Below are 129802 nucleotides of genomic sequence, written 5' to 3'. Positions count from 1 at the left end.
GAGACCGGCGGGCTCGGGCGCCGCGGGGCCTCCCGCAGGCGCGCTGGGGTCGGGGCGGGATGGGGTGTGTATCTGCAATGCCCCCTCTCGCTGCTCCCCCGCGGCCCCGGCACCGCTCACCCCCCGCGCTCCGTGTGTCGGACTCGTCCCCGGCGGCGGCCCCGGTGCGCATCGCTCCATCCGCAGGGCAGGCGGGAGCCGTGCGAACCGAAAGCTCCCGAGCTGCGGCTCCGCTGTGCTCGCTGTGTCCGGAGGAACATCGCCTGCCCCTTGTGGGGAGCCCCCACGCTAAAACAGCACTTTCTGCCCCCGGCTCGGCATTCGGGCTGTCCTGTCTATAGAGAGCTGCTCACCAGACCTGCAGGAGGCAAGGGGAAGCACGGCTTCAGAAGAGGATCAGGACTTTTAAAGTGCTTGGAAGCCAAGAAATGCAAGCTGGAGTCATGTCTATGCTCACTCCAGCTGCAGTTTCAGCGGCACAGTGACACTCCAGACCTCTAGCTCTCACCTATGGGTATTCCTCTTCTCAAGTGCCCTGTGTGTTCCTGCCTGCATTTCCCCTTTGACAAGGGATGCAGCACCCCTGGCTGCTTAGCTACCCAGGCTCCTGGTGGCATCGATATCTGTGTAAACACATGGATTTCTCTACCATCACCTTCTGCTTTGTCCCTGAGGATGTCTGGAACACCACTTGGAAGTGTGTTTTCTGTGGGACATGACAGCCCGGCCATGGAGTTGGACACTTGCACCCTGTGTGGAGCATTTAAGTGAGGCAAAAATGGGCCCACTGTGCTCAAAGTGGGATCACACAACCTCCTCTTTCTTTCTTGTCTTTTGTGCCTTTTTCTGTGGCACATCCTTGTAGTCCCAAAAAATCATCTTTCCACAGCAAGAACAGCCCTGCTCCAAGTGAGGGAAATGGGTGTGGAGAAGTCAATGGTAAAATAATCATACAGGCTCAGATATTGAATCATAAAACTGAGGCCTGGCATAGGGGATCCCTGTCTCTGATGCAGACACCTCCTGTCCTTGGATTGCTGAGAGATGCTCATCTTTGCAGGTCATTGACTGGCTGTGGCCCCTGGTCCAGGATTAGGGCCCAGATTCCATGATGGGAAGAAATATGGCAGTGACAAGCATTTGGGTGAATCCCACCACAGAGACCAGCAGTGACACAAAAAGGGACGTGGCTCCAGGTCTGTGACACAATAAAGGATGTGGCTCCAGTTTCTGCCCAGGTCTGTGACACCATAAGGGACATGGCTCCAGATCTGTGACACAATGAGGGATGTGGCTCCAGGTCTGTGACACAATGAGGGACGTGGCTCCAGGTCTGTGACACCATAAGGGACGTGGCTCCAGGTCTGTGACACCATGAGGGACATGGCTCCAGGTCTGTGACACATTGAGGGACATGGCTCCAGATCAGTGACACAATAAGGGACATGGCTCCAAGTCTGTGACACATTGAGGGACGTGGCTCCAGGTCTGTGACACCATAAGGGACGTGGCTCCAGGTCTGCTGGTCAGAATCCAGGTTCTGTCTGTGCTTGCCCCAGCTCTCCTGCCTCATCCACCAGGTGTCTGCGGTAAAGGAACCTCCAGGCTGGAGGCACCTTCAACGCACACAGCTTGGGTCCATTCCCTGCCATGAAATCGCCTTAGGCCATGGAGAAAGTGAAAGCATAGCCCTGTGTTACTGGATCTCGAGGCTGCTCTCCAAAGTGCCCAGATCAGGCTGTGCAAGCAGCTTTCTGACTCCTGAGCAAATACAATTTGATCACTTGTTCGATGAATCTTTTCTGCGTAACCAACCCACACCTCACACCTGCAGACAGGTTAGCAAGGTGTTTGAGAGCAACGGGAAGCTGCTCTCTTTAGTGACCTTGCTGGAGACCTGAGCGAGCTGGGGATGGGCTGTGTCTCCCAGGGGAGGGAGGATGGCAGCCCGTGCCCACAGCAGCAGGTGCTGCCTGGAGACCACAGTGCAGGCTCAGCTCTGCGCTCTGCGCAGCAGGAGCCTGCACCCTGCCAGTCCCTACTGATGTCTCCAAGGTTAAGGTTCTGCTTACCTGGTCATACACTCGCATTCCTGCAGCCCCATCTCCCTTCAAACATTGAGTCTGTTCCATGCTAGGAGCAGCAAGGAAAGGCTGCTTCCAGAGGGTGGGAAGCCAGGCAGGAAGGGCTGTAGCAAGGCAGGGGCTGCAGTGACCAGGGTGCATTCCCATAGGACCTGAGGAAGGTGAGCGGAGCAGATCTGATGACAGAGGGCTTCATCCTATGAGTTGGCCCTGACCCTGGAGAGTCAAACCTCCCCCAGGGAGGGGGGAATGTACTCAGGGCCCCAGCAATTTACTCCACTTTGGTTTACTTTGTCTCATGATACTTTGCAGTAGAGGTAGAAATTCATGTGCAAATTGTGAAGCAAACATTCAGAGAAGGATATGTTGAAGGACTACAGGAAAAAAAAAAGGTTGTAAGAATAATAAAGCAAAGATGTGCTGCTATACTCTCATGTGTACGTCAAATGGGACAGAGCTCTCTCATCCACCATCCTCACAGGGTGAGCCAGCTTGGAATGAGGGTCCAGGCTGCACGTCCACCCACTGGACTTCCATGGGCTTTCCCAATTTCAGTTGTGTGACCTATGTTGAATCTCCCACAGCTTCTTGCTGCCTAGTGAAATGCAGTTTCCATGGCTTCCACTTGAGGCTCAGACTTCCGCTGCTCAGAGGCTTCCTGGGCATCTTTCCCTCTCCACACACGTCTGCAGAAAGCCCCTTGATTCCAGTTTAAAGGGCTTCATCCCTCCCTCTCAAGGAACCAGTGTATTTCCTTAATGTGCCTGAAGACAGACTGTCCAACATGCCAGCTACAGCAGAAATATTAATTGTGTGTGCAGTTTGTAAAGCCCCATGTCTCATTGCACTCTCAACTGTGGATGGAGATCTCTCAGGACCTTGATAGGTACATTACCAGACACTGAGTGAGAAAAGTCTCAGGAGGAGACCTGCTCTCTCCTGTTTTGGGGTCACTGTGCCATGGCTCGTGTTTTTCAGTCTCAGCAGGCGACCCTGAGTCTCACCAAGCTGGGCCCTGAGTGCTGAATTCAAGTCCAGTCTCTGCAAGCAGCACCTTCAGCAATCACAGACCAGCCTGGCCCATCTCTCCATCCTCAGTCTGCATTTCCTTACCAGCTCTCCTCTCTGTTTTCTGCATTAGAACTGCTCAAGCTTCTTCCTCCTCCTCATTCCTTGCTGCAGACATGTGAACAGGGACAGATCCGTTTGCCTGCTTTTCTGGAGCCACTAGGAAAGCCTGGAGAGTGTCCTGCTCAACACTTGGCACGTGGGACAGTGTCTGTAGTGAAGGTGGTGCATGACCTGTCTGATCAGCACAGAGAATCCCAGGAGAAAACCTTCAGCCTTTAAAGATGTCCTTGCTCAGGACCTGCACAGTGGGATCCTCAGAGGCTGTTCATTAAGGAAAATTTGATCCCCTGCTACTGGGCAGGAAAAGAACCACCCAGGCCATCTCTCTCCTCTGAGGTGGAGAGTCTGGAGTGTGTTCCTGATGCACCAGCTCTTGGCCAAAACAGGCCAATTAATTTTTGCTGTATCCGTAATGGGTAAAGTTCTGAGTAACACAGCGCAGCAACCACAACTGCAACAGTTAAAGTGTAATGACAGACTGGGAAATGAAAGCAGGTCTTCCTAATGGAAACTGCTATGCAGTCTTAACTTTATGCCTCTACCTGCTCCACTTACTATCTCTGCACGGAATCTAGCACAACAGGACTAAATCTAGTCACAGCCTCTAGGCATTCCTGCAAAATAGCTGCTAAACATATTAAAAGCAAGGGTAACATTGTAAAATTATTTACTCCAAGTTTGGGAAGTCTAGAGAGCAGTCGGGCTGTGGCCATGGTGTTGTTTGACAGAAGCTGGGCTCCCTCCAGGCACAGACCCTGCTGCTGGGGGTGCCCATGCCATGGTCCCTCAGGCGCTGCAGCCACACACTGCCCGAGGTGGGCAACAGCTCCTGGGCAAGGGGCGCCCAGGAGGCCCCAGCTGGCTTGTACATGGTCCCTCAGGCTCCCCCTGACTGCAGAGCTGCCCCACGTACTTCTGTCTTCAGCTTCTGCCTGTGTGTCCCTGCCTGGGGAAGGTACCTCAGAGCTACACCTGGCAGGGCCATAGCTGGAGCAATGAGAGTCCAGGATCCTCAGTAACAGTACCAAGAGCATCCCCAGGTGCATGGGTTTGCTGCTGACAAGATCTCAGACCAGAATTTTTTGTTTCTGTAGTCCTGGACAAGGTTCACATATTCCTTTCACATATTTCTTTGAGGATTGTTCTGCTTAGGAGAGCCAAGCCCTCCCTCACTCCTGTGTTTGGATCCTGCTCAGGGAGAGCGATGTTAAACAATTCTTTAGATAATTTATGGGGCTTCCAAGGCACAGGGCTGGTACCTCTTGCATGTTTAGCCCAGAAGCAGCTCTCTCCTTGTGCAGTGCTCTGCCCCAGCAGTTATGTGAGCATGGCACTCCAGAGCTGCTCATTCCGGAGGCATCCATCATCTGGAGGTCACCATACAGACAGACATCTCATGGCTCTGTGAGAGCCTATAAGCAAAGCTGGTGTTCTTAGAGTGCAGGATGCAGGATTCAGAACAAAATGGGTTATGCAACACCATGCAGAACACAGGCTGGCACATGAACATCGTTTCTGCAGCTGGGAGCAGAGCCCAGTCAAAGGCACCTCTGAGAACAGCCTGCCTCCATCACCTTCGTGCCCTCCCCTCAGGTATCTATTTATCCACACTGATGAGATCCCCTGGTGCCTTCCCTTCTCCAGGCTGAACTGCTCCAGCTCCCTCAGCCTTTCCTTACAGGAGAGGTGCTCAGGTAATTTCTCCATGTTGAGATATTGTTATTTTGTTACTGCTCAGGTTTTGTCTTTGAGGTGGCTATTGTTGTCTTCTGCCCATCTTTGCTGTCTTCTGCTGCTACTGCAAAGTTATACCAGACCAGCTTTTGTTGAAACCTTTGCTGGGGATTCTTTTAGTGACCTGAAGCACCCAGCCCTGGTAAGCAGCTGCAGGTGACTCTGCTGAGGTGGGGGATGAGCCAGAGAACGGAGGGGGCTGACAGCCAGAGAGCACCAGCGTGCAAAGGGGTCTGCTCCCCTGGGGTTCACCTGTGCAGCATGGCGCCTCAGGAGATCAGCACCTGCTGCAGCACCCCTGGGTGCAAACAGAGGTGCAGGAAGTATTTGGAGCCTTGTTCCTCACAAAGAAAGAGCAGAAGCCCTCGGCAGGGGGAGAGCTGCTGTCGGGAGCAGCGAGCCCCCAGCCTGAGCCCAGCAAGGCTCAGCTCAGGGGGGCTGTGCTGCTGTGGGGGGCGCAGCTTGGCATGGGCACCGAGGCTCCCGCTGCCCCAGGTCAGGGCACTTTGCAGAGCCTCCTCAGGGGGGATCGCAGCCAGGGCTGCCCCCGAGGTGCTCCTGTGCTGAGGAAGGGATGGGGTTTGCCTTTGTGGGTCACACCCAGCCCTGGGGTCCTTCAGAGCTCCTGAGCACTGTCCATCCCACACAAGTGAAACATGCTTGGTGCTGCCCAACTGCTGAGACATCAAAGATAAAGCTTGTGAGAGAAGCGGTGTAAGACCAGATATTTTAATAACTTAATAAAAGCAGCATCCCCATTTATTTCAGACTGTCTTTCTCAGAAACCACTTCAGCCAGCACATTCAGAGCAAGGAATCTGATAGAACCAGTACAGACCAGTGGGGTTGAAGTGAAGGAAACTCAGAGTAAGTCAGAGCTGTCAAAGAGGTGTGAATGGAGTTAGCAGTGCTGGGAAGGGAAACGGGAACTTATTGTCCTGGGGCCAAACACAGTCCCAGTGGTGACAGCAGCTTGTGGCAGCCCAGTGGAGGTTCAGAGATCAGTAATTAATCGGCCTGATCTCTTTGGGACTGGGCTGAGCTCCATGCAGATGAACCCTGGTCTGGGCTAGGGGAGATCCCCATGTGATTTAAAAACAACCCCTGAGATAAGAAATCTACATCCACCATGATAACCTGTTCTAAGATGCAATTAACTAGAAGATTAATTGCCCTTGCTATTAAAATTGTCTCATTTCTGAAATGTGTTTGCCCAGCTTCAGTTTCCAGCCCCTGTATCTGGTTTTACCTCCAAGTGCCCCTAGGAAGGCCTGACAGTGCTGAATGAGCCCTCAGGGAGGCTGAGCAAGAGGGCACAGGGGGGTCCACAGTGGGTGTCAGGGGACAGTGAAGGGGTCCCTGGCACTCTTTGGGGGATGGCTCTCAGCCCCTCCTGCCCCGTGACCCCTGTGATGGAGAACAGGCACCCAGAGCTGCACACAGGACTGAGGGGCAGCCCTGCTGTGTCCGAGCGCCTCAGCTGCGCAGCTCCCACTGCAGCAGCCCCTGCAGCCCACCTCCCTGCAGCCCACCTCCCTCTCCTGGTGCTGCTCTGACCCTCCTCTCTCTCAGCCTTTCTGAAATCCCCACCCCCGAGCTGCGTGCCCCTGAGCAGAGAACCAGAGACCTGCAGCACTGGGCACCTGCCCTAGGTGTCTGTGTGCAGCACACATTCTGCATAATGAAATCCAGTAACTCAGTAAATATTTCTGCTCTGCATTTGAAACAACTGTGTGCAGTATTCATATTTTACAGTGGTAATGAAATACTTTCTATTCCATCAGTAATTAAGGAAGATGCTAAACTGTGTAAGTAACAATTTTTATAATGTGCAGAAGAAGAGCTTACATCCAAGAGTATTTAATTGGCTAATGAGTTCACTGAACCATTTATTTTTTTCTTTATAACAAATCATGGCACACTGGGGAACTTAAGATTACTAGGGGGAAAAATACCAATGTCTTGTCAGTATTTAAATGTGCTCACATGGATATCCAAGAAACTACAAAGCAGTTAGTTCAACATACCTCCCAAGCAATCACAGACAAGCATTCAAAGGATGTCCTGGGTAAGTCAGTAAAAACTAGAACCCAATTAAATGTAATTTGGAAGAGGTACTTCCAAATTATTTTATGTAACTTTTTTTATAAGCATACAAGTTTGATAGAGCTAATGAGAGAGATGGGGCATGCTTAGAAATCTTTAAGTCATTTGACTAAGTTCTGCATGGCATTCTAAAAAGAAAAAATAGCTGTATGCTGCAGTTAGTGTCCTCAGTATTAACAGATCCAAAAGAACTGGGTGGCTGAGGAGACTTATCTTACGCAGTCATTTGACAGGTGTCTCTCCAGCTCTATTCTCTGCACATATCAGTGCTATATGCCATTAGCAACCAGGGAGAAATAAAAAACAATTGCTGATAAAATTATTAGAATGGATAAAAGTGAATTGTTGGGATGCTAAAAGTAAGAGGTGCACTTGCTCAAGAGAGCCTGATCTGGGTTGGTTCAAACACCAGTCTGAGGAACAGCCAGGTTGGTTGCATTGCAGTGTAAGGTGCAGTATGTACATAAGGAATGGGGCTTCACTGTAATTCAGGGACAGCATCATGGGTGTAACAGGTCTGAACAACATCAGAGGCTGCAACATCTGCCATGGAGCACACACTGGCTGGAGGGCATCTCTGCCCAGGCCTCCTCCTGGGCTGTGAAACGGGCAAATCCCAACAAATACGGGCAAATCCCATCAAATACGGACCCAGGGCTCCTGAGCATTTGTGTGATCTCAAGTGCCCAGCAGAACAGCCCCCGCACAAGCACCGTGCACAGCTGTGCACAGCTGTCCTCCCTCCATCTCAGGGGATGCACAGCAACAAGGAAAGCCCAGGGGAGCCCTGTGTGTGGAGTCAGGGCTGGGTGACAGCTTCCACACAGGAGCAGCACAGCTGAACACAATTCCAGCCCAAATAAGGGGAGAAATTGCACAGATCTGTGCAGTTTTAAATTATATGATGAAGAGAAACAGAAAATTGTTTCTCATAGGTTCTTACAATGCACTGTGCAATTCTTCTCTCCTTCCCACAAGGGCATTACAATGCTCAAAATACACACAGGTCCAAAAAGTGGTCAAATTTATGGCAGAAAAAAAACCTCTCTCACAACCAAAAAATACAAAGATGCTTTTTTGACTCAAAACTACCTAAGAAGCAGGTTACAACTCAGGGTGGGTATAGACGTGCTGGGAAAGAGCTTTTCTCTGCTCGCTTTGCCTGTAAGTACCTTACTGTTAACCCTCATGATGGCCTCTCATGCTCTTTACTGAGGAACAGGAAAAATTGAGTGAGAGTCAAGCAGGTGCTTGAGGCTGGGCAGCCTGCAGAGTGTGCTGGTTGTCTGTCAGAAGGGATACCAGGGATGGGCAGGGCTTTGGCTGCACAGGGAGGGCCACAGCAGGACCCAGTGGCTGCAGCTGGGATCGAAACTTCTGTCTAGAGCTGGGATGACTCTTTCCCAGGGCACACCACTTGAATGGCTGCACTGAAAATGCAACAGTGGACTCACATCTCCCCAGCCACTGCTAAGGGTGCATCTTGCCATGACTGCCCTGCTGACAAACCCAGGTGGATGCTGGAGCAGGAGCACCAGCCTGTGCCCAAGAGACATTGCCAGCAAACCCCGGGCACAGAAGTGACTGGCAGCTGCCCGTGCCTGCAGCAGCTGGTACAAACACACCAGAACCACGTGTCCCTGTGCTAACAACCCCCTAGGTTCAGTGTTCTCAGCAGAGACCACAGCCCTCCCACTCAGGATGGCTAAATTTCCCTGGCAAAATTGTCCCCTCAAGTACATCCAAAGCTGCATTAGGAACTTCCCCTTCAGAAACCGGAGAAAATAGCAAAGCTTGTTGAGTTGCCAGAATGTGCTCTGGAACATTAAATCTTTTTAAATCTATTATTGTAAATGTTTTTGAAAATCAATTGCTAATCAATTAGCATAACTGAGTTGAAGTCAGAGCATTTGCACTCAGCCTGCATCTTAGCTTGAACCTTTCTGATTGTTTCCATTTGCCAAAGGGCTGGAGTTCCCAGAAGTTTTCAGGTGGATTGGTTTGATTTAGTTTAGTTTTTTCCCACCAGTAGCACTGGTCATGCTGTAAAAGGTTCTCCCTTTTTCCTACCAGCCTCACATTCCTTGAAGAATGTTATCCAGGAGTATCCTTATGCATAATGAACTCGTGCCCCTTTGAATTTTGGTAGGAGCACAGACAAAACTCAGTTTCTGGAGATATGTGGCCAGGGACGGCCTGTTCCTCTCAGCCCCCTATCTGACCTCAGCCCTCCCAGGCACACCAGGATGCTCTGTCTGCAAACCTGGTGGCTCTGGAAGGAGGAGGAGCCTGGAAATGTACCTGCAGCCCCACCACAAGTCCTTCATTGCAGCAGGTGCCTGTCTGGGCCACCTCCACACAGGAGTGACTGGGATGTGCCAGAGCTCCATCTGCTCCTGCCTTTGCAGAAACCACACCCTGTGTGCTCACCTCTTCCCCCTGGAAGAGCTGGAGCTGCCTCCATGAGCCTCAGAATTGGCAACAGCAACCAGCGAGACCCAGGAAGCAGCTATAAGCCCGACAGCCACAATAACAACGGCAAAATAAAGCCAGCTATGAAATTCAACTCTTCCCTGTTCTAAGGAGATGCTACTATGGCTGAGCATGCATTACTGAGCACAAGTTAATGCAGGCAGGGGGACAATGTTGGAGAGAGGGATGGTGTACCTGTCCAGGTGTGCAGGCTGCCTTCAGAGCAGGACACCAGGTCAGGCTGAGGCAATCCCAGATTGTGCTGCCACCAGAAAGGACAGACCTTCCTGTTTCTGTTCCTCCTTCACTCACAGATATCATCTGGTTAAAAATGAACTCTCTAAAGTGGTGATGAGACTTTGGGAACAAGATCACTGACCCTGATCACATAAACAGATGACCTGAGCAGACAAGCAGGTTCAGCCAGTAGGAAGGAGGTAACTTCAGAGTCCCTTCCTACACTGGTGCAAAGGAAATGTACCACTGGCCCAGGGTGAGAGGGCAGGCCATCATCCATGTATTTCAAAAACTTTGGCTCTCCTGTACACTTCATGCCAGTTTTGCAGATGGTTGTGGTCACCCCAAGCCAACACTTCCCCTCTCTGCCCCTGTGTGTCATAAAGCACATATCCTGAGATAAACCATCTCTATGCTGCAATAGCACCTACCTAAAGGCAGGCACAAGTGCTTCCAGGCACCTTGTGTGCACCTGCAGCACATGAACACATCCCTGTTGGCATTCCTGCTGTGGCACATCAGCAGTGCAGGCACATTAGGAGCAGCAGGATCAACCTCTCAGTGTGGTTTTGGGCTCATGTCCCCAGAGCAGCAGGGCTGAGGGCACACAGCTACAGCCCAGAGGGGCAGGAGCAGAGAGCACCTCTGGGTCTGTCACACAGCTTTCCCCTCAGAGCAGCACCTTGCAGAGTCCTGCTGGCCTGGCCATGGAGAGAAGCCAGGCAGAGCAAGTGCAGCAGGAGGAGGGACCCATGCCCTGTACCTGTGCCAGCCACAGCCGTGGTGCCCAGGCACTCCTTGAGCCACAGGCAGTAATGGAGCTTGCTTACAGCAGATCTTAAAGCATGGATAGTGGTTCCTTTTCTTCATAACTGTGTCTTATGTCGCAGGATAAATCATTTCCCTTCACCTTGTCGAGGGAGTGGTGCAGCCCCGGCAGTGTGACCCTGCACAGTGTGACCCTGCACCGTGCCCTGGCTGCTCTCTGCCCAGGGGGCAGCAGTCCCAGGACACATTCCTTCCCACCAGCAGCGAGGTCCTCAGTGCTGCACAAGCACGGCCACCCTGAGCTCCTGAGCCAGGCAACGCAGACATTGCACCTTCATGAAAGGGGTTTGACTGAACACTCACCACACATTTGCCTCTGAGAAGCAGGTGGGTGCACATATCTGAGTGCACATGCCACCACCCCTTGGCATGTCAGGTGAGCTCTGTCAGAAGAGTCTCCAAAGAAATAAAGAAGTCATGCTCAGGCTGGTATAAAGAACAGGATTTATTCCAAACACCTTTGGGTACAGACCAAGCAACTTGACTAAAGACAGGACCAGAGCAATCATCCGGGGCACCAGAGTTGCCTAGTACAGGCTAGGGTATTTGGATTTGGGATAGGGAATCTGGTATCCTACTACTAAGCCTGTGATCCATGCAGTGTCTTTGTTCCTTGTACCACAAAATTCCCCAATTCCCATAACTCCTTTTGTTAGTCAGGAGTCTGTCTGGATTAGTATGGACAAACAGAACACTCCAAAACAGGTGCATGATGCAGAGCACAGGGCTGGCTGGGACTGGGACACAGCAGCAGGCTTGGCACAGGGGGCTGATGTGGCCAGGCAGGATGGGGTGGGGGGAAGGGGGGAGCTGCAAAAGCACAGACTGCACTGGCAGGGGTGGAACATCTGCACAGAAAGGCACAGCAGGACTGGAACTGCCACCCCTAGTAGAGAACGTCCTCGAAGCCGAGCAGCAGGAACTGGTGCAGGGCACTGGGCAGATGCAGCTGGGACAGGACCAGCAGCAGCCGGCCCTCCAGGAGGCTCCTGAGTGCGCAGCGAGCCAGGTGCTGCAGGGACCGAGGTCTGTGCCCCAGGGAGAAAAGGGACTGGTAGAAACATGGGTATTTCTACAGAGAGAAAAAAGGACCAGAGGCATGCACAGCTGAAGATATCACCCTGGGACCAGAGGCAGAACCAGACATCCACTTGCCTCACTATGGAGCATCCTCCCCATCCCCAGCAACCCCATCCCTGTGCCTGCAACCCCCCTGGCCAGCCTCAGCTCCACCCAACCCTCCAGGCCGAGATGCCCCTGGCAGAACCCATCAGAGCCTGGGCACGTGTTCCTCAGCAGCAGCCAGCACTGGTTCCCTTACCTGTACCACTTCTGCTGGAACTGCTGCCAGCCAGTCCTCGGAGACGCGCACGTGGCTGTAGCTGTTCACCAGGGCCTCGATGACACGCGGGCAGCTGTGGCAGCACCGCAGCACCTGGCACGGACAGACAGATGCCTTGAGAGGCCACCTGGGACAGGGGCTGGACAGCGTTAAAGGAATAAAGCAGAGATTGATTAAAAGGCCTTCAAGGATGCACCCTGGGCAGTACAAGAGCCTGGCTGAGGCTACACCCAAGATGGACTCCAAGTCACAAGTTTTCATCTTTTTATAAGTTTTGGTCCATTTCCATATTGGGGTTAATTGTCCAATTCCAGCTCCAGGTTATGCAGCCCCATCCTCCCAGTTTGCTCTCCTCAATTCACTGTTATTTACAGGTTTTGGGCCTGAAGCTGGAATGGTGTCCTTGGTTCTGGGGCTGGAAAGGGATTGTTTTGTCTGACTAACTATGAAGAGAGCTTGCTAACACTTTATGTAAAGTTCAGAGTTATACACCAATGCAGTACAGAATCTGGAAAATATGAAAGCTAAAACTTAAGGCATCAGGAGTAGGCGATCATCATCATTTGGCAAGATCCTGCAAGCCCCACTCACCTCCTAAAGTACTGCTCAACCAGATGTAGTAAATCTGCTGAACTCCTGTCCTTCCCTCATTCTGACCCAGGAGAGAAAAACCAGTGCAGGTATGGAGCACCAGAGCATCCCTCCTTGCAAAGAGGAGGGCTGAGCCATCACTCAACGTGCACAGCATGGCTGCCTTCAGCACAACCCACAGCTCCTCCTCAGACACAGGGACCATCGTGCATGGCTGGGGTGATGATCTCCACGTTTCACTGCTGCAAGAAGCTCATAAACACCAACCCTCTGCTTTACACCAGACTTCTTACCTCACATTGCAGTAGTTAGAGCATGAGCCATTCCAGGGCAGGGACTGGCATTCATTTTGTGATCAGACAGAGCACAGCACACCATGCCTCTTTTGAGGGCCACACTGGGGGCTCAGGGATGCGGGATTGTGCCTCTTTGGTGCATGGCTGCAGAGACATCTGTACCGGTGTCTAGAGAGAGCAGTGCTGGGCCCATGTCAAGGGTGGCACAGAACCGCAGAGGACTTCACAGGTATTTTTACAACATCTCTGGTGTGTCCCACACCGGTGTAGGTGCAGGTGACACATCAGTGCCGTGTACCTAGCAACAGTGCAGCCTTTGGAGAGCACCCCACCCAGGCAAAGCCGCACAGAGGCAGATTTCCCTGGCTCCGGGCTGCCACTCCCCATGGCCCAGGCCAGCAGTAGCTGTCAGAGTCTATTCTGGCTGTACCAGTGATCCTCATTATCTGGCGTTAATAGGAGATTAATTAGTGTTAATTGTTGATTTTCCTGTATTTTCCCAAAGGGGAGAGCAATCTGCTGATCTCCGGGCTGGGTAATTATTGCAGTGCTCAGGAATTAAGACAGGAAATTAACCCTTTGTCTGCGGGTGTCTTGCAGAGACAGCAGGAGCTGGAGGGTGTGCCCCTGAGAAGAAACACCTCCAAAGGAAAAGAACCAACAATTTCCAGAGCAAGTAATTATGGAAACTGGGTGAGTGCTGTCCACACAGCTTAGCAGACAAGCAGGAGAGTACTACAGCAAAACACACCCCAGGAGAAAGCATCAGGGATTCCCATGGCAATAACGGCAGTTCTCCCTTCCCAGGCCCTGGGCAGAGCAGGGCAGGACAGCGAACAGGCTGCCTTGGAACAAGCCCGGCTGTGACAGGAGGGCCCACGGGGGCCCTGGTGCTGCTCACAGCCTTTCCCTCCCACCCAGTGCCCGCACCTTGAGGAGGGAGCCCGGCCAGACGCGCACGGCGCCGTGGTTCAGCAGCGCTCGCACCACGAGCTCCGGGCGGTGCTCGCGCTTGTAGGCAGCCACCTGCAGGATATTGTGCAGGGCCGTGTTGCCGCCGTAGTTCATGACATTGACATTGGCACCCCGGGCCAGCAGTAACTCCGCGATTTGAGCGTTGGCATTCTTGCAGGCCAGGTGCAGCGGGTGCTGCCGGTCCCGGTCCTCGGCGTTGACGCTGGCACCGCTCTCCACCAGCAGCTGGCACACCCGGTAGTAGCGGTCCATGTCCTGGGGTTGGTGCTGCTGGGCACAGGCAGCATTCAGCGGTGTTTGCCCCTCCTTGTTCCTCACGTCCAGTCGAGCCCCGTGGCGCAGAAGCAGCTGGACGTGCTCTGCCAGGCCGTGCCGCGATGCCACATGCAGCGCTGTGTCCTGCTCCTCCTCCGTCTGGCTGTTCACACTGGCACCGTGCTGCAGCAGCTGCTGCACACACCTGCGTGGGCCAAGGCGACTTGCTGACCATTCCTCATCTCCACCTCCCAGCTCCCACATCTGTACCATCCCAGCTTTTCCCCAGAGTCCAAAATCCCTGCTCTTCATGCCCTGGAGCACTGTTTTTAAACCGGGATGACTGGCGAGCAGAGATCCTGCCACCGTGTGCAGCTAACTCTGCTCAGACCCCCTAAGTGTTGTCACACCTGGTGCCTGCTCGGATGCACAGTGGATCTGCACAGGAACACCCTGAACATTACAGTGAGACCACTGGCTCCTCAGCTGCACCTGCTAAGGACACGGCCTTGCAGTCACCCGCTGGACCTCAGCGGTGATGCCGGTCCAGGAGCAGGCACCAGGGCCAGCCCCGTTCTGCACCCACCAGCGCACCGTCAGGGGTGAGCAGGGACCCCTCCGGCACGGGATTAGGCTTGAGGGGCGGGAGGCTGGCTACTCCCCCCGGCAGGACTCACCCGATGGAGTCGGAGCTCTTGCAGAGGTGCAGGGGCCGGTAGCCCTGCTCGGAGACGGCCTCGGGGTCGGCCCCGGCGCAGAGCAGCAGCCGCGCGCAGGCGGCGCTGGCGGCCGCGCAGGCCTCATGCAGGGCCGTCCTGCCCCCCGGGGCCAGGTCCACGGCGGCGCCGCGCAGCAGCAGCAGCCGCAGGCACTCCGTGTAGCCGCGGCCCGCCGTGATGTGCAGCGGCGTGGTCAGCTCCTGCTCGTAGCTCAGCGACCACAGTCCTGCGGGGGAACAGAGCTCAGGGAGCCACGTCCAGCCGCGGTGCACAAACACCTGCCCTTTTCCTTGAGGTACATCCCCCTGAGAGACGGCTGTTTCCCCTCAAGGGACATCAAGGCCCTTCCCTGCAAGATGCTGCATTTGGACTGGCTCCAAGGCAGAGATCCCTGGGCGGCTCTCAGGCCACACAGCCGTGCAGACAGGGAGCTCCAGGGAGCTCCAGCAGCCCGCAGCAGACGCTGCTCTGGGCAGCGTGCCCTTCACCTGTGGCTCAGGGGTACACGGGGCTGTTGTTCTCAGGGGCGCAGCAGATGGAGGGTCTGGGGCACGAGCAAGGCTGATGGCCCTGAAGTGGCTGGGCCAAACACCGTGTGTGAAGCACCACAAACACAAGGAACCAGGCCGTAGAGAGGTGTCAGAGCCAACTACCACACACACAGGGGACTCAAACAAGCCCTGAGCAGGGTGCAGACAACAAGCTACAGCAGAGCTGGACATCTAGAGCCTAGGAGAGAGCAAGGGGCTGAAATCTGCCAGCTCTCAAAGATGCTGACCCAGCACAACCCACCGCTGAGCCAGTGCTTTCTGCTGGCTGACAGCCTGCAGATGCTACAGGAAAAAAATCTCCTTAAACTGTGCTTCTTACTGCCTACCCAGACTGAGCTGGAGACACCCAGACTGCATGGTGTGTTCCACACTGCATCCTCTCAGCTCCTTCTTGCAGAGGCAGTACATCACCTGTGTTTTCCAGGGCCAGGTTCAAACTGCAGGGTCTCAAAGGTCTAACTCATTTTGTGACAGCCATCACAGGCTGTCCTGTTGTGACAGGACCATCTCAAAGGTCTAACCCATGTTGTGTCAGTCTGGCACAACCCGCCGTGGGAGCCCACAGCACAGAGCAGGTTGCACACAGAGCATCTCCCAAGCACTTGAGACAATCCCTGTGGGAGGGACCAGGGTTCCTGGATGCACCCTGTGTTCTCAGAAACAGGAATCCCTTTCCACAAGGAACACAGGAGAACCTGACCACATCCCCATGCTCTTGTTCCCATTCCCACTGCTCTGCAAGCCAAGGAGCACCCATAACCCAGAACCCCAGCAGCCGTGCCCCACAGCACACAGACCAGGCTGAGCCCCACTGCAGCCGTGCCCCGCAGCACAGAGCCCAGGCCGAGCCCCACAGCCCAGGCCGAGCCCCACAGCCCAGGCCGAGCCCCGCTGCTCCCCGTACTCAGCCCGCGGGGGTTGAAGCAGTAATTCTTCCACTCTTCGAGGTCACTGGTGTCAAACACAGCGCTGGGGCCCAGATTGTTCTGAGGATCTCCGAGGATCTTGGCTACGGTGCCCTGATCCCCAGCCAGCAGGGCCTGCCAGAACACCTGGGCAGGGCCATGTGCCTGCCGTGTGCGGATGGGCTCCTGGCTCTCGTCTCCTCCACCTGTGGTGCTGCCCATAGCACCCAAGCAGGCTCTCCTCAGAGAGCAGCACAGGACCTGCTGGCGCACCCAGCCAGGCTCTGAGGCACAGCCCCACCAGCAGCCTTGTTTGGGCCGAGAGTCTGCCTGCCAGCCAGCCCAGGGCGTTCCACTGGGAGGAGAACACATCACACCCCTCTCTTTGGCTCAGGCTGGGCACAGCTGAAGTCTCAGCTGTTCTATTCTGGGAAACCTTGTGACCAAACGCTGGGGCCAAGAGGCTGATAAAGGCTCTCCACTCAGGCAGCAGTACCTCAGCAGTGCCCTGCTATGAAGGGGAAACTTTCAGGAAGGGCAGCGGAGCTTGAAGGGTAGAAATGGGGATGAGACATCACTAAGACAACAGAGAGGGAAATGGTGTCATGCTTACTCAGTGTGTTGCCCAGTGCTGCCCAGACCACAACAGCATGAGCCCAGCAGCTCCACACACATCTCCATGCCTTTGTTCACCTCTTGGCTCCACAGATGTCTCCAGCACTGCACACCCATCTACCAGTTGCACCCGAGCCATTGGCACTAGGAAGATTTTTAAACAAGCTACAGGACAGCTAGTTTTAATCAAAGCCAAAGAAATGGTAGAAATAGGTACAAGGATGGGAAAAATAGGAGGCTATTATCCTTTAGACCCTCCCCACTTCCTCCTCTTTCTTGATATCCAGCCTTGCACAGAGCCCCTGCACAGCTTTAGTGCTCCCTTCCAGCCCCCAGACACTCCCCTGGCTTGGCTGCTCACTGCAGTGCTGTCACCTGAGCTGGTGCTTTCCTCTGAGCCCCTGGGCTCACACAGCCAGCCTGCCCACCTGGGTCACAGGAGAGCATGCCCCGCTCACTGGCATTAGCACCGTGCACATATTGGCCACACCATGTGATCTAGAGAACACGTCAAACTGCATGGAAGGCTAGTGGAGTTCAGTCTAATTTTGTGTCATGGAACTACTCAGATCATGCGGCTAAACACCAGCTAAGTGACCCCAACAGACCACCAAGCAACAATTACCAGAGGACCAGAGCCGAGTATAAGACAGGGAACTTTACTCTTCTCAGTAATGAAAATAAATGAGCAAGTTCTATGCCGACAGTATCCAGTTTGCTCTGTGTGTGCAGTCCTCACCTTGTCTAACTGAAATGTACCTACAAAAAGGTAAAGAAAGGGAAGCCCCTGGCAGATTTTCTCACCTGATGGGACCGTCTATTTACTCAAGGATATAAGCAGGTATCCCATGGGAGCCTGAGGTTCCCAGTCACACACCAGGGAGGCAGCAAGTGGTGTAAGTATCAGTGACACCAGACAGTTTACACTTCCTCTGGGCACCTTAAAATGCCAGCAAGGTGATCTGGGAAGGACAAGGTCACTAGAACCTACTGTTAAGGTCACTGAGTTCTGGGAACCTGTCCCTGCACGGTCAGTGAGATACAGAGACAAGCCTCAGGCAGCATGAAGGTTTGTTTTGTTTTTTGTTCTGTATTCCTATCTGACAAATTTGGCAGCACATTTTTGCTCTGTGCTTGAGGAATGATCTGGTTTGGTTGAATTTTTCATGTCTTGAAACTTTGTTGATTAGAGAAATTTCTGCATGAGGTTGTTTCACATTGTTCCATTTTCTCTGGGGCACAAACCTTTACCAGCAGAGAGACTGGCTGCTCCAGTGCCTGCCAGCCTGGCATAAGGCAGGAGTTACCACAGTCAGTCTGTATTTTACTGACACCTTCAGTAAAAGGTAACATCTTCACTTACACAAAAGGTAACACCTTCAGTGATTTCATTCCTAAGTAGACTTAGTAACAATTCAAAACCCGGGTCTTACAAATCTTGCAACTCAGTCAATAATCTTCCCCACTCTCAAGTAGCAGCATGTGCATTGGCAAGCCCACGCACCCTGTTTGTCTCTTGCTGGAGTGGATCCCCACAGAAGGCTGTTGTCTGTCCCAGCACCAGGACATTTGGCCTGCTCCCCTGGGAAAGCAGAGCTTTCATTTCAGCTTTGTCAACAGCTCTTCCATTCTCCTATGGGTGGCTTTTGGCACCAGCCTTCTGTTGAGGAAGCTCTCTCCCAGATTTGCCCTAAACCAGGACAAATACCGTTAAAGGTCTTCCCCACCTGATGCTCTTAAATTCTGGGAGTCTGCCTGCACCAGGTCACCAGGTGACAGCAGCAAGAGCAAGGGCACAGCCAGGCTGCCCAGCACACCTCTGCCTTGGGCACACCTCTGCCCTGGGCACAGCCAGGCTGCCCAGCACACCTCTGCCTTGAACACACACACCAGCTGCGCTGCTTACTGAGGAGCTTACAGACCATGCTGATGAGAAGGCAAGTAAAAGGGACCACAGAGTGTGGAAGCATGAATGGTAGCCCCAAGATGCACCTGGACAAGGTAGAGATGGACAAGTGAGATGTACAGAGGGAAAGAAACACCAAGAATGATCAGCTCCTGCCTCCTGTCACTGAGGAAAGTTTGCTTCCACCATTTTTCTCATAGGGACTTCTGCTCCCCTGGTCAAATCTATGTCACGGAACAGAGCAGCATTCTGGTGCCTCTCCCCCCATGCACACTCCCACCTCACACATATTTCACATCCATCCCAGCAATCTCTAACAGGACAGTCCTGAGGATGTGCTTCTCCAGCAACTCTTCCAGGGGCCCCATTCTCATTATTTCCCAGTAGATCTGCCTCATGCCACCTTCAACAAGCCTGCTACTACTTGTTGTACAGCCTTGGAGACTTCCTTCCTCACGCTAAAGCTGTTCTTCTCAAGTCCTTCTTCCACCACAGGGGATTCCTTTCAATATTTTTCTCAGGTGCCTGAGCCCTGTCCTTGGACCCCATCCTGGGCATTTTCTATCCCCCCATGTCCCAGCCCCTCATACCCACCACGTTTGCTGCTAGTCCAGCGCAGCACATCACCCCTGGTCTCGATGATGAGATTGATGGCTGAGCTCTTGGTGAAGTACTTCCGCACCATGTCCAGGTCTCCAGTGAAGAGTGCATTCTGGACCAGCAGGTCCTGGCACTGCAGTGGCTCCAGGCGGCCGTGCTGGGGTCCCCAGCCATGTGGGCTCGGGCTGTGCTCGCTGTGCTGGGAGCTCACACTGCAGGAATCCTTCCAGGGAGCCGGCTGCAGCCGACGCTGAAGGGCAGGGCGGAGAGGGGAGGTGCAGTCCATCACAGGTAACTCACCAGAGGAGGCTGAGCCACACAGTGAATGAGCTATTACAGCAAAGACCCTCTTGGTCAAGGGCTTGTCCTCTGCAGGCTGCTCCTGGGTTCCAGGTCCCCTGCATCTGGCTGGACTCAGGCAGAGGCCTGAATCACCCAGTATAAATAGCCTGGCTTGGCAGCTCCTCATCACCACCTCCCCTTCTTCCAAGAGCTTATTTTCAGCTGCTGGGTGCAGTCACCAGCACGGACTAGGCACAGAGAGGGGTGGCAGGCAGCCTGGAATGCTCTTTGTTCTTGCTGGCTCTGCAGAGTTCCTGCTCCACACAGTGCTCCTGCTGAGAGAGAGGCAGAGCAAGGTGGGGCAACCATGGCAGGGAGGCAGGTGGGAGAGGGGACTTGGGAAAGGCCTGGATCAGACTTGGGGTCAGAAGTCATGAAGTCCCAAGGACAGAGCTCTTCCCCACAGGCAGGTCCACAGGGACCCAAAGACCCTGACCAGTATGACACACTGCTCTGGGAATCAGCCCCTTCCCGGGCAGCAAGGCTGGCTGCCCACAGGGCTGGGCAGGATACAGAAGGGCAGAGAGGGGAGCCCTGAGAAAAACAGCTTGTACAACACTGTCACATTGATCCCAAACTGTAATCAAGTTCTTTGTGGTGTGACTGGAGGTGCTGATCAAACAGGGAGCCAGACTTTGCTTGTGTTCCTGTTGGCAGCTGTTTCCAGAGCAGAGCAAAGAGTTATGTAAGAACCTTGAAGCTGAAGAGGGTCCATGAACCAGTCCCAGGACTGGGATCATGCCAAACATTCCCATTGCCACAGCACAGCTGCTCTGTGCCAGTGCAGCATGCCCTGGTGCTGGGCTGGGAGCACATTGTTCTCCTGAAGGATGCAGTGGCTGCATCTCCAGCTCCTCTGTGGAACCCACACTCGAGTCTCCTCCAGCCAGGTGAGGGGCTCAGAGCAGCAGCCCTGACTTGGGGAACTCTGAGTACAGGAAGTCTGGATTCCCTAAGAGATGAGGAAGAGGACAAACTAAGAACTCTTCTTTCCTCTCCAACCTGTCTTTACAACTTGTGCTGTTCCTGGAACCAATGCCATCATTTTCACCCAGCTAGGGGCTTGGGACCAGAATTCCAAATGAGCCCCTCTCACTCAGCACTGTTCCCACACCCAAGGCCATCCAGGAAAGGTCCCTGGGAGGAGCACCCTGCCTGCTGGTGTCCCCCACCCATTACCCCTGCTGAGGGCAGGCCGTGTGCTCACACTCAGCATTTCACACACCTGGGTCTGCATGTCCTTGACTGCACCAGATACCCTGGACATTTTCTCCCATTCCCATGGCTAACAACAAAAATTCTCTAAAACCACTTCAAACAAACAAATCAACCCAGGAGTACAAACAAAAAACCCACACAGAAAGGAAAAAACAACAGAAAACAGCAAACCCACAAAACACAAGCAGACTCCTTCAGCATCTCCAAGCCCAGCACCCACAGGTGCCAAGTAGGAAAGTCCACAGGGACACTGAGGGTCCTCAGCTGCAGGCAGAGAAAAGGGTGCCAGAGCCATCTATTTCCTAGCCAGAAGAGCAGGCAGCTGGGTCACTGAGAAAGAGACAAATGTCACAATACAACATGTCTTCAAGTGCACCTGGGGCTTTCATCCTCACCCCACTAATGTTTGGTCACAAGGCAGCACTGAGAAAAACCACAGTGGGAGACCCTGGCTAGGAGAGTCTGAACATGGTCAGGAGGAAGAGGATAAGAACTGAATACTGCCATGTCCTGTATGGCTTGAGGAGGCACAGAGGGTGCCCACAGAGCAGTCAGAGAGAAACAGAAAGAGCAGCAAGGCCACTCTCCCAGCCAGCATTAACCAGCACCCACAGAACTGCTGCTGCTGCTCCATCAGCTCCCTCACACCAGTCCCTCTAGCTCATGCATGGACATTCAGGAGCACAGGCTTGTCCTCAGCTTCAGAGCCAGCCCAGGACAGCTGACACAACTCCCCCAGCAGTGCCCTGAGCACCCCAGCTGAAAGCCCTGGGGCTTCAGGGTCAGGAACCTGCAGTGACACAAGTCAAGAGCTGGTCAGAAAGCGATCACAGGTGAAGGCCAGGAGCCCTGATCAAGAGTTCCATCACCAGGCAAGGCCCACACACCTCCATTCCCATGGACAGCACCCAGGTGCCATGACCTGGCTGTGCCTTATCCCTCACCCCAGAGGACACCACGTCTATCTTGTCACATAAATGTCTCCAAAGGCCAAGCACTGCAGCCATGGTGGGGGAGAGGCATTCAGAGCCTCAGAAGGAGGCTGTGTGGGGAGGGAGCAGCGTGCGTGGAGCCAAGCCTGTAACGAGTTTGTAATATGCATGTGTGGCACGGCCCGCGCAGCGTCATCACAATGGCACAGGCACTTTCCCGCCTCATTGCCTCCCAAATGGATTTTAAATATCATTCCGAGGACACAATTATTTAAAACGCTGAACTAAACACTCACTAATGGGAAAACGGCGTGTGGCCTGCAGCAGCCATTCCTCATGGGGCCACTCTGCCCATGTCATCCTCTCCTCCAACCCCACACCCGGCATGGGGCCACATGGCAGCTTCCTCCTCCTCTTCCTCAGAGGCCAAACAGGGCACCACTGGTACCTGTGCTGAGCCCTGGCCAGCGCACATTCCTTATCTGAGATCACACCTTGTGTCCCCATCCCAGTGCCCTCCAGCCCCAGAGCAGCATCAGGGACTCTGTGAGTCACCACAGGGTTCCAGGTCAGGGTCACCTCACCAGACAGCAGGTTTTCCTGTCTCTGCCCAGTTTGGCATCAGGTAATGCAGGGCTACACTGGGAGAGGACAAGGATGAGAACAAGGATGCCTCCTGACCCCCTTTATATGGCCCTGGAAGTTGGGGTTATGACATAAGATTTACTTTTTCACTTAGTCTGAATACCTCCCACACCCCAGAGCACAATCCTGAGCAGGGGAGATGGAGAAAGCAGCATTATTGTGGGAATCCAGAGCACACAGAGCATGAAAAGAGAGAAAAACCCCAAGGAAACAAACTCTTTGTAGCAGCCCATGCTGGGGAGAACACAGGTGGGGACAGCTCCAAGGATGCTTGGTCCCCATACAGCACTGGCAGCATCAGGGGTGACAGAGCTTCAGGCAACAGTGCTTTGGTGATGGGGCAGTGCCTGCCTGACCTTTGAGCATGCCCCCTCTCCTTTTCTCCACGCAGGGATTCCAGGGCCACCACAAGCTGCCGGCCCTCAGAGACAGCGCCAACCCCAGCCTAAAGAGAAGGGAAGCGACCCAGAGCAGCATCATCCCCAACATGAGTTGAGCACAGAGAGGGGGAGAGTCCATTGCTGGAACCCTGGCTGTACATCAGAGGTTCATATTTTAACAGCTTTGGCAGCACCAGGGCTATCCATCACCAGCTCATTTTCCTCCTCTGCTGTTTGGAGCAGTGTCTGATGAGACACCAGAGCACCACCTGGCAGCACGGCTGCCAAGGGACACTGCATGGCAAGGAGAATGCACACAGGTCTGCACACTCCTGCCAGCCTCCACTGCCCAAAAAGCTCCCTCCCCTCAAACCTGCTGCACTCCTGACAGACCTCAGGGATGCTCTGCCTCCTGCTCCTCCTCTGTGTGAGAGAAAGAGCACAAGCTCTTAAGCCACTGCTCTCTTGGAGAACAGAAAACAGAGCACAGGCACTGGTGATATTTTCATGGATGCTCATTCAGCACTACAGCGCTCTTTTTGAGAGGCTGAAGAAAGGGACAAAGAAAAAAATTGTTTCTAGCCCACAGACATGCATAGCTTAGTCAGAACATAGACGTGGGGCCAGGAACATGCAACATGAGAGTGATTTAGTGTTGCAGCACTAAAAACTTGCTGTGAGATCTGCGAGAACATAGGCAGATCTGGACAAAGACAGACTCTCTGGAGCAAGGCAGCCCCGGCACACTTTGGAAGAGAGCCTACACAAGCTCCAAGTTTTGCTTGTAGTGTAACCTGAGTAGTTCTGAGTTGTTCTCACAGTGACCAGCGCTGTCACTGGGCAGCAGAGCCTAAAAGCAACTTTGCCCACATCTCACAAGCCCAGTGTGAAAGCAGCTGAGCTGAGACATGGCTCTCAGCAAAGTTCATCAGCTAAACACAGGGTGAGCCCTCAGGAAAAGACAGCCTGTGCGACATCCTGTGCAGCATCCCGGGCAGCTCCAGGGGGACTAACTGTGAGGAAACGAGCAGGATTCCTGCACAGCAAGAGAGAAACCCCTCACACAGGAAGGATGAAAGGGACAGTGTGGGCAGGCTCAGCGCAGGACTCCCTCATTGCAGGAGCAACCTGCTCCTCCTTCTGCCCCTCGTGCATCTGCACTCCCTGCCACATCTCCGAGGAATGCAGGGATACAGTAAGAGGATTGTGAGCCCAATCTCCAGCTCCATTCTTCAGGTCTTTGTTGGGAGTGGGGGGGTGAAGAAGGGGATGTGACACGAAGCAGGATGCAAAATTGGAGCACTGGAGAACCAAGCACCTACAGCTTTAAATCCTTACTCCTCTGGGGCTCACCCGGTGCTCGATGCTCTATCAGACAGCTGCAGGAGACAGCCTCTGACTTCTCATAAATCAGCACCTTATCCACAGAGCCAGCCAGGCACCTGCCGAGCGAGCTGGGCTGCCGGCAGAGGAAAGGACACGGGCCCCGGACAGTGCTCCGACCCCAGCTCAGGCAGCCACAGACACCCGGGCAGCTGCTCCGGTCCGAGCCCAGGCAGAGAGACCCGGGCAGCTGCTCCGAGCTGGGCTCCCGCTCACTCCGCAGGGATGGATCCGAGCTCAGGCAGGCAGAGGGACCCATCTCCAGGGCAGGAGCAGAACTGCAGCTCCGGGCTCCTCAGCGCTGCCCATCCCTCAGAGCGCGGCTGAGGAGCTGCTGGAAAGGGAAATAAGCTGTGGTGAATGAGTCAAAAGTAAGGAATGTTTCTCCATTGCCTCCTCAAAGATAAAGGTTTGTAAGTTAAAGTTTTGAACTGCCTCCAACAACGAACAGAAACTGGTTTATTTTAGAAAATGAGGCGCCTCCTTTACTGGCCATTGAAAGAGCTTGTAGGTGATACATGAGGCAAGCAAGTAATAAACTTTTGATACATCAGGCAAACTTGGCCAGACGCTAAGGAGCAGCCAAGGGCATTTTAGCAAGCGAAGACGAGGATCTCCGCACACCTGCTGTTGATAGGAGTGGCTGTGACCTTGCCACGTTCAGCATCCTCTGTAAGCAAGTGCCTTACCTGCCACAGGGGCTGTAAAATCTACAAAACAGAAAAGTCTTTGTTGTCCTTGACTGTCCCGGCTGCTCGTAGGAGGCTTTTCGTGCCCCACCCTGCTGGCCTGGCTCTGCTCCCTCTCTGGCTTGCTTGCCAGCTCTCAGAGGGAGCCCACCAGGGAAAGAACCCATCACAGATCTTCCCCGTTGCACTCTATAAGCCAGCTCTGGACCCATGGTGGTGGTCACCCCTTTCCTGTGCCTTTCAAAATTATTCTTGGGATTTCCCTTCTTTTCTATTTTCTTTGCTTTTCTCTTTTGTGGAGAAAAAAAAAAGTTGAATTATAGTTTTGTTTTCCAACATGTAACCCCATTTACGTTTTAATCTCACTTGCAGGTATGTTTTAGAACCTAGTTCCTTTCCACAGTTATGGATCAAGGCAAAACTCGCCTCTCCTCACCTTCGGCCTCCCACTCTTGGGCTGGACTCTCCCAGGCCTGCCTCCAGCCCATGCGTGCAGCTGAGCATCCCCACAGCTCTCTGCCCCTGGCGCCAGCACACAGCCTCTCCCACAGCACAGCCACCACCAGGGCTAGAGGGAGGAAAACGGATCCCTCTCCACTGCCGTCCTCCAGCCACAAGGAAACAGAGCACCCAGCACAGCCCTTGGCTCTCTCAGCCAGCCCCACTCCACAGCAGCAGGGACGGAGCTGAAGGGGAGATGCTCAGCGCTGCTGCCTCTGTGCCCTCCCTAGAAGCATCACGTACACCCAGGCTGGCCCCCACCAGAGATCAGCATCTGTCACAGCTCATGAGATTCAGCAGCACCTCACAAACTGGGGAAATCCAGGATTGCCCCATTTGCTGTCACCTTGAAACTTAGCTCTGGTTCCTCCTGGTACTCCTACGCTGGGAGTGGCTGTGAAGATAAGACATTAGAACCAGGCATCCAGTTCCACCCTGGAGCTGACAAAGGCACTGCAGCAGGTTGTCCAGAGAAGTTATGGATGCCTAAGCATCCAAAGCCAGGCTGCACAGGGCTTGGAGCAACCTGGTCTAGCAGAAGGTGTCCCTGCCTGTGGCAGGGAGGGGGACCTGGATGGGCTTTAAGGGCCCTTTCCACTGAAAGTATTCTATGATCTCCACCCAGAACATGGACCACATGTTTTCTTCACTCCAGCACAGACCCTGAGGCAGCAGCTCTGTGCAGGAATCCAGGAATCCCCACACATCCCAGAAAGGTGCTGTGCTCATAGGGCAGCCAAGCAGCCACCACAGGGGTATGGCTCTGGACACAGCACTCAGCCCTGTGCCCTGCCCAGGCTCCACGTGGACAGACAGACAGAGAGAAGCATGCCCATGCTCCCTCAGGGCCCGGGATCCCTCCTGTGAGAGGCACTTGGGGATACAGGGAAAGGCAATGAGGGCCATGATGGTCCAAGGCAGAACACAGCACACCCAGCCCTAGCCCAGTTTACAGCCCTGCAAGATAAAGCTCTCTTTAAAGGCACTGGAAGCAAGTAGAGATGATGGCCACATGTGTAGAAAGAAAACAGGTTTTTTTCCCTGACAGTGAAGCTCATTTTTCTTCAGTTCTGCCTATCCCAGAAAAGGAGAAAGTTTGCACCAGAAGGAAAAAAAAACAAAACCACAAAACCAGCAAAACTCAAACTAAACAACAGCAATAACATAAACAGCTAACAAGGAAAAATTCTCATTTGCACAACCCACCAGAAAAAAACCAAACAACCAAACAAAGGACAACAGCTTTGAAAATAATTTATAAATATTAGAAGAACCCTTTACCCACTGCTAATTTGATCCTATTGACCCAGGGGAAATTTAGCATCTCCTCTGACCAGTATAAACTGATAGCTTGGGCAGAAAGACCCACCACAGTTAGGAAGCAGCTGAAGAACAGCAGGAAAGTCAAAGGCAGACGATGTTTTTGGCAGTCAGGAATCTGAAAGCCATAGTAAGGAGTTTGGAGAACTGCAGAGAACCCACTATGCTTCCCTTGACGACCCCAGCTTTGCCCAGGCACACCCTGTGGTCCCTGCTCCTAGTTGCATGTGGTTGTTTTCAAACAGCAGCTGCTCTTCCAGCCCTCCCAAGCAATCCCCATGGCCACAGTTTAAACTGCCTCACAATTTGTGATGCCAAGATTAAAGACATGACCTGTATTTCTATGCATTTTTTATTTGCAGGCAGACAACGTGAGGTTCTGCTTTCTCAGCTGAGAAAGAGCCAGCGCTTCCCCTGCAGGAGGAGGCGGCGTGCCCAGGCTGGTGTCCCGGGGTCACTTGCCGCTGGTGTACTTGGCGACAGCCTTGGTGCCCTCGGACACGGCGTGCTGGGCCAGCTCCCCGGGCAGCAGCAGGCACACGGCCGCCTGCACCTCGCGGCTGCTGAGGGTGGCACGGCGCCCGTACTGCGCCAGGCACGCCGCCTCCGCCGCCAGCCGCTCCAGCATGTCGTTCACAAACGAGTTCATGATGCTCATGGCCTTGGAGGAGATGGCGAGGTCGGGGTGCACCTGTGGGACCCAAACAGCAGCTCAGGGTCACCACCCCAGCACCTGCAGGGAGCGGCAGCTCCATCCCCTTTGCTCTGACTCCAAAGGCACCCGCAGCTGCCACCCTGAGGGTTTCAAACCATGGGCCACTTCAAACTCAGGACAGGCTCCCATAGTGCTATAGGAGTTTGGGGATTGCACTGGCAGAAGCCTCCTCACAATCCCCATGAAAAACATGGCTGTGAGGGATGGAAATACTTCCATCTCCAAGTCCTATCTACAGGCTCATGCTGACAACTGTGGCCTAGAAAACTCATTGCCACTTCCAAAAATGCTCTCGTCTCCCCATCAAGAATCATCAGACATCTACTCACAGGGCCAGAAGCAGCCATTTCTACTGTATTGACTTTCATTAAATTACTTCTTCTGGCAAAGCTAAGCACCAGAGCTCATTCCCTCTAGGAAACACTTTCTGCTCTGGATCCATCTCTACTACCCCTAGAATCCACCCCTTCAACTTCTAAGCTTCAGCTGGGCCTCTCCTGTACCTGCACTTACACTTTTTTCTTTCCCCATCTCTCTAGAAACCCAGATTTTTTTCCTTGCTCTTTATGGTGCTAACATACAACAGGCAGAAGTTACTTTATGTACAAGGCAATTTATAGCAGAAAACAAGCATTTACTCACCTGCTTCAGTACTTTGTAAATGTAGACTGAAAATGCTTCCTTTCTCTTTGGCTTCCTCTTAGATCTTTTTTCCCCAGAGGTAGCAGCATGACCATGTTTCTTCAAAGGTTCTGGGCTCATCTTAACCCCCAACAGAACAGGCAGCAAGTGCTGTGGGGCTGGTTATATAGCACAGGCAGCAGGGCCTACCCTGCCTCAGCTGCAGCCCCCAAGAAGCAGGACAAGTACACACCTGTGGCTGATGATTCCACTTTGCACTAAATGAAAAGCAGCTGGCCTGAGAGGAGCTTGGAAGTGACAGATTCAGCTAAACTTTCAGACCTGAGAAGTTTGAGCGTAACCGGGGCAAAGAGGGGCAAGAGCAGAAGCATCTGATTTACAGAGAAGAGCCATTCCCAGGTCCAAAAGGAGTTTGGTGAAAGGAGAGATCTTGCTTTGGTGCAAGGCTGTGAATTGGAGTAATCAAGGTACTCCAGAATCAAATGGAATCACATCTGTTCTATGGAACAGGTAATGCTATCAGGGGAAACGCAGTAACTGCAGGGAGCATAGGTCTAGAGATGAAAGGATGGCACTGTAAACATCCTACCAGCCAAATTTCCCCTGCTACCTAGCCTGGTCTTGGGATCCCACCTGCTGCACACAACAGGGAATGCCAGGAGGGGGGCAGTCGAGGATTCCAAGTGTGGATTGACCTGTCTTGGAAACCAATAATTACACTAATGAGGGTAAATGTGACACAGGATTTAGGTATAGCCAGGAAAAACGTGCAACAGCATAGCAGAGACATGAACAAAACAGAGTTTTCTGTCCATCGTAGAGAAAAGGAAGCCCTTCAGCAGACACCACTGCAGCCGTTTCATAAAGGGGTGATGCCAGTATGTGTGTATGGTGGGGGAACACACCTTGTTTGGTGGGAGTCTCTGTGCTGACAGGTGGAATCTCCTGCTCAGGTACACACACCATACTGGCACATCCTGAGCAAATCACATCTCCCAAAGAGTGACCCTGGGGGCCTACTCATCAGTCAGTGCTTCTGCTGCTGCTTGTGCAGCCCACAGTGTTTCACTGAATCGCTTTATTCTCAGCCTGTCCTCATGGGGAGGCACCTGATCACCCTCCCCTGGTGCGAGTAACTGTCACAGTGACAAGGGGGGACAGTGCCACAGCGAGGTTCTTGCTCCCAAACACTGAAACCTCAGTGATCAGGCAGTGCAGGCTGGAATGGTCGTGTCAGTGCACTTGTGAAGTAGAATGGGCTTGTGAAGATATGTGGCAGTGGGATCCTCTTGAAACAGGAGTGACTAAAACTGGCAGTGAGGAGCAGGGGACATCACCACTTGTGCTTCCTAAGGGGCCCTGTGTTGTCAGGAGCAGTACAGGGTCATCCCTGGGAGAGACATTCCAGCACCCTCGTTGCAATGGGAGCTGTGTTTCCTTGGTCACAGCACATGGGGAGGGACTCCTGTGCTGAAGGAGCTGGGGGCTGTTGTATCCCTCCCCAGCTACCACCCTGTTTGTGACACACAGCCTTACACAGTGATAAACACATAGCTGTCTTTTCTGAAAAAAACCCATTTAGTTGGAAGGGAGCCCGTTGGTGGAGGAACAGCACCTGGTCACTCAGCATTAGGCACAGGATGTCTTTACACACCAAGGGTGGAGGCTGCTCCACAGAGCAGTGCAGTCAGCTTTGGCCCCTCAGGTTTGGAGAATTACCCTCTGCTTCCCTGGACTGCATGGGCTAGAGGCTGTACAGGCTGCTGTGCTGGGCCTGCCTCATCCTGCTGCTGGTTTGTGGTGTATGGATCTACCTGCAGCACACACACAAGGGAATCCCACAAGCCTGCATCTGCCACCTCTGGCTGTGTTAGAGCCAACCTTGCTTGTGGACAACAGGCAAGTGTGACTGTGCAGGCGCTGGGTCACTTCTTTTACAGAAACAACCATCCTAGCACCTGAGGAGCAACCCTTGTAATTTATCAATAGTTTTGCTTTTCTTCAAAACCAGAAAATTCTCAGCTGAAAGAGCTTGAAGTGGCAGTGCCTCAGCTTGTTGCTGTCTCTGAGATCAGCGCTCCAGGACATCTGTCAGCCACAGCTGCTTCAGCACAGCCCAACACTGTCACCACAGAACAAACTGAGGTTAAACCAAGGCTGTTAAAGCACATTTATGGATTCCATTTCACAAGTCCTGCCCTACTGTGACCCCTAGTGCAGCTACAGCTGCTTTTGCTTCAAACATGTATCTGTGGCCCTTGTTTATACATCAGAGACATGTCTGCATTCAGGAAGTTCCTCTCTCTTTGCAGCAGCAGATGGGTGACAGTGCCCTTCCTGGCTCCATGAGCTACAACAATGCTCCAGCTACTGCCCATCATGCTGGCTGTCATCCCAGCAACCCCAGGCCATTCTCAGGATTTACCATTCCCAAAAAACTCAGTGTAAGATTGTATCCTCCATTTATTACTGCAGATCTGAAATGTAGTGAAACGAATTGTTGCCAAATCTGCGGTAAGGAAAAGAAGTACAGGACAAATGGCTCTAGCTTCAGTAAGGACTCTGACCTCACCATTCTCAGAGCTACTTCACAACCATTTCCAACTCACCAGCACTTCCTACAACCTAGAGAGGAGCACAAACAGACCTGTATTAATCTATTATTGTTAAACTTTGTGGCCCATCAGTCTTTTGAGTAACCACTTCCCTGTGAGTTTTCACACCCTCACTCCACCTGATAACTTCCAAGTCCTCCACTGTGAGATTTTAATCCAGGTGACATTTTATTACCATCTAGACCTTTCTGCAGAACTAACTTGGAAGCACTTATACTAACTGGCATTATTTTCCCAGAAAACATATTATTTTTCTCCTCTCAGGTCATTGCTAGAACCAGTGTTGCAGTGTGATGCAATTTCCTGTTTTAGCTATCCCAGTCCTTTCCCAGGTGTGGCAATACCTCCCCCCTTGTAAAAACCTGAAGGGTCCTTTTTGATCTACTGTAAGCAGCTCACATTGTGACATTTGTCCTATGGATGACACCCAGTGCTTCCACAGCAGCAGTCACAACTTGGATGGGCCCTTTGGGAAAGAAAAATAAGGAAAGACTTCTTATAAGTCAAAGTCAGTCAGTTGGCACCAAAGAATGCTCTGCATGGGAGCACAACTCCCTCGTTTGTCCTGTCCTTCCATTCACCCAGGCACTTGTGCTGCCAGATGGGCTGCTGGGCTACACGAGCCTCTCCTGGGACCAGGGCTGTCACTCTCATGGGTCAGAATTAATTAAAATGATGACTCACAATCAAAAAACCTATTGGGTTCAATTTGCTACCCATCTTTCTCTTTAGTACCTTTTATTCTAGTACTAAATTAAAAATGTATTTTATTCAAGCTTCTGTGGCTCAGGGTGAGGTTTGAACACCAACTTTTCCAAAAATCTGTTACTGAGAACAAAAATAACAATTAAACTTCAGTTGATTAGTCTTTAGTTAAACCTGCAAGGAACAAGGAACTAGTTCAGAGTCCAAAATTCCTACATTATTCAGTATTACTATTAGACAATTCAAGGTGAAGCAAAACGCCGCACCTGAGCCAGTGTGTTTGTAAGAACACAGGCCGGTGTTCCACAGATCTATGTTCTGCCTCTAACAATGATCTTCAGAACACTTCCAGGTTGTGTCTGTCACTGTCCATGACAGAGGCATCCGTGGCCTGTTCAGTGACTCACTGGAAACGCAGTGTTCAGTGTGGCTGAGCCGAGGTGCACAGAGAGGACCCTGCTCAGTGCCTCCACAGCTCAGCACCCACCACTCCACATCTCTCAGGTTCTACTGAGGAACTGAGCATTTAGCAGGAAGGGCTGATCTCACTCAAAGCTCAGGACTTGCTGACTCATCCCAGCACAACCCAACTACCATGGCTCACAAAACAAGACAAGACTGTTTTTCTCTCTTTATTGACTGATGGATTCTCAGGCAGATCTGTTAATTACACTGTTAAATAATAGTTAAAAACAAACCAAGGCCAGAGGAGTTTGAAGTGAAGTATCTAAACTGAAGCAGAAATTGGGAAGGAAAAGGCAGGAGAAGCTGGGCTGGGGTCTCCACTTGTGTATCACTGCAGCTTGGACACCCCAATGGCCACTGCCGTGACCCCAAGCCAACAGATTCCAAGGCCTGGCTCAGATGGGACGGTGTCTAGATAAGGAAACAGTTGCCCAAACGTAGCCAGATCAGAAGAGAACAGCTCTGTCCAGACATAGAGGTGCAAGGCAAGTCGAGGGGAAGCAGTATTGCAGCAATCCTAGAACACAGCCAGAGGGAGCAGCAGCTCTGCCCCGCCGTGGCCAGGCCTGGGGCTCCTCAGCTCACACGTTGTGGGTCCGTTTGGTGAGCTGCGGGTCCTCATCCACCAGCTTCGACTTGAGATGCTCCTTGTAGGCAAGGATGTCCCCTTGCCACTTGGTGATTGTCTGCTTCTCACAGACCCAGATCTCCTGTGCCACCTGAGAGCCAACACACCACGAGGAGGAGAGAGGTTTGCAGTACAAATTTTTATGATCTTACCAAAATTATAAAGTTAACTAAAAACTACTCTCTGAAGTCTGGCAAGAAAAGTTTGATAACTTTCACATTTAGACTACCAAAGAAAAGTATCTACAGGGAAAACATCTTCCCTGGTGTTTTCTGCATAATTTGTACAAGATTTTAGAACTGAAAGTCCCAGGCCCCTCTGTATTCCTGGTTTTGTTCATGGACTAAGATGAAAAGCCTTTCTTGCTAAATTGCTAATTGAAACAAAAGTAGTTCTTGACCTGGTGAAAAATGAAATCATACCTGAACTTGCAGCCAAAGCTATAGCGGATAGATCAGCACTTCACATTTGTGGTGGTTTTTATTTTATTTTAAGTACTTAATGTTTTCCTGGGCTAGCTCAGCAATTGTTTAACATTGCAGTAAGGTAGTCGAGATTTCTTTTTCACTCACCCATCTTTTTGGGATGAGTAAGAGCCAGCCAGTTGAAAACACCTTGTTTTCATGACTAAAATGTTAGAAAGGTGCTCTGACAAAACTCACAACTGTCCTTACCTGTTGGATGAGTCTGAAGTCATGGCTGACAAGCATCATTCCTCCCTCGAACTCATTGATAGCATCTGCCAGTGCATCTATGGTTTCTATGTCCAGGTGGTTGGTGGGCTCGTCCAGGAAGAGCATGTGAGGGTTCTGCCAGGCCAGCCAGGCAAAGCACACACGGCACTTCTGCCCATCCGAGAGGTTCCTGATGGGGCTCACCTGCCCAACACACACATGGCTTGCAGCTCTGCAGTGACCTGACAGCTTGCCACCCAGACCCAAACCACTTGGGTCTCACCTTGGCTCCCAACAGCTCCATGACACAATAGTTAGCCTTACGCCTACACCAACCTCAGTTAGCTTTATACCTACACCAACCTTCTCCCACCCTGGGAAAAAGGGAATTCCAGGGGTTTCTGAAGGACTGTACACAGCAAGACCCAGCTTGTGCCAAAGGTGTGCAAGGACAGTTAATTGGTATGACTGGTATTCACTGACACAACAATCAAACTACTCTCAACTTCTGCCGTGATAAATGGGCAAAACCAACGTAAAAATCAATGCTGAGCTGCAGCAATGCGGACAACTGTCACACACAGAATGTGTCATGTACAGGAGCATGTCATGCTGGGCCTTGGAGAACCATAGGTGAGCCCACTCTCTTGCCTGAGCCAAGTGGACCCTACAAACAGCTGAGAATCTTCCAGCACTTCTGCCTGGCATTCATCTCGGAAATAAGAGAGAAGCAAAATAGTTCAAATTATAATTAAAATATGCTCAGGTCTAGCAATATACCAGAACTTGCTTTCTTTTCCCCCAGAGTCTGAGGGAGTCACCCTGTCCAACCCACACACTGCTGTGATCCAAAGAAAGTTCCCAAGAACCGTGAGTTATTTTTTTCTCCAATTTCAAAGGCAGAGATGGAAAAAGCATTTTGATGCTGTGGTGTGGCATGCTGCATACTGTATCAGACTGTCAGGTATCAGTAAAGTAACAAAAACCACAGAACCTCTACTCCCCTAATGAACAAAAAGCAAACCTCAACAGCTAATACTCACCTGCTGCTTCCCTGTCAAACCATATCTGCCAATGATTTTCCTCATCTCCTCCTTCTCCTTGATCTCTGGGTAACATTTCAGCATGTACTCCAATGGTGAGAGGTCTAAGTCCAACTGCTCTTGCAAGTGCTGACAGAGAGGAAAAGTCAGCTTCAGGCTGTGCAGGCCAACCACTCCATGGCCCTAAGCACTACCCCCCTTGCACCCCTTCTGGTACCAGGTGAGCAGCAGAACGCATGAGCCAATAAACCCACCCACAAACAGCCTCTGTGCCCAACTACTAGGGAATAATTTAATAATTTCCATTTGAGGAACAGGAGTGCTGCTCCAGAACAGGAGGCTTGTTCACCACCAAACACAAGGCAACCAGCTCTGTCACAGCAGGTGGGAGACTGAACAGGAAGGACCACAGCCAGCCTCTTTGCAGGGTAAGAACATGAGCTGGAGCCCATTCCATGGAACAGCTCCTTCCCCCATCTCCAGACACAGAAAGGCAGCACTGGGAGAGGCCTTAGAAGCAGAATTAGAGGGGCAAGGTTCCTCATTCCTGACAGCTTTTTCCTCAGGATTCCCTGTCCCTTGGGGCTGCTGTAGGGAGTACCTGGTGGTATCTACCAATCTTCACATGCGAGTGCTTGCGAATCATCCCATCTGTGGGCAGCAGCTAGAAGGGGAAGATAAAATCATTTCAGCAGGAAAGCTCTTCTCTTATAGTATGCCAGAAATACAGAATCCAGCCATCTCCAGTCTGGCACAGGGGAGACAGTCTGAACAGGTAATATTAGAGAAAAAGCCCTATGTTTCAGCAAGACCACAGGACTTCTAAGGCCTGACCAGGGTGTTCTGGCAAACAAGTGCACTTTGTTGAAGACTATTCCAAAAGTAAAGGCCCAGAGCAGGGTAGACAATGCACAGAGCAAACCTCTCCTGTGAGCAGTTTCAGCAATGTTGACTTTCCAGCTCCATTGGGTCCAACAAGAGCTACACGAGTATCCAGGTCAATCCCAAACTCCAGGTTATTATAGATCCATGGCTGTGAACCACAAAAACCACAAAACATTACACCTTTTCAGTACTCTCCAGAACCTCCCTGCTGCACCTCTAATGCTCTGTCCCCAGCAGGCCTAGCATTAGCACTGCCAAGAACTTTGCTCCACTAGCCATATACTGCAGCCCCCGCAGGAAGCTCAGCCAAAAGTCTCCCACTCCCAAACAAGCAGGAATACAAGTGATGTCTCTATGCATAGTCCCATACTCACCCCATCCTTGGTGTATCTGAAGCTGACATTCTGCACCATGATGACAGGAGGGGGAATTTTCCCACAGGGTGGAAAGTAGAATGACAAAGTCTGTTAACACAGAATATCCACCTGTGAGACACACAGATCACAGGACAGCCCACTTATTCCAGTATAACCATGCCTCACTACCAACATCAGCTGCAGATCAAGGCGCCAGATTGTGACTTTTTATAAGCCCTTCTTGCAACTCACTCAGATTTATTCTGATGAGCTGCCTGCAAGCTTATCTGCTGGCCAATAAATCCCTATTTCTTTTCCTTTGAAACAAATGTGGGTCTGCATTCTTAACACAAGTAAAAGGTGCACTGAGCATCCTCTCCTATCTCCTATGAGCCCTAGGCATTCCTTTATGATTTCTACAAAACAGCCTTAATAATAAGACAACTCTACTTCCCTCCCCTAGAAAATTCCTCCTTCTCATTGTTCATCATTACTCTATGCTGAGTACAGGGATACTTGGCATCAAGGAGGGGTATCTTGTTCTTGCTACCAGCTCTGTCAGCTCTTCCTGCTGTCTGCTGAAGACCTTCTCCTCCTGTAGATCATGTTTCAAATACAGATCTGTAGGTGCAATTCCATGTCTGATCCTACCTTATCATTCACAACTCTCTCTGTCAAGCCAGAAGCCATCATTTTTTGAAGGGTCTTCTCCTTGCTCTGAGCTTGCCTGGCCAGCTTCGCACTACCATGGCCAAACCGTGCAATATAATTCTGCAAAAAGAGCCAGCCAAAAGGCACAGTGATAAGGCTGATGAGGGACAGGAATGCCCACTAAAGGGGTAGGAGGGTGCTCATGCAGCTAGGCAGGTACCTTCATATGAGCGATCTGATCTTGCTCCCAGTGGAATCGCTTCATTTGATTTTCTTCTAGTTCTAAGCGGGTCTTTACATACTGATCATAATTTCCCTGGAAAGAGAGCATGGCACATCAGACGCGTCCAGAGAACAGCCCCTGTGCCTGCCCTGGTTACAGGGGCTCTGTTCACTCACCGTGTAATACTTAAGTTTGCGGTTGTGCATGTGGATGATGTTGGTGCAGACGCCATTCAGGAAGTCCTGGGAGTGGGATATCAGCACAAGAATCCGCTTGAACCTGTGGCACCACGTAAGTTATTACAGACTAAATTAGGAAAAGAAATCCCATTTGTTAGCCCCAGTGGTGACAAAGGCTTTATATGCATGCTCTGGTAAACAGCAGTACTGCAGCTACAACCAATTGCAGTGAGTAAATCCTGCCAACAGTTTTCACTGTAGCAAAACACCCTGCACCATTACATAGTCTTTGCCTGTTACCACAAGAAGTCCAGAACTGATTGCCTTTGAGGCAAGTGACTTGTGTCACTGATGCAGCTGCCTCCATTGGCATCACGTTTCTAAGAAGTTTCAACCTTGGCTGCTTACTGTCCCCTTGTTGCTGTGTGAAGCTATCTCCTCAGTACAGACTCCCATCCATATGCACACTGCAGCTGGCTCTGCTCCAAATCCGTACAATGACGGGTTAAAGCCTCACCAAAAGTGGTTCAAAGTTCTTTGCTAAAGCAACTCACTTCTAAAGCAAGGACACAAAAAGTTCAACTGACAGAGCTGATGGGAAAACCTCTGCAAAGGCAAAGCCCTTCCACAATACAGTTCTTTTAATGCACACCCCATAACCTGAGCTTCCTAACTGTTCCTAAGCTTTTTGCCTTACAACTTTTACCTTTGTTATGAAAACTAGGCACCTCACACACTAGCAAAAGATGAAACCAACACACCCAGCTACTACAGTTCTGTGAAAACAGAGAAATGGTGGGGAGGAAAATGAGCTGAGAGCCAGGTCTGGAAAGCTCATTATGTACTAGTACAGTACATAATGCTGGTACACAGGCTGCCAAGGCCTGCTCCTGGCTTTCAAGGAAGCACCTTTAACCTGGACGTACAAATCAGCATTTCTCATTTCTTCAGTGCCACGGAGACAGGAAGTTGAACTGAATTCTTTATCCTTGTGTCAAAGAATCTCAGCAGCAAGTGGGTGTCACTGGTACTGCAACACAGTTTTGCACCCACAAGAACTATACAGTTATTCCTGCAGAACTTGCTTAGGTGCTGACAAGATGTTCATGCTCACACGCTGAGAAAAGCACAACCCACAGAAGCAGCAAACTCCTCCACGCTTACGTTTTCAGCTCTTCCTCCAACCACACACAGGCATCCAGGTCAAGGTGGTTTGTGGGCTCATCGAGCAGCAGCATGAAAGGCCTAATGAAGAGTGCTCTGCAAGGACAGGGGAGATGACAGCACAGTTAAGTGTAGGGAACCCAAAGCCTCTCAACCTGCTCTGAGTCCTCACGACTGCCTGTGACTCTGCACTCACGAGCAGGCATGCACTCTCACTCACCTGGCAAGTGCCACCCTCATTCGCCAGCCACCACTAAAGTCCTTCAGCTTCTTCCTCTGCATGGCTGGCGTGAACCCCAAGCCGTGAAGGATACGTGAGGCTCGTGCTTCTGCCTTATCAGCATCCAGCTCCTCCAGGCGTTCATATAACTCCAAGAGTTTCTCACATTCCGCTGAAAGAGAGCCTGGCAGTCAGCACCTCTGCCCACAAAGGGTTCTCGGCTGCACAGCTGGGAAACCTCACAACCCCTCTGCTTTACTCCTACTGAGCCCCCTCCATATCCAAGCCTGAAACACTTCTTAAGATGCCGCATGGAATAATTCATCCAAAGAAGTGTCATCTGTGCCCATTAGTACAGGGCAGCTGGGGGAAACAGGTACCACAACATGTGAAAACCTCCCCAAGGAACCCCAATTTCTCTGGGAGGGAAGGAAAGGGAGGAAATGTCCCCTGGGACTCTGAGAAGCTTTACCATCTTCATGAGCTAAACGCTCTGCTTCTCGCTCCAGCATGGCCCTCTCTGTATCCACCTCCATCACACACTGCAGAGGGGTCTTGTCACTGGGAGGCATCTCTCGGGTCAGGTGATAGATGTCAATGTGCTCTGGGATGGGCACTTCTCGCTTCCCAATCGCTGACAAAAGCATGGATTTCCCTGTGCGCAGATAATCACAATTAATTGCTGGAGTCAGTGAGATACAACGTCACAGTGAAACAGATGAGATACACTCAGATCCCACTGTGATTCCTTCCCTTTCCGACCTCAGAAAATCCTGGGGAGTTTTTTCCCCTAGAGGCCAGAAGAACTGGAGTCACAGTAGAGCCCACTGTCTCGGTAGGACAGGCCGCCCTCCTAGCTAAGGCTCACCACCCCAAAGACAGGACTGAGACATGAAGAAGCTTTTGGGAAACCACTGCACTTCAGCCCTTACCCAGATTTGGGAAACTTTATCTCTGTTGTAGTTTCTGTTGTCTAACCAGGTCTGACAGCTGGTATCACAATCCCAGATTCTGAAGACTTCTAAGACAGAGGAAAGTAATGCGCTCATTCCTAAACAATTTGGGTTTTCCTGAAACTTAAACCAGAGGATCACTCTTACTAGCACCTCTCTAATCACAGCCATATTCTGCATCTCTCAGTGTAGCATCACTTTCTCCACGGACTGTACAGTTGTTTTCCTAGTCAGGCCAAACCACACGTTTTCTACTTCTCTGAACAGTACAAGTTCTTTGACCAACACCAACAGCACTGGGTTTACTAGGCTAATCAGGCAAACAGGCATCAGGCAGATTAACAGCTCCCAGACAACTCTCCCAACTCTCCACAGAAACAAGATCAAAAGCACAGTCCAAATCCAGAATGCAATCTCAGACGTCTATCAGCAATCCTAGCAATTCCCCTCCTGGCTGGAGATATGGGAGAACAGAACCTGCTGGGTCCCAGCCATATCTGCTTAACAGCCCTCCCTCTACTTCCCAACTGCACCTGCCCAGCTTCTCAGCAGAGACCTTTACTGAATTCCAGGAAGCCACACTGCTCGCCCTCAGCTTACCAATGCCATTGAGTCCAATCAGGCCATAGCGTCTCCCAGAGTTCAGCTCCAGTTTGGTGTCACTCAGCAGCTCCTGGCCATGGAAGGTCAGTGAGAGGTTGATGATATGCACATCAGTGCTGTTGGGGTGGGAGGCCAGCACTCCTGTCACAGCTCGGGCAGCAGCTTTCTTTAACTCAAAATCCTCCAGCTCCTTTGTAAGAGCATCCACCTCTATAGAGAAGACCAGAAGTGTTACAGATTTACAAACACAAGGGAAGCCATAAGCCCCTGCATCAAAAGGCCCAGGACTACAAAAACAACTCCCATTTCTGCAGAAGCGTTGAGGAGACCAGGATGCAATGACACTCAGCTTTTCAGCTGAGCAGGAGGATATATATGGTCTAGTAGGAACTTCCACCAGCTAAATATCTAAATGTCATCTAAACAAAACCAGACCATCAGAACTAAGTGAGCAGCCACAACAGTGAGCTGTTTTCTGAATGTGATGGGACTAACCCCCACTTGCAGGAAAGACTAGACTAGGAATAGAGCATACAAAGTATTGCCTGCAAGTGTGAGAAAAGGCTTGGACAAAAAATGAATTGACTAGAAAATAAAAACAGGGAAAGCTAAGAACCAAGAAGCAGCAGCAGTGAAACAGTCCCTACTAATTTTCTGAGAAGCTACAATGCTCATCTGCATGTTCCCTCTTCCTTTCCTCCTACAGTACAAGAAAATCATAGAATCACAGAATCCCAAAGTGTTTGGGTTACATCTTCCAGCACATTTAATTCCAAGCCTGCTGCCATGGATAGGGACACCTTTCACTAGAGCAGGAGGTTGCTCCAAGCCCTGTCCAACCTGGCCTTGAATACTTCTATGAATGGGGCAGTCACAGCTCCTCTGGGCCGCCTGTGCCAGAGGCTCACTGCCATCCTTCCTGTCATGCTGACCTTCTGTCACAGGCCAGCCTCACTCAGTGAGAGATGCTGCCCTTTGAAGCAGCCAATGGCACTGGGGATCCTGGCAGGCAGACCTGATTTCTGATTGTGGCAGTGCAGAATGACACCCTGCTTGTCAGCATCCAGCACTCCTGGTGAAATCACCCACTCAGTAAAATCACTATTAACACCATGGCAAATGTGGCTTAGCCGAGGAGCAAAAAATATCACTGGCACTGACACAGGGCTCCTTTGGGCAATGCCATAGAGCAGTGACCACAAAGAATGAAACAGGTGAGCGAAAATGGGTAAGGGAGTGTTACCCCGACGCATCAATAGCTCAGCAAGAAACACGCCGGTATTGACCCACAGAGAATCACATGATCTCCTGAGCCAGAAGGGACCCACAAGGACCATGGAGTCCCAGTCCCGGCCCTGCACAGACACCGCAGCACCGCACCCCATGCCCGAGAGCGCTGCGCAAAAGCCCCGAGCTCGGACCCGTTCCCCGCGGAGCCGCCGGGGCAGCGGAGCCTTCCCAGGACCAGCGGGCCCCGCCCCGCCCGCGCTGCACCAATAGGAACGCGCTATGCAAATCAACCGGCGGAGGCGGCGATTGGGCGGCTCAGGCCGGGCGGCCCCCGCGCGCCGGGGCCTCACGGAGCCCGGCCAGCGCCGGGACGCGCGGCCCGCACCGGCCCCGCCGCCCCGGGCTCCGTGCCGCGCACCGGCCCCGCCGCTTGGCACGGCGCACCGCGGGCTGAGCCCCACAGAAGCCTGCGAGCTGCCAGCTGAGCTAAAGGAAGGCCCAAAAATGCTCTGTAAGCGTTCCCAGCCCTATTTCCTTTGGGACCAACAGCTCCCTGCGGCAAAGCCTCTCTCCTTTAACAGGCACAAAGCCTCTTTTAGAGGCAGGCTCTTAGTTTTTGCAAACCAGATACCTCTCAGAGAAACAGGTGAGCAGAGAATCACAGCAAATAGCAGCAAGAGAATTGATTTAGACGCTACAGTGGTTTCTGCACCAGGAAAGAAAACTCCAAACGAAACGAAAACCCAAGAAACCCCACACAGGTCTGGGCATCAAGTAGCAGAAGGTAGGGACAGTGTCTGAGAGGGGGAAAACACCATCAGCCCACTCTATCTTCACACTGCCGTGCCTCAAACGAGGGCATCCTTCACACACACGGCCCATGCGGAGCCCCCGGCTGTCCTGCTGCCTCAGGGCAGAGCGGTCCCGACGGCAGCTACTGCAGCCGCCGGTTCCACGCAACCCCCGCTCGAGGCGTTTCATCGGAACATCAGTGTCGCGGTTCGCCCACCCGGGACACAGCCGAGCGCACACGGTCCGCCGGAACGGCGCTGGTCAGGCCTCCGCCCTGGGACACGCGGGCAGACATAGGACCGGCCGGCTTCTCACCTGGCAGCACCGTCCCGTTGGCCTCCGGGGGCCGGACTTCCTGCGGCTCCGGCCCAGCATCACCGTTCTCGTCCGGGACCCGGCGCGGCCGCTGCCGGGCCTTGGCCGCCTCCTTCTTCTTGGCCGCCTTCTTCTTGGCCAGGTCGGAGGGCATGGCACGGGTGGGAGCTACGCCAGAGGGGGCGACAGGCGCCGTTAGGCCGCGCCAATCCGGCCCCGCTCGGGTCGCCCCGCCTCTGCTCCCCGGCCCGGAGCACACGGCGCCGCCGGCTCCTGCCGAGGGTTTCCGCCCGCCTGCCGGGCTGCCCGAGCCGCACCGCCCACCCCGGCCCTGCCCTGCCCTGCCCTGCCCCGCTGCTCCCCGCTCTCGGCCCCCCGGGCCCGCCCGCACCGGCCGCTCGCGCTTTCCTTCTGTCGCAACAGCCCCGCCGCGACCGCGTGCGAGCGCCCGGCCCCCTCGGCGCAGCGGCCAATCGCAGCGCGGACCGTCACTGGCGCCGGGCGGTGCGCGGCCCTGAGGAGCGCCGTCCGCACGCCACCGCGCCTCCCGGTATGCCGCGCGCCGGCCCGGCCCCGCCCCCGCAGGTACCATAGAGGCGCCGGCGGCGCGGGCCAGAGCGGCCGGTAGGCCGCAGCGAGAGCGGAAGCGGAAGCGCGCGGGGCGATGTGGCCGGTGAGGTGGCAGCGGCGGAGCGCGGCCCGGCTGAGGCCGCCGTCATTCCCCGCGCCTCTGTCCCGAAACTGCGGCTCGCCGTCTGTCCGGTCACCGGCCTGAGGGTAACAGAGCCCTGGGGCCGCCGTCCCGTGGGACCGCTGCCGCCCGAGCGCCCCGCGTCCGCCATGTCCTGCGGCTGCCCCGGGAGCTCGGCCTGGCCGTAGGTGCCGCGATGCGCCTGGGCGCGGTGCTGAGCGCGCTGCGGCCCGCGCTGCCGCTCCTGCTCGGGCTGTCTCTGGGCTGCAGCCTGAGCCTCCTGCGCGCCTCCTGGAGCCACGGCGCGGCTGAGGAACGCTGTCTGGCACCGGGCCCGCCCGCGCCGCCCGCCCGCGGAGATCCGCCCGAGGCAGCGGAGGGGAGGCCGGGCCCGGGCCATGAGGACTTCAGGCCGCGGATTGTGCCGTATTACAGAGACCCCAACAAGCCTTACAAAAAAGTGCTCAGGTAAGGTATGCTTTTTCTGGCCTGGATTTTCTTCAAGGATAATATTCTCGTGAGAACTTTTAAATCTTCGTGTAATTGAACAGGTTCAAGGTGAAATTTGCTGTTTGAAATAACTTGTGTGGTAATAGTGTGGTGCACCACGGTAACGGCCAAGATTGTTGCTATAAGGGATGTAAGAGATGCGTTCAGGAAATTAACCTGAGGGGGAAAAAGGCAGCAAAATTGCCTAAGAAGAGTGAGAATATTTCTTCTCAGTACAGGGAGGATGATTCTGCCCTGCTCAGGTGAGACCCCACCTGCAATGCAGCATCCAGTCCTGGGGTCCCCAACGCAAAAAGGACATCAACCTGTTGGAGTGAGTCCAGAGGAAGCCACCAAGATGATTGGAGGAGTGGAGGAAAGGCTGAGAGAATTTGAATTGTTCAGTCTGGAGAAAAGAAGCTTCTCAGTGATCTAGCTGCAGCCTTACAGTACTGCAAAGGGAACAGCCAAGAAGGATGGAGAGAGACTGCTTAACAAGGACGTGGAGTGATGGGACAAGGGGGGATGACTTCACACTGAAGGGGAGTAGGTTTAGATTAGATATTAGGGAGAAAGTCTTTCTTGTGAGGATGGCAAAGCAGTGGCACAGGTTACCCAGAGAGGTTGTGGCTGTCCCATCCCTCGAAGTGTCCCTGGCTGGGTTGGACAGGGCTTGGAGCATCTAGTGGAAGATGTCTCTGCCTGTGGCAGGATGTTGGGACTAGATAATGTTAAAGGTCTCTTCTGCCCCAGACCATTCTGGGATTTGGGGATTGTTTTGTTACTTGTGTTTAATAGAACATGTTAAATTATTCTTCAAAATTTGTTTTAACTGGTCTGCTTGTTAGGAAAATACTGGACAATTAATCATAGTGTATGTGTTAAGGAAATTTTCCTGCCTGACCACCAAGGAGCCAATCTGGGTATTCCTGCTCAGCTCCTTCCACGCACCACACTCATACTGCCAGACAGGTTTCCTTGGCCCCGGGTTTCCTATAGCAGAGTCTCTTTGGTTTCTCTTAGTATTTCCCTTATGGTGTAGCAACACCATAACAGCTCAGGGTGGTGCCTCTGCAGAGGGACCCTGAACAAAGGGACCCCTGGACTTTTGTGCCCCCACAGTCTGTGTATTCTCTTCGCATTTTTCCTCATGTGCCCCTTGGTGCAGTGGTGGTTTTTGGTCTGGAGTCTTCTCATTGTTCACTGGGCCCTGCAGGGCTTTGTGCAGGGGTTTGTGAAGCCAGAAAGCAGCACCCATTGCTGGCTCATGGCCTGGCTCTTCAGTGATCTCCCAGCACCCAGGGCCCCATGTGCAGCTGGTGTACCCCAGCACACCTCAGCCACCAGCACTAGAGACTCCTCAACAATCATTCCTGTGCTTTTGTTGAGCATACCTGCTAAGCTGCACTGTGTACTAAGCTCCAAGTGGTTAGCTCTGTGGTATTTTAATTTTAATTGCACTGGCACAGTTTTCTAGCTCAGATAGATAATGTGAGATTCTAGCTACCTTGAAAGAAGCAAGTGTTTTTACAAAATGGGATTTTCACTAGTGAGTCTTCTCTTCAGCCTCTATGACCAGGCTTGACTTTTTCGCCCTGGGTAGATTCCAGCATTTAATGACCTGTCCCAAGTTACCATAATTGTTTGATTTTTTTTTCTCCTCCAGCTGTTTGTCATGTAGTATGTACTTCCTTTACAGAACTCGCTACATTCAGACAGAACTGGGATTCCATGAGAGGCTGTTTGTGGCTGTGCTGACCTCCAAGGCCACGCTGAACACGCTGGCCGTGGCAGTGAACAAGACCGTGGCCCACCACTTCCCCCGCCTGCTGTACTTCACCGGGCTGCGCGGTGCCAAGGTGCCCCATGGCATGGTGCTGGTGGCCCACGGTGACGAGAGGCCCATTTGGCTCATGTATGAGACCATGAACTATATCCATCAACATTTTGGCTCTGACTATGACTGGTTCTACATCATGCAGGATGACGCCTACACCCAAGCTGAGCAGGTCAAGGCTCTGGTGACACACCTGAGCATTAACCAAGATGTGTACCTGGGGCGAGCGGAGGAGTTCATTGGGGGAGACGAGCAGGCCCGGTACTGTCACGGGGGCTTTGGCTACCTGCTATCCCGGAGCCTCCTGCTAAAGCTCCACCCACACCTGGACAGCTGCCGCAATGAGATCCTCAGTGTGCGCCCAGATGAGTGGCTAGGTCGTTGCATCATTGATTTCCTTGGCATCACTTGTGTTTCCCAGCTCCAGGTACTACCTCCCTGCTCAGGTTTTGTGTTAGCTGAGCCTGACAAAGCCCAGAATCTGATTCATTCTCAACTGCTTAGCCAAGAGGCTTTTTTGTGAGCTGCTGCTGTGAGTTCCAGAGGAAGGAAGGGCTCTATGCTATGGCAGCATTGGTGGGGAGGGGGCCAGAATCACAGCTGGGATGATGAGGGAGAGAGCACACACAGGATTTAATTTTCAGCCTAACTGGCAGGGCTGATTCACAGGTTTTTGAAGGCATGATAAAATGTATGTTGGTAGTGAAGCAAGTGCGAATGCAGTGCAGGGTGGGAGGGACAACTTTCCCCTTTTTTTTTCTGGATATTGCAGTCAGTATGGAAAGAAGGGCAGACGTGTGTATGGGGTGAGGAGAAGCTGCTCTGTGAACTCAAGTTCCATGCCAGTCTTTCTGGCTTTTGTCTGCTTCAGGGCCAGCATTATCGCACTTATGAGCTAGCCAAGAATACTGAGCCGGAGAAGGAGGAGGAAGAGGACTTCCAAGCAGCTCTTGCAGTGCACCCTGTTTCTGACATGACCCTGATGTACCGGCTGCACAAGCAGTTCAGCAGGATCCAGCTGGACAGAGTCTATCAGGAGATCCAGGACCTCCAGGTATGTGGGGAGGGCTGCCTGCAAAAACTCCTTGACCCAAGGGAGGATTTCCTTCATTTTCAGCACACTGGAGGAAGATCATTGCTTCTGTTTGTGGGCAACTGTCAGTCAGACACAAGCTGTAGTCCCTTGTCTCAGAAACAGAACTTCTGATACCACATTACCCAAAACTCCCGGTGTGACACTACCCATGTACACTTGTAGGTGGTGAGGTGGGCCTGGGGAGGAGCTGGCCTAGAGCTCTTTGAGAACATAGTGGTGATCACTTTGTGCTCTTTCTCTGCACAGATGCAGATCAGGAACCTCACAGCACTGACCCCTGCAGGTGAGGCAGGTGTGACCTGGCCTGTGGGCATTAATGCCCCGTTCCTTCCAAAGTCTCGTTTTGAGGTGATCAGCTGGGACTACTTCACGGAACAGCACCTGTTCTCCTGTCCTGACGGCTCCCCAAAGTGTGAGCTCTCTGGAGCCAGTAAGGCAGATGTCAGTGAGATCATCGAGTCTGCGGTGGAGCAGCTGAACCGTCTCTATCAGCCCCTGCTCCGCTTCAGCAAGCGGCAGCTGCTGAATGGCTACCGGCGCTTCGACCCCACACGGGGCATGGAATACACCCTGGACCTGCTCCTGGAGGCTGCCACCCAGAAGGGTCACAGTCATGTTCTGGCCAAGCGAGTCAGCTTGGTCCGACCCTTAAGCAAGGTGGAAATTATTCCCATGCCATATGTGACAGAGGCCACACGAGTGCAATTGGTGCTTCCCTTGACAGTGCAGGACCTGGATTTTGTAGCAAACTTCCTGGATATGTTTGCTATGAACACACTGGACACACATGATAATGCCTTGCTGACTTTGCTTTTTATCTACCATCCCTACGATGCCCAGAGAGTTGGTCAGATGGATGTTTTTGCTGGAGTCAAAGCCATGGTAGGAGAGCTAGAGAAACGCTATGCCGACGTTAAAATCCCATGGATTAGTGTTAAAACTGAGGTACCATCGCAAGTCAAGCTCATGGATATAGTCTCAAAGAAGCACCCTGTGGACACACTGTTTTTCTTGGCCAGCGTCTGGACCGAAATCAACATGGAGTTTCTGAACCGCTGCCGCATGAATACCATCAGCAACTGGCAAGTCTTCTTCCCTGTGCATTTCCAGGAGTTCAACCCTGCGCTGGTGTACCGTGGTGAGCAGACAGCATCCTCCAACACTGACTTCCTGAGGGACGGGCATTTTGACAGACATTCTTTTGCTGAGGCCTGCTTTTATAATTCTGACTATATGACAGCACGTACCAAGCTCGCAGCTGATATCCTGGACCGAGATGAGGTGCTGGAGAGCATGGAGGTATTTGATGTCTTCCTGCACTATTCTGGCCTGCACCTGTTCAGGGCTGTGGAGCCGGGGCTAGTGCAGAAATATACACAGAGAAGCTGCAATCCCCGGCTCAGCGAGGAGCTGTACCACCGCTGTGTGCTCAGTAACTTGGAAGGACTTGCATCCCGCTCACATTTAGCCATGGCCCTCTTTGAGCAGGAACAGGCCAACAGCACTTGAGAGATGAGAAACATCAAGAGCTTCTCAGCACCTTAACACTCGGCACTTTCCATCCCCTTCCCAGCCTTGCCATGGGTGAAGGGTATGTGAGGTCAAGGGAGGAGGAAGGCTTTCCCAGACCCTGAGGCACATGGGCTATGGAATGAGGCTATTTCAGTAAAGGGGGTTTGTTTTGTTTTGGGGGTTTTTTAAAATAAATTTAATTTTCTTTCCAGGCAGAGTAATGTCATCACTTGTAAACTTTGCAGCCTCTGGGATGAGGGACGTAAACAAGCTGTAGAAGGGACCTTACTTAAAGCTATGTAATTCTGCTGAGCAGTGCAGGGAGAGAATGAGTATGAGCTGTGTACTTGGACAAAGTTACCTTGACTGTGCTATTCTCAGGGCTGTTGTTGCACCCTCCTTTGTGTTTATGCATTTCACTTTTTCAAGAGGTGTAAACACAGCTTGTCTGGGTTAGCTGGACAAAGCTATTCAACCACTTTCACTTTGGTGGTTTTGGCTCTTCCAAAGGTATAGAGTGGTTCCAGTTTAAATATCTTGGGGATGGAGACTCCCAGCAGTAGAGGATTTACAGTAGAGTAACATTTACAGTTCAAAACTTCTTGAGGAGACAGGTCATTGTCCTTGACCTGCTGGCCACTGTCCTGCTGCTGTGGCCCAGGGTGCTGTTGGCCACCTTTGTTCCGAGGGAATGCTGCTGGCTTATGTTTAGCTTGGTATCCACCAGGACCCCACTAATCCTTTTACTTTTTCAGCTTTCCAGTATCATTTCTCCAGCCAGCATCCCAGAAATCAAAGCCCTGATGTGAGCTTGTGAATTTATGTGACAAGCCGGCAAGTGTGACTGACCCTGTTCAACGCTGCAGGGTCACTGCTGAAGGAGAGAGGTTGTATTTGCTACACTCATCTCATGAGGTGAGCGAAGTGAAGGTCTGGTGTGGGCAACAAAAGAGATGCTGGAAAATTAGAAAAGCTTGAAAGAAGTATTCAAAGTCAGGAACACTGGTTCAAATTGGGTAGAAATTTCAGATTTTCTTATTTAAGTAAGGCACGTCTCAGTTACATTTACATGGGAGGATCACAGCTGTTTGCAGTGCCTTATGGGGATGAGTGTTTGTTGCTAAGCGAATGAAGCAGAGCAATGCAGAGTCCCCAGGCAGGTGCAAAGGAGAGCTCTTTATTGCAAAAAACAGGCCTTTTTAAGTAGTTAGGCTGTTATCAGTAACATTCCATTTTAGCATGCCAAATGTAATTCAACTAACCAGCATTCACCACAATGTGAGCACGTAATGGTTACATAACTTGTTTTTCTATCTCCAATTCAGATGAGTCACTTTCCCATAGTCCTCTTCTACTTAGCCAAAGTAGCAGGCCTAAGCCATGATTTTACAAGGTTAACAAGGCCCTTATTTTATAAATCTTTACCTATATGCAACATGTGAGCACACATTCACAGAATGAGGACAAGGGCAATTTTCTGGGAAATCTTTTTTTAATATAAGGGTTGCTTTGTATGAGGAGGTCCTGATCCATTATGATCCAAGTAGGAAAGGGACTTGGGCTGTGTAGGGTGCTATTTAAAATATAATGTGTTAGAGCAAACACGAAAGAGTAGTGTACATCATCTCATATCCTTTAGATGTGGGGAGCCCCAAGTGGGCCTCTGATCCACACCCAGCATGTCCTGCAGACCCCACCTGCAGAGCTGATTCTCTCTTTTTTGCAATTAGAGCCATTATAAGAGTGCAAGAAAAGAACTCTGTTCCTCATTCTTGCTGTCACACAGAAAGGATGTATGAATGAGAATTTCTTGCCTCACTGTTAAACAAACACCAGGCCATGTGAGTGGCAGAATGGCTGGGCATGACCAAGAGCTGCCCACGGGCATTTCTGTATGATGAGCTGGCTGAGACTGTCTGGTGGGCAAGGGGTTTGTGCAGCCAAGCCAGGTCTGACTGTTGCCCTGTGAGCAGCACAGGCCTGTGTGTGCTCAGGTTAATGTTCTCCATGGGATGCAGCGACTGCCAGGTGGGATCATGTGCCACAGATGGACAGAGTGAAAATTCCAGTGCTGCTCGCCTTGGGGATGGTGTGCTCATCTTGAATGCAAAAGAGATTCTGGTGCATGAAAAATAACTTCCCAGTGTCAGCAAGGATACAGAGCTTGTAATTGCAGGTTTCAGTACAGTGTAATATTCAAGGAGAATTCCATGGATCATTGTTCTACATAACACATCTGGAAGCACTGGCACAGGACATGGTTCTGTAAGAAACTAAGCAAGCAGCAGATCTTCTGCACAGGGACACAGCTGGTGCCATGTCACCAAGCTGAGCATTAACCTGGGAGAGATGCAGGAATTGGCTGTCAGGAATTGCTGACTGAGAGCTGTAGGGGATGTGACAGGTGGGGATGTCTGGGATGTAAAACAAGCTGCTAAAGGAAAGGGTTTGAAATGACATGGGGCAAGCAAGAATCATTGGTGAGTCCTCATTAGAGAAGAAAGAGAATCATGGGAAACAGGATAGTGAGATTTGATGGATGTAACCCAAAAGCCAGGAATGTTGTTGCCAACTTCTTGTTGGCAAGCCCCTGCCTGTGTTCAGGGTATGTCAGATGATGGTGCAATGCTACACAGAACTTAAAATTCTTAAGAGCATCTTGTATCTTGGGAGAAAGCTGAGGGAAGCTGGAAGCTGATTCTTCTATTTTTTACAATCCAGCTCTGTGGGAAAGGAAAGACAGGAAATACTGCCAGAAAACTGCCCAATCCATAAGCTGGAGATTCTGGTTTTTATCTGCGGGACAGTTCTCCAGCCAGTTGTTTGACACTTAATTGATTATTTGGAAACAAATATACGATCTCTACAAATAAAATCAGCAGAAATGTAAAAATATGCAAAAAAGTCATGAAGAGAGGATAATAGTGAAGAAGAGTGTGTAGCAGAGTAAGGCCCTTCATATAGACTTTTGTCTTAGAACAGTCAAATGCAAACTTGCGTGCTTGGGGAAGATGGTGTATCACTCCTCCAGAGAGAACTCCATGTTAAAAAAAGGTAAGTCTGTAAAGAAATTGACTGTATTAAAGTGCAAGCAGCTTTATTTTTCTTGGACCCACTGTTTCAGACACAAATGCCCAGGCTCTGTCCCAGCCCTATAAAGTATAGATCTAAGACATGATATCACAGATCTTTACAGGTAGACAGTCTGGGGGAAACAGATGCTGTTGATATGAGACAGCAAGAAGGGCCCTGGTGGCATAGTACACAGCCTATTTTTAAGGCTTCTAGGGAACAAAGAAGAATGTTTGAGGTTCACAAAACATACCTCAAGATTGTAAGAAGTATTTTACAATGTGAGATGCAAAACTCCTGTAAGACAAGGGGTAATGACTTTAAACTAGGTTTAACAGTTTTAAACTAGAAGAGGGTAGATGCAGACTAGATAAGAGACCATTTTTAAAATGAGGCTGGAAAGCGCTAGCAGAGATTGCCCAAAGAACCTCATCCATGGAGGTCTCTGAGGCTAGGTTGAACGGGACTTGGAGTGACCTTATTATGAGTTGGAAATGTCCCTGCAGGGACATTTCCCCACCCTGGCAGGGTGGGACTAGAGGGCCCTTAAAAGTCCTTCCCAACCCAAAGCTTCCTATGAGTCTATGGACTCTTAGAAGGTTTGTGAGTGATCTGATTAGGGTGTGTGCGTACATGTACAAAATGAAAACATTGGATACTAAAGCAGTTTTTAGTTGTCCAGGGATAAGACATAACTGCAGCAGATTTAATTCCAAAGGAAAACAGGCACATGCTTTCAGTGCTGAAAGTGAGTAGCTAGTGGAATTACAGTGGTAACTTTTCCCATGTGCTACAGTTTACTTGGTTTGTGTAACAGAGATCATCGGAGGCAAGTGTGAACTTACTTGTCAAATGTAAGTGGGTAGAGTAAGTCCTTCATGGCCTTACATTTCATGACTGTCACTACACAGTGGATGAAATTTGCAAAAGAGAAATCTATCAAAGGCTGTTAAAACACAAAGCCAAAACCTCTGGCACAGCAGGTCTCTGAATTACAAATCTGTAAGCGTTAGGAGAGCTGCCAGGGAGGGAGCACTTTGTCTACCCTATTTTAGTGATTTTTTTCTAAGCAGACAGTGTCAGGGAGAGGGTAAATCAGTCAGGTGTGCTTATGATTTGACTCTGTGCCACCATTTTTTCTCTTGTGCTAAAAAAGACTAGATCTTTTTTTAAGGATGAACTTTATTTCAGCCAGAAATGATGCACGATATGGGGATCATGATACCGAGTCTGTATACTGCAGTGGGGTCATGTACTGGCCAGGAAGATAAATTACCATGATTGACAGGTTTGATCCTGTAGCCCTGAAGAAATGCACACCCTTATGTGATGTCTCTGCTTTCCCCAACATGCACTGGGTGTGTTTACTTTTGTGTATACTTCATTTTCTTTGGGGTCCACAGCAATGGATATTTTTCTTCCTTGTCTTCAGTTGTGAAGGTAATTTCATCCATTGCGTGTTTTAAACTGGCTGACATATCCTGTTGGAATAATCTGTTGATCCTACAGAAGGATGTGTAGTATATGTAACAAACAAAGAAGCTTCTGTCCCAGCTGCATTTTTTGACTTCAAGAAATAGGTAAAAATAGACTCTCCGCCTTTTCATCTGTGACAGAGCTGCTACTCTATCCCAAGTTAACAAGTATACCTTAAAAACAAAACAACCCAAACCCAGATGCTGTGAACTCAGATATTGTATCTAATCATAGTGTTCATCAGTCTTCTCCAAGACCAGAATATAAATCATGTGCCTCTGCCATGTGACCTGGACGAGTAGCCCGTCTCCCTGGGGAGGATGTGCCCAGGGTGGCCTCCCCTCTGCTCCTGGGGCACACCTGAGCAGAGTTCAGGTCTGTCTGGGCAGGTCCTGCACTCAGACACAGCTCACAAGCTGCTTCACCCCAAAGTGCTGCAGAGACAATTCCCAGCACACTGGAGAGTGCAGCCCAGGTCTTGCAGATGGTCTAAACTGCTTCACAGAAGTTCTGGAGTTGCTGTTGGTCAGATGAGCAGAGAGAGGACAGGATGCTCTCAATAACACGTTTCCCCAGCTACAGCAAGGTATTCTTGCCCAGCACACTCCTCCATTCTCAACTCCAGCACAAAAGTTCTTTTCAGAGGAGCTCGCTGTCTTCTGTTTGGCTTGGAGCATTGCCTTGTCACACATCCATTGTGAAATATTCTGTACAGCACTGCAGAGCGTGTGCAGGTTCCAGCTGCCAGCTTGGTCTCAAGCCAGGGGTCATGGCCTGAACTCCACTATACCAGATGCTTTCATGCCCCCCTGTCCCAGGGCTCATCACTTCCCAGACCTGTCCTTCAGCCAAGGCAGTCACCCTGTCCCATTATGAGCTCTTTCCCGTGTGTACTCGGCACTTACCTTCTCTTCCCAGCATGCATGCTCAACCCTTGCTCATGGATTCTCAAAGGGGGCAATTTTCTGGTGACAGGTACCACAGAAGCTCATTTTGCATTTGCAACAGTGTTTTGCTGGTACAAATAACCATAGGAAAAAGCTTGAAAATGTGACACAGAAAATGTAGTGAAAAAGCCAAAAGCATGTGTACAGTCCCTCCTTAAAAACACCCACTAAGACTTAAATCCACCTTGTGATCTTTGCAATATTTTACTTTATCTTTTAGACTTGCACTGGTTTTGAGCATGTGAAGCTGTCAGGTTTGCTTGGGTCCTTGCAGGTGGAGCTCAGTCCTTTCACCGCTTCCTCACAGCTCCTTGGATCATTACTCCAAAGCATTCAATGTCAGCGCTCATTCTGTCCGAACTTCCCTCATCCCCATGGACTGCAGGGCTTTGGCAAGTTACACTGAGGGTTCCTTCTAATCGCTCTGTCAAAGTGCATGTCGCAGAGATCTCCCTCTGGGTGTTTAAGAAGCAATTTTCCTTTTCCTGTTACAATTGACACCGTACCTCAGACCCGTAGCCCGCCAGGCCCAGGACCCTCATCTCCACCCTCCCGGGAGCCACCAGCTCCTGAATACAAGGCAAAGTGTGCGGATGGTGGATCGCAGCTCTGGGCCGGTTCTGAGTTTGAAGGACTGGACGTGCCTCGGAGTTCCCCGACCTGTTTACTCTCTCATCCTGCTACTCCCGTCCCCATCGCCACTGGAATTCTCACTGCCTCCCGGTGAACCCCGGCCCGGTCGCTGTGGGTGCGAGTCCCTCTCGGTAGCGGTCGGAAGCGCTCCGGGCCGTGCTGGGGCCGGGCCGGGCGGGGCGGGGGCTCTGCGTCGGGCCCTGCGGCCCGGGGGTGATGCGGAGCGGGGCCGGCAGGCGGCGCTGGGGAGCGCGCGGAGGCTGCGGCGGCGGCGGCGGCCGGAGCGCTGCGAGGGCGCCGGGGCTGCGGCGGCGGGGGCGGCAGGGGGCGGCGGTGAGTGCTGGGCGCTGGGTGCGGGGCTGGGGGCTGCCACAGCGAGGGGGCTCCGGGGTGCTGGGGGCGCTGCTGGGGAGAGAACGGGGTGCCTGTGGCGGCGGAAGCAGGGGCGGCGGGGGCTGGGGACCCTGGCGGCGGCGGCGCGGACCTAAAGCCGGTCCGTCCCTCTCGAGCTCCGTCGAGGCGGCAGAGCCGGAGCGGCCCGTAGGGCTGGGAGGGCGTGGGCGCCGCACCCACCTGTCCCCGGGAGGAGCTCCGTGCCGCACCGCCCCCGCGGGCTGGGAGCGGGGCAGGGGCCGCGGCTGCGCCGCCCCTCCCGCCGCCGCAGCGCGGCCGGGGCCGGGCTCCCGGTGCGGGACCCTCCGCCCCGGTGCGGCGGGCGAGATGCACTTTTACCGACGGTCCCTGGCCGCTCTCCGCAGCGCCGCGCAGGCGCTCCGCACGCGGACGGCCGCGGCGGGAGCGGAGCATGGACGGGACGGTGAGCGCCCCTCGGGCCCCTGCCCCGGCCCGGCCCCGGGCAGCTGCGGGGCGCCCCCGCCGGCGGTGCCCCAGGGCCGGGCACGGACCCCGGGCAGTGCCGCTGCTGCTCCCGCCGGGGTTCTGCCCGCAGGGCTTGCCTGGCCGGAGCCTGGTGGAGTCCAGGCGGACCCTGCGCCGCCGGTACCGCCCGGCGGTGCCGCCTTCCTCCGCCGCCGCTCGCTCGTGGAGCCGCGGCCGGAGCAGGCTGGCCCTGCCGCGCTCTCTGATCTTGCCCGCGGGCTCGGCTTTGGGCGGTGCAGCCCCGCCGGCTGTCCCAGCGCTGGCCCCGCCGCCCCTGCCGAGCCCCCCGGCTTCGCTGCCTGACTGGAGCTCGGCTCGCTTGGAGGGCAGGCAGAAAGGGGGAGCCCAGTGCTCGTGTACCGTTCCCGAATGTGGGCTGCAGGCCCCCTCGGGAGGGTCTCCTTTAGCAGGGACTGACTTTACCGAGGGAGACATCATCACTCTTCTGGATTCGTCCATCCTGCCCTGACATGGTCCATCCATCCTCTGGAGAGGAGTCCTCTTCTTAACACCCTGTCCCTGGAGACAGCCCAGCGCTGCCCTGCATCTAACTGACTGCTGTCTGTGGTGCTCCAGGAACAACCAGCCTTCACACAGGAGATGGCAGGAGCTTTTGAGAGAGAGTATTTGATTTGCTGCCTCTAAGATGCCTCTCAGTTCTGTTTTCAGAGGGAAATACATGGTCCAAGATACTCTCTCAGGACTAACAGGTTTGTGTCTGTGGGAGACTGATGCTCTGTGTGGCCTTCTGGAATATCTCCTGACTTCCCACTCATGCAAACCATCTCACTTTGGCACCAGGAGTTTGCTGCTGGAGATTGCTGCTCCTTCCCTCCCTCCTGTTCCCTGAAGCCTGAACTCTTCTCTGTTCCCTCCATCACCATGGCCTGTGGAGGATCCCTGTGTGCAAGTTGCTGCTGGGAGAAATTGAGGTCAAATTGAAATGGGGGACTGAGGAGCAAGCAATGTCATTCACCAGTTAGCATGATTTGGGAGAGTGTGCATTATCCTTGCCTGGTGCTGTCAGCACTGCCCTTCTTGGAGACTTCACCCTACAACCCATCCAAGGAAGTCCTGCAGCTTCTGAAAATAACCAGTTCCTTGGTGTTGTCTCAGGAGCAATCAACAATCTGCTGTTTTCCATGGGGACACCACCAACCAAACGAGCTGAGCTGTCTGTGAGGAGGAACTTGCAGCTTGGCCTTGCCCCTAAGGCAGGGTGAGGACACTCAGCCTTTGCTCTCCTCCTTCTCCTCAGCGCTGCAGTAATGTTCCTTTCTGTACCTCGTGCACTCTCCCTTCTCACTTGCGCTGCCTCCACTGCAGTGTTTGCCTCAGCCCCTGTCTGCCTGTCCTTCCTTGACTACAGCTCTGTTCCAGCAGAATTCACCAATATCTTCTTTTTGCCCTTTGTTCTTCCCTTTTCTTGACCCCACTAGATCCAGAGCCTTGGTCCTGTCCGTGGTGGAGTTATCCACTCTCCTCATGCTGCCTGGCACTGCCCAGGCTGGCACTGCAATGCTCCTACTTCCCTTTCTCGGCTATCCCTTCTTTGAGCAGTGATTTCTATTTGCATGTCTAGGTGTGAGCTTATGCTTGAGCATGCTTTGTGTGCTGGTGCTCACACCTGTTCTGCTGTAATGCTGCTTTTCTTCATCAGCTACAGCACAGAGCTGCCAGGAGCTGCTGTGCAGAGCTTTGTATGTGCAGGTGCAGCTGCCTCAGGTCTTCCCGTGGAACAGGTCCTTTTCCTTCTTAGCCTGATTTGTCTTCTTTGGGAGCTATCATAGCATGCAGACACTGAAGCTGCCTGACTATGCCCTAAATCTGTAGGATCATTAATTTTTCCAGTCTGCCACACTCTCCTTAACCTAGTCGGGCAGCTAATGGTGCCTGATAAAATGCTGGAGTGTTCTGGTAGAAGTGGATTTTGAGTTCTTTAAGGAATTGGTTTTTTTAAGGATGCAAGCAAACTGACTTGGTTAATGTTCCTTAACTGGCCTGCTTTCCCAAGGTTGAGAACCTCTGTGTGAGACAATACCCTTGCTTCTTGGGACAGGTAAATTCCAGGAGTCCACTCCAATCCTACCCACCCTGTGGTTCTTATCAGAGCCTGCTCAATAGGTTGACAGGTTATAGGCAAGCAGTAACCTTTGTGTTCTTTCCACACTCCACAAATACAAGGTGGGTCCTGTGGGGAAACTGAAGAGCCTACATGGATGGGCCAGTGCCTGGGCAAAACTGCTGTCCTGGCAGCCTGGTCATGCAGCTATGTGCACAGTCTCCAGACAAGTCCCAAACTGCTATGTCAGTCTCATCTTCTCTTTCTTACTCTTCTCCCCCCTCTCTTTTTCCACAAGTTGTGCTGCTTATGAAGTGTCACATGGGTTTATGCTGTTCTAGGAAATGTTATTTTTATTGTATGTTATTTCCCTCTCACTCAGTATGTACTTTCTCTTTTCAGAGCTGGATCCAAATGCATCCTCAGCCTGCTGTCTTAGAGCTGTTCCTGCTTAAGGTCAATGAGAACATCTCCTGCTAATTCACCATGACATAATATCTGGTCTCCTGCTCCATCCACAGGATAAGTTTCTTGCTTCCTCTTGCTCTGTACAGATGTGACTCCAGGTGTTCAGCTGCCTTGTCTGATACAGGTAGGTTTTAGCTCTTTGAAAAGTGACCTGTTTTAGTCAGGAAGGATGTGTCTGTGCTTTGGACTGGGGATGGAAAATGTTTGCCTTTGGGCATATGGGAAATACTGTGTTGTGAAATAAATGCTAAGATGCCAGCTTGCTGCTGCTGACATAAACTGGTCACTTGAATAGCCAGTTACTTGTGTGATAGTTTGTGCTAGTGTTGGCAGGAAGATGCTGATCTGGCAGAGTGGACTGGCTCAGAGGAAGTGACACTGGAGGATGCAGTTGCTAAGAGGAGGAGGAATAGCAGCCGAATGTGGGCTGCTACTACTCCTTTGTGGTAATTCATTACTCCATTTGCCACAAGTAAACGTGATTAGTTCTTGTCAGGTGGTTATTGATCTGTGGGGTTTCCATGCTTCTCAGTGCAGGTTTAAATTAGCTCTTCCCAGCTAGGAAGATTTCTTCAGTACCTGCTGTTGCTGGATGGACACTGGTCATCTCCATGATAAGGTGCCCAAATCTGCCACTCACATCCTCATTTTCTACCATTAGTTACGTTCTTCCTGTTGCTTCCACTGCAAATATCCACGTGTCTGTTTTCCCAGCCAGTGCACAGCAAGGCTGTAGGGGACTTTTGTTTTTGCCACTCCTGGATTGGTGACTTCTCACCTTTCACAGCCTACACAGGTCACCTCACTGGTAGTGGAAATTGTGTGGTAGAAGAAATGCATACTATTTTGCTTTGGAAATAAACAGCCTAGGTTATAACAATTCTCACTGGAATTGGAAGGGCTTGTGTATGAAAACTCCTTCAGGTTTTTGATGAAGGTGTTAATGTTAACATTCTGTTCTCTTTATCACCCGGCACTATCTCTTTGCCCAGTGCAGTGCAGCCACCGTGGTTTCCAAGCAGAGTGCTTGGGCTAACACCTAGAATTTGGTGATTTCTCCTTGAATTGAACAGCATTCCAGAAGCCTATCTTTTCTGGAAAGATGCAGCTGGAGGAATTGAATGGTTCTTAATTTAAACTGTGAAGGATTAGGAGTTCAGGTGTTATACCAGGGGAGTTATCCAGGTTTTGCTTTTATATAGAAATGTCCTGGGTACATGGAACCAAGCAGGTATCTACACTTTATGTGCCTTTTCATCTAGCTCACAAGGCTGCACTGTGCACACTCTCCATAGCGTTTTCATAATGCAAACACTGGCTAATAGGTCTTGTTCTGGAAATGTTCCTCAGTGGTCCTCAAGTGAGGTATGAATTGACAGCCTCAGGTGCCCTTGTCAGTTGTTTCCAATTTTCACTGAGTAGATGTGGAAGTGACAATGACACTGTCATTTCTGTACTGGCAGCTTTGTGCTGGACAAGAACCTCATGAATTTTATAGAAAGCTGTTTTAGTCTTCCTTTCATTTTTTAAAAAACTCTGCATTCACAGGTTTCAGATTTTGAGAGACAAACTTCCTATCCTTTCCTTTCTGGCCTCTTAGAGTCCTGTAGCCTTCTCTGTTTTCTGTACTGGTATGAACAGGTGGTGTCTGTGTCTGTCTGTGATCAGTGCCCAAAGCAAGGGATAGAAACATTTCTCCCTGAACAGAACTAGCCTTAACTAGCTTGAAGGCCTTAGCTAGACTGAAGAATTTACCTGCTCCAAGAATGTCAGTGTAAGATTCGATTCAACATTGTATTTTTTGCCTTTTTTACCCCCAAATTTGGCATGCTTACTCACTGCCTCTGAATAAATTTCTTAAAATTACTTGTTTAAAGGTAGTTCAGCTCCTTTCAAGATCCTAAACTGCAGAGAAGAAAACACAATTTACCAGTTATATATTTTTATATTTACGGGTGCAATATGCACAGCTATTGCATTGAAGTGGGAAATCATGTAAACTTACCTTTTCAGCATGTGGCCTTTGATTTGCAAGTATGCTTTGGATGAGCAACCCCCCTCTGGAGACAGGCTCCCTTTCTCCCCTGTGGAGAAAGTTGGGGCTGTTCAGTCTGGAGAAGAGAAGGTTGTGTGGAAGTGTCTGAAGGGGCTGCAGGGGAGCTGGAGAGGGATTCTTTGTCAGTAACTGCAGTAATAGGAAAAGGAGTAACGGGTACAAACTGAAAGAGGGGAAATTCAGGTTAGATATTAGGAAGAAATGTTTCCTGTGAAGGTAGTTAGACACTGGCACGTGTTGCCCAGGAAGGCTCTGGCAGTGCTCAGAGCTGGGCTGGATAAGGCCTGAGTGACCTCGTCCAGTGGAGGTGTCCCTGCCCAGGGCAGAGGGCCTTGGGACTAGATGATCTTTTAGTCCACTCCAACCCCTTAATGTTTTATGAGTCTATGATATGAAAGAAATTTGACTTGGTGAAATTGCGAGGCCCAACAAAGTATGATAATGAAAATTTATAAATGTATTAATTTTAAAGAATTAAACCAGTCATTTTCCCCTGGCAAATACTTTGATTCATGGCAACAACAGAAGTCACAGTTAAAAGGTGGTGCCTACACAGAACAGAAGAGCTATGTTTGCAGCTGTGAGATCAGTGAGGAATGATTTTAAAATGTTAATTGCAGATTTTTAAGCTTTCCATTTTCAGGATAGAGGACATAATGGAAGGTTACTTGAGGGGTTTTATTCTTGTTTGTTCCTTGAGATCATAGGGGTAACCACATAGTAACTGAATGGGCTGGCGGGCTGATCGCTCTGTGTGGACAGGGGCCAATCTTAGCAGTTGCAGGAGAAGTACAAAGCTCAGTCACTGTGGGTCACAGAGGGACAGAATGGTATGGGTTGGAAGGGACCTTCACAGATCACCTAGCTGTGCTCCAGCATTTCACCTCCCTCATTGTTAAAAATGTCTTCCTTAGGTCTCATCTAAAACTGCCCTCTTTAAAACAGCAGTTTTAAAGTGTTGTCCCTTGCCCTGTCTTACAGGCCTTGGTAAAAGGTCTCTGTCTTTCTTACAAGACCCCTTCAAGTACTGGAAGGCCACAAGAAAATCTCCCTGGAGCCTTTTCTTCTCTCTTGTCTCTCTCAGCCCATCTCCAGAGCAGAGGGGCTTCAGCCCTCAGAGCATCTCTGTGGCCTCCTCTGGGCTTGCTCCAACAGATTCATGTTTGTCTTGTGCTGTGGGCCACGGGTGAGGTCTGACAAGTGCATACAGGAATAATCCCCCCCATACCTGCTGTCTGTGCTGGGGGATCAGCCAGGACACAGGTTGTTTCTGGGATGTCAGCCCTCATGGCCAGCATCTGCTCCCCCAATAAATGAGATGGAGAATTGGTGATGACCAAAATGGAGAAGGCTGAGATACTCAACAACTTTTTTCCTGCTCAGTTTTCACTTGTAATTGCTCTTCCCAAATCTCTGGAGTCCCTGAATGTCATGGTAGAGACAGGGCAATGAAGCTCTGCCCACTGTAGGAGTAGATCAGGACCTAGACCACCTGAGGAACAGGTACATACAGAAGTCCATGGGACCTGATGAAACACATGCCAGGGTCCTCAGGGAACTGGCTGATGGTGAATCCTCTCTCTCCTCAGTAATCTGTATTCATCAAAGAACATCCCATAACTGGAGAAGCCAGTCACCAACCCCAGCCATGAAGCCAGGTGTTGATCCACACTGATCATGGTTGTTTACACATTAATGGATCTTATGCTAAAAGAAGCTTTTGGATGATATGACACCCATATTTTACTGAGCACTAATTGATTTCCATTGGTCCTTACTGTGAGCCTTATACCTTCCACAAAGACAAGCTGGTTTAACCACTGGAAATTTAAATGTGACATACTGCTTGTAGACCTTCTGCCAGTGGAGGGTTTAAGAACTTGGACAAATATCTGTTAAGAAGGGTTTTGGCAGACCAAGGCTGACTTGGGGCAAAGAAGGATTTGAAGCTCTAAAGGCCATGCCAGCCCCTCTGCTTGTTCTCTAAATACTTTACATTCTTGTATGAATCAAAGTCTCTAGTCCAGCGGTATCTGTATGTGGTTTGTAAGTAATTCTTGTGCCAGTTTTGTTCTTGGTAGTCCAGACCTATCTTAGTAAGGAAGTGAACCAGTGTGGACTGCTAAGAACAGCATAGATCTAGATCTATGCCTAGATCTCCCTGGGATGTGCAGACCAGCTAGGGCACAATTTGTGGTTTACAAATTTCAGAAAACTGGATGCTCCTTATCTAGTTACTGCTTTTTGCATCTTCAGTGTCTCTTGGCAAGTCCTACATCAGTTAGTGCCCCAGGCTGCCTATCTTACATGAAAAACATTTAATTAATTTTGAACTTAGTCCTCCATTTTTGTTGGTGATCCTCAAGTTCTTTTGTTACAAGATAATGTGCTTCTTTCATCACAGTGACAATTTTTATTCTTTATATTTTCCCCCTCCTCTGCAATATAAACAGGCACTCTGCCTCAGCTCCTCTCCATAAGAGGATTACTTTGTGTGTAGTCTTTCTATATCTGTATGGTTATAATTCTGCTGTATGCTTTTAGAGATGTGACCAGCACGGGCTGCAGTGTGATAAAAAACCAGTACTGACTGATACTGTGCTCTGTAATGTCTTCTGTCAAGCTCTTCATAACTCTGTCAAATTTTATTTTCTGAGTGAATGCTTCTGTGAAGTGCTGCAGCCATCCTCATCTGTTAATATCTTTAACAATGTCAATTGCACACAAAGTCATAATTAGCGGAGTCTTGTTTTTTGTTTGAAGACTTGATGTGTAAGTGTGCCACTGCACGTAAGGAGTCACCATGTCTTTTGTAGAGACAAACACATGTGCCCCATGGGTCTGTTTTGTTCTTATTCTGTTCTCCATTGTGTCCCTGTTTTATTAGGATTAGAATTCTTTTCTAGGTCATGTAAATAAAAGTGGGTTTGTCAGCATATTGCATTTCAGTGTTTTGAAAATGGCTCTCAGCCAGGTTTCCAAAGAATATAAAAGCTATCAAGTGAAATAGATAGTCAATAAAGAAAACTCCTTGTAAGCAGTAAGAAAAAGCAGTGACTCATACAATGGTTGAGGTTGGAAGGGCTCTCTGGAGGTCATCAAGCAGAACTGGTTGCCCAGGACCATGTCCAGACAGCCTTTCAATATCGCCAAGCTGGGGGACTCTACAACCTGTCCAGGCAACCTGTCACCCTCACTGTAAAACACTATTTGTTGGTGTGCCAAGGGAGCCTCTTGTGTTTCAGTTTGTGCTCGTGGCATCACTGGGCACCACTGAAAAGAGCCTGGACCCATCCCCTTTGCATGGTCCCATCAGGAATTTATAGACATTAATTAGCCCTCTCCAGACTGAGCAGTACCAGCACTCCTGGCCCTTCCTCACAGCAGAGATGCTCCAGTCCTTTTGTCAGGTTCATGGCTCTTCTGTGCACTCCCCAGTGTGTCCATGTCTCTCTTGCTGGGCACAGCACTCAGCTGTGGCCTCCCCATGCTGCAGTGAGGGGCAGGATCCCCTCCTGCCACTGTGGCCAGTGCAGCCCAGGTGCCAGGAGGGTTCCACTCGGGGTCTTTGTCTGACAAACTGCCCTTGGTGCCTGGGGCTGTCCTTCCCCAGAGGCAGCCGTTTGCACTTCCTGCTAAATTTGGCCAGGAATGTAAGGGTACATGCAAGGTCAGAGTACACCTCTTCCTCTTTGAGGTCAGGCAGTCAAGGAGGTTCTCCATGCAAAGGGGATAATGAGTAAATGGGGAAAGTGCTAAAGAAAAAGAGAGACCCTGTTAGGCTGTTAGTCAAGGGATAATGGTGACAAAGCCCAAGAGCAGACTTCCACTGACTGATGAGCCTTTAGGAAACTGCAGGCATGGCTTTCAAGAGATCTAAGCTGGATTAGAGCAATCCCTGGGACACCAGGAGTTGCTGATGGTGGTGGCTGTAGAAGGATGAATAAATGTTGTGTTTCTGTGCTTTTTTGGTTTCCCATTGGTGCTCAGTGTATGACGAATGATTTCCAAAGGTCTAAGTAGTGAAGCAACAAAATTAGATGATAATGCAACATTATTTGGTGCAGCAGAACCTAAATCTGTCTCTTAGGATTGGGGAAGAGTGTTCCAAAACTGGATGATAATATGGCAGAATAAATTTATATGTAAAGTGCATAAAGAAAATAAACCTGCTAGTGTAGCCACATCATTGCTAAAATGATCTCTTTCAGCCCAGGAAAGAAATCTTGGCATCTTTATAGAGAGTTCTCTGTAAACCCGAGTTTAACAGTAGCAATTAAAATGGAAACTTTGATGTTAGATATTACAGGAAATGACTTAACAAAGCTGAAGTTACTGTTGTAATATTGTATAAATCTGTGGCTCTCCTGTGTTGTGAAGAGAGAATGGAGTTTCGTATCCCTTAAGATGCAGTGACTAGTAGAACAAGAGGAATCCTAGAAAAAGTGATTAGGATAGTGAGAGGTGGAGAGATTTCCATCAGAGGAGGCTTGTGAGAATTCTTTAGAGAAGTGATATATGAAGGTACGAGTTACAGAGATTATCAGCCACAACTGAGGAAAGGTAAAGCACAAATGGACTTAGAATTTATAGAAGATACAGGCATGTGATGAAATTATGAAGCAACAGGCTTTGAACTAGCACAAAGTATTTTGGGTGTTGGGGTGTTTTTTCAGTTGAAGGTAAACCAGGACGCCCCAAGGTTGTTTCAGTCGACACTCCTCCTCAAATTGCAAATCTTAAGTATCAGTGCAGTCTTTTCAGAAGGATGGGGAAAAGGCTTGGGTGAGGGAGGAGAGAGAATGTGAAACGCGATTGGGTGGCACCAGCAGTGCATCCTGCAGCCCAGGGAACTGCCTTGCTCCTCCTGCATGGCTGCAATGCAGATCCCACCTCCATCCACACGGGTCCCGTGCTGCAGGAGCTCCCCCCGGTGACCTGGCCAAGGCGGCCGCAGCGGGGCAGTGCGGATCTGCCAGGACCGTGTCCGAGCTGCGCCTGCTGCGGGAGCTGCTCCCGGCCCGGCTGGCAGCCTCCGCCGTGCGCTGCCGCTGCTGCTGCCGGGGGCCCCCGGTGCACAGAGCCGGCTGATTTTACAGACGTGTTCTGGCTAAAACTGGCGGCAAAGATAGAGCAGAGATGGACGCCGCCTTTTGCCAGCCAGGTTTTCTGGAAGTGCAGTTCTAGACCCCAAGAAGCCTATGGAGAGGAAGGAATCCGTTTTATTGCACATTAGATCAGTGAGAGGGAATTGAAAGAGCAGCAGGACAGCAGGAGAAAAGACAGGCATGCAGAGGTGTGTAGGTTGACAATGTCATTTTAAGTGTTGATATCAAAACCAGATATTAGGGATAATCTGACATATTATAGTGAAACGCTTAAAACATATTCTGAAAACAGGAATGGAAGAATGATTGATGTGCTTAACTGGGGCTGGTGATTAAGACTGTGTAAAACTCTATGATCTTAAAGATGCTGGAATGCTTTGGGCACAGTCTCCAAGAGCAGTGGCTGTCTCCTTGGCAACAGGAAGGCATCTATCTGTTCCCATGGCAACGGACCGGAGGGGTGCTCGAGGAGGGCTGTGCAGAGCTCCTCAGCGCAGGCTCCCGGCTCGGGTTGCTCCTCCCTGGAGCAGAGGCTGTGGGCACATTCAGGTGCTCTGATCCTGCAGCTGACCAGGAGGGGTGGACTGGAAGCGTTCCTGCTCCCTGTGTAAAACTGATTAATTGCGCTGTGTTGTTTCATCTGGGGAGTTCCTTGCTAATTGCCAGCATTAAAGAGTTCTTTGCAGCTCCCCATAAGGAAAGTAGGATTTTTGCTACCCAGAGAAGCATCAGAGAGTGTTTGATGTTGATTCTTTCAAAGCCGTGGACAGACAGATATGAATAAACAGGAAACAACGTACATGCAAAAGTCTGCATCTCAGCAGCCCTTTCTGGTGTCTAAAAGGAGACTTGTGCAGAGACACTGACAGGCCTATCTGCACTAGATCCACCACATAAGAACTGCTAATAAAGTAAGCAAATTACGTATAATAGGCACCACTTCTTCTAAACACATTGTGATTCTTTTCTAAGGGACCCAACTCATATTTGGCACCAGAAGTAGGATTGAAGCATGGTTTGATGTTTTCATCTTTTTTAAATATGAGGCATGGGATGCAGAAGCACTAATGGAACAGTGATAATTTCAAAGTGATCAACTGAGAAAATGATTTTAGAAGCAGCATTTTGAATGCATTTCTGTGTGTTGTGTGTAGGTATTACTAAGCAGTGTTTAGTTTTTTTCATCAACAGCCTGCTTTGCATTCCAGTAGCTTCTTTCTAGTCCTGCATTAAATGATAGCAAAACAGAAATGCATTACTTACCTTCATTAGCATACTGTTTTGCTCCCTAATATGCACCTTTTAAGGCAAAAACCACTTCCAATTGCTGCTGCTGGACTAGCATGTATGCTTGCAGGTAAAGGCACTCCAGGTGTTTTGTCCTTGCCTGGTTTCAGCTCCAGTCTCCAGGCTGTGGTTCCTCATACAAATTCACCACGTTGATTGGGCAAGTTGATTGAGTTACTTGTCATGCTTAAGTCTTTCCTGAGTAGAATCATAAAATCACAGAATGGTTGAAGTTTAAAAAGGCCTCTTGAGATTGTGTGTTCCAACCTCCCATCTCAGACCTGGGTCAGCTTGAGCAATTTGCTGACTACCAAGTTCAGTGATCTTCTGAATATCTACAGTGATGGAGTGAACTTGCTCTTTGGGCAATCTTTTATAAGTAAAAACCTGTTCACCTGTTGTGTATGTCCATCTGGTTCAAACATTCCCAAATCTTGTCTTCCTTCATTGACATCAAGTCTTCCTTGCTCCAGACTGGTGTTAGGAGCCTGGAATTCCTGACAGCCAATCTTGCCAATAAAGAAAGATGCAAAGAAAGCATTCAGTACTTCAACTTATTCTGTGTTCATTCTCAGCAAATCCCCTCCCCAGTAAGCCTACATTCTCACATATCTGTCTTTTACTGCTGAGATATTTGTAGAAACCTTTCTGTCCTCCCTTCATGTTCCTCCCTAAATTCAACTCCAGGTAGGCTTTTGTTATCCTGATGACATCCCTGCGTGCTTGGACACTGTCTCTGTATTCCTTCTGGGTCACCCCTCCCTGCTTCTGCCTCTTGCAATGCTTCAGCTCAGTCTGGAGCTCCTTGTCCATGCATGCAGGCTTCCTGCTGCTTTTGATTCATTTCCTGCCTGTGGGATGAACCGGTCTTGAATTTGGAGGAGGTGATCTTTGAAAATCAACCAGATCTCCTGGAACTCTCTTCTTTCCAATTGGTTGATTGTTTTCTACCCTGGTCCATCCTCTCATGTTCCTGAAATGTCATCTCATGGTCTAGCCAAGGCTGCTCTGACCTTCACATTCCTGACCAGCTCTTCCATGTCCAGCAGAACACCTCTCTGTGTCTGCTCCTCAGTTGCCCATTTTAGGAGTTTATGGTCAGTGTGACCCAGAAGCCTCATGGATTGATTGTGCCATGCTCTGTTATGCCCTCAGCAGATACTGGGGTGGTTGAAGTCTTCCATGAAGACCAGACACTGTGGACATGGGTATTTTTCCTGCTGTTGTGGTCTCACTATTTCTCCCTCAGCAGGTGGTCTGCAGCAGACACCTACCATGGCTCTGTGTGCTGGTCCACCTGATAACTCTGATCCTAACTCTGGTCTGCAGGCTCTCCCCTCATGCTCTGTCCATCCCCAGATGGAGCTCTGTGTGCTCCAGCCACACCCTGAAGGGCTGAAGGGCTGAAGGGCAGCTCCTCCTCCTCAGCCCCCAGCCTGCCCTTCCTGAAGTCCTAAAGGCTGCAGCCATCACAGCACTCCTGTCCTGTGGGATGTCAGTTACCCTGGAATTCAGTGCATGTTCAGGGTGAAAAGGGACCAGAGAGAGCATGTCTAACAGCGTGGGTGTTCAGAAGCTTTCTGGAGGAGGGAGAGGAGGCTGTCAGCCTGGGAGCAGATATGCCACCGTTGCTGCAGGAATCAGGAGAATGTGTCACAGCTTCATCAGTCTGAAGATAGGGACTGAGGACCCTCTGCCCTCCAGCCACAGGCAAATGGCAGAAAAAGCATTTCACATGTTCCTGCTCTCTCAGATGCTTTGCTACACGGAGACTGCAACAGGATCAGGAACTGAAGTATTAATTATTGGAGTTATATGTGGTCCATTCTTCACCAGCTGCCAGACAGAACAGTAATTTTCTGGGGGTGTTCTTCAGGGCTTTGTCTGGTTTGAAATGTCAGAGACCTTTTGTTTCTGCAGGCAGCCAAGAGGTTTTTTTTCTTTTGATAGACAAATGGAGCTGAAGTGTAAGGGAAGATCATAAGCCTTACAATAAGGCCATAACAGGAGAGAGATGCAAGTCTGGAACTGATTTTGATTAAATAATTTCTTACAAGGAGCTGTTGATTCCTTGCAGCACTGTGGAGGAGAAAAGGCATTCTGGGGTTGCATGGCAAAGTGGATGCAGGGCAGGGTAAAATCAGAAAATGCATAAGGCTGATGGGATGCAGAGGGATCCAGAATTGGGTCCTTATCTATATGCACTATCTGTACTGCATATAGACAATTTCAGAGCAAATTTTTGCCTGTGGCATTCCAAGAGGATTTAATCAGAGTGAAAAAAAAAAGTATTTGCCAAGTTCAGAAGAGACAGAATTGCAGTTTTGTGATGTGCAACAGCAGGAGCTTGAACTGGGGAGAGGAAGGATTGACTCGAATAGAAGGAGGTAGAGAAACAGAAGAAAAAATGAGTAACTGTTCAGATAAAATCAGCTGAGTTGCTAAAGATCAAATGCAGCAGAAAAGGAGTAAGTTATGTGATAGACAGAAGAACCTTTTCTGAAGAACAGAAATATGACAAGCTTTTTTGTGTTGGAATATTTCTTAGCTCCCTGTATTTCTTATTATTGGAATATTAGTGATTAACTTTCCATTACATAAACTTTTCACTAATTTTTTTGGTTTGTTTCATTCTTGTTTAGATTAGGTGAATGCCCTACTGGAGATTAATGTCCAAGATCTGAACTAAAAGGATTTAAAGAAATACTGTTTCAATTTTCATGGTATCTCAGACTTACAATAACAATTTAGAAAGCCTTTCTCTCTATAACCTTAGCAGATATTTATGTATTATTATTTGGCGTAATACTTACAGTTAGCATTTGGTGTTGCTGTATCATATGTATATATACCAGCTGGGCTGTGTATTCTGATATATGTATCAGAACACTAGGGAATCTCTTGGAAGAAGGAAGCATAGTTACTTCCCAAGAGACAATAAGGTAGAAGAAATCTCCCACAAGTGTGTTATTTCTATGGTTTCAAGTTGCAGGCAGAGTATAAATTGATCTGAAAGCAGGTGTTGAGGATGGGTGCAGAGGGTAGGAATTTGGTGGCTGTTCCAAACAAGGGTAACCAGACAGCTGGCACGCCTGTCGGGATGGCTGGTGTTCTCTATTCCACTGCTCCTTCTATTTCCATCTGCTGGCTTCATCTGCACACTGTCAAGGTCAGAGACAACATTGTTCTAAGCTGAACCTCCTGATACTCTCAGGCACCAGAAACTAGTGAGCCCAAGAATGGGAAGGGTTGTGGCGTGTGACAGAGAATGTGACACAAAGTACAACACTCAGCTCTTCTCCCTCTGACAGTTCATGGCCCTGCACAAACACATCCCTCTCCTGGAAGTTCTCCAAAGTACACTCTGTTTCGAAAAGCACTGAATGCCAGAATGATTCAACTTAGCTTCTTCTGCACGTTTTAAAGATGATTTAACAAGTAACTTGTGGCAGCACTTGTGTGCCTGGTGGCTCAGAGGTGCTTTGTCCCGGGATCACTGCGGTGCGCGCCATGTGCCAGGTGACCCTGGCAAAGGCAGCTTGGAGCTGGGAGCTGCCAGCCTGCTGTGCCTGTGCTCTGCTGAGGGAGAGGAGCACACAAACCACTGTGCTGTGCTGCAGCCAGGCCGTTTCCACTCCTGCAATGCTCAGCTGCTCAGATGAGCCTTGGCCAAAAGCCCATTGTCCAGCTGGAGCCCGAGGGCTGTAATCGTGTCCCTGTGCCACGAGCTGCTGTGCTCAGAGTCCTGTGATTTCATACATGGATTTATGTACTGGGTGAGTTGGCACTGAAAGGATTAGCAAACCATCCTACCTGCCCTACACACACAGCACAGTTCTTCCACCTCAGGATTTATCTTCCAGCAGCTTGATCTTTTCCAACTTAAATGTCCTGTCTAACATTTCAGGCCGAGTTGAGTTTTTTATCCTTTCTCCTGATTGGCTGTGAAACTTTTCCAAAATCTTCTTGTGTGAGGATTTAATCTACAAATATTTTCCTTCTCTCTTTTAGATCTTTGAAGGAAGTAAAAAAATCTGTATGTAAAACCCACTTTGGAGTCCATAGTAGTCATTTTCCTTCCACTTGTTTTTATTACTTGTTTGTAACTTTTCAGTAATGTTACATACAAATTACATACTAATTATGTTCCTATTAAGAATTTCAGGCATATAATGTTTTACTACATTGCCTCTAAGTCACATTTGCCATTTCTCTCTAGCTGCCGTTGTTTTTTTTTCCAAAGCCATTGTTTGCTGTAATTATGTACTGTTTGGGATTAACTTTGACTTTTTGGAGTAATCTGTAGCTGTTGTAATTATTCTGCCAAACAAAATAATTTTAAAAGACATTTTGCCTTGTCTGGCAATGCAGTTTTTGTAATGATCACCACTATTGCTTGCTCTCAGTTCCATCATGTTCTAAGGCCAACATGATTGTATTCCCCTGTTAATTGTCCTTCCAGTTCAGCTGAAGTGGGACCTGGATTTATGAGACAGTCCATGCCAAGACTGCTCTGTTTTCCTTCTTTGGTTCTGTCCTTTCTCCAGCCTCCTAGTGCTCAATTCTTAATCAGCTTTGCCTATGAATACATCCTTCAGTCCATATTTACTTACTATTGATTTGCTTAAACTACAGACACTTTTCAAATGACTTTCAGTGAGAATAGGGCATAATTCTTAGCATTGCTAGTATTAATCAAAATGAACTGTAATGGACTCCTGACAAACAAATAGGAAATCCTGTAGGTTTTCTGACAATGAAGAACGGCAAGAGTACTCTAGGCAGATGCATTACGTTCATCCTCTAAGTCCATGCAAGGCTCAAGAATTATTTTTGAAAGACAAAATAACTGAGCATGAGAAGGGTATGTGTGGTATGAAAAAGCAGCCTAAGTTTACTAACCTGTTCTTTCTCAGATAAGTAGATTGATTCCTCACAAAGGAGTCAGTGTCTTTCTTGTCCAGACTTGAGTGAAGCCTTCGATACAGTGTGATCTGAACATTTGGCTGGGACTCAGAAGACAGGTAAAAGCAGAACTGCAGAGTAGGGAAGGAGCTCAGTAAAGAAGACACAAAAGACATTGCAGTTTCTTCAGGATTTCTCTAGGGTGCCATTTAATATTTTCACTAATGCCCATGGCACAAAAATAGGCAATGTAATAATGAAATTTGCTGCGATGCAAATGGGTATTGTTGAAGCAGAAGAGAACAGGTTATGTGGGAAGAACTGCTTGACTGTGAGCTACACAAACAGAACCAGCTGGTATCTGGTGACAATACAGTGCACAGCCATGCACTTGGGGCCTTGTCACAGGAGTAGGCACTGCATGCCAGAAGTGATCTAATGGCAGTGCTTAAGAAGGAGAAACAGCCTGGTACTTCAGAGAACATGGAGAGAACCTGGAGCTGTCACTGTCAGGATGTTGTGGAGGGCAGCTATGAGCCTGGCTAGGTTTGATAGGTTTCTGCTTGTGAGAAAAGTCTTGATGGCACACGAGCATGTGGCCTGGACACTGGAGGTACAGTTCTGTCTGCCCTTGTTCTAGCCAGGTTAACTGGGACTGACAGGTGTAGGGGGACACAGTATGGGTAAATGAAGGTGGTGTAGAATGTAATCTTATCCCCTAAAAGAGTTGCAGCTGAACCAATTACTAAAGATTAGGAGCAGGCCGGATGATAACAAGCCACACCTGTAGCAAATAAGAACAGTGTTATAAAAGAGTGGATTGGTGGGAGCTGGAATTAGCTGACTACTGTAAGGACTAGGAACAGTCAGTGCTTAGAGGAGCTGCCTACAAGAAACATCGAGGAGGTATGAAACTTTGGTGATATGGAATCCTTGCACTCTAATGGTAATAGAACTTTTGATATATAAGACAACAGACAGGAAAGATGGAATGATGAGAAATGGGTACAGAATTTTATGAAGGCAAATAACAGTTTTACTTGTTTAATCTGATGAAAGGAAGAGTGAATGTGGATGTGACAGGTATGTAGAAATGCTTCAAAGCATAAACATTAGACACAAAGGACCATTAAGGACAATGTTGATAAGAGTAAATGAAAATAGTCACAAAACCCCAGAACGTGGATTTTTAGCAGCTATCCTGAAGGAATACCAAGATTTAAAGTGTTGTGCAATAAACTTATATCTGAAAGGGTTAGATGTGACATGGTTGCTGTTGATTATACATAGAATCAGAGAATTGTAGAACGGTTTGAGTGGGAAGGGACTCTCCAGCCCGACCAGTAAACCCAGTTGCTCTGAGCCCTGTCCAACCTGGCCTGCAATACTTTTAGGGATGGGGCAGGCACAGCTTCTCTGGACAACCTGTGCCAGGGCCTCACCACTCTCATTGGGAAGAACCAGTGGTTCCCTCAGCTCTGTTCTGTCAGTGAGTGATAGCAGGTGAATATTCTAGATGGTCTTACCAAATGCACCCCTGTGCCATCATTCTCACCACCAAGAATCATGAAGATACTCTTTCTGGACTGGGGGCCGTTGGTTTGAGGGTAGTTGTTGACAGGTCTTTTTCTCTGCTCCCTCAGGATTACCCACCAAGAATTCCTCTATTTCATTCACTTCTGAAAAATTCAAATCTGTATTCCCAACTGTTCACCTTTCAGGACCAAAGTCTTACTACTGACCCCTCACACTTTGCAGCTCTGCCTGGCCCTGGGTTAGAGGATGAGGATTGTGGCTGCTGCTTGCAGTGCTCTAGTTCTTTGCTCAGATGTTTGAAGCTGTTTGTGCACAGCTGTTGCTGCACACAGTGCAAAGAGGGATGGTAAGGATGGTGATGATGGACAAGTGGAGGTAAAGGCATGGTAGAACTAGACAGCTTACCATGAGGTTAAACAGAATTGACTAAAATATTAGTGTGGTTGATGATAATTCTGATGACTCATTATTTTGTATCCTATAATATTACATATATATTTGGTATATTTCTCTGTCTTTTAGCATCCCTGCTGTTGCCTTTGATTACTTTTAAAATAATCATGAAATAAGTTTCTCTCTCTACCTCTTCACAATGATGTTTGGAACCTTCAGAGACAGAGACAAACACTTGTCTTTGTCTTATTTCCTTCCTCCCTCCCTCCCTGACAGATTTTAGAAACAAGTACTGGGAAGGCCTAACAGAGAAAGGAACCTCTGTGTTACAAAATTTCAGTTTCTGTATGGAAATAAGGCAAAAGGAATCGCTGGAAATCAGCTGGTGCTGTGTCCTGTCTGCAGTCAGAATCCACACCAAGTCACAATCCACACCACCTACATCACTCTGCATAGATGCTTGGCTAACCTGTTCTTGAAAGACCTTTGGTGATGAGGAGTCCCATCCTTGCTGGACAAACTCTCTCAGAACATCTCTGCTGTCACTGCTGTACTTCTCCTTAATATCTAACATAATCTTCCTGGGAGAAATTCAAGCTGTTAATTCCTGTACTCTGTGTATGGGGAGCAGCTCTTCCCTGTATTTGCAGCAGCTTTTTGGACACCTGACGACTGTTGTTTTCTCTTTATCTTACTTGGATCTTACAGTTCCTGTCACACTTACTGACCTTCCTTAACCTTCTTGGTTTTCTGGTTTCTCCCACGTTTCCTCTGATGCACAGAGCCCCTGACAGCAAAGGTTGGTCTGGATGAGACACTGGCAATTCATACCACGACAGAATTGCTTTGGAGGAGTTCCTCAGCAATTCTGGCAACATTTAATTCTTCAACCTTAAGGAACTGTTGAGCTGGAACAGCTTGTGGCCTGGAGAGCTCAGGGGATGAGGAGAAGGAGGAGAGACGGAATGAGGAAAAATGAAGAATCTAGAGTACCGTTGTCAATGCCTGTGCTGCCACCAAGGGGATGAGAGCAGTGGGGCAGCATTCCTGCAGTCTCCTGATCTCCTGGGGTTTATCTGTTTATTTTGTGACCGTGTAGTACTGTTAACTCACATTCAGCTCACAATCTATCATATCCCCAGATGTTTTTTTCTGAAAAAAAAAATCTCTTCAGCCAGTTCTCCATCTCCTGTTTAGATGCTGATTTATATCCTCATGTGGAACCCTGCTTGAAAAAACAGGATGTATCTCCAGGTCCTCAGGACTTTAATTTTGATAATCTCTTGTAGCAAACTTGTAACTTCTCTGAACTGTATGTTGCTAGGAAATTGAATAAGCTTGTTCTCTAAGTACATTATCTGTATTGTTAATGAGACTATTGAATAATTCTGAACTCAGGAACAAGTGGACATTTCTTTAGATTAACAGACCTCTGTCTTGGGATATTTTTTGGTTCCAGCATGTCTTCTATGCCTAATTGCATCAATTCCAAAACTATTGCAAATATTCAAAGTTTCATTGAAAAGAGCGATGCTGAAACTTGGGTGAGGGAAACCACACCTGCTTAAGGCAATCAGCACCTTCTTTACTTCTATAATTACCTACAGACCAAAAAATGGCAAGTAGCAGCAAACACGTCTCCCTGAACAACTTGGTTCATCTCTTTTCTAATCGGGCCATCTTAGTTTAACAGCCTGAAAAGCCCTGAATAGCAGAAGTTAAACCAAAACACACACACCGAGTGGGCTCCCAGTGCCCGGGAAGTACCAGAGAAGGAGATCAGCCTTTCTCTGAAATGAAGTGGTCTGGGAATGGGACATAAAGCAAGCTGAAAGTGAGTATGAATGAGGCCGCAGCATGTGCTCAGCCTTCAGGAATGAGTGGAGGAACACAAGCCTTGCCCAGAGCCCCGTGGCACAGAGAGCTTCCAGGTCAGAGTTGGCTGGGAGCTGCCAGGGTACCTGCAGCACTTGGGGATCACTTGGGTTAAATCAGTCACTTTTAAAAAGAACATAGACAACTATTTTCTACACTTTTATGGGGGAAAAAAAGTTGGAAAAATAGACAACTAAACAATTTAAAATAAAATGATATGCTGTTTCTCTTAATATGGGAAATTACATTCTTGCATGGTAACCTTCACCCTTTTGTGCAAATGCTTCACACAGTAGTTTTCCTGGACACTATTGTGAAGGGTTGAAGAATCACAGGAAATGGGTTTCATTCTCAGCTAGGTAATGTTGGGCAAGTCACTTCCATCCATTTGTACCGTATTTTCCATATGCAAAACATGAGCTGCATGTACTGATTTTTCTAAAGTGCTTGGAGAACTACTGTCATGCTAAGAGCTGAGTTTTTATTATTACAGGATTTTTAAACTTTTTTTTTTTTCACATTTACTCAGTTGACGGCTGAAGCGAGGCTGCCATTCCTTAATTTTCAAGTGGCTGGCCTTGGAATTTGATGTTCAAGGAAACCTGGTTTTGGATGTCTGTTAAGAACATCCAGATAGATTACAACATATATGGTATGGTTTTCAGCTTAAATTACTAGCACTTCATGGTAAATGTCCTCCTGCTCCAGAAGGGACTCGGCGGCTATTGATGGAGATCGGGGCGGCTGCGGCTCCATGCCGTATCTGGAGCTAAGGGGAAAATTAGGAGAACCCTGAAATGCGCAGCCGAGCGCATGCTCCGGCCGGGGGACAAAGGGCCGGGGCTGGGGGCTGCGGCCCGGCCCGAGAACAGCCGGGTGCCGCTCCGGGCCGCGGGCGGTGCCGGTGCGGGCGCGGCGCGGGAGGGGTTAAAGCGCCCCCCGCCCGCGCGTCCCCGCCGGCCCGCGCTGACCTTCACGGGGCCGCGCCGGGCATGCGCGCGCCGCGTCCCGGGCCGCGCTGCGCCCGCCGCGGTTCTGCCCGCCCGGCCCGGCCCGGCCCCGGGCAGGCGGATTGGCCCGGGCCGGTCCTCGCCCGCCCGCGGCGGGGCCGGGACCGTGGCAGGCGCACGCCCTGCCCGTGCCGGGCGCGCCGTTGCCATTCGGTGCCGATGGTGCTGGCGACGGAGCGCGGGGGGACGCCAGGGGGGACTGCGCGCCGCGCCGCAGGCCGGAGCCGCCGCCGCCCCTGCCCGCGCCGGGCCCGTAACGGGGGCTGCCGGAGGAGCCCTGCGGCCCGGCCCTGGTGTCGTTTCACGCGGTGGGGGCTCGCACGGCTCCCCGCCGGGGGAAAACAGCCGCACGGGCCGGAGCCGGTGCCCCCACGGCCGGGACCGCTGAGACCGCCGGCCCGTGCGGCATCCACAGCTAGTGCAGACTGTGAGGGAAATGCACGGTGTCTGCCGCCAGCAGGGAAGGGGCTCCCATGATGGGAGCCAGCATTCCTATGTGAATCTGGGGTCTAAAAACATGGCAGATACCAGCTGCATGCTGCCTTGCCAGTCACACTGGCATGCAGAATTTAGAGTCGTTTAGGTTGGAAAAAGCCCTCCAGAGCAAGTTAACCTGACATGACCACGTCTACCAGACATGCAGCAGTTGGTTCCAGATTATATGTGCCTTTAGTTCAGCTAGAACTTAAGGAATTTTTCCAGCACAAAACATGGCAAGGCTATGTTGATATGTTTGGCATATTACTTCTGAGGGGCTGAGAGGGGGAGCTGATAACCACACTCACCCTCCCTAAGTTTCTGTGATTCCTCGGGCTGTTGCCACACACAACACTTAGATTGGGGTGACCCTAAAAATCTGTGGAGGTCGCTGTCCTCACCCCCATGTTCAGAAGGCCATGTGACCTTCATGGCTTGCCCTTCACTGCAGTGTCTTTTCTGTGCTTGTTTTTATCATTGGATGAGGGCAGAATAATTTTGTTTCTGTTCTGATCCTGTTTTTGCAGTCTTGCCAGAAAATTCACAGCCCCTAGACAAGAATTTCAAGCAGAGGAATAGAATAAACCCCTCTTGTAACCTGGCAACATCTCGCCTATTGCTGTGTTAAGGGAGAGCAGGGAAGATGGGCCCTGGTGAGCTGCGGGAAGCAGATCGGTGCCCCGGGCCCTCGCTGCGGGCTCGGCCATCATGGAGCAGCCGCACTCTGCTCGTGGAATGGCTGCCGCGCTGCCAGCGCCGCCAGGGGCTGGGCTGCTGCTCTCTGCTCCCTTCCCCCTTGGCCTTCACCTTCCCAGCAGTGTCCTGGGATGTCACACGCTGTCGTGCAGGGCTTTGTGTGACAAGCAGTGAACTGCTGATGTCTTACAGCAGCTGCGGTGTTAATAATTTGTCTGCGTCTGTCAGTCAGCCTGGGGTCTCTGGAGGATCCATCCCAGTGTAGCAGAGCATCCCGAGCGCGGTCACTGGGGAGAGGTGGCGGGAGTGGGGGTTGGAAACAAGCCGTGGGAGCTGCGCCGCCATGCTGCCCCCCACCCCCTTCTTCTGCTGATCTCACACGCGTGCTTTCCCCTTGCTTCCACATGTTGTCCCTCCCTGTTCCCAGCTCCGGCCTCCTGCTGCTTCTCTCTTGTCCAGAGGGGTTAGCTCTCGTCTCTCATGCTGGAAATGCTGCCAGCGAATGTTTCTGTGTGCTGCCTGCCAGGTCCCTGGGGAAAGGGCCTGGAAATGCAGCGCAGGAGGAGCAGTGGGAGCAAGGGAAAACCACTGCTCGCCTGCTGCATTTTCTAATGGGAAAACATCTCTGCGAGGTGCTGAGCTCTATGTCACTGCTGAAGTTGCCCCCTCCCCCTTCCCCTTGCCCCAGAATTTCCCATCCCTGATGCAGAGGAGGAGAGGCTGCAGCACTACCAGGGAAAACTGAGACGTGTTTTTCAATTTGCCTCCTGCTTATCTCTGCTGTTTGGACAGAGAGGTTTAAAAAGCTGGATTTTCTGTCCCTGCAGAGTAAACAGACAGAGCCCGGCAGCACAAACTATTTCTGGCTTATCAGTGGAGGAATGCAGCAGCTGAGGCTGAGCGCGAGTGGGCCGTCAGGAAGGCCCTGAAGGGGCCCCCTCCCCACTCCGTGCTATTAGAAGTGTGAGAGCCCAGCAGGACTCAGAGGGGAGAGTTGGAGAAAAAGGCAGAAAAGGGAAAGAAAGAGGAAGAGAGAGAGTGAGAGAGGCTGAGCAGACCCTGATGGCTACAGATGAAGTTACAGGAGGGGCTCGCAAAGCTACGAAAAGCAAACTTTTTGAGTTTCTGGTCCATGGGGTGGTGAGTCGGGAAAGTTAGTGAGCTGGCTGGCTCTGAATAGAGGGATGAGTGGAAACTGGAGGTTCTGTGCTGGGCTGGATCAGCTCCTGCAGTGTGCTCCTGGGGCGCTGGTAGCTGCCTCACCAGGAGAACACTGGGGTCTGTAGAAGCCCCAGCCTATGCACTGATTCATTGTTAATACAGGCTTGTGTTTGGGGGATGTGTGCTGTGCTTTTTGCTGTGATTCTCCATGAATGGTGAATAGCGTGCTTTTCAGCCTGATCATGGTGCAGAATCTGCACTGGATCTAACCCATATGGGCTTGTAGGACACTTTGTTCTGTAATCAAACTTGTGTTTTGAAAAACAATTCTGATGAGAGCCTGATGAAGCCTTGGGGTGCTGCCTCTGGTTCTTGTCTCCAGTCTTGGCTCGTTTGTATCCTCTGGCTACTTAACAGGTGACTTTCAGGGGCTTGAAGAGATTAGCTCTGCAGGTCTGTAACAGTCTATGGAAACTCACCCGTGAGAGAATTTCAGGGTGCCATGCTTAATGAAAGCAATCCTTCAGGTCTTTAAAAATGTTCCAGCTTTTGTTTAAGAATCAGGTCTTCAATCTCCATTTAAGGGGAAATGCTTACCCTGTTTTGCTGCCATTGGAAACGTTCTTTAAATGACTCTAGTGTCTGAGAGCAGTCACCATTTATAACATTTGGATTTCTAGCATTGATACACATTGAACAGAAATAAGGCTGTTAAAGAGCCCAAAGGAATGTAATGTTATTTGGATGCTGATATTCCTGAGTGCTTCTTTCTTGAGGATCCTGGCATGTCCTGTGACACCTTTTTGAAGACATCAGGTGGGGGCTCTTGCACAGAGGTCATAGAAACCTGTGGGGCTCAAGGCAGACTCGAGTTGTCTCCTTGATTCAGGCTTACTCCAGATGTGTAGGATCCTGTGTGTGTCCTTTAGATCCTGGATATGGTGGGTCTGGCAGGGCCAGGGGCTCTGAGGTGGCCTTGTGCAGTGGTGGGAGCTGTGCAGAGGTGCTGTGGTGCCAGTGAACAGGAGCGGGCTGGGCGAGATTGGCAGCTGCTTGGGGGAGATGGAGAGCAGCTGTACAGGTGGTAGCAGTGGTTCAGTTGTGGGTTTGTCAAGGTGGTCTGGATTGTGATGGCTGTATCTGAGCAGAACCAGAAGCAAGTTGGGAGGGTGGCAGATGGGATGATTTTGCCTTTTGAAAAGTTTCCCTTGGCATTTGCACACCAGTGCTCTTCCTTTAGTATCTAGAAGAGTGGCAAAAATAGTTATGGGAATTTGCTTATTCCACATCTAGCTGGCCTTCGTGTGAAAGCAGCATGCAGGGCTCTTAAGTCTGGGAAATTTTTAATTTATACTGGAATGAATATAGCAGAACTCATTTCCATTACTTATTTGGATGCCAGGAAAGTCTGCCTTTTCTACCCTGGGAGTTTGTTGCTAGTGGCATCTTACTTGAATGTATGCATTAGCCTGGAATATCTGTATATATCTTCCTGCTTCTTGTTGCTGAGGTTGGAGCTTCTTGGCTGTTGTCCTGGTGCCTGAACACCTCTTGTATCACCCTCTCCTTTCCTTCATTATTATTTCCTTTAGTTCTGTTTGGTGCCTGGTTTGTTCTTTCCTTTTAGTTTTTTCCTCATCTCAGGTTCATTTTGATCAAAACATGGGTTGGGGTAGTCACTCTTCCATTACTTTAAAAAGATGAAAAAAGCTATAATTTCATTTTATCTCTCCAGGCCCTGTATCCTGCCAAATAAGAGAATGTGCCATGCCACTCGTTACCTTGAGTTTGCCTAGTGCTGGCTTCTCTGTTTTATTACTACCCAAAGTGTATCAACACCTGAATTAATTCATTGAAAAATCAAGTTGCATAGCAGACTTTAGTGGAATTTCTTGGAGTCAGATTCTGATCTAATTTCAGGGGCCAATTTCTTCTTCAAATGCCTAACTTTTTTATTCTATGATAACATTATTTAATTTGGTTCTTGAAAACTATTTTCTCTCCCCCTCTAAAAAAATGGGGAGAAGCAAACAGAGGTAGAATATGAGAAATCTTTTTTTCTTTGTTGACACTTAAATTAACAGGATAATTCTGCAGTATTTCCTATGGGCACTTAGCTCTTGGATTCACTTGATCTTTCTGGAAACATATGTTCCTTGGCTAAGGTCACTTTGCCCTTTGCTCTTGTGCACCTGATCCTGCTTTTGTGCTTTTCCATATTGCCAGCTTAGATGATGACTTCTTCCTCATTTGTCCCAGGCAGAAGGGATCCCCCTGAGAGGTGAAATCTTTAGATTAAAACTCTCAAGTGGGATGCTTCATTCTCTCTTCATTCTTGAGACCTTGATAGTTTGTTACACCTCTGGTTAGCAGTTGGGCTTTTAGAAAGGTTAAATCTCTTTCAGTTATTTATTTTTACTATGCTTTTACTCCTGCTCAGGTTCATCAGTGTCTTGCACATCACTTTTGTGGCAAGAATTCCCCCCCCTGCCCCCGAAAGGCTTCATGCTGTACTTAGTCCTTTTTTGTTGTTCCTCTGTTTTTCTAGCATTTGTATGGACAAATATGGCTTTAATCACCACATTTATGTTTATTATCTTTTTATCAATGCATTTTCTGCTCTCCAGTAGTACATTTCAGGCAGTCTTTTTGACATTTCTCTAGCTGTCCAGCTGTTGCCTTACATTTTGTTGAACGAGTTACTAGTCTTGCTGCAGGTCATTACTTTCCTCAGTTTCCTCTAGCCTCTAGTCCCTACCATAGGCCTCATTGCTGGTGGGATCCCTTAAATGGTTCCTGCCTGTGTCTCCCTGCCCTGCTTTTTTCTTTGTTTCTTTCTCTTTTGTCTTTTTCTTACTCAAACAAGTAATCTGCCTGTTTAGTCTTGAGAAGGTCCGTGGTGCTGGTCTTGTGAAAACTCTTGTCCAGACATCTGTCCTCTTGTGACTGGATTGCAGGAGCCATTGCTTGGTGCCTTGTGCTGGTGACCTTGGCTGTGTCATCTGCACACAAGAACCTGCTGAGAGGTTCATTTTCTTCTCCCGTTGTTCTGACCTTTTTCATCTGCTGCTATGTCCTTTTCCTGTTCCCACTTTATCTTCCTTCCAAAGCCAATCTTCTTGCCTTTTATCTGCCAGATACCCCATAAAGGTCTATGTGCCTTTCTTAACTCTGGAGTCATAGCTGTATTTACAATGTACTTGCTGTCAGTTCAAATCACCTTCTTTTTCCCATAGTGATCTTGGTCTTTGTCCTCTCTCCTATGCTTAGGAATCTCTCTGTGGCAATATAAGTCCTTATCCATATTTATTTTCTGTTAATAGGTGTTATTTCATAGTTCCTGCTAATCTCTACAGTTTAATATTAGTTCCACTCCGAGATTGCTAATTCATACAAACCTGTGTGTCGCTGATGTGACTGCTTTCCTTATCCTCAGTCCTCTTTTTGTTTGGCTGTCTACTTCTCAAATTTGGTCTTAGGATTTTATGGTGAATACATAAACTCTCTCATATGAAATGGCATTTACCGCAGTGAAAGAAGAGTGTCAGAGCATGCCAGCATGTAAACAAATATTTAATATATATGATAAATAACTCGTCAGCGTTAGAACAGACTAAACAACAGGTCTGATGGTTATGGAGGATCTATAACAGATTTATCAGTGATTAGGAAAAAAGGGTAAACAATGAATTTCATATATGAGTTTTGCATCTCCTGATACAGGGTGGGTTTAAATGAAATGTCACTCTTCAGGAGAAAGACTTGGATGTCCTGTGAGCTGCCTAGTGTCTAACTAATAAGAAATCACAGAAAGTGTTAGCCTGATTGGAAGGTGGGGCAGGGAATAATGCAGAAGCAATTGTAAATCCGTGGCATATACTTACAATAATGCTTTTCTGGTTTTGTAATCTGTATGACTAAAAAGCCGAAATACTGGAAACTCAAGAGGGCAGCAGTAGTGGGACACCTCTGAAGGCTTCATCAGTGAGGGAATAGGGGTATTTTTGGTTTTATTTATAATCTCTTAAGTATAGAGACTGATTATGTAAATTGTAAAATCTCTTGTCATTGGAGGCTCTTGGGTACTGGTTAAAGAAGTAAACATTTATCAAAGATGATGGAGATACTGGTAGTACTTCTTTGAGAGGAGGAAAAACTGCATGACCTCAAGGACTCATATTTCAGTATATTATAAAAATTAAAGAGGTTTTATTAGGATGGGAAAAACTAAAGATATTTTCCCAAAATTGAATGGTGTTTTTAGTTTTGTGTTTAGTTTTCTGTTTTAGTTTTAAGTGAATAAATGTGACTCTTCCTTCTACTCAGTCGCAGGGTTGTAGAGATCACTACTGGCAATAGTGAGGTGCAGAGAGTATGGCCAAGTTTGAAAAAAGTAGAACTTTGCTAATGAAAAATATCCTACTAATTTTTCTTTTGTCATGGGTGTAGGTACTGTCTTCTCAGAGCATAAGCCAGCTAACACTGGAATGGCTAGAAAAGAGCCTCATGAACTGTTTGTTTTGGACAGTTTGTTCCACTTTCTACCACAGAGCTCCCTGCGTGCTTCTCTCTGCAAGGGCATCCTCAGGGAATGGGGTCTAGAATGGAGGCACTGCTTTGCTGTGTGCATGTTCCCTTTTGTGGCCAGCAAGGAGGTATTTGGGGCAGCCTGGAGAAATCAAGAAACCTTACAGCAAGAAATTTGATTGGGAAGGTAGTTGCAGGGGACAGCTAGAGTGAAAACCTTGTACAATGTTCAACTATGTGAGCAAGCTGCTGGTAGAGATTGAAGGTTTGTCCTTTTCTAGCCATGGACGGATTTCAGACTGTCAAATAGAAAAAGGTTGATGCATAATGAAGAAAATAAAATCATTAATGCTACTCAAGGCTTTAATTGAGATCAATGTGATTTTTTGCAATATGGGCTTGTTAAATAATGTAGGTGTATGGATACAATGGATCTGTGAGATGTTTGAATTGCTCTTCTCTTTCTAAAAAAAAATACTGTAGGACTACGAAAATGGTCAGATGATCGTTTAGTTCAGTATCCTGCGTAGAATGGGGGCAGTGAAAGGCAGCATGGAAGTGCAGGAACAAGGCAAAACCTTGGTGATCCTTCATACGAATACTCTGATTTGGAGCTTGGGAGCTTTCTGACCCACAGCTACCCTCTGTGTAGTGCCTCTGTGGATTTTATTTGTGTTTCTTAGTCTAATGCTATCTTCCTGAACCCTTCTAAGCTTATAGCAGTCAGTGTTTTGTGTCAGAAATTTTTTCAGCTTATCTTGCATGAGGAATTATCTGATCCTGCCAACTGTTGTTTGATTATTGTAAGGGAAGAGACAACAAGTTCTTGACCAACTTCTTCTCCCTACAAGCTGGTCATGGTGCTGCAGAGATCTGTTGTTCCTCTCCCTCCCAAAGCCATGCTTTTCAAGAGGCGCATTCTGGTAGTTCTTCACCCAAAATCCTTACTATACATTAGATCACAGCAGTGGTATGATGAGGTGGGTGGTGGAATTCAAGGCTGGTCTGTAAGGTTTATTTGTTTCAATTCCAAAGATTTTCTTGGGTTTTTTCTTTTGGTTGCATCCAAGTGCACCACTTGAACTTGGTGGCCAATTATTCTGAACTGTGAACAGACATGTATGAAATAGAACTGAACTTAATCTCGTGTTCCAATTCACAGTTCTGTAAATGGAATGTTTTCCTAGTTAAAGACTCCTGGATTGTTGTGAAGATTATATTAAAGTGTGTGGTACCTGGAACTCTTGGACTTACAGACTGAGAGCTTTTGGGAAATGGAGGAAGGTGAATATGGCAGGAAGCAAGAACTGCAACACTGATGTTTCAGCTTACTAAGCCTTTAAAAGATTCATAGACATTAAAAAGGGGAACTCATGAAGCAACATCTATATTTTTGAGGAGGAGAGAAGCCTTGTACCAGTTTTATTTGTTGCACTTCTAAGACCCCATTTTGAAACAACGCATCCAATTGGAAACCATTTGTGCAGTTGGAAACTTGTTGCCATCACACAGTATCAATCTAGTCTAAATTTAAGGGTTCCGTGTACTTCTAGTTACTCATTCTTACTTCCAGACAGCATCAGATATCTCCTCTTGCTTATGTTTATGCCCTATAGAAATCATAGAATGATTTGGATTAGAAGGGACCTTAAAGATCATCTTGTCCTACCCCTCTGCCATGGGCAGGGACACCTTCTGCTAGACCAGATTGCTCCAAGCTCCATCCAGCCTGGCTTTGAACACTTCCAGGGATGGGGCAGCCACAACCTGGGCCTCATGACCCTCATAAGTAAAGAATTTTCTTGTAATCTAAACCTACTGTCTGTCAGTATGAAGCCCTTCTCTCTTGTTCTGTCACTTCAGGCCCTTTTAAACAGTCTCTCTCCATTTTTCTTGGAAGCTCTTTTTTAGTTAAGAAATGCGCTGTTTGTATACTTGGTGGCGGTGGTTATTCTCAGAATCTGTCAGTGTCTCTGTTTACAAGAAGCTGGTGGCTGTTCCCCATGAGCCAGCCGTAAGAGCCGCCTGTGTGGCGCTGAGGTGGATGGAGTCTGTCAGGACAGGAGATTGCTGTAGGTGCAGCTTAGCACTCAGCTGCAATGCAGCAACTCTTGCCTCTCTGTTCAGTCTTTCTGAGGCCTCTTGTGAGTGTTCTTTCTTTACTTTTCTTGACACTTTCTTTTACTTTCACTTGTCAGTTCTCCAGGTTATTTTCCTTTTACTGGTATGTCCAGACAGGACTCCTTTTTTCTACTTCTGTGTTTTGACTGCTGTGATGCACATCCCCTGAGAAAAGACTCCGCAGTAGAAGAACATAGAAAAACACTGCTCTGATGTTGTCTCGTTACTGCTGTCAGACAGAAGTTCACTTAAGGATGGCAAAGAGGACAGAGGCAGAGCTGTGATGTGACAGGAGGTTCAGGCAAGGAAGACAGCAGCTTAGGAAGCTGGTCCGTGGACGGCAGTGAAGGGCTGTGGCGGCAGGTGTCAGGGGTGGTGTTCTGCTGTACTGACAGCATGCTCAGCTTTGAACAGCTGTAGCCAGAGCAATGCTGGGCTGTGCACAGGCAGTCAGCAGAACTCTTGGGGACCAGGATATCTGCATGAAATGTGTGTCCTTGTGTCTTTGCCTTGATGCTGTGCTGCTCTGTTTTCTGCTTCACCTTCTCAGAGCTGTAGAGTGGTCCTTTTAGCTGGGGACAGGCTGTGGTCTTCCTCATTTCCTATGGCAAACAGTGGCTTTGCCCTCCGTCCAGTGAGGTGTTTGTGCAGAATAATGCATGCAAATGGAATCAATGGAGGTAAAAAGGAGATAGGACTATGGGTACAAACAGAGATGGGTCAGGGATGGGGGTCTCGGATAGATGATTTTCCAGGAAGGAGGATGTATCAGTGCTGTTTTGCACTGCAGGGTTTCCTATGGATGCTTCTTGTTTATGATAGATTCCATCCTGCTGAGGTAGAGGGGGAGAGACAGTTCCTAACCTGTAGATAGATGCACCTTCAAGATCTCTTTCAAAAGCCATAATGGTATGGGAATACTCTTTAGTATGAAGACTTTTCTTTTTAAATGTCACTATTGTGAAAAATTTGAAGTATTGTTCCTCACTCTCTTGTATCGCACATGTGTTTGAGAGCAAAATAAGCTTTTAGGTATGGTGAGATACTGCTTGTATGTTCTTCTTTTATCAAAGTTTAAATAGATAAAGCATTTCTGTATCTTGGGAGTCTGGTGGGCTTGCAGCAGGAAGACAATTGCCCAGTTGCATAGTGAGTAATACCTTATCTATGAGTGATTTTGGAGGTAGGAACATGAGAACAGGCAAAGGAATGAGGTGGTCAAGGGATGAGATCGAATGTTCTTTTGCTAGAGCTGCCTCTCTTTTCTCGTGTTTGTCCTTTCTCTGTTTCTCTATTTTAGTGCTTAACAAAGGAAACTGAAGAAAGTTCAAAAACATAAGACCAAGACTGACAGTAGATTTGGCTTGCTGACCTTGTTCTTCAAGCCCTAAGTTGTCCTTTAGAGCAGCACCAAAGTAGGCCTTCAGTTTTACCCATGTAGCCAGTCAGTCTCCGTGAGATGGCTGTGCTCAGGATCCGGGCTCTTCTCAGTGACCGTCAGCTGTCCCCAGCTGACTGACAGGCAGCAGCTGGCCCGGTGCTCTGCCCTTTGCTGGAAGGAGGCCAAAATGTGTGGCTTGACAGATGACAGATCTTAATGCAGGCTCAAGAGAGAAGCATTTTCTGGGCGATTTCTGTCTGCTGACTCTGCCTGGGTCAGAGGGTTGGGGCTCATACATGGGAACAGAGAGCGCTGTTCTCTTCCAGCTGTTCTTGGGGCTCCAGGCTCATGGCAGAAGGCATTTGGAGGTTTGCACAAAGCTGCAGTTTGGTCTGTGTGCTGCCTGCTGCTCTCTCACACCTGCCATTGCTTTCTTACATGGACACTTGCTGAATTCACCTGCTTGGATCCTGTGCTGGTGACTCTCCTCCCTCCTGACTTGCTTCTCTGTCCGTACCAGTTATAGCCCATATTGGTTCTTTGCTGATCATCCATTCCTCTCCTTTCTCCAGTTTCCTTTATAGATACAAGCATGAGGAATATCTCAGACTTGTGGTGATCAGGGAGGGCACTGAGCTGGGCCTTTGGGAGCTATAGTGGATTTGGATGGTTAATTTGGAAATGCAGGTCCAAATTATTTTTAGAACTATGTTTTATAATAATACATATATAAATATTTAGAAATCATAGAAATTATGAGATAAAGATGATATAAACTTATAAAAATAATGATATATGTTGACTGTGCATTAAATATTTTCTTCCCACCCCCAGCAGACTGGCTTGCATACCCTCAGGGGTGCACATATCTCATTTTGGAGTCCAGTAGTGTATTTCTCCCAAGTACTTTGGCAGTCTGCAGCTATTGAGCCAAGTATGTCTTCCATGTTGTTAGCACCCTTTTGGAAGAGGGTTCCACAGGCTGATACCCACAGTGTGACAAACTCACCCCTCCAGTGGTCTGTGAGCCTGACCCCTCTGCTGCTGATGGCCAGGGTTTGCTATTCTGGCAGGGGCAGTGAACAGTCAATACCTGACTGTCCTCCCCAGGCCACACGTGATTCTGCAGAGCTCTGGCAAATGCCCCTTTAGATCACCTTGGATTGCCTCTTTCCAGATGAAAAGTCACAATGTATTTACCTTTACTTCCCTGGATGCAGTTCCATATGCTAAGAATTTCTGTGCCATTCACTGTCCTTGTTTCAGCTCTGCTCTGCTATCACTGAGCTGCAGGAGCCAGAGCTGCACACAGACCTTCATTTGTGGACACACCATGGCCATGGCACACTGATATCCTCTGTTCCTTCCACTCTTACTTCTTTTCTTTATGATTTTTTTTTTGACCTCTAGTAACCAGTGAACCAATATTTTCTGGAAGTGTCTGTTTAAACAAGGTTCTGCTGGACAGCAGCTTAGGGCCCATTGCTTTGTCTGTGATTCTTGGATTGTTTTTTCCCCTTTTGTAGTTCAGTTCAATATGCCTTGAACTACATTTGAATCTTCCTTTTAAGCATTCATTCTGTCTCATAAAGTCCTGCTGCAGTTCTTGAAGCTGGCTTCGTCCTCGTCAACATGAATAACGCAGCATTACCAACAAACTTCTTCCCTTCCTTGGTTTTTCTTGGCTTTTTTTGGTTCTTTTCCCCCCAGATTGTTTTAAATATGCTGAAAAGGAGATGTCCCAGTAGAAGTTTACATGTGCCTTTCTTTTGTTTTCAGAACCAATCACTTTTGCCTCATTTCTGTTCTTTAACCAACTGTTTATTCATAATGGATGCCATTGCCTCTTGGTTTCCTTAAAAGACTTTGTAGAGGGACTTGGCTTTCAGAGGACTTTTGCTGTATGGTTATTCTTATTTTCATCCTGGTTCAAATGCCTAGAGAGTGTGTGTGTCTATATTTTTGCATATATGTGGTCATATAAATATATTGATAATTCTCAGTATGAGACTAAGCTCATCTCTCTGTTTTGAATTGCATTTTACAGGCAGACATTATTTTACTGGTGGTTTTCTTTGATGGCTATAAGCTTTTAGAATTCAAAACTGGATTTACTGGGTGTCTTGTGCAGCATTAAGCTTGTGATTTGACCCAATGTCTCTCAAGAGCATGCAGAAGACAGCATAAATGCCAGGACTTTAGAATGCCTACAGGGGCTGCTGACAAACTACCGCATCCATTTCTTTTTTTAATTATTTTAAAGGCTTGATCAGAGACATGACTTTTTTTATAAAGGATTCGTGTTGCATTATGAACTTACACTGCTCTCTGGTGTAGGCAAAGTAGAAGGCTCTCAATGGAAAATGTTTATCCTGGTGCTTTGCCCATGCTGGTGTCTGTCTGGCTGCTCAGAGCCGCCTGCTCAGAGCAGCATGAGTGTGCTTGCAGCTCGCAGCAGCACATCAGCTGCACCACTGTGGTGCTGCTCGGCAGTGCAGCGCATGCAGTAGAGTGTGCTGGCAGCAGCACGTCAGCTGCACCACTGTGGTGCTGCTCGGCAGTGCAGCACATGCAGCGGGAGCGTGCTGGCAGCAGCACGTCAGCTGCACCACTGTGGTGCTGCTCGGCAGTGCAGCGCATGCAGTGGAGCGTGCTGGCAGCAGCATGTCAGCTGCACCACTGTGGTGCTGCTCGGCAGTGCAGCGCATGCAGTGGAGTGTGCTCGCAGCTCGCAGCAGCATGTGAGCTGCACCAGTACAGACTGCATGGCGCTGCCATGGGCTGTTCCCATCCGGGCTGGAGATAGAGCTTTCAGCTGTAACCCGGTCTGGATATGCTGCTGACCACTGAGTGTTTTCCCAAGCCCAGTATTTGGCCTCCCTGTTGGCTGTCTACTTTATCCCTGAATACCTCTTCATGATATCCAAGATACGGCAGTGACAGAGCTCGCGTGCTTTGTATTGCTGCTTAGCGCTCATCAGGTTGCTCAAAACGGGGAATCTGCTGGGACCTGTGTCGCATGATGTACAAATGTCTTGGCGGCTGCAGAAAGGGGAACCAAACGGGCTTTGCTTTCTGTTTCGCTTTTCCTGCAGCGCCCTGGGATGCCATCAGGAGCTCGAATGCCCCATCAGGGGGCTCCCATGGGTCCCCCAGGCCCCCCATACGTCGGAAGCCCCTCAGTGCGACCTGGGATGCCCCAGACTGTGATGGAAACAACAAGAAAACGCACTGCACCACAGCAGGTCCAGCAGCAGCAGGTGCAGCAGCAGGTGCAGCAGCAGCAGCAAGCTACTCAGAACCGAGCTAGGAGGTGAGTGTTCTGGAAAGAAAACACAGGAGGACAATTTGAGGAAACAAAGATGGTACCTGTTGAGCAGTAGGTAAGACTTTTAAGAACAATAAGACAGAATAGAAGATCTATTTACTGATAGTTTTTTAAGCAGGAAAAACATTAGTAAATTTTACCTTTTTTTGTTTGTGAATGGTCTTCAACAAAGCAACCTTTAATAATGTCTGGTTTTGTAGTTATTCTGCTTTTACTTTGCAGGTTTGTCAGGCCATAAATTTGTCGAGTATGTTTAGCCTTTAGAATTAATGAACAGTTCTCTTCTAATATAGTACAATTATTGTATTATTTGTTGTCAGTTCTGTATAGTTGCTCTGATTTCTGACTGGCTAACCTAATAGTTTGTAAATGACACAAGTGAAAAAAACTTTGGTTTGTCATGTGAATGCTTGTACTATCGTCACTCAGAAGAGTGGTCATAAAACTTGCAGTTGTCCCAAGTGTTTTTGCATATAAAGTAAATAAATATGCACTGAAAGTAATTTCATAAAATTAGAGGGTTTTCTGTGTGGAACTTTCTTTTTGAAATATGCCCACCTTGCACATTGCTGAATACATTCTCTCTTAAATAGGTTAACTAATTTCTTTTTGCAGCACATTAGACCTCATCAGTCTTGAGTGTTGAGTGGGATCCACATGCACATAGGGTGCAGTCATCTGTGTGGGCTACCTTTTGCAGAATCATTATAGATGTATATACAGCTTCAGGCAGTGTTCTGGTGGTGTCAGGGAATCCAGCTATAGGTAAAACATGACTCTCTAAGCTCAGTTCTTCAGGAGCCCTGCTCTGTCCAGGTTATATACCTTGGATCAGCAAGCCAGATTTGGGAATGCTTGTGTCTGGGATGCATCTGGAAAGGACACTGATCTTGAGAGTATTAGTACATTACAATTGAGAAAGGTTGAACCCAGAAGGATGTGTGTGAGTGCAGCACATGAGCACAAGCAGTGCATGGACCTCTTGGAGACCTTTCCCAGCACCGGCCAAAATGCACATTCTGTAGCACCTCCCAGGAGGCTCTCCAAGAAACTGCACAAAATAATGCCCATGCTTCAGGTCCTAGGGTGGATATAACCTGACAAATTGCCCCTGCTGGATAATTAAGGTAGACTTTAGTCACTAACTAGTTTCCAGGGAGCATTAGAGGACAGTATTTGCTAAAAGTTGGTGGCCTGACTCACAGAAAAAAGTTCCCCTCCCCTGTTTTTGACTTCAGTGTTTCTAGTTTGAGACCCAGCAGTGATCCCCCTACTGCCTTGAGCCCTGTTCACACCAGTGCTGCCTGGATACTCAGAGAGTTTCTCTGTTTCTTCTGCCATGCCTTCCCTTCAGATAATGTATTGAATGTTTTCCCTTTTTTCATTTCCACCTCCTTGTGGTTTCCCATTATGTGTTTTTCAGGCACACTTTTCTGGCACCTTGGGACCAATTCTGGGGGTAAAATGAGTTCCATGTTTCCTAGCATGGGCCAATAAAGTTACCCTTGTCCTTTCTTGGCAGGTTTGGTGGAGACAGAAATCTCATTTCTGTAAGAGATTATTGAAGAACTGGTTGAGATCCAAATTGTTTGGGGGTGTTGCTTTGTTTTTTTCTTGCTTTTTATTTGCAAGCCTATGGGGTTGTTGCAGGTACGTGCATATCCCAATCCCTTTGGGAGGCTGGGACTTGCTCAGCCTTTACTTCCAGATTCTGTGAATTGTTTCAGTGCAGATTTCATTTTGTGAGTGGTGGGAAGGTGTTGGAGTTTCACACCATGTGACATTCCATTCCCATTATTCCTACACTTCTAAAAGGGACATTGTTTACCTATTAAGTTGGGTGTAACTGAATTTTCTGTCCGCTGTACCTCCAGGCACAAAGAGTTCCTCAGCCTTGGCTTATGTGGGCATGGAGAAGAGTCTCAAGAATCTGGTATTTCAGCCCTGGCTCATTATTAACAAACGTAGGAAGGGACCATGCCACATCCAATGCCTGGAAACCGCTTTTATGTTTGCCACAGCTGATGACAGACTTCCAGTGTGAAAAGGAGGGGTGTCCTTGTGACATGGCAGAGTGGCAGCAGCTTTCTCCCATTTGTCCGTCACAGATGGAGTGATTAATCTCCTGCTTAAGATAAAGGCCTTACAAGCTAAAGAGATGGGACCTGAATTCCCTCTTGGCCCCTGTTAGAGAAAGCTGGGTGACAGGTTTGGTGTGCATGAACAATTCTTAGAACCTGAAGGCAGTCTTCCTGGCAGCAGCATTTCTCAGGCGCATCCAGATTTGTGTTTATGTACACAAGTACAAGTGTGTTTTTAAAAGCATAGCTATAGAAATGTGCCTGTGTATGGGTATGGACACAGTATGTATACACACTGCAGGCACACATACATCTTCCCACATCTGTGTTCATAAAGATGAAGAAATGTGGAAATGTAAGGCCTTATACCTTTATCCATCACTCATGCAAATATGATAAGTAAAACAAGTATGTATGTACATATGAAGGAAGGGTGTGAATATGTGTGTGTTTTCATACATCATATGAAATACACCCATATATACGTGTGTTCTTCAGCACTTAATTTTGGGCGTGATGGAATAAATGCGTGTTGTCTGTTGAACAAGTTGACGTGCCATTTGCAGGCTCTCAGCCACTCAGATGTGCACAGCATAGGTGTGTCTGTGCATGCCACATGTGAGACTGTCCTCTACATGCTTGTCTGTACCCAGAAGCAGTGTGTGCACATGCACTTGCATATATTGCCACCCTGCACCACAGAAGATGCTGTGATCAAAGAACTTACAGACTTCTTTCCAGGATGCATAACAGACAGCCCTGATTTGTTCTTACCTAACTGCCTCCCCAGGCTGCTGAGAGAAGGGGTACAAGGTCCTGGGCATGGGTGAGACCCTTTTGCTGATGCATGCACAGCTGTGCACCAGCATGTGGAGATGTCAGGATAATTTAGCAGGTGGCCTCGTTACTCCTAGATCTGTCACCATGGTAACGTGTTTTTTTCTTTAAAAAATGTACAGTGCCAAGAGGAGGAAGATGGCTGACAAAATTCTCCCTCAGAGGGTGAGTCGCTTTCATTTCCTATTCCCTTCACAATCAGTTCAGCATCTTAGTGTAATTAGAGGAATTTTAGAAAATTGTTTCACTTTTTGTTTAAAAATCTAATTAAAAAGTAAGTAAGCAGTGTGTGCAAGTGGAGAGCGGGCTGGGCTGGGGGCTGGGAGCGGAGCAGCCCGGCCTGCGCGGCCTCACGCCTGGGTTAGCCGAGCCAGCACTGCCGCTTGCTGGAGGCACCGCGGCGCTGGGCTGCCAGCGCGGCCCTCGGGGCTCCGCACGGCTCCTGCTCCTTGCTGAGCCTGGCCAAAACCTGCTCCAGAGTGTGGCTGTACCTTGGCGTGGGCTCAGGCTCATGTCTCTGGCCCAGTGGAGCTGCCAGGTTATGATTTTTATAGTTGTGTCACCATAGGGCTGCAGTGAACCTGTGTAAACAACAGAGTCTGAGGGGTCGGTATTGTCTGGAGAGTTACTAATTCTCTTATCCCTGGGGATATGTCTGGCTTTTGGTGTCTGCCTATGTTTGATCCTCAGTGCTTACATCTTCTACTTCCTTTCTAAACACTGGGATTTCTCTCTGCTCTCCTCTCTCATTATTCCCATACTTTTCTTTTTCTTTATCCTCTTCAGTACAGTTCACAAGAAACTGCTTGGTCCCTAAAGGCTTCAAAATACATACCCTTGTCACATCCTAATCTACGTTGCTTTGACTTCTGGTGCTTTTTCTGGGCTCAGAATCCCTTGGACAGGTGTGTCCTTTTCCTCCATATCCTTTTCAAGTTTTCAAGCTCCACTGCTAAAGTGAGCCCAAACTTGCTGACATGCTCCAAAGTCACTTCTGTGACATTTCACAGGTGCCTACTACCAGCCATCCAAAGAGGTGAGCCCACTTTAGTACTCCTGATGTTATGCTATCACTTCTTCTCTTGTTATTCCTGCCACTTTCTGAAAGCAGACCCTTTCATATGTAAGCCATTAGATCTCTTATGTTGCTGTCTTGAAAGGACTAAGCTACCATTAAACCCAGACCTTTGAACCACTTACAGCCTCCCTGGTAATTATGTTGAAGCCTCATTCCTGCTCTGCTGGTGGTCTGTGCCTTTTTTATAATGAGAGCTAAGTTTCTTGTACTGTCAGTTTTGTCTGTCCCACACAAACTGTTTTCACAGACAATGATACATCCTGTATAGTGAGGCTGTTGCTGGAAATATATGTCCATTTCAAGATGCTTTTAGTTTTGTTTTGGGTTGGTTGGTTGTGGGAGTGTTTATACTTTCGGTTTTTATTTTGCATGTTGCCTTTATAAGATTAAAACGTGTAAGAGGTAATCAAACTTTTTTGCCAGCAGAAGATCACTGACTCTGTTTACCAAGTCCATGATAATTCTTGAATAGGTAGAGCCTTACATAGGTGTGTCAGAAATCTCTACAGATGCTTTCAGAACCATGCTGTCACCAAGTATTCTTGCTTTTCAGTATCATTGTGGCTGCCAGCCAATAGCTTTAACTGATGGAGTAATAAGGCATTTGCTAGAAGTCTCTTCTGCAGTGGGGTTTTTATGAGTGCAGCTGCAGTAGTGGTATCAGATGTGACCTCTGTCTGGGCTAAGGTACTCTGTTAGGCTGCAGTTAGTGTGTCAGAAATCCCTTACACCATCTGTGGGATGAAGAAATGCTGTGCACATCATTGTCCTGTCAAGTGGAAGATGTGCACTGGTGGCTGTGGAATGCATGTGAAACATGGGTAAAACTTCCAGCTCTCTGGAACTACCTCTGGAATGTTTTCCAGCCAGTCAGCATCTGTTACCCACAGATTTTTTGCAGAGTTTTGCTTATGTTTTCCAGGAACTTTGAAGAGAAGAGGGGAACGATATTAAATACATTTGACTCTTGAAAATGATCTTATGTAGTAGTGGAAAGGAGGTGGGTTCCCACTGTTCCTCGCTACGATAATAACTCAGCAGTTGGCACAGGTAACCTCTTGTTTGATTTCCAGGCTCTTTGGTTAAGCCTGTGCCGTAGTCCTGGAGCATTGTGCTGGTTGGGTAGGATCCCTGAGCCACTCCAGGTCAACTATTTGAGAAGGATTTAATTTTGCAGGAATATAATTGTAAAATGAAAAATTCAACCCAGCAAACTTTGCACGTAGGAAGATTGGGTTAGGGAACTGCATGGGACATCCTGGCACTTCCAGTCTGGTTCCCTCTGTCTTGGAAGCCATGACACAACTGCCACTTCAAGACTAGTTAGGTTCCTTACCTGAAACATACTTTTGATCTGGCAGCTTGGGGTTTTTTTTTGTCTTGCTAGGCTCGGCAGGGGAAGTACTTTTAGTTTGCCAAGTTAGAGAGGCTCCCCTCTTGAAATCCTCTTAGTCATTTGTTTTCTCTGATCCTGGTTAAATTAATGTCTTTCAAACCTTTTTAAATCTACCTCTCAAGAAACCAGAACTATACATAGTATTACAGATTGCCAGTATTCACCATGCTTGAATGCTGCTCCTGCATTTTTAGCTCTATTGGAAATAGCACTACAAATTGAGATTGCTGTTCTTTTTTGGTTTTTTGGATGTTTTGGTGGTTTTTGTTTTGTTTTTGGTTTGGTTTTTTTGTTTGTTTGCTTGGGGTTTTTGTTTGGTGTTTTTTTTTTTTATTGGCCTTTCCATATTGATACAGCCTCTGGTCATTCTGTGATTGGCTAATACAAGTATTTCTGCTTTCTGTCATATGCAACTGATGAATTCCCATATTACAGCAGGATTTAGACTCTGAGGCATGATCCTATGTGTTGTAATGCTATATATGATCCCATCTCCATTATACAGTTCTGAACTTCCTTACATTCTCTGTACTATCCTCTTCCTTGCAATGACAGTGACACCCAAATTTATCATTACTAGGCTTTCTTAGCATACTTCTCCTTTTTTGTACAAGAGCACTTTTTTCCTACGCCAGGTCTTGCTCCAACTCCCATTTTTCAGTCTTTAGGAGTGGTTCCCTTTATGACTGTATGTCAAATGCTTTACTTAAATGCAGGTTGGTTGTATTGATAGCATATATTTTGTCTAAAATGCAATTTTAACACAAGGACTTTGGTTACGCTCACATTGACATACTGTAACTTAACAAGGCTTAGTAATTTTTATAGTGTATTTAACATTGACTCTAGTTCTGTCCAGCAGGCTCTTTCCTGCCCTATTTTCTTCACTTCTGGATCTTTCCCTTGTTCACACTTGGCTGTCGCTGAAACCCTCATTCGGTTTTGGAGAAGTTCACAGGCATCTTCATTCATGGCTGGGTTCCTAAGTCTCTGGAGCTGATGTTACCTTTGTGACCCAGGTTTCACAGGTGTGCCTCAATTTCAACCTCAGACCACAAACTGTCTGTAGGGACGCATGGCTGCACCTCAGATTGTACCTCTTTCTCCAGGCCTTGCCTCCTCATTACTTCTGGTCAGTCTTATTTTCTCTTAGTATTGAGTCATTACATTTTTTCCCAGGGAGATGTGAATGTGATCCACCATTCTGGTTTTTTGGCTTCCTTGCCTACCCATTCTGATGCAAGAATCTCAGCTGAAAACCATTCTGGCTCTATATAGCTGTGCCCATCTCTGCTTTTCCTTGTTTAACTTGCAGAGTGGAGTTCAACTTTGAAACAGCAAACTGCCCCTCCTTCTGTGGCATGCTTGTCTCTTAGTATTAGCTGCTGTTCTTCTCACTCAGCCCCAAATTCCTGAGGACTTTTTGTCTGGCTGTGCTGACAGGATTTTGTACACCTGTCCGCTTCTTTTCATCTTCTCTACTTCATTTTCCTTTACACAAATATTTAGTCAATTTTTGCTGCTGCTGTTCACTGACCACCATGTGGAATTCTCTGCACAGATCCCATGCCATAATAGCTGTCCTGCTGTGGGTTGGTCACTGCATGGCTGTTGTCCACCTCATTCTCCATCTGAGCCAGCCAGAGGTGAGGAACACCTGGATCTGCCATTCTTTCATGTAAGAAAGAAGAGGTTAGGGGTGTGATAATCAGTGGTAGCCTTGGATATAGCAACTGTGAAATACAGAAATTAAAGGTCTTGCCAGGGATGAGGAAGGAGAGTAGTCAAGTACCACCCCTGGACTTCAGATAAGCAGAGTTTGCCTTATTCAGGGGACTGGTAGGTGTGATTCCTTGAGAAGCAGCTCTGAGGGGCAAAATGTCTCAAGGAATCTGGGAGGTCTTTAAGGACCTTTAAGAGCAGCCTGCTTTAAATGCAGGAAAATGAGCAGATGTATGAGGAGCCCAGAATTAGGTAATCACAGTGGTAGTCCCAACGTCAGAAGGCAATGTACAAGAAGTAAAGCAGGGACAAGGTTACAAAGGAGGAGTTTAGAACAATTTGCCTGGGCATTGCAGGGAATGGTATCAGCAAAGTCAAAGTTCAGCTGTAGTTGAGATCTTCAAGGGACATCAAGGACAAGAAAAGCTTCTACTATTGCACTAGTAATAAAGGCTGACCAAGGAAAATGTGTGCTCCATGCTGTGTGGGCTGGGTGATCCAGTGATGACAGAGACAATAAGTCTGAAGCACTCAAAGCCTTCTTTGTTCAGTCTGCACTAATGATGCCTCCCATGCCCTGTGATCAGTGAACACATCCAAGAGGAACAGGCCAGTGGACAGGGGTAGGGCCAGGGATTCGTTGAGGAAACTTGACCTGTACAACTCCATGATATCCAACAGGCTACATCTGAGGGAGCTGAGAAGTGGCCAATGTCCTTTCAAGGCTGCTCTCTCATACATAATAGTCTTGTATTCAGGTTGGGACATTTTGGTCTGAATGGGCTGACAGCCATGTGGGTGGATGATGAGGCTGAGAAGGTGGCTAATGGTTGCTCAGAGTGCTACAGGGATAGCAGCACTGTGTCATAGCAGCTGATCAGTCCAGCATCCTTGCCACTGGAGGAGGCAGTGCCATGCTCGCTTATAAAATCTACAGATGACACCAATCTCTGTGTGGGGAAACCAGTTGATATGCTTGTGGATATGCTGGAGGAATGAACCAACAAGAACTTTATGAAAGTCAACTAAGTCAAATGTTCTTCCTTGAGAAAGACGAGGGCTGCCTGGCTGAGAAGCAGCACTGCTGGAAAGGCCCTGGAGGCACTGGTGGACAGTGGGCTGAGTGTGAGCAGGAGGTATGTCTTGTCAGCAGAGATGACTAACAGTGTCCAGAGCTCTGTGGCTGGGAGCACAGCCAAGAGATTGAGGGACTTGATTACCCTTCTTTGCTCCATACTCACTAGCTCAGTGCTAGAGCACCGTGTCTAGTTTTAGGATCCTGAATTCAAGAAAAACATTGGCAAACTGGACAAAGGTCAGTGGATGATTGTCAGATCGATTGAATGACTGGATCAGCACACGAGGAAAGACTGAGACAGCTGGCCTTGTTCAGCCTGAAGGATGCCTCTGAGGGGACCTAGCAACAGCAATGGCTTGCCAGGTCCTAAGAGAGGAGGACGAAGAACATGGATTGCTTTTGCCATTTTACTGGACTGTGTTACCGGCCCTGTAGTAGTCAGTCAGAAATCCTCCTCAAACCACTCTCTCTTAGGGGTTGTAGGGTGGCACAGTTATGATTTATAAGGAATTTCAGCCCTTAGCTGTCTTTCTTTGACCATAGAAGCCTCAGTGGTAGAGATACTTTTGTCAATAAGCTATAGTATAAAGTTTCTCAGCAGGGAAACTGTCCAGTAGCTGCCAAGTCAGACTTCAGTCACTGCCACTTAAGATAAAAATTCTGGTTCTCAGCAATACATGTGAAATGCGTGGGTTATGTCCATCTGCCGTAGGTAGTAAAAAAGGCTAAGGATCAAATTAAGCTTGTCAAACTTGGTGGGAGGAAGAGGTTTTGTGTTTTGTTACCTGTCTCAAAGACAGAAATTCTCAGGTAGCCTAATTCTCAAGACGCTGCCAAATCTCTATTTATTAGTGATTAAAAAAAAAAAATCAAGATTACTGGAACTGTTTTGTTTGTCCTGCTTAAGCAGTGAAGAATGCAGCTCCAGTTGTTCCTGCCTGCAATAGATCCAATTTTATTTACTGGGCTTTTTCTAGGATCCTGGAGGTGCACAACAATAGGACCTGTGAAAGATTTGATGGCCAGCTGTTGTATAAAACAGGTTCAAATTACATCAGCTTGCTCAGGACCTTGTCCAGACAGGTTCTGAATACCTCCAGCCAAGGATGGACACTCCAGAGCATTTCTTGGCAGCCTGTTCCAAGGTTTTAATACCATAATGTGTTTTGTTTGTTCTCTCAGAGATTTTTTTTACAAACCAATTCCTTATAGGGAGTGAATTGCCCATGCTTCAGTGAGTTCCTGTTGCCTCTCACCCTAATCTCACGCACCTCCAAGGGGAGGCTGGCCCTGTCTGTGCTTCACCAGTCCATGTGACCATTGCACTCTTCCAGGCAATCTCCTTTTCCCTTTTCTTCTCCAGGCTGGAGAGGCTCTTGCAGCCTCTCCTGGCAGGTCTGTGCTCCAGCCCCCACCGTCCTCTGCAGGCCTTGCTCCAAGATGTCACATCTTTGTTGTCCTGTGCCCACCAGTCCAGATCCAGTTCCACCAGCGTGGAGTAGGAAGGAAGAGCCTCTTTCCTGGGCTTGATGGCAAAACCTGTGCTAATGCAGCCCCTTTTGCAGCTGACTTTTGCTATGGCTGCCTTGCCCCTCAGAGTCCTTCTGCCCTTGTTGTCTGTCCCTCAGGGCCCCCCAGTCCTCTCCTGCCAGTCTGTTTTGTACCCCAGCGATGCCTCCCTGTCCCCCTGCCCGGTGTGATTCCATGCCAGGAGCAGCAGAGCTTTTCCTGTGCCCACCTTCACCGTGCTGAGGTGCCATCCTGTCTGTGCAGCCTGTCAGGGTCCCTGTGCCCAGCCCTGCTGCCCTGACTGACCTGGGCTCGGCACTCTGGGGCCTGAGGACAGCACTCAGCCAGGAGCAATGGAGCCAAAGACAACAGCAGTGGAGCCTTCTCTGTGGCTTTGGATGTGAGCAGCAGAGCCAGACCCGGACTTGGCTTTTTCCTTAGCTTTCCTTCTGCTGCTCATCTTGCAGAAGGCTTCCTCGTTACTTTCCCCAGCTTGCTGACTGCTGTCATTGCCTTCCAAGCTGTCATGCTGTGACAGCCATAGAAGCTATCCAAAGATGTTTGTATCCCAGAATTTGTAGTGTTGCGGCTGGTCTTTGGTCTCTGATTCTGTCTCACCAGCCTTGCACATCTGTTTACAGGCAGGTGTGGTGGAGCCCCCACACTGTCTGCCATCATGTCATTCATTCCACACTGTCCTCATTGCCCCCACTTGCAAGTTGGCCATTTTTTTGTCATCACTGATAAAAAATCTTGTGAAAATCAAAGATAAAAATGCATAATTTAATAGCAATTGCTTTTTAGTAATTTATAAAAGTCTGAAATGTTTGAATTTTCATAATAGAAAGATAACTGCAGCCTCAAGAAGGACACTGTCTTACTAATGTTAATAGTAATCTCTTCCAGTTATCCATGGAATTCTAAGATAAAGTATAACTACATATGTTCAAAACCTTGGCTGATGAGATGCTGGTTCTGCTAGATGCTTTCTGGAGTTTTGTCAACTAGATAAAGGCCAGAATGGAGAATTGATGTATTGAAAGACTCTTTTTGCATTTATAGTTAGAACTTTAGTAGAAGAGTGTAGACCTGCACGGAGCTATGAACTTTTCTGTTAGGGCAAACCATGCAAGGGAATGAATTAGGCAGGTTGCACAGATCCTTATCACATAGGCACTGTCATACCTCCAAAAGATTACTCCAGTAGTAGGGTGAGAAAGCAAAAGACTGAGAGCTGGCAAAAGTGGCCTGAGTAAGCCTTTGATCTTGCCCAAATCCCATCTTTGCTGTGACCATAACACATCTCTAGAGAAGAATACAAACACAGCAAGTACAATTCTTCTCTCAAATGCTCTCCCAACCTGCGGTCATTTGCAGTTCAAGGAATTAGATGCAGTTTTGTCTTTGGCTGATTTTAAAGTGCTTGTGCTTTTTAGCATCTTCTAATATTTTGCATCCAGTTCGGTTAAGGGAATGGAATAGGAAATAACCCTTATCACCACTTTCATGTGATAAAAGATGTAAAAGTGTGGAATAAAAATATTTATTGAAGGTTTCTGCTGTATCTACAAACTTCCTAGAAATTTGATTAGATCCTGAGTCTAGTACCCATTGGACCAGCCAGAAAGGTTGTGTAATCTGTGCTGCATAGGCTCTATCCTAAGGACTCTGTAGGCCATGCTTCACCGTGTGCCCAGGGGGTTCACAAACTGACTCTGATGGCACTTGGCATTAAAGGTCTGAAACTGCTTTCTCGGTCCAGAATTTTTAATTGACTGTAGCACACCATCATTAATTTCTTCAGGCAAGGAACTGAGGAATCTTTGTGCAGAACAGGAAAAAAACATTGGAGTGTTTTGTTGTGTCCAAAGATATGCACTCAGTGCCTCGCTGCCCTTGCTCTGCAAGCTGTTTGTCAGTTCCTTGATGTTTCCAGGGTAATGCTTGTTCTTCGTGCTCATGTTTCTTTTATTATGCTGCTGATACTAACATTTGAGAAAGCATATAAGCAGTTAAAACTATCATGGCTTGTCTAAAGCTGAACAGAGTTTTGGCTCTGGTTTCTACTTTTCCAAAGTATCTGTGGTTTCTGCTTTTCCAAAGTTATAGTCTTGCTGTAAGTAGAGCAGGTATTCTACCATCTCAAAACAAAAAGAGTCAGTTGAAAGAGACATTTATTTAATAACCTTAGTCTGTCTAAATACAGCAAGGAGAAATTGTTCGTCTTCAGGCTGGAAAAGAAAATTATTAAGAAAGGGATGGCAAAAGCCTGTAAAACATATAGCAAAGGTGCCTAGGGAATGCCTTCCCACAGCTGCTCCAGCAGTGCAGGGAAATGGCATCAAATGAAACTCACTCGTGGCAGGTTCCAAAGGAGCAAAAGGAGGTTCTTCACCCCACATTGCCTGGAACGCTCTGCCTTGGACTGTTGCGGATACTGAAAGGCAGCAACTTTGAAACCTTGTCGGAGATACAATACTAGGAGAGCCAGCTGTTGGCATGACCTCTGCAATAGTTCTCATGTCCTTGCAGCCCACAGGGAACAGGTGCATGCCTGGTGTCTCTCACATAAGTGTTTGTGCCTTACACCAGATATAAACTGTAATTTTAACTGTAACTAATTCTGTTTCTAAAGCAAAACATGAATATCAACTCAATTCCTATGGAAATATAGGAGTGAATATTGAGTGAATATTGTAGAAATAGAAAAGCTAGAGTGAATATTGTAGAAATAGAAAAGGTTGTGTAGTAGATCTATTTTAATTACTTACAGTACCTTTTTATGGTTTTCCTGCATGAGTTATTCCAAATCAAGAAGCAACATTTTCATTTAAGGGTATACTTACTCATTTCTAAGCTCAGTTCATTAGGTCATACTTCCAACCTACTTCATATCCCCTCCTCTGCTTGTAAAAGAGAAAATAAAGAGAGGTTTGTCAATAGAACTAATGTAGTTAACTAATGTGTTAAAATTCCAATAAAAGTTGGCAGGATCAGAAGTTGACACCTGATGGCTGGTCGTGTTGAAACTTTGACATGAAGGTCAATTTCACCAACATAGGAAGATGTGCTGACAAAGGCAGGCATCCTACCTGGCAGTTTTACTTACAATGGGTGACACTTGTTTTTGAAACACCAACATGAACACACCCCAACCCCCTCCCCCTTTAGTTTGGGGGATGCAGCACTTTTCTAGTTTTGAACAGGACAAATTCACTGTAGTTTGGATTGCCAAGAGTAGTCTCCCTGGCTGCTGGTAGCTAAGCCTCTCTGGAAGAAAACAGCCATGGTTCAGGCTCTGTGGATTCAGGTGGGGTCTTCCAGAATGCATTAGCCTCAGTTCTGTGCTCCTGCTCTTCAGTCTGTGCTTGTCCCATGTCTCTGAGACCTGCCCCACTGTCTGGGACCTGCTGTCGCAGGGAGAGGTCCTCTGGGCACTCCTGTCCAAGGGCTGGGAATGTGTCAGTGTGGCTGTTCTGGAGCGTGGCACATTTGTGCTCCCAGTGTTGAGGTATTCCTTGCTTCCTTCTCAGATCCGGGAGCTGGTTCCTGAGTCGCAGGCCTACATGGATCTCTTGGCCTTTGAGCGCAAGCTAGACCAGACCATTATGCGGAAGCGCGTGGACATTCAGGAAGCGCTGAAGAGACCAATGAAGGTATGTTGTGAGAAATCTGTACATTGTATCAGGGGAGAAAAATAATTCTTGTAGTAAATGGTGGAAATACCTTTCAAGCTAAAGTCTCATAGCAGAAATGCTTTGGAATGGGTTAGACAAAGCTCCTAAGAGCAAACAGCTGTGAATCAGCATCCACAGAAAAGTGGTAGAGAAAATTCAGTGGCTATTACCAGCTCTAGCTTCTGAAAGTCTTTAATAAGGGGCATAATAGCCTAGGGATAAATAAAGGATAGATAAACATTGGTTTGGGAACTTTGTATTAAAATGATAAAAAATGAGAAAATAAGAGATTAGAGGGATATGCTGAAGGTATGTACTACGTTTCCAGTTCAAATTTGGTCAAAAGTGGAACTTGTGGAATAACAGAGCATACAATGGGAAGAATTACTTACAGAAATTATTATCTGTGTAAAAAAAGAATGGATGACATTTTCTGCGGTTTCTGTCAGATAAAGTCCAGCACTTTGCTCTTACTAATATCCCACTGAAAAGGTTTTTTCTAAGTTTTCTGAGTCTATTCATTGGAATCATGGAAGAGTTTAGATAGGAGGAAACTGGAAGTTTCTTTGTTCAACTTTCTGCTAAAAACAGGGCTGTCAAGGCCTTGTTGAGTTTTGAAAATCTGTAAAGATGGAGGTTTTACAGCCTTGTTAGGCAGTCTGTTACATTTTTTCTGACTCTCATTGTGAAGAATTTCTTTTCATTTCTCATTTAAGTTCTTGTAACTGTATTGGGTACCTCATACTCTATTCCTCAAATAATTCTCATAGAACGAAGGGTTTTGTACCCATATGTCTTCTGTGACATAAAGCTATCATTCTTGTCTGTACCACAGTGATGGAGGTCAGCCCAACAAAGATCAATATTCTGTTGTCTTTGTCACTGTCCAGGTACCTGATAAAATGTGGAAGGCTTTTACCTCTTGGTGTTTTTCCAGTTGATATATGTGAAACAAACAAAACATAAAAAAAAAACCCCAAAACAAAAAAAAAACCAATTAAGTTATCAAGTTCCATTAACACCTCCTAGACAGAAAGGAAACTGAATTGTGGGTGGTCTAAATCATGAGTTCATTCTTAAGAAGTGTTGCACATAATAGATTTTACTCTCAGAAGAAATAATTTGTCTTACCTTCTTGATATGGGTAGAACACCATTATTTTAAACTAGTTAGGAATCTGGCCATATTTAAAGGTGATTGAAGACTTTGAATTAAATTCATAAATCAACAGGAAGTTATTTATTCTGTGGCAAAGTCTTTAATGAGGGAATCAACAAGTGCACAAGGTCCTAGCTGTAAGCTATGGAGATATTCAGTGTCTGGGATAGGGGAGAGTGTAGGAGGCACAACACTCTACAGAAACTGTAGACAGAAAATTCTGTTTCTATCTAGGGCTCAGCAAACACATTTTAAATATCACTTACTCAGTTAACATCTAGAGAATGATCAAACAGATGTTTTCCAAATTCATGTGTAGGTAGTCCTAGCATATAGGTATCAGAACTGTCAAAATAGGGCCAAACCTAGATAAACTTGGGTTTTTCTTAATGTTAAGTATTTCCATTTTATTATAGTTGCAGAATTGGTAACAGCAATAGAAGTTATCTCTGCATTTCCATCTCTTACCAAAGCTCTTGTAATTTTGAAATACTTGCTTTAGAACAGTGATTCTCAAACTGGGATTGTAATCCTATGAGAAATATGAATTTATCTAAAGTATGTGAAATTATGTAGGGAATATGCAGGATTTCTCAGAGTTATCAGCTGTAGCTGCAGTTACGGTGTTTGTCGTGGTGATTGAGCTACAAACAGCTAGAATCTCTGGTTGTAGGGAACCACAGATTTATGGTCTGGTGTTGCTCAGGCTGGGGTTTTTTTCTGTCTGAAGACTAACTATTCTGGGGAAATTTTAGGCATAAGTGGTTAAAGCTTTTTTTTTGGAGAGGACAGTGCATAAAATATGTTTGGCTTGTTGATCCTACTTGGATCTCCTGAGAACAGGTGCACTCTTGAACCAGATGACAGCTGTGGGATGGCTCAAGAAGTGAGGAGACCTGGGGTTTGGGCGGCTGTTGAAGGGGAAAATGGCCTTCCCCACCTGTCAACTCCTTTGTCAGCAGCCCTCTTCAGCTGCCTTGGCAGTTTTCTGCTGGTTGGGCACTGCTGTGTACTCTCCTCTTCTTCAGCCAGCCCTGCGTTCTTGGATTGCATCTGTCATGAGAGTCTCAGAATTCCTTGTCTGCAGAGCAGCATTAGCAAAAGTCCTTGTACTGACTTAATGGAAGACCCACATGGTCAGAATTCCAGAAAGAACTTTAGGAGGTAGTCAGGCAGACAGGGCTGTTTGACAGATATAGCAAGCTCCATGGCCTGAAGGAAACAGAAACCATACACTCAACAGATCAGTAGATGTCATTAAAGAATCAATTACTGAAAATCTATGCAGTTCTAAGGCCATGGTGGACTTTGGGAGTGGGATTTATTTGGCTAAGTATAGACATAGCCATTTCATTCATTTATATGTGAGCTAGTCACTCTCGGCTCCCTTCACAGTTGAGAGATTAAGGTGGTGTAGACAATGGTGTTCAGGGCACAATTCTTTTATACAGAAGGGGATGTTTAAAATAATATAGATAAATAACACCCTAAAAATGCTTATTTGTCTCCATTGTGTAACCTTGAAACAGACAGTTGTCGCCATAAACATAATTTCAAGACTGAGATGATTTTCATCCTAAAGCCTGAACCAGGGTCTTCTGACTGAGAGTGGGATGTGACCATGACACAAGCAGGGCTCCCACTCCAGGTCCTGGCACCACAGAAAGTACTTTCGTCTCACCCAAACCGCAGACTGTCATCCAGAGACTGTCCCTCTTTTGCAGTGAACTGGTGTGAGACATTCAGTTTAGCAGATATGTGTATAGTTGCAGTTCCCAAACTAAATGATCTGCTTCCAGGTTCTCCATTTTTAAGTGAAAAACAAGTAGTAGCATCAGAACACCATCATAGTGTCTCTCTCCCTAGTTTCGTGAATTGAGATTTGGTTTTCCCCCACTTTCAGGTTTTAAGATGACTGAGGAATTGATTTTGGATTGTTGCCAGAAAGCAATTCGGGTTTTTTTCTGAAACACTTGTCTTGTGGCATAATTCTGTGTTCTGCTTTTTGCATTATGAGATAAGGAAAATACAAACACCTTATCTCCTTTAATCAGTCAGTGTTTTAAATATGTCTTTCAGGTTCTTTAATGGTCTTTAACGTTCTCTTTTCTCAGGTAAAAAATTCATTCCTACCAATCCCTGTCGAAAAATAATTTTGCAGTGCACCTGACTTTTTCTTATTACCTGTCACTATACAACTCCTCATTCTCTCCTGAGGAAGTAGAATATACAAGTACGAAATAAGCTGCTACAGCTGATTTTGTAGACTGTTGTGCATACTAATTTCCATTTTATTCCTCTGTAGCATTTGCTTCACTTTTTTTGAGTTTTGTTGTCATTGTTTACGCTTTTATAGAACTGTTTATAAGTGTTTTTCATGTGCCGGTGCAATTTTGAACTCAGTAAATACTTTCTCATTCCTTTTATTATTCATTATACTGGTGTAGTATACCAAGTCACTGGTTTTTCTGCTTTGGGTTGGCCATTTTTAAGTTCATGTCCATTTTCTTTTCAGGAGTTACCTAACTAATTTTGTTTCCTCTACAAATTTTGACATATCTTGCTGCTTCTCTGAGCGAGATACCTCTATACTCCAGCTCTGATATGGACATTCTTCATTTAATTTGGGTATTTTATAATGATCAGACAGTGGTCATTGTTTTTTCTGTCTCCTGATTTTCCATGCTACCACTGTTCATTTTGCTTTCTAAAAAGTTTTTTTTTCTGTGAGACCAGAGAACTGTTACTGTATATGCAAAGGCAGAAACCCAGATTTTAGTATTTTCTGTGCTTTGTGCTTGAGGTTTTTATGCTATATTGAGGTTCATAGAAATTCACCCTTAAGATATACTTAGAGAGCTCTTAACACAATACTACTTACAAGATTGGCAGTCAGATTTTCTTGAGTCAGTCAGCAGTAGACTGTCTGCTAATAACTTTGTTTGTTTGAAATCCCAAGCACAACTTCCCTGGAAGTGTCTGGGAGGTTTTGGGTCCAGCCTGAGAGTTCATTGAAGGAAACTAGCTTCAGCAGTTGATGGAGATTTATCTGGGGGATGGCACACAGATCGTGGGTTCATCAGATGCTTGCTTTCTGATTCAGCTTGTTAGGGATTCACTATTAATAGAAACTGGAAAAAAGAAAAAGGAACACTGTAAACCAGGGAAGGTTTTCTGGAGGATTTGACAGATCTCTGGCATTTCACCCATTTAAAGCTGTATTCATTACTTAAAGCTGTATTCATTTGTGTGAAGATGACATCAGAGAACTTGGAGAAAGAGCAAGCTTTGGGTGTGCTGCTCCACCATTCCTGTCAGCCTCCCATTCCAATCTGTTTGATTTCATGTGAGCTTGCCCAGCAGCTGTGCTGAGACCTTTATAGGAGTTCATTGCTGACATGACCACTTATCTGTTACATATGATTACTTCTTTCCTTTTCCTTTTCTCAAGGAGAAATTGTGAGTGAAATACAGTGGGTTTAGGGGAAGACTTTTCATTTTAATATGACTGCTATTTAAAGTTCCTTTTGCTGAAGCTGAGTCAAAGATCAGTGTCTTACTGTAAAAGAACAAGATCAAATGTTTACTGATTTTTGGACAAGAGATTATTTGATTCACAAAGTTGATCAAGACTCTGTGAAGTTCCTCCTGCTTAGCTTTACCTTTTTGGGTGGTGAAGTTCTGGTGTGTCTGAAGAGATGAAATGTGATGCTTACTTTTTGCCCTAGAGCTGTAAGTCTTCTCTTTAGTTTTTGCTTCCAGCTACTGAGAGTCCTTTGGTTGCTTGCTCTTCTGTTCTCTGAGAATCCACCATACAGAGAGGAGAACGGATTTTAGGTCTGTGTGATAAAGCACATGGCTGAGAAATTTACAGAATTTATTGAAGGGCTGTTGCTTCTTGCCACCTCTTTATGTAAGCTGCGAAGCAATCAAGTTGTTCATAAATGTTATCATTTCCTCTCTGGATGAGATGGAGTTGCTCAGCTGGAGATGGAAGAAGGTGTTCTTTCTCTCATTCTGAGAGCCTTCTGGATATGAACTTGACATTCTTGTGGAACATAGGGATACTGAGAGTGAACCAAATGCAGTGATTTTTGATGTGTATCAGCAACTGAGGAGACTTTATGGCCTGTACTTTAAAACTCCACCCAGCACCACGTTGGTGTCTTTCTTTCTTGAGCTCAGTTTTGACTATATCTCATCTGTGAACTGGCATCTTCCAAGACTGGACATCCGTATGATAGCAGTATGGCTGTGCATGCTGGAGTTGTTACTGGATAGATCCCTTCAGGTAGGATTCATACTGTACTCTTGGGTCCCTGCTAAGGGTCTTATTGCTCACTGGTAGTTTGAATCAGCTGCCAGGAGAATAGTCACAGTAGGAGAGAAAGGGCTTAAGAGTCCAAAGTAACTGTTCCTGGCTCTAGAGCCACAGTTCTGAAGTCTTGCTAGGGATTTCTAAATTTATTTTCTTTAAATTCCACAGCATGAAGTATGCATTACCACTGCTGGTAATAAGGGTATGTAGGGCAAGTTCAAGAGCCATTGTCTAGTTCCTGGACCTGGAAGAGGAGACAGCCTCCCAAAATGTCTGGGAGCAGAACCATTCCCAGGTAGCTCTTACAAGGAGCCAGTGGTGCTGGTGACACTAGATGTCTATTAAGTAAAAGCCTGCTTGTGTATGTAGGTACAGTTCTGCAAGGAATCCAGGTGGGGGTAAAATTTAGGAATGGTGCATAAAATGTCCAGGGTAATTTGAAGAGTTTTGAGTTTAGACATGTGAAATCCTTCACAAATCCACCACACTAAATAGAGATTTGGGGTCATTAAAATAATTATGTTATGAAATAGCACTTTGGCAACAGAAATCCTGTGGGAAAAGATGGAAAAAACATGGATTCACAAGAATATTTTTCTGCTAATCTGCCTGTTCTTACCTGTGTAAATCTGCCATTTTCTACACGGATGGCACTTCGGAAAATCCTGTTCCCTGTCAGAGCATACTGTTGACACTCCATTTCTATCAAACCTCTCTGTCGCTGTCTTCTCCAGATTTGGCAAAATGTAGTAATTTTCCTGTTCCTCTTCAGCCATACATCTCTGCCTTCCCCATTCCTCTATGCCAGATTATGCTGTATAATCTGCTGTATGGAACTTCGTTCTCTCCTATGTGTGTATAAGCTTTACAAGATTGCTCCTTTCTTACGTTCTTTTGTTGGCATTAACTTGACAACTGTAGCCTTTTTGACATTGTCATCTACATAGGTATTGGAGATTAGAGTCCCAGAGTCATTTTTGGTAACAATCTTTTCTGGAATCCATGCATCAGACTTAATAGCTGGGTTTTCCACATGATGCATGGAAGGAAGGGCACTGGGAGATGACACAGCCATAAGCCACTACAGTGACCCGGAAGCTTCAGGTGGTCTGTAAAAATGACAATGTATTGGCATGATTGTATCTCTGACAGACTTTAGCACCTGGGTTAGGGATGAAGCAGGGTGCCTTCCTTCACACAAGTCTCCCAGCAAGCTGGAGCTGCAGCATGTTTGCGCAGGGTGAAGGCAGCTGGGGTGAAGAGGAGGGTAATGCAGTGGTGTGTGTGTCGCTGTGTTCAGGTGTGTCTGCAGGAGGATTGTTAGCAGCTGCTGCATGATGGCACAATGCAGATGGGCAGAGGTGTGCTCAGCAGGTAGTTGGCAGCATGAGCTGTATTTGTGACTGCCATTTACAAATCTGAGCTATGCAACTATGAAAGACATTTGTGTTGCAATAGACTTGCAGCTGAATTTTAGCAATCTAGCTAGGTTGAAGCCAGAAAGGACATAATATCATGCTTTACCCACAATGATTTCTCAGATATCTAATCTAGAAGTATAGGATGTATCACTTCTTAGGCATGGCAACCTCCTGTCTTCCTCCATTTATGGTGAATTTCAGCATGTTTGTATAGCCAAGAGTTTTTGAAAGGAATTTTTAGATTCAGCTCTTCAGTGTATTTTCGTACGTGTAACAGAATCTTAAATTGTAATACAACTGGTGCAGCTGTACAAAACATGGAGATTCCCTATTATATGTGTAATTGTCACCTTTCCTGCAGCTTCCTCAGATCCTGAACTTAAACTGGATATGTATTTTTCCCTTGTCTATGTGCATAACAGCAAAAGCGGAAACTGAGACTTTACATCTCCAACACATTCAATCCTGCAAAATCAGATGCTGATGACTCTGATGGCAGCATTGCTTCGTGGGAGCTGCGCGTGGAGGGGAAGCTCCTGGATGATGTATGACTTATCTCTGCTTCACTGGGTCTGGCAGGATCTAAAGATTGTCCTTTGGGGTGGTAGGTTGTACTGGGGACATCAGCTGAGACAAGACATGTCTGAATGGCAGTGTTGGCTTGTTGCTGCTGGGAAGGCACTGTGAACCCAAGTGAAGGATAAGGCCCTAACATGGGAACGTTGGAGAGTGCAGCAGAAAATGAGGCAGACATAAGGACAGGATAGTAGGAGGAAGGGGAGAGAAGAGGGCTGAGACTAATCCCTTTAAAGAGATGGGAAGGTTCAGGTTACAGCAGGTGTGGTAATTCTGGCCTGCAGTGGCCCTTGCATCTTGTGAAGAGCAGGATAACAAGGAGAAGGCAGTATTTCATATTCTTAGGGGGTACAACACAATGTATGAATGCTTAGAGCAAGGATGGAAGAAACATTTTACCATTATGAAGTCCTCAGAAACCTCTGTGGTGGATTTAGCTGTCCTTGGGGAAGGCTGGACTTTCCTAATAAAGACATCCATCTATTTGAAATGACTTCACAAGGAAGTATTTATAGGCTAAACAGATGGAGAACATGCATGCATGGAGGGGGCAAGGCTTTCAGTCTGTCTGGAGGTAACTGTACATGAATCAGTCTTGCTGGAGGAGGAAGTGGTGGCAAAGTGCAGCATCTGGGAATTGAAGTTAGATTCAGCTTAGAAATTAGAGCAGAAATTTCAATAAAGAAAGAGATTCTTTATTGGAAAAACATAACTTTTCAATTACCAGCATTTTTAATAAAATATTATCTGCATTAAATTTTTTAATAAAATATTATCTGCAAGAAATAAATTGGAATCCTGTGGCCTGTATTCTGTGGAGAGTCAGGTAATCACAGACCTTCTAATTTTTAATATAGACAATATGAGCTGTGCACTAAACAACAAATACTGGTAATTAAATGAAAATAAAAAACTTAAAAGGAAATAGTTTTGCTTAGTGTATGACAGTCTGCAAAATTTACTATAATCTGATAAATCAGACCAAGAAATTAGCATTCATCAAAAAAACCCAGGCTGTTAAAAGAAAGGTATACAGAGGACTTAGGAACATAGAATGGTTTGGGTTGGAAGGGATCTTCAGAACCATCTCACTCCATCCTACTGCCCTGGACAGGGACCCCTTCCACTAGTCTGTGTTGCTCAAAGCCCCATCCAGCCTGGCCTGGAACACTTTCAGGGATAGGGCAGCCACAGTTTCTGTGGGCAACCTGTGCCTCACCACCCTCTGAGTAAAAAATGTCCTTCTTAAGACCAGTCCAACCCTGTAATTACAGATCTTGGTAAAAAGTTGCCCTTGATATTTCTTACAAGCCCCCTTTAAATACTCCCTGCAACCTGTGTTTCTCTGGGCTGAACAACCCCAGCTCTCTCAGCCTGTCCTCACAGGAGAGGTACTCCAGTCCTGAGATAATTTTCATGGCAATTTTCTGGACCTTTCTCATGGATGCCATGTTCACCTTACAAGCTCGTGCTTTTCAATAACATTAAGAGTCAAGGAAATCTTCCCTAAAATGTACACTGTTCCACTGCTGTTGAGATTTTTTCATCTTACCCTGTTTTTGTCAGAGGGAGAACTCAATTAGATTGATTGCACTTGTGATTTACATGGGATTTATTGTTCAAGACAGACTGAGAAGTCTAGGACACAAGCTAATAAATGCAGCCTTATACATGTCTGGCTCTTCTGCTTGTACAGCTCAGCAAACAGAAACGGAAGTTTTCATCTTTTTTTAAGAGTTTGGTTATTGAACTGGACAAAGATCTTTATGGACCTGACAATCATCTTGTGGAGGTGAGAAAGCTGTGCCCCCTTTGTGCACAAACTACTTACTGGCACACATAAACACCTGGCACCTATTGCTTCCCTTGTTTAAGGGACTTTGTATTCATTATCTCATTTAAAGTATTTTCAAAGTCTTCAAAATTCCATTATTCTTAAGAATGTTTGCTAGAGGAATCTACTCTAAAAGCATAGATGATTTAGTGCTGCAGTGCACATCTTAGAACAGAATGTATGAAAAGATGAAAATATTGTGCACATTTCGCCTAACAAGTAAAGTATGTTAACAGCAGAGCAGATTCTGCACTAAAGCTGAATTGAAATGACTGGAGGGTGGAGGTGGGGGGGTTGTTGTGGTTTGGTTTTGTTGTTATCTTTTTTAGATTATTTTTTAGATTGCCAGATCTTCAGAAAGCTTGCACTTGTCTGATTCTGGTATGGTATGTGTGCTAGATGCACCTCCATGGACATCAGTGACAAAAAGACCAACAATTTTGTTTTTCCCTTTGTTAGTGGCACAGAACTCCCACGACCCAGGAAACGGATGGCTTCCAGGTGAAGAGGCCTGGGGATGTCAGCGTGCGATGCACTTTACTCCTCATGTTAGACTACCAGGTCAGTGCACTGCTTTAGCCTGGACCATACAGCCACTGGGACCTAGTGCAACAGAGCAAATTCATCTTGTCACACAGCTCTAAACCCAATATACTTGTACTTGCAGTGTCACATGGTCCATTGAAGTTAGAATGATACCAAACAGAAGGATTATTTAAAATTTAAAGGGGACAAATCAAGTGAGTTTCTAATACAGTCTAGCAAAACGCTGGTCTTGGCATTATGATAATTAGTATTGTTATTGCCCAGCTGCAGAAAAAATATGCATTTCCTCCTCTAGCTTCTTAGAGAATAGTCAGAGAAGTTGCATGCAAGTTACGCATGTGATTCTTTAAAAGAAGTACAAGAGGAGAAGCTTTTGCTAGTGATACCTGAACTAGCTGTGTAGCTGTGGCAACCTTACCTTGGCACAAACGATGGACACTGCAGTTGTGGAGCTCACTAATCTGACTGAAACGGTCCCTGGAAGAAACATTGCTGTCTTAAGGGAACTGTTAAACTCACTCTGCTGTGAGGAGATGGGATCCCCCTTTTCTATGACGGCTCAGGCTCAGATGCATTTTGATGGTGTACCTTTAAGAACTTGTTCTCTGCCACCTTCTTTTGCCTCCAGGCAAATAGCATCTATTCAGGATATAGGCACTCCATTTTATGTTAGCAGAGAGAAAATTGTATTAATTTTAGGGAGCATATGGGCTAACTGAAATACTGATACAGGCAGCGAGAATTTTTGCTATTAAGACAGTATAATGATGTTTGTTATGCTCACCATTATTATAAATTTATGCTTTAAAATAGATGTTCTTTTGTTCTTAGGTCCAGATTTGTTATAAAGCTAGCTTTGGGTGACCTGCCACCCATCAGAGTAACTCTTGCTTATTAATGTGGTGAATACTTACCTGAGTATGAGTACACGCTTGAAGAAGCATCCAATTCCAGATTATCCAAGGAGTTTATTGTTACAAGAGGTGAAGAACAGGGAAGTGGAATTATATCACTGAGATCAGTAAAAGAAATAAATCTATTGACTGGTTATAGTTGGGTAAATTTTTTGGTGTACACCAGAACGGTTCATGCCTGAACAGAGTTCAAAGACAGTGTGTTGACATGAGACAGCAGTTATAAGCAGCTGTGGAAGCATCATCCTGCTTCTCTCTCTCTCTCTGGTTAACTTCCAGTAGTTCAGAGGAAGGACTGTTCTTTTTCTTCTCTCATTCTCAGAAGTCAAATTTTGCATCAGTGTTGAAAGGGAAAATTCTTCCTGAGTCTTTGTGCAAGTTTTTATTATTTGAAGCATGTGCTACAGGTAGTCTGTGTGCATGGCACAGATACAAGGTCCTTCTTCCTAAGCACCAATGGTGAGACACAAAAATGAAAATTTGTATTTTTGCAATCTCTGCCACTGAATGGGATACTTCTCCTAAAGAACAGAGTCCCCTGAGAATTAAAACTGAAACTTCCTACTTGCGTATCTGTGTGCTTTCCTCTGTGCTGCCACCTCCTTGGCTCTGTGTTCCAGCCCCCCCAGTTCAAGCTGGACCCGCGGCTGGCCCGCCTGCTGGGCATCCACACGCAGACACGCTCGGCCATCATCCAGGCTCTCTGGCAGTACATCAAAACAAACAAGCTGCAGGACTCCCACGACAAGGAGTACATTAACTGTGACAAGTACTTCCAGCAGGTAACTCTTGTTTGGACACAGTAGCTCTTTAGAAGCAAACTCTAACATCCAGCCACAAATTTGGGATGAATGAAAATGACCGATTTTTATTTTCCCTTGATGATTTGTGGTATCCTCAGCACTGAATGGCTTTCAGCAGCCACTACAACTAATATCATTAACACCCTCTCCATGTGCCAGTGTTGTCAAAACCAAGAAGGCCACATAAAAGTATCTCTACCCTTTCTGTAAATATGATTATGGGGTTTTTTTGAAAGGTAATATTAACTGGGCTCTCACTGTCTTACCTGGCTTTGTTCCTCAGGCTCACATGACTTACTTTGAAAGTAATTGAAAGTAGGGTTTGTGATATACTTCTGTGTAAGGAAAATACTAGCAGTTACAATGAATGAATAATGTTTTAGCAACCAATGAAAGTAAATGTTGTGATGAAACTTGTGTCCTGGTTTTCTTTTTAATTTTTTATTTTCTGTTATTAATTTGCCCTACAATAGTTCAAAGTAGCCAATGCTATTTGTTAAGTTAAATTTAAAGATACCTCTGCACATTTGAAACTACAAAATGCAACAAAATAATTGTGAGATTCATGGGTGTGTTTAGGACTATAGAACCAAAGTGATCATGTTTATGTAGTCACTCTCTTGTTTGTTTGGGTTTTGGTTTTTTGAGGATTACAGCATGCAGTCTTTTTCAAAAATAGTGAAAACTCCATATTAAAACCACATAAGAATTTTTGGCAAAATGACAATTCCGTTTGTTCTCTTGATTAGATTATTTGATTTCTATTCTTTATTTATCTATACCAAATTTAGACTGAGTTTTGTTTCTGCCAGCCCAAAGAGGAAATGGGAAGGGGAAGGTGAAAAACATTTGAAAAATCATGAGCAGAAAGAAAAAGGTGAAAAAGGAGTAGTTTTTTATATTTTGGTCAATAATTACAGTCCATCAACTAAAACTGGCAGGTAGCAAATTGAAAACAAACAAAAGCACTCAAGCATATTTAAACTTCAAAACTCCTTGCAAGAGAACATTGCAAATACTAAAAGTGTATATAGGTTCCAAAAGTGGCAAACCAGTGGATGAAAAATCTTGGGCGGTTTTAAATGCAAAGCTGTGGAAGTTGGGAGAGTTTTTTTGGGGGAAGAACCAGTATATGTTTCTCCTGTTATTACATTTTTCCTTTAGTATCCACTTTTGGCCATCACCAAGGGCAGGATAGTATGGTAGATTTGCAGCAGGTCCTTTGCATGACCCTGTGCAGATGTACATATCATATTTTTAGTAAGCAGAAGAGCCTTATCAATTTTATTTATTTTAACTTTCAGTTTAAGAACTTTGTTAGAATAAGAAGTTGTTGAAGCTATCTTCTCCTCATGCATCTCATTAGAGACTTATTTGCTCTTAGGTCTCGTTTGTCTTAAAACTCTGCAGGAATGCTATGACACCTCACAGTTGTCTTCTCATCCTCAGAGGATGAGTTAAATGAGAGAGTTGGGAAATAGCTGATTGCTTTTCTAGAAGACTGAATCTCACACCCTGCAAGAGCTGGCTAATCTGGAATAGTTTCACAAGAATTCAGTACTTGCACTGATTTAAATTATAAATGGGATTGAGTGTTTCTGTTTTCCTAGGTCTCTGGCAAAATTGTCCTAATTAGGTGATCTTGCTTTCAAAACTGACACTACTACTTAGGAATCTGAATCCCCTTACAATAAATGAAATATTTCATGATGATGTTTTTTTTGTTTTTCACTCTAATACTCTCAGGTTGAGAGATGGAGGGCAAAGGAATTGGGTTAGTAATGCCTTCCAGTCTGGTAATATTTCTGTAGATTCTATAGTTTTAGCCACATAACTCCTGGAAAGAAAAGCATTGTTCCGGCTGGAAGTGTGTGTATCATTGAGGGGAGCAGTACACAATGCACCAGTGTCCCTGGCATTCCCCTTGCCATACTGGTCTTCTCATTGGTATGCAGCTTTTCTGAATCCCACGCTGCTGTGTTGTGCTTATGTCTAAGGGCACAAGACAGTACAGACTAAAAAATTATCACTGACTGAGTTCCCTGACCCACCAGGATCACTGTAGCCAGCGAGGCTTTCAGAGCCTGACTTAGTTCAGACCACTAACTCCAGTTAGGCAGGAATGTGAGAAGCTTTAGGAAAATTCCACCCACCCTTAGTTTCCAGTCTCCCATCCTCCTCTCACTAATGTATGTCCTTGATCCCTTTTCCCTTCTTAAAGCTCTTGTCACTCGGGCACCATCCGTGTTAGGAGTTTGACACGAGCATTGAGCCAGTGATGAGAGCAGATGGCATGGAGCTCGCTGTGGAGGGATTGAGGGTGGGAATTCCACAGTCATCTCTACCAAGTGTCAGAATTCAGGACTCAAATAAGGAGTGAGCTGCGGACTCAGTAAGTTTTGTTACTTCCTTGTTCTTCAGAAACTGAAGGACAGTTGAAGCTGGCTGAATTCCTGGATGCAGGCAAGTCCAACACAGCTTTTAAGAGTTGATGAAGACGATCCTTTTCTGTTTAAAAACAATGTTTACATTAGCAGGGAGATTTGAAATCCACTGTGTTACAACCAAAAGCAAGAAAAAAGGTTCAAAGGTATTTCAAAAGCAATAGAACCTTGCAAATAGTTCCTAGAGCTGGCTCCTAGGTATTCCTGCTGCCAGATTCGTTCACATGAGAAAAATGTGAATTTCAGAAGATACCCTAGCTGAGGAGCCGGAGCATCTGGCTTTGTATGTCTGTTCTAGAACCTGAGAATCCTTTATTTTCAACCCTGCCTGCATCCTTTGTCTCTGGAGCTGCAAAGGATATTTAGGATATTTCTGTTTATAGATACAATTCTATGAGTAGTGTGTCTCTACTGTCAGGTGAAAATAGTTTCCCTAAGAGGCATTTGCATAGGCCTGAACATTTTTACAAATTGCCTCCACATAAGGGCACATTTTAAGGCAAATGTTAATATATAGTTTTTTATATGTGTGTGTTTTTAAGGTCAGTTTAAATGGAGTATCTTTAGAGAAAAGTCTGTTTGTTCAGAGCATTAAAAATCACAGTAGGAAACAAAGGCTGTAATAATTATATTTCTCAAAACTCCAGGTGTAAAGAGTGTTGTTTCTATATTTGTGTCAATGCACTTCCATTGCTCACAGAAAATTTCCAAACTCTACAGCTTTTAACCCTTTCCAGATTTTTCCCCCCTGAATTCAGCAGAAATTCATTGTGTGATTTCTGGGGTTGTCCTATGCAGAGCCAGGAGCTGAACTCAATGACCCTTGTCAGTCCCTTCCCACCAAGGATATTCTATGGGTCTGTGATTCTATTTAGCTTCAGGATCATAGTAAAGAGAAAGTAACCATAAACCATTGTTTGGAAAGGGGTGGATCCCTCCCAAGAGGCTGTTCAGACTTTGGTTAAAAATAAATAATGTCCCATTGACTTTATTTTTCTGTAATTCTGAAAAACTCACAAATTGCAAATGGTTTTAAAATCCAGAAATGTTTTCTTGTATTTTTCTTCAGCACAAAATATTGCAGGAAACATTCTCTGGGGAGGAAAAAGGCAAACTGGTTTTGTGTTTGGTTTTTGTTTTTTGGTGGGTTATTTTGGTTTTTTTGGTTTTTTGTTGTGTTGTTTTTTTTTGTTGTTGTTGTTGTTTTTTCTCTGTGTTTTTCTCTCTGAAAAAAATTCAGTCATCATCTTTAAAATATGCTGCGGTAACCCTCAGTAAGAGAGGGAGTATTTGCTTCTCTCCCATCACTGATACAGTTGATCCTCATGTCCCAGTGAAGGGTCTTGTTCCCTCCAGCAGCTAAACCAAAAGTGAGACACCTGAAATTGTCATGGCCTGATGGGTATGTCTGGAAGCCCAGATGAAAGTGGAGGGACAGAAGTGATCAAAAATTTAATCTGCAAGGAACCTGAATTACAGCTTTCAAAACCACCTTCTGTAATTGCCTCAGTTCCTTGTGAGCTGTAGATTCCTTACTTTCTCATTTAACTGCAAGATAGCCTTGGGACAAACAAAATTTGTTGTTTATTGTGTTCCAGATCTTTGACTGTCCACGGTTAAAGTTTTCTGAAATTCCCCAGAGACTCACTAACCTGCTGCTGCCGCCAGACCCAATAGTGATAAACCACATCATCAGGTAAGTTTGGTCAGCTCAGCACTGTCCTGTGCAAAACACTCACTAGATAAAGTACAGAAAGAGCTGCAGTAGCTGTAGGGGCCAAAATCCAGGTTTGACAACTTTGGCATGAACACCTTGGACTTCGTTGTGTGTTTCTTCTATGTGTCATTCTAGTTTGTATAATTCTGAATTATTTTCACTAGCATGGCATCAATTTTCTAGGAGTATGAAAAGCAGCTTTTATATTTACTAGAATACCATTGGTTGGGCTTTTTCCTAAGGAGAGAGGAATGAAAGTTTGAACGCACAAAAAGAGATAAAAAAGAAATTGAAATGAGGTATTGTCCATCATGGGCAATCATTCCAATCACTGATATATTATGTAAAATGTACAACAGCATTACGATTTCAGATGCAGGGCCAGTCCATGAATGCTTTGTTGGGATTGGGTCAGCTCCTTGACTGTTAGTCTTGTCCTGAGAATGCCAAGGAGTCAAGAGATCTCCAGAGATTAACAACAAAGAATGTCTGGATTCAGAGGAGGTCATTGTGACCAAGAGGCTGAGCTCTCGTATCCTTGTCAAAACAGATGATGTCTTCTGGCATAGCAGATGGAACACAACTTTCAGCTCTCTCAGGCTCTTCCAGCATGTGCCTTTTTAAGTGACAGCTGTGTACATGGAGGAGGGGGATAAAGAGACTTCTGGGGATTGCAACTTTACTGTTCAGATATTTCAGTCCTTTCCAAGTTTCTTTGTCAGGGTCAAAACTCTGATTCCGGATGTTTGAAAGTTATTATTACTTAGGTTACTGATTTGATTTCCTACAGAATATATACAATATGTTTTTAAGCAAATGTTTCTGAATTTGCTTAAAATTGGGCTCTTTATTTTAAATTTGTAACATACGCGATAAGAAGAATAATATGTTAAGTATTACGTAGGCTATGAAAGTAAAGTTTGCTTTTTGATTCATTTGAATGTATCAAACATGTAATGAAAAAGCAGCTTGGTGGCCATGCAGATTGAGAGCTGTGTATGTACTGTCATTGGGCACAACTCAGTGCCCTGTCTGATGGACCACAAAAAAAGCTGAGGTCCTCAGAGATAGATAGTCATTGCTTAGAGAAAAATGACAAGAAACTGATGATTATGTTTCTGAGGCAGAGAGATGACAAAAAGGTACTGGAGGGAGTGGTTTTTGTCAGGTACCAGCTAAAGAACAGGTGTGTGTCACAAAGCTACAGCTCTGTGTCTGCCAGCATTCTCTGATATGCTGTGTGCACCACACAGCACCAGACAACCTTAAATGGTACTGACATAATGGTGTGGACAAAGGAAGAGCTCATTTCCTGGGAACAGGCAGTACTTTTGCAGGGAAGTCTTTACAGTGTTGGGCTAAGCTAAAGTAAATCTGGAAGTCTGACACTGAATTTAAAGAAAGTAAGTAATTTTTAGACTCATACAGTCACAGAATAATTTGCAGTAGAAGGGATTACTGGTGGTCATTGAGAGCTCCTCCATCCAAACTCAAATCAGGTTCAAAGTCTGTCCAGGATACTTAAGGGCCTGGTCCAACCAAGCTTAAAACAGGGTCTCACAAATGCTCTGCCCTGTCACTCTGCATTCAGTTTTTTAGAGTGAGTGTGATCAACCACTGAAACAGTATGCCAACTGCCTGCCTGGTTTAATCCAATCTTCAGCATGTCCTGCTTTAATCCAATCTTAATCCATCCACTCGTTCTCTCTCCAGCAGAGCCGGGGGAAGGATTGAAAAGGTAAAAGGGAGAGAAAGACAGTATGATGATGATGGTGATGAACAAAATCCAACACTACAAGTGATACAGATGAAAACTATTGCTCACCACCAACTGACTGATGCCCAGCAAGACCCTGAGCAGTCAACACCTGCCCCAGTTTACTGCTCAGTATGGTGCCACATGGTTTGGAATGTCCCTTGGGTCAGTTGGGGTGAGCTGTCCCAGCTCCTTGTGCACCCCAGCCTCCTCACTTGCGGGAAGTGTGAGGAGCTGAAAAGGTCTCAACAGGCTGCAAGCAATGAATATCTCTTGAAAATATCTCTCTGTGACCAACCATTTCCAGCACAAATTCACAAAACAGCCCCATACCAGCTACTATGGAGAAAATTAACTCTATCCCGGCCAAAATCAGCACACTACTACAGGGAATTTTTGATCACTAGTGATTGTGAATGTATGTGCTTGAAATTCAGATAAATCCTCAGGCCTGCCTTTTACAGGAAGATCAAGTAGATCACAATTATTCGTTGTAGTTTTAGAGGATATGCACAGGGACAAAAATGTAAAGTATTCTAAACTCATTCTAGAAATTATAATAGTATTGTAGAATCACTCTCTGGGCACCAACAACCTTCCTTTTTGAAGACAAAGAAGAAACAATGCAATGGGCTTGAAGTGGACATAAAGTAGACATTCTCATAGAAGTCAAATCTTACCTGAGCTCAAGCTAGAAGTGGAGATTTTCTTGAGTTGCACTCCTAATTGCAGCTGACACACCTGGAACCAGAGGTAAAAAGAATAACCTCTGTGGGATTACCATTTCTGCAAAGAAGTGAGACATCTTCCACACTTCCACACACATTAAAGAACACAAGCAGACTGCAAAGCATAGCTCTCCAATGTTCTTCTAGTACAAACAGATTATCTCTGGCATCCCCTTTTTTGACTACCATCATGATTTTCTAGAAACCAATTCCTTATAGGGAGTGAATTGCCCATGCTTCAGTGAGTTCCTGTTGCCTCTCACCCTAATCTCACGCACCTCCAAGGGGAGGCTGGCCCTGTCTGTGCTTCACCAGTCCATGTGACCATTGCACTCTTCCAGGCAATCTCCTTTTCCCTTTTCTTCTCCAGGCTGGAGAGGCTCTTGCAGCCTCTCCTGGCAGGTCTGTGCTCCAGCCCCCACCGTCCTCTGCAGGCCTTGCTCCAAGATGTCACATCTTTGTTGTCCTGTGCCCACCAGTCCAGATCCAGTTCCACCAGCGTGGAGTAGGAAGGAAGAGCCTCTTTCCTGGGCTTGATGGCAAAACCTGTGCTAATGCAGCCCCTTTTGCAGCTGACTTTTGCTATGGCTGCCTTGCCCCTCAGAGTCCTTCTGCCCTTGTTGTCTGTCCCTCAGGGCCCCCCAGTCCTCTCCTGCCAGTCTGTTTTGTACCCCAGCGATGCCTCCCTGTCCCCCTGCCCGGTGTGATTCCATGCCAGGAGCAGCAGAGCTTTTCCTGTGCCCACCTTCACCGTGCTGAGGTGCCATCCTGTCTGTGCAGCCTGTCAGGGTCCCTGTGCCCAGCCCTGCTGCCCTGACTGACCTGGGCTCGGCACTCTGGAGGCCTGAGGACAGCACTCAGCCAGGAGCAATGGAGCCAAAGACAACAGCAGTGGAGCCTTCTCTGTGGCTTTGGATGTGAGCAGCAGAGCCAGACCCGGACTTGGCTTTTTCTTTAGGTTTCCTTCTGCTGCTCATCTTCTTGCAGGCAACCACAGCATCACAGATTCTCAGAATGTTTGCAGTTGGACGGGACTTCTGGAAATCATCTGGTCAAATCCCCTGCCTTGCTCAAGCACAACCACCTGTAGCAGGTTGGCCACAGCCACATCCAGATGGGTTTGGAGTGTCTCCAATATGGGAGACTCTGGGCTGGGGGAAAGGCAGATGGGCTTTGAGGGTCTTACTGCAACTTGTGCTATTGCTTGGTCGCCCTTACAGTAAAAATGTGTTTCCTGGTGTTCAGAAGGAACTTCCTGTGTCTCAGTTTGCACCAACTGCCTCTTGTCCTGTCACTGGGTACCACTGAAAAGATCCTGGCTCTGTCTTCTTTAAACTCTCCCTTCAAGTTTTGGTAAGTTCCCTTCCCATCAGCCTTCTGCTTTCTAGGCTGAGTAGTCCCAGATCTCTCAGCCTTTCCTCAGCTGTGAGGTGCTTTAATGCCTTCATCATCTTCACGGACCTTTGCAAAATTCTCTCCAGTAGCTCCCTGTATCTTTTGCACTGGGGAGCCCAGCACTGAGCATAGTACTAGAGGTGTGTCCTCGTCGGTCTTGAGAATAGAGAGGGATCACTTTCCTCTCCCTGCTTGCATCACTCATGCAATTCCATCCCTGGAAGTTCTTCTGCTCCCCCAAGTCTGTCAAGCTTAATTGGATCCTGAGCAATTTTTTTTGCTACCTACTGCAGATGCACACAACCCACACATTTGACAGGTGGGGTTGAGAAGCCAGCATCTTTATATTGCAAGTGACAGTGACTGAAGTCTGATTTACCAACTACTGTGCTGAAGACTGTTTTCTTGTTAAGAAACTTTAGTCTAACAATAACGTAATTGTTAAGTCTAAAAGTTGGCAAACTAAAGATAAATTTAGGACAGGACAAGCCAAAGAAGGATACTGATATTTAGTGTAACAGGTCTCAGGAGGATGTTAGAAATTAAATTTGATGGTCTGGGCAAAAGCTCCAGCTCAAAAGTCTTTGAAGTCTAACTGACAAAAATGACAGAATATACTAGAATAGGAAAATATATAAAGATACCCTGTTCTTACACTTTTTTCACAGCATCTGTAACAGGCTTTATTGAAGAATGAATTCTGGGCTGGCTGGAAATTAATTCTGATTCATTATGGCAGTTCTCATGATCTTGTATTATACTCTCCATAGTGTTGACCCCAACGATCAGAAGAAGACGGCTTGTTATGACATAGATGTAGAAGTTGAAGACCCATTAAAGGGCCAGATGAGTAGTTTTCTTCTCTCAACAGCTAACCAACAGGAGATAACAGCATTGGATAACAAGGTATTAGCTCAAGAGTAAAGTATCCCGTGGTACATGTGCTCGTTGTGTAGCTTCACCTGTGTTTGGTGTCATGTGTCAAACAGTAATGTTGTGAGATGGGGACTTGTTAAGGGCATGTGCTTTCAAGGGATGAATAGGCCAAATGCAGTGGGAATACATCAGGGTGAGTGGCATTCCCACTTAGGATTTGATCCAAGACCTAACATGGTTGTGGAGATGATAGAGTTCCACAAGTAGTGTACCAAGTCCCCTGATGCTTGAGGACCACCTGAACTGTATGATTAACTTTTTATTGAGAGGCCATAATATCTTATTAAATTGCTAAGGCAAAGCTAGGAGAATCTCATACTGAGGTGTGAGTTCATAACTGCAGAATGGCTTTCTGCATTAGGTGGAAATATGGAACATGCATGGCAGGAAAATCACTTGGACCACTTTGGCATTTCTAAGTGTCAGTGGAAGAGGATCATGTGCACTTCAAATAATAATATCCGTCTTAAGGCAGTGGTGGGTTTTGCAGACTGTTTTAGGGATTCGTGTCCATGGGGCTGTCAGCCAGTTCTGGCATTTGTCAATGGCCCATTTGGATAGATAAGGGATAAACTAAAATGCCTTCTCAGAGCAAGGCCCAGGTTCTCTTTGTTTACTGATAATACAAACGAATGTGTTAAACTCTGGTCGTCATGCAGTTTTAAAGGGGGTCTGGACACCAGCAATGCAGTGGATTCTGGTAACTGTTGCAGTGTCTTTGCTGTCGCGGCTCTTGAGGATGGTCCTTCTCAGATGCTCCCAGCCCATATAAGCTTGCCAGCAGCATGCACAGGGTTATTCTGTTTCCAGTCCCGCTCACCTTTTCCTCTGTGTCACCTCTTTTTTGAATATTTGCTACAGCACAGGGCAAGTTGTGATCAGTGAAGTTACTGAAGTCACTGCTGGGTGAATGGGCACAGGCTGCTCCTGGGTCCCTCTGTGCACAGCACTGCTGTGCTGCCGTGGAGTCTCCTGCTGGGAATTTGGCACATGCCAGTGGAGTTCACTCCGCACAACTGCAGCGTTTTCCCAAAGAAGGAATGATTTTAAGTTAACAGCAGCTCTCTTCTCTTAACATACCATGTAGTAGCTACACTGGTGGCCTTGATGGCATAACCAGATCAGGGGATGATTATTTTCTCCCATGTGCTTGGTCACCATAGCTGTTTTGGCAAAAGAGATGAATGCATGAAACTAAGCGAGGTAAGTTTACTATTTCAAACTAGAATGTTAGAGGAACAGGGCAGCAGAAGTTTGCTTTTGTGTGTGTCTGTGTGCAAATGGTTCATGAGATGTCCTCCCGTTCGTACTTGATGATTATCCATTATAGGACCTTGACTCTTCTTCAGTCTTCATTCTTCCCCACTAGTTAATATTTCTGCCACAATATCTCTAAAGATATTATTAATTTTCTATAAACATTCCATACTCATGATTTCTCTTTGTTCACGCTCTTCTTTTTGCAGCCATTGTGACTTTTACAGGCTTTCTCTTCAGAAAAATCTAGAAGTCATGGCTATTCATTTGACATGGACTTGATCACGAAACTGCTAGAGTTTTTAAAGATTACAGTAGGATATTGAAGATGTGATCATGATGGTAACCAGGGGAATAACCGCTTTCTTGCACTGGGCACTGCTTAACTGCATATTTATGTAACACCTTTCCTCAAAGATCCCAGTCTTGGCAGGCAGAGTGATTCTACACAGGAAATTATTACATTGTGCAACGACATGGCTTAGTTCTGCATGCCATGCAGGAGTTCAGTGCAGGAAGTGAAGGAGAATCCTGTACGTATTTGTATTGCAGAAGTACAAGTGAAACCAAAATGTAGTGCCAGGATTACAGTTAAGTTGCTGCTTTTTGAATTGAAAAAGCCCTAGCAAGGGCTGCACAAGTCTGTGGTGTAGAATTGTCACCTTTGTACATTACCAGGAGTACAAAGACAGTAACGGAGCTGACCTGATGGTCACTGGAGCATGGGAAAAATTAAAGAATATCCACTTTGGTTTTTTTTCTGTCAGATTCATGAGACAATTGAATCCATAAATCAGCTAAAAATACAACGTGATTTTATGCTGAGTTTCTCCAAGGATCCCAAAGGATACATCCAAGACCTTCTCCGGTCCCAAAGCAGGGATCTTAAGGTGAGATAAGATTTGAAAAAAATGAATAGTGGAACCAGAATGGAAGAATTTTATTTAAATGTACATAGAGTGTGTAGCCAGACATCTAGGATGGATGATTGGTGGAAGACAGACAATGAATGGAGTACTGCAATCCCAGAGTAGATAGGAAAGATGGTTTGGGAAAGGAAAGATAGTTTAGGTTGGAGGAAAGATAGTTTAGGTTGTATTCCAGTTCCAGTGGAACAGTGGTGTTTCATGGGAGTGGTAGGTCAGTTTGTGGCCGGACAGTAAGTTTGAAATGCAGGGCTTTGTTGATGTATTCTGTAAATTCAAAGCTGTGTAAAACTCATCAGGAGCATAGTATAGTACGAGAACACAATTTGGGTGTTGGTTCATAGTTTAATCTTATCAGCTGTCCTTGAGCTTATCTTTGAGATATACAAGAAATCAAATGTAAAGAAGTTCAGTTGTTTGCCAGCAAAAATTAATAATTTGTTCCTCATAGTGTCACATTTTCTGTCTTTAACTGACATGCCTCAAAATCAGTTGTATTATCGAATCCATGAAATTATTTTAATAAAAGCATTGTGTCTTTCTTATATAAATGCCTATTGTTAACTGAATAGTCTTCCCAAAATCTACTCTTAAGATTATGGTTATTACTATTTATATTGTATTCAAAGGGGACTGGAATCTGATAGCATGTTTAAATAAAGCTGACCTCTACTTGAGGGACTTAAAAACAGAGGTGTTGTGGAGCTTCTCTACCTAGATACATGGAATAGTTGTTCGGTTTTCCCTGACTGAGAACTAGTCCCATAAGAGTCTTTTCTATTAAGGTTCTGCCCTGCTGGCATCAGAGTTGTGATTCCACAACATTGCTTTGCAAAATATACCAATAACTATATTTACCTGTAATTCTGTGATGCTGGAGACAAAGTCATCAAATTCTATTTTTTGTAGAATGGTTCCAACCCTGTGCTACCCTATCCCTGGAGGCAGATTGGACAGGGCTTGGAGCACCTGATCTAGTGGAAGGTGTCCCTGCCCATAGGAGGGGGGGTGGAACGAGATGAGCTTAAAGGTCCCTTTTAACACAAAGCATTTGATCGTTCTGTGATCCTGTTTTGGCAGTAAGCATACATTGTCCATTTGCTTTGGGCTTTGAGAAGGTTTTGACCATTTTTATGTGTAATGTAGATAAATTTTCACTCTGGGTAAATCTGAAAGTTTTGCTATGTGGTGGAAGAGCTATGGTGAAAAATGGTTTTATTTTTGTCACAGGTGATGACTGATGTGGTTGGAAACCCGGAGGAAGAGCGCAGAGCTGAATTTTATCACGAGCCATGGTCTCAAGAAGCTGTGAGCAGATATTTCTACTGCAAGGTATGAAAGAAATATCCACACTGCTGACTTGCAAATGCATCTCTTGCCACTGAGCAATTTAATCTGCTAAACTGCACAGTGTGTCTTTTTCTTGCAGATCCAGCAGCGCCGACAGGAATTGGAACAATCTTTGGGAGTGCGTAACACATAAGTACTGCTCACAAGGTTCCATTGGCATCGTGACCACCAAACCAGTGGACTTCTCAGTGTTACTTAGCTCACTGTTACACATGGACCTGCTTCCTGACTGGATGAGAATGTGCCATCAACACGCCAGTCAGAACACCAGCTTCAGAGTGACCCTTGGACATCTTGCCCAGGACAGGTGTCTCAAACCATTCCAAGCCAGAGACAGCACCATACGAGTGTCAGTGTGAAAGAAGACTAAAGGTTCACTCATCAACGCACATTGTTAAGTTTTAGTGGAAAGTTAGACACTACACAGCAAATCCTTATGGGCTATGCTTAGAATCATGGGTGGCACCAATGGTGGAGGTTGAGATAGGTGTTCTAGGAGACTACAGATTTAGTGAAATAAATGCAGTTCTTACCCGATGGTACCCAAGAGTCTCAAAGAGTAACTTATCTGGAATTAGACAAGATAGTCTTTCTTACAGCTGTGGGATGCTTTATATGCCTGAATAGAGTTTTCATTTCAGCTGGACCAATGCAAGAAGCTATCTCACCATGTGAAAGAACAAACTAGGAGCGTTTGCATCCTGGAATGCAGAGCCCGTCTGGAAGAAAGACGTACAGTCAGGCCATCTCTTCTGCAGATGCAAATAATTTCTCTTCCGCCTGTCCCGGCAGTGAAAGGTGGATTGAATCACATATTCACTAGTTGGGTATGATCTGTACACTGTACTGAGAGAAAGAGAATACTTCCTGGGATAAGAGCTTCTTATGCATCCTTAATATCAGTGGTATTAGCAACAAATGAGGCGTTCTGAGAAAACTCAAATAATGTAATGGTGCTTTGCTGATGCCTACCTTTAACACAGCAGATATTAACAATAAGTATATATGTAAAATACCAGATTATTTAAATGTGTCCCTGTGTGCCTGTAGGGTTCATCACTAAAAATAACTTCCTAATTCTTGGTGTAGAATCCAAGAAGCTTAACTTAATGTCACATGGTAGTTTTTTTCTTTACTTCAAGATGTTAACAGAGTCCCTAGATTGGTCTCGCATTTTGGTCATAGGTGAACTGCCTCTTACTATGAATTATTTAGCTCTCCCATACATGATACGTGCTGGTTATTTTGGATGCTGTTGAGTTACAAAGCATATCAGCCTTAAATAGCACAGAGAACATATCCCTTGGAAATCATCATCTTTGTAAATGTATGACAAATTCAGATAATGGGAATTTATAGAACAATTACTTGGAAGCAGGGACATCTTCCTTAAATCCTTCCTCTCCTCATTTTTTGTAGTGCACAGATGAGCTGTAATAAAGGCCCAATATAATTTCTGCTCCAAAAAGCAGCTGACAAAGTATAACTGTCCATTTGATGTGGCACTCAAAATCCTCTTCTAGGTTACTCCTTTTCACCTCCATCCTCACACTTCCTTGGAAAGAGAATCAAATTCACATGTGATATGGAAAGAAGGCGGCTCTTCTGATTAAATGCATTTTTTCTCTAGTGTTGTGTTTTCTGCTGTCTTTGCCAGTTTCTCTCTTAGTTTAACTTAAAAGTTTCTTGTCTTCAGTCACAGAAGAGATAGTCTTCTCTTTACCCCTTTATTTAATATCTTTGTTTTCACGTTAATAGTGCCATAGCTTTTAGTCCATCCATTGTGTTCAGAGATGTCTTGGAAAATTTACTTTTGATTAAATTTATGTGATGCAGTACTCTCCCACAAAACCTGTTGGTGTGAGAAAAAGTACCTCATTGTCTGAGGCCTTTTACTGGGAATGGCTTGATTTGGCATTTTCCCCTTTTGTGCTAACGCCTCTTTTCACAGTAAAATGTGAAATCCTGCAGTCTTAAACTGGTTATACTGAGGGACTGTGAGGCTGCCACAGTGATGGACTTGAAACTTTAGGACTCCACTAATTGGACTACAAGCAAGCATTACGAGGAGAAAACAGTGGGGATCATCTGCTGCTGTGCTTCCATATTTGTTATGCTGCTGTGTGCATTGTGTGCATGCTGCTCATTGTACAAAACTCCTGTCTGTGTGTGGCAAACAGAGCAGCTACAATCAGGGGTATGCTCAGTCTGCAGGAATAAGAAATGCAGAGGAAAATACACAAGGATACGAGGAGTGCACGGGACTGAGATAGATGCCTGCAGAATGTCTGCCAGGGAATTCTGGGGTTTGAGAGCCTTCCCGCTGAAGTGGAAGATATTTGAGAGCAATACCAGCCATTTGCCACAGCTGACAACATACTGGAGTCCAGCCTGGTTTTAGAGCCTCTGTAGAATTAATTGGATGGATCTGGGTTCAAGTCTCTTTCAGAGTAAATTAACAAAACTAATGTGGGTGGTGTTGGTGCCAATGTTCACAACTGCATCACTGAAAGCTGAAGCTCTGTCAAGCAGCAGCGTTATACTGAAATGGGTGTGTGTGTGAATCAGCCACTGAAGATGGCACTGGAGATTGCAGTCCAGAATCTAAATTCTTATATTTCACTGTCTATAAAAAAAGACTGGTCACTACCAGTGAGTCTTAAGACTAGCTGTCACGTATCTTTCCTTTGGTTAAACTGAGGTTTGAGATTCTGATGCCTTTTGCCTGTGTTCAGGTGCTGTTCAGATCTTTTACTGAATCAGAGAGAGAAAAATTTTGTCCTTTGTTCCACAGGTGAAATTAAGAGCTTGCTTGTTTGTGAAACAAAGAAAAACTATTTGAAGATAAATAATGGTGCAATACTGGAAGCAACTAGACCAAGTGTTGCTTGAGCATTGAAAAGGAAAGGTAGTGGCACTGAAGAGGCAGGTAATTATGGCAGACTGTGAATGAGGAATTTAAGTTCAGGATGGTTGTCTTTTTGTGTGTGTAAAAGGTGACAAGAAGACATATTGGGGTCTTCAGTTGCCACCGTACAATACAAATCTATGCATACTGCAAAAAACCATTCTGTGCATAGAAGTGGTTCATGTATAGATGATAATATAGATTGTTAGAAAATACATCATCAGTCTAGGAAAGGGTTCAATGGAATTCTGGAGTACCAGTAGGAGGGAAATGTATCTTGGAGCAGAAGTGTTAGAAACAGGTTTTTTAGTCTTCTGGGTTGTTGGCCATGAGGCAGGAGTCAGATCAAATGTTTCTTAGAGATTAAAGGGGAAGCAAATGTTCAGTTGTGGAATAAAGAGACGAATACAATAGTGGGAAAGGAAGTAAAAAACGGAGCAGAGTACCACTGAAGCACCAGAAAGACACAGCACAAGGTAATGTGCAAAGTACTCCTGGAAATAGCACAGCCCATGTGAGTCTGCATTCTGTGTGTGTCTGCGGACACACAGAACTCTCTGTGGGAGAGACAGTCTCAGTCGGTGTGCAGCCTGGGAACGG

General features: G+C 47.2%; 6 protein-coding genes across 10 annotated transcripts; 2 read left to right on the top strand and 4 right to left on the bottom strand.

Annotated features, from left to right (window-relative positions):
• Positions 1-11477: 11477 nt before the first annotated feature.
• On the bottom strand, positions 11478-19632 carry ASB10 (ankyrin repeat and SOCS box containing 10). Its single transcript, XM_030943589.1, has 5 exons — positions 19341-19632; positions 14728-14995; positions 13751-14255; positions 11913-12026; positions 11478-11663 (listed from the first exon to the last, which is right to left on the bottom strand). The coding sequence occupies exons 1-5, from the start codon at positions 19630-19632 to the stop codon at positions 11478-11480; spliced, it is 1365 nt and encodes a 454-aa protein (XP_030799449.1).
• A 7578-nt stretch (positions 19633-27210) lies between these two features.
• On the bottom strand, positions 27211-28233 carry LOC115917393 (late histone H2B.L4). Its single transcript, XM_030971384.1, has 2 exons — positions 28114-28233; positions 27211-27447 (listed from the first exon to the last, which is right to left on the bottom strand). The coding sequence occupies exons 1-2, from the start codon at positions 28231-28233 to the stop codon at positions 27211-27213; spliced, it is 357 nt and encodes a 118-aa protein (XP_030827244.1).
• Positions 28234-32051: 3818 nt separating this feature from the next.
• On the bottom strand, positions 32052-42331 carry LOC115901205 (ATP-binding cassette sub-family F member 2). The gene is made up of 15 exons (XM_030943642.1): positions 42206-42331; positions 41815-41982; positions 39475-39687; positions 38394-38576; positions 37922-38093; positions 37702-37797; positions 36535-36637; positions 36356-36451; positions 36136-36255; positions 35503-35592; positions 35166-35276; positions 34845-34907; positions 34244-34372; positions 33201-33404; positions 32052-32617 (listed from the first exon to the last, which is right to left on the bottom strand). The coding sequence occupies exons 2-15, from the start codon at positions 41966-41968 to the stop codon at positions 32480-32482; spliced, it is 1872 nt and encodes a 623-aa protein (XP_030799502.1). The 5' UTR covers positions 41969-41982; positions 42206-42331; the 3' UTR covers positions 32052-32479.
• Positions 42332-42701: 370 nt separating this feature from the next.
• On the top strand, positions 42702-47650 carry CHPF2 (chondroitin polymerizing factor 2). The gene is made up of 4 exons (XM_030943970.1): positions 42702-42973; positions 44694-45258; positions 45703-45885; positions 46174-47650. Exons 1-4 carry the CDS (start codon positions 42702-42704, stop codon positions 47434-47436), a joined length of 2283 nt encoding a protein of 760 aa, XP_030799830.1. The 3' UTR covers positions 47437-47650.
• A 436-nt stretch (positions 47651-48086) lies between these two features.
• SMARCD3 (SWI/SNF related, matrix associated, actin dependent regulator of chromatin, subfamily d, member 3) lies at positions 48087-127923 on the top strand. Of its 5 annotated transcripts, none has more exons than XM_030971255.1 (14): positions 48087-48354; positions 56911-57100; positions 88605-88822; positions 91878-91920; positions 102072-102194; positions 109535-109657; positions 111385-111480; positions 111982-112083; positions 113603-113764; positions 117828-117925; positions 122596-122731; positions 124786-124908; positions 126175-126276; positions 126374-127923. In XM_030971255.1, exons 3-14 carry the CDS (start codon positions 88614-88616, stop codon positions 126425-126427), a joined length of 1371 nt encoding a protein of 456 aa, XP_030827115.1. In that variant the 5' UTR covers positions 48087-48354; positions 56911-57100; positions 88605-88613; the 3' UTR covers positions 126428-127923. The 5 variants fall into 5 exon arrangements, with proteins under 5 accessions (XP_030827115.1, XP_030827116.1, XP_030827114.1 ...); XM_030971256.1 differs by lacking the exon at positions 48087-48354 and adding an exon at positions 53867-53900; XM_030971254.1 differs by lacking the exon at positions 48087-48354 and adding an exon at positions 54269-54384.
• LOC115917654 (basic salivary proline-rich protein 1-like) lies at positions 53607-54905 on the bottom strand. Its single transcript, XM_030971865.1, has one exon. The coding sequence runs from the start codon at positions 54903-54905 to the stop codon at positions 53607-53609; it is 1299 nt and encodes a 432-aa protein (XP_030827725.1).
• Positions 127924-129802: the final 1879 nt, after the last annotated feature.

This window comes from Camarhynchus parvulus, chromosome 2, assembly GCF_901933205.1.
Source record: "Camarhynchus parvulus chromosome 2, STF_HiC, whole genome shotgun sequence".
NCBI classification, from domain to species: domain Eukaryota; kingdom Metazoa; phylum Chordata; class Aves; order Passeriformes; family Thraupidae; genus Camarhynchus; species Camarhynchus parvulus.
This window is presented reverse-complemented; position numbering and strand designations above follow the sequence as displayed.

Excerpts from the sequence above, each read along its gene's own strand:
- CHPF2 (XM_030943970.1), top strand. The coding sequence starts at position 42,702 with ATGCGCCTGGGCGCGGTGCTGAGCGCGCTGCGGCCCGCGCTGCCGCTC. Across the intron at positions 42,974-44,693 it reads CCTTACAAAAAAGTGCTCAG|AACTCGCTACATTCAGACAG; the intron begins GTAAGGTATGCT and ends CTTCCTTTACAG. Across the intron at positions 45,886-46,173 it reads AGGAGATCCAGGACCTCCAG|ATGCAGATCAGGAACCTCAC; the intron begins GTATGTGGGGAG and ends TTCTCTGCACAG.
- LOC115917654 (XM_030971865.1), bottom strand. The coding sequence starts at position 54,905 with ATGGACGAATCCAGAAGAGTGATGATGTCTCCCTCGGTAAAGTCAGTC.
- LOC115917393 (XM_030971384.1), bottom strand. The coding sequence starts at position 28,233 with ATGAGCCCAGAACCTTTGAAGAAACATGGTCATGCTGCTACCTCTGGG. Across the intron at positions 27,448-28,113 it reads TTTACAAAGTACTGAAGCAG|GTGCACCCCGACCTCGCCAT; the intron begins GTGAGTAAATGC and ends TGGGTCCCACAG.
- ASB10 (XM_030943589.1), bottom strand. The coding sequence starts at position 19,632 with ATGGACTGCACCTCCCCTCTCCGCCCTGCCCTTCAGCGTCGGCTGCAG. Across the intron at positions 14,996-19,340 it reads CTGGACTAGCAGCAAACGTG|GACTGTGGTCGCTGAGCTAC; the intron begins GTGGGTATGAGG and ends GTTCCCCCGCAG. Across the intron at positions 11,664-11,912 it reads TTCCAGCAGAAGTGGTACAG|AAATACCCATGTTTCTACCA; the intron begins GTAAGGGAACCA and ends TTCTCTCTGTAG.
- SMARCD3 (XM_030971252.1), top strand. The coding sequence starts at position 77,382 with ATGGCTACAGATGAAGTTACAGGAGGGGCTCGCAAAGCTACGAAAAGC. Across the intron at positions 109,658-111,384 it reads AGGGGAAGCTCCTGGATGAT|CTCAGCAAACAGAAACGGAA; the intron begins GTATGACTTATC and ends CTGCTTGTACAG. Across the intron at positions 126,277-126,373 it reads GCAGATATTTCTACTGCAAG|ATCCAGCAGCGCCGACAGGA; the intron begins GTATGAAAGAAA and ends TTTTTCTTGCAG.
- LOC115901205 (XM_030943642.1), bottom strand. The coding sequence starts at position 41,968 with ATGCCCTCCGACCTGGCCAAGAAGAAGGCGGCCAAGAAGAAGGAGGCG. Across the intron at positions 38,094-38,393 it reads GCGTTTAGCTCATGAAGATG|CGGAATGTGAGAAACTCTTG; the intron begins GTAAAGCTTCTC and ends GCTCTCTTTCAG. Across the intron at positions 32,618-33,200 it reads ACTTCAGACTCATCCAACAG|GTGGCACAGGAGATCTGGGT; the intron begins GTAAGGACAGTT and ends GTTGGCTCTCAG.